Below are 144,179 nucleotides of genomic sequence, written 5' to 3'. Positions count from 1 at the left end.
GGACTTTGTAAGTATTATAAATGTGTTTAGATGGCTTTAGAGTTTCAACTTTTAAAGTAAATAACCAGTACCGAGAATGTTCAATCAAAAAGCTTCAAGTCTTTATGGTATAAACTGATGTTGAACCAACACTGCAAAGTCCGTAATTTGCATTTGATTTTTTTGAGCCTAAATGCTATGCTACTATTAATAAATAATAAGGAATACTTTTTTATATTGTATTCTTTATTAAGGTATGATTTATATACTATGAAATTCACCCTTTTTATTCTCAGTTCTATGTTTTGAAAAATGCATGTAACTACATAAACACTACCACAATCAGGATATATGAGTTTCATTTCCCCAAACATACCTTTGTGTTCCTTTGTGCTCAATTTATTTTCTTGGACATCACTCACTGGTGATCACTAATTAGATTTCTGTCTTTATATGCTTGCATATGCAAAATATCATATACATGAAATAATATATGTAGCATGTAGCTTTTTTACTCTGACTTTTATCTTTGCATAATGCATTGAGTTGCACTCATGATGTTACATGTTACAGTAGATCATTCTTTTTAATTGCTAACTAATATTCCATTATATGCATGCATAATATGTCAATTTGCTATTTTGAAGTACATTTGCATTGTTTCTACATTTTATAATTGGACCAAAACTATTGTAAACATTCAAGTACAGATTTTTATGTAAACATAAGTGTTTATTTCAATTGGGTAAAATAAAATCTCCTGTAGGAGTCGTATGGCTAGGCTATATGCCAAGAGCATGTCTATGTTCACAAGAAAGTGCTGCACTACTTTTAAATGTGGTTGTACGCTTGGCATTTGCATTTGCATCCATACTATCATATATTAGTTATTCCACATCATTGTCAACATTTACTAATGATAATTATTATTATAGTATTTTATTTCTAACTGACAAATAATACTTGTATATATTTATGAGATACAATATGATGTTTTGATATATGCATATATTGTGAAGTAATTAAATCAAGGTAATTAACATATCCATCCCCTCATACACTTATTTTTTGTGATGATAACACTTAAAATTTATGCTCTTAGCAATTTTAAAATATGCAATACATCATTATTAATTATAGTAATCATGCTGTGCAATAGATCTCAAAATGTATTCCTTCTGTCCGAAAACTTTTTACCCTTTCACCAATATCTCCTTGTTTCCCTCTGTATCCCACCCCCACCACAACCTCTAGTAACCATCATCATACTCTCTACTTCTATGAGTTCAACTTTTAAAATATTTTTTTAAAAAACGTCTATTTTAGGTTTGGTGATACATGTGAAAGTTTGTTACATAGGTAAACACATGTCACGGGGGTTTGTTGTACATATTATTTCATCACCCAGGTATTAAGCCCCAGTTCCCAATAGTTATCTTTTCTGCTCCTCTTCCTCCTCCCATCCTCTCCTCTCAAGTAGACCCCAGTGTCTGTTATTTCCTTGTTTGTGTTCATAGGTTCTTATCATTTAGCTCCCACTTGTAAGTGAGAACGTGCAGTATTTGGTTTTCTGTTCCTGCATTAGTTTGCTAAGGATAATAGCCTCCAGCTCCATCCACGTTCCTGAAAAAGACATTCTTTTTTATGGCTACATAGATGATTTCATTCTTTTTTATGGCTGCATAGATGTCAAACTATCTCTGCAAACAACCTGATTCTATATCCAGGAAACCACACAGTCTTGGTCCCAAAGCTCCTCCAGCTGACAAACCACTTTAGCAAAGTTGCAGGATACAAAATCAATGTACAACAATCACTAGCATTCCTATACACCAACAGCAGCCAAACTGAGAGCCAAATCAAAGTGCCACAAAAAGAATAAAATACCTAGGAATATAGCTAATCAGGGAGGTGAAAGGTATCTACAATGAGAATTACAAAACCATGCTCAAAGAAATCAGAGAAGACACAAACAAATGGAAAAACATCACATGCTCATGGACAGGAAGGACCAATATCATTAAAATGGCTATGCTGCCTAAAGCAATTTACAGATTCAATGCTATTCCTATCAAACTACCAATGACATTCCTCATGAACCTAGAAAACACTATTTTAAAATTCACATGGAGCCAAAAAAGAGACTGAATAGCCAAGGCAATCCTAAGCAAAAAGAACAAAGCTGGGGGCATCAGGCTACCCAACTTCAAATTATACTACAGGCAACATGTTGGGGAGGGCGTAGAGATAAAAGACCCTTGTACACTCTTGTTAGGAATGAAATTTAATACAATTTTTTGAAATTAGACATTCTAATAGATTGATAGTAACATTTCATTGTGGTTTTAATTTGAATTTTTTAAAAGGACTAATGATATTGAACATATTTTCCTATGTATTGCAGTCATCTGAATGACTTTTTGGTGGGCGGTCTTTTCAGATCCTGAAGAGTTTTGATTGAGATGTTTATTTTCTTATTATTGAGTTCTCAGGGTTTGTTACATAGTATAGACAGACATCTTACGTGGAATGCATGTTTTGCAAATATTTTCTAGTCTATAGCTTGTCTTTTCATTCTCTTAACAGTTTCTTTTAACAAGCAGTTTTAATTTTAAGAAGTCAAATTTATCTATTTCTTTCATTTATAAATCGTACTCTTTGTGTCCTAAGAAGTCTTTGCCTAACCCAAACCACAAAGATTTTAATCATCACTTAAGTCTCTAGTCCATTATATTTAACTCCATGATCCAATTTGAGTTAATTTTTGTGTATAGTTCCAACTCTGAATTCAGGTCCCTTTCTGGCATATAGATGTCTAATTGTCTATTACCATTTATTGAAAAGTCAATCTTTTCCCTATTAAATTTTCTTTTCACCTTCTCCAAAAATCATTTAATTAGGTATATTTGGATCTATTTCTGGACCTTTCTTTTCCTTTGATTAATGTGTAAATTCTTTTATCTATACAACATTGTCTTAATTATTTAATTTATAGTAGATTTTGAAATCAGGTTGTGTAAATTGCCCAACTTTGTTATTCTTTTTCAAAATTGTTTAAGTTATTCAACATCCTTTGCTTTGGAATAAAAATTTTAGAATCAGTTTGTTAATTCATACAGAACTTCCTACTGCAATGTTGATTGGTCTTGCATTTTATCTATAGATCAGTTTGGAAGAAAATTGATATTTTTAAAAATATTAAACATGGCCGGGCGCGGTGGCTCACGCCTGTAATCCCAGCACTTTGGGAGGCCGAGGCGGGCGGATCACGAGGTCAGGAGATCAAGACAGACCTGGCTAACACAGTGAAACCCCATCTCTACTGAAAATACAAAAAAAAAAAAAAAATGAGCCAGGCGTGGTGGCGGGCGCCTGTAGTCCCAGCTACTCGGGAGGTTGAGGCAGGAGAATGGCATGAACGCGGGAGGCGGAGCTTGCAGTGAGCTGAGATGGCGCCACTGCACTCCAGACTGGGCGACAGAGCGAGACTCGTTCTCAAAAAAAAAAAAAAAACCAACAAAAATATTAAACATGAGCGTGGTGAATAAGTCTTCATTTTAAAGACCTTCTCTGATTTTTTTTCACCAGTGTTTCATAGTTTTCAGAAGACAGACCTAGCACATAGTTTGCTGGATTTATGCTTAATTCTATCAAGTTTTTATGTCCTATTGTAAATAGCACTGCTTGAAAATTCCAATTTTCAATTATTTATTGCTAGTAATTACAGGTATAAGTGATTTTTGTATATTGATCCATATCTAGTGATCCTGCTAAACTGATGAGTTAGTTTTATAGAATAATTGGATTTCTACATAGATAATTATATCATTTATGAAGAGACAAAACATTATTTCTTCCTTTCCAATTTGAATATCCTTTATTTATTTCTGTAGCCTTATAAAATTGGCAAGGGCCTTTATTACAGTGTTAATAGGAGTTATGTGAAAAGAAATTATTTCCTTATACCCTATCTCAGAATGAAATGATTACATGATTTAATATTTCACGATTAAAATTTTAGTTGTAAGTTTTTGTCGATGACATCTACCAGTTTGAAGAAGGTCTTTTCTCCTGCTTTGCTGATTTTTCTTTTTAACCATGAATGGATATTGAATGTGTTGAATACATTTTTCTGCATTATTTGAGAGGATTATGTGATTTTACTTTTTCAGACTGATGAGGTTGTGAGATGCATTATAAGTTTTGAATATAAATTTTTGAATAATAAGGCAGCTTTGTATTCCAAGACTAAGCCCTGCTTAGTATGTATGTACTATAATTTTTAATATTCTTTATTTTAATTTGAATGTTTTGTTAAGAATTTTTATATCTACATTCATGTGGGATAGTGCTTTATTGTTTTTCTTTTTTCTTTTGTAATGTTTTCTCTTATTTTTGTAGCAGAGTAATGCTGACCTTATGTAATGAGTTGAAAGATGTTCCCTCTTCCATTGATGGAAGCATTTGTATAAAATTGGTATTATTTCTTCCTTAAATATTTGATAGAATTTACCAGTGAAATAATCTGAGACTGATGTTTTCTTTGTTGAAAACCTTTTAACAATGAATTTAATTATGTAGTATATATATAGTTATTCCTGTTATCTCTTTCTACTAAAGAAAGCTTTGTTTTGTGTGTTTTAAGGAATTTGTCCATTTTATAGGCTGTCCTCTTTTCCTTCCTGATATTGGTTATTTGTATCTTCTCTCTCTGTGCCTTTCTCAGTCTCCATCACACTCTCTTTTTATGTCTCTCTCTCTCTCTCTCTGGCTTGGTCGGTCTGGCTAAAGGTTTATCAGTTCCATCTCTTCAAAGAGCCAGATTTTGGTTTCACTGATTTTTCTTTATTGTTTTCCTTTTATCAATATTTTTCTGCCTGTATCTTTATTTTGCCTTTATTTTCGCTTCTTTGGGTTCAATTTGTTCTTTTTTTAAACTTTAAATTTTTATTTTTTGTGACTACATAGTAGGTGTATATATTTAGGTTTGTTTTATTTCTTTACCTGGAAGTTTAAATTACTGATTTGGGACTTTCCTTGTATTCTCATTTAAGAACCTGATGCTCAATTTCTAACACTGTTTAGTTGCATCTTGCAAACTTAGATTTTAAAAAATCATGTAATTGAAATATATTCAAATTTCTCTTGTAAATTCTTCTTTGATTCACGTATTATTTAGAAATGGGTTGCTTATTTTTCTAATATTTGTAGATTTTACACATCTTTCTGTTGTTGATTTCTACTATAATTTCATTTTTGTTAGGGAACAGAGTTTGTATTATTTCAACTTTTTGTGGCTTAGAATGTAGCTTATTTTGGTGAAAATTTTTAGTGTACTTGAAAAGAATGTTTGTTCTACTATTGTTGTGTGGAATGTTCCAAAAATGCCAATTACTAGTTGGTGCAGAAGTATTTGCGGTTTTTGCCATTACTTTTGTGACAAAACTACAATTGATTTTGCACCAGCCTAATAAATCAGATTGTTTCACAGTGTTCAAGTCTCCTCTATTCTTACAGATGTTCTCCAGACTTGTTCTAGAAATTATTGAGATAATGATGTTGAAACTTTTAAGCAAAAATGTGAATTTATCTATTTCCATTTTTGGTTCTATCAGTTTTTGCTTCATCAATTTTGAAACCCTGGTTTTAGGTACATATACAAGTAGGTTCGTTATGAGTTTTTGATAAATTGACCCTTTTTGTTATGCAATGTTCTTATTTGTTGCTGTTAATTTTTTTTTGTTCTTAAGTTTATTTTGTCTGATGTGAATATAGCTACTTCAGCTTTCTTTCGATTAGAATTCTCATGATATATATTTTTCAGTCCTTTCACTCTTTCAGATAAAATATAGTTTGGTTTACTATTTTATTGTAGTTAGGTTTACTGTTTTATTGTAGATATAGTTTAGTCTATAGATGAAATATGGTTAGGTCTGCTGGTTTTTATATGACAATCTCTGTCTTTTAGTCCTCTTAGATCACTTGTATTTAATGTAATTATTGATTTATTAGGGCTAAAATCTACCATCTTGCTAGGGTTTTTTTTTTTGTCATGTTCTTTTTTTCAGGTTTTTAAAAATAAAGTATAATAATTTTTTTTTTTTTTTTTTTTTTTAGACAGAGTCTCGCTCTGTCCCCAGGCTGGAGTGCAGTGGTGCAATCTCAGCTCACTGCAAGCTCTGCCTCCCGGGTTCACGCCATTCTCCTGCCTCAGTCTCCCAAGTAGTCGGGACTACAGGTGCCCGCCACCACGCCTGGCTAATTTTTTGTATTTTTAGTAGAGATGGGTTTTCACTATGTTACCAGGATGGTCTCGATCTCCTGACCTCGTGATCCGCCCACCTCGGTCTCCCAAAGTGCTGGGATTACAGGTGTGAGCCACTGCGCCCGGTCATAATAGACTATATTTCTTAGAGCAGTTTTAGTTCATAGTAAAATTGAACCGAAGGTACAAAGATTTCCCCTATATCCCCTACAGGTCAGCTGTACAATTGGTCAATGCACACTGACTGATCTTTATAAAGGACTACACTATATAAAGAAATCAGTATAGGTTCCTTTTTCTTCTTCTTCTTTTTTTTTTTTTTTTTTTGACATGTGGGTGTCCAGTTCTTCCAGCACTGCTTGTTGAAAACGTTGCCTTTTCCCCGTTGTATTGCCTTTACGTCTTTGTCTTTGTTTTGATAGTGTATAAATGAGAGTTCACTCTTGAAGTTGTACACTCCATGGGTTTGTGAACATTTATAATGAATGTATTCATCATTACAGTATCATGCAGAGTAGTTTCACTGCCCTAAAAATCCTCTGTACTCTGCATGTTGATCCCTCCTTCCACCTCAACCCCTGGCCACTACTGATTTTTCTGCTGTACTCTTAGTTTTGTCTTTTCTAGAATGTCATGCAGTTGGAATCGTACAATATATAGCCTTTTAAGACTTACTTGTTTCACTTAGTAATATGTGGTTATGTTTCCTCCATGTTTTTTCATGACTTGATAGCTCATTTCTTTTCAGCATTTAATATTTCATTGTTTGGATGTACCACAGTTTACATCTACTAAGAAACATCTTGTTTGCTTCTAAGTTTTAGCAATTATGAATAAAGTTGCCATGCATATTCATGTGTAGGTTTTTGTGTGGACATAAGTCTTCACTTCCATTGGGGAAATACAGAGTGTGATTGCTCAACTGTACTGTAAGAGTACTGTCTTAGTTTACACTTCTATAACAAATTACCTTAGACTGAGTGGCTTCAATAACAAGCTTTTACTTCTCCCACTGGTGAAAACTGGAAAGTTCAAGATCAGTGTGGTAAAGACCAGGCATTTGGCAGGAGCTCACTTTCAGGTCTGTAGGTGGATATCACCTTGTATGTTTGCATGGATGAAGAGCAAAAGGAGAGAGGGCTAGGTCTCTTGATCTTTTCGTAAAAAACAGTAATCCCGGCCAGGCGCCGTGGCTCATGCCTGTAATCCCAGCGCTTTGGGAGGCTGAAGCGGGCGGATCATGAAATCAGGAGTTCGAGACCAGCTTGGCCAACATAGTGAAACCCCATCTCTACTAAAAATACAAAAATTAGCTGGGCGTGCTGGCAGGAGCCTGTAATCCCAGCTACTCGGGAGGCCGAGGCAGGAGAATCCCTTGAATCCAGGAAGCGGAGGCTGCAGTGAGTGAGCCGAGATCTTGCCATTGCACTCCAGCCTGAGCGACCTCAAGGAAAAAAAGAAAAACGAAACAGTAATCCCATCATGAGGGCTCCACCCTCTGACCTAATTAACTCCCAGTGGTCTCACTTCCCACTACCATCACACTATGGCATCAATATATGAATTTTGGGTGAACACAAATATTCAGTTCATAACAAGCATGGTTAGTTTTGTAAGAAACTGCCAAAGTGTCCTTCAAAATGGCAGTAACATTTTGCATTCGCACCAGCACTGAATGAGTCTTCCGTTTAATGACATCTTTATCAGCATTTGGTATTGTCAGTGTTCTGGATTTTAACCATTCTAATAGGTGTGTAGTGATATCTTGTGGTTGTTTTAATTTGCATTTCCCTTATGATATATAATGTGGAGCTTCTTTTCTTATGCTTATTTGCCACTGTATCTCTCCTTTGGTAAGTCATTTGTTAAGGTCTTTGGCCCATTATGTAATCCAGTTGTTTATTTTCTTATTTTTGAGTTTCAAGAGTTCTTTGTAGATTTTGGACTGCAGTCCTATATCAGATATGTCTTTTGCAAATATTTTCTCCCAGTCTGTGTCTTGTCTTGGCATTCTCTTGACAGCTTATTTCACAGAACAGAACATTTTAATTTTATTATATTCAACATATTAATTATGTATTTCAGGGATCATTCCTTTGGCATTTATGTTGTACCTAAGAAGTTATTGCCAAACTCAAGGTCATCTAAAATTTCTCCTATGGTATCTTCCAGAAGTTTTGTATTTTTGTTTTGTTTCCACATTTAGGACTATGATTCATTTTGAGTTAATTATTGTAAAGAATGTCAGCTCTTTGCATGGATTCCTTTTTTGTTTTTTTGGCATGTGGGTGTCTAGTTCTTCCAGCACCACTTGTTGAAAATACTGCCTTTTCTCCATTGTATTCCCTTTACTCCTTTGTCAAAGATCAGTTGACTATATGCATGTGGGTCAATTTTTGGATTCTCAGTTCTGGTCTATTGATCTATTTGTCTATTCTTTCATCAATACCATTCTTTTCTGATTACTGTAGGTATATAGTGAATCCATACTAGGAAGTGTCAGCCTTCCAATTTTATTATTATTCTTCAATATTGTGTTGGCTCTTCTGGGTCTTTTACCTCTGCATAAAAACTTTGGAACTGGTTTGTCAATATTCACAAATTAGCTTTCTGGGAATTTGTTTGCGATTGCATTAAATCTATGGATCAAGCCAAGAAGAAATAATATCTTGACAATATTGAGTCTTCCTATTCATAAGCATGGAATTTCTCTCCGTTTATTTAATTCTTCTTTGGTTTCTTTCATCAGAGTTTTATTTTCTTCAAATATATCATGTACATATTTTGTTAGATTTGTACGTATTTTGTTAGATTTGTACATGTTTCGTTTTTAGGTGTTAATGTAAATAAAATTGTGTTTTTAATTGCCATTCCACTTGAACATTGCTGATATATAGAAAAGTAATTGACTTTGTATATTAGCGTTTAGTCACTTAGTTCTAGGAGGTTTTTTCTTATTCTTTCAGATTTTTTGCATAGATAATTATATCCTTTGTGAGTAAAGACAATTTTATTTCTTCCTTCTCAATCTGTATACATTTTATTTCTTTTTTTTTTTTTGAGACGGAGTCTCACTGTGTCTCCCAGGCTGGAGTGCAGTGGCGCGATCTCGGCTCACTGCAAGCTCCGCCCCCCGGGTTCACGCCATTCTCCCGCCTCAGCCTCCCAAGTAGCTGGGACTACAGGCGCCCGCTACCGCGCCCGGCTAGTTTTTTGTATTTTTAGTAGAGACGGGGTTTCACCATGTTAGCCAGGATAGTCTCGATCTCCTGACCTTGTGATCCACCCGCCTCGGCCTCCCAAAGTGCTGGGATTACAGGCTTGAGCCACCGCGCCCGGCCATACATTTTATTTCTTTGTATTATCTTATTGCATGCGTTGGACAGGATTTTCGGTATGATGTTAAAAAGCAGTGGTGAGAGGGGACTTCCTTGTCTCATACCTAATCTTCATGAGAAAGATTCAAGTTTCTCACCATTGAATATGATGTTACTTGTAGGTTTTGATAGATATTCTTTTCAAATCTAGGAAATCTTTGTAGTAAATCCATATCAGGCAATGTCAGTCTTCCAACTTTCCTCTTCTTCTTCAATGTTGTATTGGCTCTTGCAGATCTTTTACCTCTGCATAAAATCCCTTCTATTCTTAGTTTACTGAGAGTTTTTTTTTTTTTATATCATGAATAGGTGTTGAATTTTGAATTTTGTCAGTTTTTATTCTGCATCTATTTATTTGATCATGTAATTTTTTTTTAAGCCTACAGATGTGATAGATTGGATTAGCTGATATTTGAATATTGAGCCAACCTTGCATACTGGGATAAATCCTACTTGGTCATATTGTATAATTCTTTTTTATGTAGCTTGATTCAATTCGTTAATATTTTGTTGAAGATTTTTGCATCTATGCTCATAAGAGATATTGGTCTCTAGTTTTCTTATAATGCCTTTGTCTCTTTTTGTCCTTGTATTTGGGTAATGCTAGCCTTATAGAATGAGTTAGGAGTCCCTGTGCTTGTATCTTCTGAAAGCAAATTGTAGAGAATTGGTATATTTTCTTCCTTAAATATTTGGTAGTATTCACCAGCAAACCCAACGAGGCATGGTGCTTTCTGTTTTAAAAGATCATTGATTATTGATTCAACTTTTTAATAGATAAAGCCCTATTCACATTTTATTTCTTCTTTTGTGAGTTTTAGCAGATTCTGTCTTTTGAGAAATTCATTGATCTAGGTTATCAAATACGTGGGCATAGAGTTGCTTATGATAGTATTCCTTGACTATCCTTTTAATGTCCCTGGGCTCTGTAGTCATGTCTTCTTTTTCATCTCTGATATTAGCAGTTTGTGTCTTCTCTTCTTTTTTCTTGATTAGTCTGGCCAAATGCTTAGCAAAATTATTGATATTTTTAAAGAACTGGCTTTTGGTTTTATTCCAGTTTTATTTTGATTTCTTATTTTCAATTTCATTGATTTCTTCTCAAATTTTAATTATTTGTTTTCCTCTGCTGAGTATGAATTTAATTTGCTCTTTTTCTAATTTTCTAGGGTGGAAGCCTAGATCATTGATTTTGAACCTTTCTTCTTTTCTAATGTATGCATTGCATGCTGTAAATTCCTCTTGAGCACTACTTTCACCGCATTTCACAAATTTTAACAAGGTGTGTTTCCATTTTCATTTAGTTAAATGTATTTTTAATTTCTTTCAAAATTTCTTCTTTGATCCATATGTGATTTAGGATCATGTTGTTTCATTTTCCCCATTTCACTTTTTCTTCTTGTCTCACTTCATATCAAGTGTGTATTGTTTATTATTCCATTTTGTCATTGCTGTTAGCTTAACTTTATACCACTTACACTTTTTAGTGGTTACTCTATAGATTATAATATACGTTTTAATTCATTTGAATATAACTTAAATGATATGGTATCCTTTCATGGGTAGCATATAACCTTCAAATAGTATACTACTACTTGCACCCTTGTATTTGTACGCTATTATTGTCATATATTTTACATTTACATTAAGTAATGAACACAAAGTACATTGCTATTATTTTTGCATAAGACAATTATCTTGTAGTGTGATAAACATTTTTAAAATACATTTTACGCTAACTTTCAATTTTATCATTTCCAGGGTTCTCTATCTGTGTGTGCGTGTATGTATATGTGTGTGTGTGTGTGTTTACATATCCAATTTTTTGTCTGCTATAATATTTCTTTTGCATAGAGACCTGCCATTAAAACTTCTTCTCATTTAGGTCTGCTGGAAATGTATTTATTCAGTTTTTGTTTGTCTGTAGACGAATTTATTTCCCCTTTGTTCTCAAAAATGTTTTTTTCTGCATACAGAACTATTAGGTGATAGATTTCTCCTTCCTGCCTCAGGGCTTGAAAAATGTAACTCTGTTGTGCTCTGTCCAGCCTAGTTTCTAACAAGAAGTTAGCTTTGATTTGAATGTTTGTTCTTCTAGATGTGATGTGTCTTTTTTTCTCAGCCTGCCTTCAGGGTATCTGCTTTATTTTTTGCTCTTTGGCAGTTTGACTGTTACATGTCTAGGTGTTGGTTTATTTGTTTTTAGTTTTAATTTTTGAGCTTCTTGAATTTTGCGCTTCAATTTCTGTACTTATTTTTCTTAGCCATTATCTCTTTAAATATTTCAAAATTCTTTTTCTGGGACTTTTCAGTTGCATGCATGTTAGATTGTCTGATGTTGTCACGAAGTCCTCACCTGCTCTCTTCTCTTTCTATTTTTGTTTTTTTTCTCTTTGTGCTTCTGTTTTGCCAATTTTTATTAACGCATCTTTAGACTCGTTGGTTGTTTCTAAGCTCTGTTGAGTCTCTTATAAGCATTCTTCATTTCTGTTACTGTGTTCTTCATGTATAGGATTTTCATTTGATTTTTTTGAATAGTGTTTAATTATTTGCTGAAATTCTTCCTGCCTTTATGCAGAGTGCTTGTCTTTTCCACTAGATCCTTCAATTTATTAATGAGAGTTATTTTAAACCTCTGTGTATAGTTACTTTATAAAAGTCATATCTCTGATTCTGTTTCTGTCCATTGCTCTTTCCAGTAAGTGGTTTTATCCCCCCCATTTCTCAGATCTTCATTTTCGTTGAAACTGCAGCATTGTGTGTGTAGGTAGGATAGTAGACTCTGAGATAAATAGTATAATGTTTTGCAGTGGGCATGTCTTTTCTGTTTATTCTGTACTGCTGTGTATGTGGGGTGTGGACATCAATGCAGTCATGGGTTAAGCAGGGTTTGAGTTTTGTTGCATGGTTATCCTCAGTGAGTGTACCAACAAATCTAAATTTTTGTAACAAATTTTACCTAGGGTGGGATATTCAATTATTGAGGATTTTTCCAATATTGCTGTTCCACCTCAGTTTTAAGCTCTGCCTGTGAGACTACATATCAGAGAGTATGTCCTTCCACACACTGCCTCTCTTCCTATAATAAACTTCTGTTATTTGTTCTTTGATTCTTACTAGCCTGGTGACAGAAGGGGAGGGTTTATTCTCCATTTTTCTCATTTTATCTGAATCTTAGAAACGACTTTTGTCCTTGTGCGATAGAGTTAAGACTTTCTCACTGATTTTGTCTCATCTTCAGCCTTAGGAGACCGCTCATGCTCTGAACCTGGAATGGTTTTCTGCCCCACAGAAACTCCAAGGCTAGCAATTTTTTTCAGTTTTCTTCCCTCAGCAGTGAGTCTTCATCTTTCTCTAGGAAAGAACAGAATTTTATGCTCTTTCTCAGTGGCTCCGTGTTTTGTTCACCAAGGGAGGCAGACTTGGTAAGAGGGAGGCTATTTTCTGCCTCCTATAGTAGATGTTACTGTCTTTCCCTAGACCTGCATGATGAAGGAAGCTTTTTCTGATTTTCCATCCTCCTCCAAACATTCTTGTTAAGACTGTTTACCATTCATACAGCCAACAGATACATGAAAAAATGCTCATCATCACTGGCCATCAGAGAAATGCACATCAAAACCACAATGAGTTACCATCTCACACCAGTTAGAACAGCAATCATTAAAAAGTCAGGAAACAACAGGTGCTGGAGAGGATGTGGAGAAATAGGAACACTTTTACACTGTTGGTGGGACTCTAAACTAGTTCAACCATTGTGGAAAACAGTATGGTGATTCCTCAAGGATCTAGAACTAGAAGTACCATATGACCCAGCCATCCCATTACTGGGTATATACCCAAAGGATTATAAATCATGCTGCTATAAAGACACATGCACACGTATGTTTATTGCAGCACTATTCACAATAGCAAAGACTTGGAATCAACCCAAATGTCCATCAGTGACAGACTGGATTAAGAAAATGTGGGACATATACACCACGGAATACTATACAGCCATAAAAAAATGATGAGTTTGTGTCCTTTGTCAGGACATGGATGCAGCTGGAAACCATCATTCTCAGCAAACTATCACAAGAACAGAAAACCAAACACCACATGTTCTCACTCATAGGTGGGAACTGAACAATGAGATCACTTGGACATGGGAAGGGGAACAACACACACCGGGGCCTATTGTGGGGAGGGGGGAGAGAAGAGGGATGGCATTGGGAGTTATACCTGATGAAAATGACAAGTTGATGGGTGCTGACGAGTTGATGGGTGCAGCACACCAACATGGCACATGTATACATGTGTAACAAACCTGCATGTTGTGCACATGTACCCTAGAACTTAAAGTGTAATAAAAAAAGAAGAATTAATTTGACATTATTACTGAAAGACAATTTTGCTATTATCACAGCTCAAAAAGCACCCACAGGAATCTTTTAGGAAACAGGTTACTGTCCATTTCACAAAATGTGAAATTAGGTGACCGTAAATATACAAGAAAAACAAAACATTTTCTGTCCTTAGTTATATTGCTACCTCCCGGCCTGAAATTCAAAAAAAAAAAAAAAAAGAGAGACTGTTTAAAGTCTGAGGAGAAAATCTTGAATGTAAGTATGAACTCCTTTTCTATTTGTGGTTCCTCCCACTCTAAACTCATAGTACTCTTCACTTAGCCTTTAGCATTTTAGCAAAGCAGTTCTTCCTGGTTTGTATGTTGGCCTCACTTTTCTCCCATGCTTTGGCCTAGATAAGGCAGAGCTCATTTCCTATGCCTTTTTGGAGGTATCTATCTTTCCTACGTTTTCATGCTTATAGGTTTCCCTGCAACTTAAGCTTTCTAATGAGTTCGGAAACAGTTATGATTTTGTAGATTATCTGGCCTTTTCCTATTTAGAATGGAAACGATGTTCTTTCTACTTTTCTATACTCTATATAGAATCTAGACTAGAAGAAACTCAATTATTTTTAAGGTCTGTTTTAACAGATAAAGTATAAGTAGGTGAATGTGTGCTAATTTTCAGCTAAATCCTTACAGCCATAGAATTTTTCCAATATGACTCAAAGAAAATATACAACCAACTATTTCAATTCTACGTGGGTGTTTAGAAACTGGGGAGAAGGATGAGAAGAGTATCTACTTTTTCTCCTTATTGCCTGGAATATCACAGAACCTCTGTCAAAGTCATCCAGTGCTACAATATCAGAAGCTATGATAACCTGATGGAATGAAGTAGTGATGTTACACTGGGTAAGTATGGAAAATTTAGCAACTAAGTAAGGGATATCAGGGAAATAGATGAGTTGACATGTGGATGATAGAATTTGTCAATGCATGGGGGAGTAGTTAAGCAAATGCATAAGTGAGTTTTGAGATGATGATAGTTGTACAATGAGTGGACAGGTAGATGGTGGTGCTGAGGAATTTCCAGGCATTTGACTGGGTAGCTGAATGATTAATGGATTAATGATTCACTTAAAAGGTGCTTGAAGACCAGGCACAGTGGTTCACGCCTATAATTCCAGCACTTTGGGAGGCCTAGGCAGGTGGATTGCTGAGCTTAGGAGTTCAAAACAAGCCTGGGAAACACGGCAAAACACCGTCTCTATGAAAAATACAAAAATTGGCTGGATTTGGTGGTGGGTGCCTGTAGTTCCAGCTACTTGGGAGCCTGAGGTGAGAGAATTTAGGCTATGGTGAGCTGTGATCACACCACTGTACTCCAGCCTGGGCGACAGAGTGAGACTCTCTCAAAATAAATAAATAAATAAATAGAACTCATAAACAAACCCAGTAAAAAGAAAAAAGGGCGGGGAGTGCTTGAGGCATAAATAATATGTCAGAATGGTAACATGACTCTGTTCTTTCAAAATTGCATCAAACCTCTTCCTAGGTATTAAAATTTTAAAAAGGTGTAGAAAGTTAACCATTCCGTGTTAAGGATTGTATTAGGCTGTTCTTGCATTGCTACAAAGAAATACCTGAGACAGAGTAATTTATAGAGAAAATAGGTTTAATTGACTCATGGTTCTGCAGACTGTACAAGCCTGGCACCAGCATTTATCCAGCTTCCGGGGAAGCCTCAGGGAGCTTTTACTCATGGCAGAAGGCAAAGTGGGAGAAGGCACATCCCATGGAAAAAGGAAGAGCAAGAGAGAGAGATTGGGGGTGGGGAGGTGCCCCACTTTTTTTTTTTTTTTTTGGAGGGATGGAGTCTGGCTCTGTAGCCCACGCTGGAGTGCAGTGGCGGGATCTTGGTTCACTGCAACCTCCGCCTCCCGGGTTCAAGCAACTCTCCTGACTCAGCCTCCCGAGCAGCTGTGATTATAGGCGCACGCTGCCACACCCAGCTAATTCCTTTTGTATTTTAGCAGAGACAGGGTTTCACCGTGTTGCCCAGTCTGATCTCGAACTCCTGAGCTCAGGCAATCTGCCCGCCTCAGCCTGGCCTCCCAAAGTGATAGGATTACAGGCGTGAGCCACCACGCCCGGCCCCCACATTTTTATTTAATTTAATTTAATTAAATTAATTAATTAATTTATTTATTTATTTTTGAGACAGAGTCTTGCTCTGTTGCCCAGGCTGGAGTGCAGTGGTGCAATCTCGGCTCACTGCAAGCTCCACCTCCTGGGTTCACACCATTCTCCTGCCTCAGCTTCCCAGTAGCTGGGACTACAGGCGCCCACCACCACGCCCGGCTAATTTTTTTTGTATTTTTTAAGTAGAGACCAGGTTTCACCGTGTTAGCCAGGATTGTCTCGATCTCCTGACCTCGTGATCGGCCCGCCTCGGCCTCCCAAAGTGCTGGGATTACAGGCGTGAGTCACCATGCCCGGCCCGCCTCCACACTTTTAAATGACCAGATCTTGTGTGAACTCAGAGAGAGACCTCACTTAACACCAAGGGGGATGGCTCAATCCATTGATGAGGGATCCACCCTCATGATCCAAACACCTCACACAAGGCCTCACCTCCAAAACTAGGGATGACAATTCAACATGAGAATTGGCAAGGACATACCTTCAAACTATATCAAGGATTTGGGATAAACTTTTTGCTTTCTTTTTTTTCTCCCTGTGGATCATAAGACTTTCTTTGTGTAGGTCTTAGTTATAGTCTTAGCTCTTAATTAAAATCTTAAAATAATGCGATGTTATTAGTATTGGAACTTAACACCATGAAAATATACTTAGTTTTCTATCCATACTTGCAATGGTCAGAGAAACTCTTTGCACAAAACTCTGGGGGCTGAAGCACAATTCTCTTGTCTACAGACAGAGGTAAGGGCATCCTAGTGTCAGATATAAAAGTTGACTTGGTTCACCAGGTATAGATGGAGACTCATAACTGCTAACTGGAATAGGGGCTTTGAGGGCTAAAACTCAGGTTCAAGCTACAGGAGAACATCTTAAACCTCACAAAGCTGGCTTCTGTGACTTTTTAGAGTGATCTAGGGCTTCAGTGGCGTTTTTGAGGGGAGAGGGATGGTAGAGCACAGCTTTCCATAGGGACAGGAAGGGCCGCATGGAGGCTCTGCTCTGGAGAATTGGGAGTGGTGACAATTAGTCACTCTAATGCATGAAGCTCCTGAGGGGACTCTCTAAGCCCTTCTGTGCAAAGTCAGCCACTGCCGCCCTTCTGTAGTTCTGTGGATCAGCCAATTTGAGGTCATCTATGAATTTCCTCCCAGCAGTTTTTCTCACAATCTAAACTAGTCTCAGGTGATTTCTGAGCCCCTGAGTCCGAGGAGTCTGGAACCCTTAAACTCCATCATCCATCATTTTGTTGGAGGGGAGCATTCTTTACCAAACAACTTAAACGTTTACTGAAATAGGTAAGTCCACTTTCTCAGGCTCTGATGAATATTTTAGAGCTCTTAATAGAAATTTCAGCAGAGAGTGTCAACAGAAGTTTATAGAGAGGTAGAAGTCGTTCTTACACGAATTTTTAGGAAGTTTGGATCAGAAATAAGAACCATGAATGATGAAATCCTCTCACTCTAAGTATTAAAACAAATGTAATAAAATAATTTTGTTTTCCAGAAGCTGGAGAACTAACTACATTTTCATTTCATGGGTTTCTCAATTTCAATCTTTATTACTAGTAGAGAAGAAGAGAGAGTGAAAACAGAGGTTGGGGAAGAAGATGATTATTACTTTTAAAATAGAGATACCATGGATGAATTCTACATTATTTCTGGGAAAGAAATTTAGAGGAGAAATTCATAGCTATAAAACTTTTACTTAGACATTGATTGATATTAACAAACATGTAGCAGGAATATATTACTTTTCCAAATATGTATATTACATTTCCAGATAAATTGTCAATTGTTTTAATGTCTTTTCTCTCAATTATTTCCCTTAGAGTATTTTGATTTTAATTTTCCTTTCTCTGAGGGAAATTTTAAATGTAAGATGATGAAATAAATTAATTGAAGTCTACAGCTCTCAGAACATGAACTGGGACTACCGTTGAGGTCTCCTGACTCAGGTTTCATTAATCTAGAGTGTGTTGTAGGGAATGCACTGTTGAGACTCTCCAGACTAAGGAAATTATGCTCCAAAAGAATACCCTAGACTTAGATATAGGAGAGAGGAGATATAAAGAAGATAAGCATTTACAGAATGAAACCATGATAAAACATATTGGCAAAGGCGAATTTTAGGATTGCACCATGTTTGAGACACTGGGCCTCAGTAATTGGACTCAGATTATGGGAAAAGTCAACCAAATCAAGACAGGAAATAGATAACAAGGTCTCAAAGAAGAACGACTAATTGTCTTCTCAGGATATCTAAAACCATCTTTGAGATCTCACCCACCCAGTGGCACTTGGGTTCTGGGTACCCAAATGTTAGTATGATGGAAATACTTCTGCCCATGATGGATGCATCCAGTGTATACAACCAAGTGTTCAACCAAAGGTCAGATGCACCTTCCTCTGAATGAAATGAACATTTCTAATCACAGCCCAAGTCTGTAAAGAAATGTCTCTGGTTTATTTAGAGCAGCATGGAAGAAAAACATATGTAGATTATGGGACTTAACCTTCATGTGCACTATTGAATACGCTACAGAGTATTCAGAGCTCTATTTGCCTCAGCTAAGATTGTAGAGGACTCCAACAAGAAGGGCAAATGGGATTAAAATTCGGTGGAGTATTAGAATCATGGTGCACACATTTTCTGGAGAGAAAGTTTTTGGCTTTTTAGACCTTAGCTTTAGGGAATTATCACTATAATGAATAAGAGATAATATTGGTAATATGCCCCTAAGCCTCAGTATGTTTCAGATTAAATTCACAAAGCTCTTAGAAGGTTTTGTTTAACCATGCACTCTTTGAATTGATGTAAATAGTGGAAAGGATTATTATTCAAAAATATGTTTTTGGAATATGAGACATTGAGGAATACTTTTCTAGTGTGCATACCTCCTGAGTCTTTCCAAGTCAACACTTCCCTCTTCCTAATATGGGGGAAAAGGGAGAAGTTAATGTTTTAAGGCAGCCAGTCAATAGAAGTGGAAAATTATGTTAGATACTTTAAAATGTATAATACACTGACTGGAGTGGGACAGCAAAACATGGAACTCAATGTTGCAAAAGGAAATTATGCCTAAGTGTCAAGCCCTGGACATTTGATTCCTTGGAAGAATAAATTGAATATATTTCAGTCTTGGTCCGCAGAGTAGCAATGGAATTTAAATGCAGTTAAAAATAATACAACAAAAATGTGAACAGCAGCACGTGAAGACATTTCCAGAACCCCACAACTTATGATCCTGTCTGCGTGGCACGAACGCAGTGATAAGTTCTGTCAATGCCCGATTGATTTTAACTATGGGTCTGGCTTCTCATCTTTTACTTGATGAACAATGGCTCATGGTTCCTCCAACATCTTCTCATTTCATTAGAGCAGCAATAGGGGGAGGATGTGGTAAAAGGCTGAAAGGGAACTTTAGGTGGGAAGTCATCGTTGCTTGGGGCTGTACCCTTTCGTCTCAGCATTCTGCAGAGTTGTACAGAGCTGAGCATGGATGGCACCCCCATCTCAGAGATCAACTCTTCAGGGTTAAAGAAAATTCTAGCAGACTAGTTGGTAGAATGATTCCATAATTTGAAAATACCAGATGTTTACAACAAATATTAACATACATCACTGCCTAAGAATTTACTATGAGTAACATGTTTAACTTCACTTAACATCTTGCCTTTCCCTGTGTTCCTTTGAAGAAGGGGAGAGGAAAAGGCAACTTTAGAACAGGGACCACATCTTCTGGAAGGCAGGCCTGCATGTAGAGAGCTACAGAGACTGGCATGGAGCTTTTTGTTTCATAGATGAGGAGTTAGAATATAAATTCAGAGAAAGGAAGGCAGGAACATCTATAGCCCATGAATAGATTTGCTTTACTAAAGAAAGATCATGACTGATTGAAATTTAACTGTTAAATCAGGGTTTTTTTATTATGTAAAATGAACTGTGTGAGGAATCTAAACACTTATTTTTTTGGTCTTCCTTTGTCATAGATAGAAGAACATTTTAGTCCTGATATTTGCTGTAACTAATAACTACTGGATAAACAGAGAAGGCACATGGAGGATCTTTTACCTGGGTCCAACAAAAGTAATTTTGTTTTCTTTTATATGTTTGACAAATAAAAATTGTGTATATTTATTGTATATATTTTAAGAATTCTTGTTACAAAAATAATGTGTGTGTGATGTGATGCACATATTAATTAGCTCAACTTAGCCATTCCAATAAAGGTAATATTTTAACTAGAAAATTTTTATCTTTGCTATTCATACCTCTTCCCTGATTTTTTTCTGTAATCTTCAGGTTATTTACATCTAAAACTCCAGTTTTTACTGTTATGTGATGTATTGTAAAGGATCAGTGTAAGCTGTTATACCAGTTGATAATGTTTAGGTACTTTATATTATAAAAGTTTCATTTAGCATTATTGCATTTTTGAACATTTCGCGAAAAAGGACAATGTTCAACATAAATGTAATACATTTCAGGCATTAGAGACAGGGCTTTAAGAAAGATAATCATTCACAGAATATTTCGATAGCACCTCTCTTACTATATCACACATTGTTTTCTATTTCTTATGGTCACAGTGATTATCCTACATTCACCCCATTTCATAAAACACAGGCAATAGGAATTCCTTTTTTCATTGTGATCCTGTTTATGGAGGTGAACCACAGGGAATGCCATTCTTCAGTACTGTGTTCTGAGCAGGCAGCATGAATTGGTTATTTTCAACAGTCAAAAGAAAGCTCAAAACATATGTAGAAAAAAATTGATTTGATGCTTATTGAGTATAAAGATGATATAACTCTACGAATGTAAAATATAATTTTATTGCTTACTAAAGAAACATTAGATGCCTGGCAAAAAGGTAATGTTGTTGGTGTTGGGCAAGTACTGTGAAGAGCACACAAGTCACACTTGTACACCACGAAGAGCTAAATAGGACTATTAGCTGTGTTCATTGTCCAACACTGGTTTTGTAACTTGGCTGCATGCTTGTATTAAGAGGTTTTGGTAGTTATGTTCGCACAGACAAATTGAAGAAATATTCTTACGTTTTTTCCTTAATTGACTTCAATGAATGTCACTTGTGTAGGGGAAGTACAGATTCCACAAATTAGAGCAGTAAGGATCAAGTTTTGGCTTCCTATAGGAGTGGTTGGATATGAAGCATGTTACCTGGCACCTGGTCCGTTCATCATGATATAAGAATAGAAAGCCAGTTATATTTAGCCAAAAGGTGAGCCCAGAATAATATGCATATGGTTTTAACTGAAGGTGCGTTAAAATCATCTGGCTCGTACATGGTTCCTCTTTCAATTGGTTTTCCAAGTGCAGATGATACTTACATTTTCTTTATCTAACATCAATCCAAAAACATTAGAAACAAGATATATTTTTGAGTATTAATTATTTTGAAACCCACAATGGCCATGGAAAAACACAGCAAACTTGATGGGTTAATAAAAATTAGCTAACATATCAGCGAAAGATATTTAAGTATTAGCAGCTTATTTTAATAAAAGACTTTGTTGGAAAACACAGGGCATGATACTAAATGCTATAGTTAATAAAAGTTAGTCATAGAAGAAGAGTAGATTATGGATTAGATAAAAAGTATTCTGCCCAGGATAAACTTAAATCTTTAAGCACTTAGACATTATAGATCTTTTTGTGCTTAAAATGACGTAAAAATTTGTATTTTATATAATTAACTTGGAGGTAGTGTGTAGAATTTTTGGAGTGAATGGAAGTTACATTAGGGAAATTTACAAGGAAGCTCCGGCATGCTAGAAGATGGGAATAAAGAGGGAAAGGGTAAGTGTGGCTGAGAGTAAGGAGAAGATGGGGGAGATAGATAATAAAATAAAGGAAGAGAATGTATTCTGTGGCACACAGAAGAAGAGGGAAAAATAAAAGATGATTCACTGAGAGACTAGGAGAAATCTAATTCTGCTGATAGTAAAAAAGAACTCAGGATGGAATTTCATTTGTGGATAGAGGAGTACAGGCATCGGTGAGATATTTAAGAAACATTCATTCAGCTTTTCTGGAATGCATTTGGAGCTTTGAAGGGAAATCCAGAAGCTAAATGTAAAATTGAGGGTGAGCCATATAGAGTTGATAGTAATTATTATAACTAGAAATAAAAAGACTTCCAAGAAAAACTGTAGAAGTTGAGTACAAGTTCTGAGCACAGAACTTTAGCAAATGCTCACAGAGCAGGGCAGGGGAACAAGGAAGGTTAAGAAAGCAAATTCGATTGGAGGAAAATCAGGACAGAAGTCCATGACAGAGTTGAGAGTTTGAAGGAAGAAACAGGTAACATTATTAAAAGCTAAGTAAAAAATGAAAATACGATTAAAAAAAATCTCTGGAATTGATGATGGCAGGTTATCAGTAACCTTTAAGTTTTCAAATCCTATAGATTAGTGAGGGCAGAAATATTTATAGGCTCAGGAATAAATATTAGGAAATAAATTCAGACAATGGATTCCAATCATTAGAGATGTGAAACGAAGGGGGATTTAGAATGCTATATACACAGTAAAGCTTCCTAAGTTGAGATGCCTGTATATTTTCTTCTATAATGAGGGCAAAGGAGTTACTCAGGAACAAGAGAAACCTGAGGATGGTAGAGAGGGAGAGTAAATGGATAAAGAAGATTCTCAATGAGAGAGCATGAAATCAAGACTAAGGATCATCAGTAAATAATGGACACCTGCCTGTTCTAGCACTCCTGTAGGAACCTTAGTCCTTTAACTCCTTTAATTTCACCCACGACCCTTCAGCTGGTCAATATTAGGCACTTTTCACACATGAAGGATATGAGGCTCTGAAATGCTAAGTATCTTGCTCCAAGTCTCTGGAAACAGAACACATGTGGATCCAACACAGGAGCTGTTAGATTCTGAAGTTCACACTTTCTCTGAGATGAGACACTGTCAGTCATTTGTAATGTGACAAGGACTTAGTGGAGAGACATGCTGGGTGGCTGAGAGGAGCACAGTGAGTCACGGGCTTGCAGGGTCTCCAGTGCGGCAGAGGAGCAAATACAGTGAAGACCACTGTGTCTTTTCCCTCACTGATATGTCAGCTCTACGTGAAAATTAAGGGTAATATTCACCCTAAAAATCCATCATCTAACAACGATGGCACTTTATAGGTGTTTGCCAAGTTAATGGAAAAATGCCTAATTCAGATGCAAATCTGGAATCTAGTCAATAATAGTTGACAGGTTTTCTTTTAGTGAAATGTTTTTGAGCTTTTAGAATTTAAATTTGAATGTCTCTTTGAGGCAATCAAATGTATTCTCAGGCTCACTATTATTTTAGAAAAGCACTGAGAGGTGCTGCTGAGGGGTGCTGCTGGGACCATCAGGACAGAGCAGTAAAGGAGGAAATGTTGGAGGAGAAGGAAGGTCTTGAGGAGGACATTAGGGAGAGTCTAAAAAAAAATGGATGTGAATGTCAACTATGAAAGGGATGAGCATTTCTGGAACTACATGTTTTGCTTAATCCTTTATCACGTAAGAGAGTTGAAGCATTGACAGTCTTTCCCTTGTAGGTAAGAGACCCTAGTCTGTCCGGACCTGTTTCTGCCCTCAATGCCTCCTGCCTCCTTTCTTTCCTACTTTCCCTTACTGTGGACACTGCAATAAAAGGAAAGCTCATGAAGAGGCAGACATGGAATAAGAAGGAATTGGTTCTAATTTTTTTTTTTTTTTTTTTTTTACAATGTAGCTTGTTTTTGTTTAATGTTCAAAATTGATGCTATAACATTAGTTTTACTGACAAAGCACTTGCTGAGCAAAAGTAAGGAGAAGGGAATCTCCATTCCAGTGTACATTCAAGTGAATTCATATCTTCCTCTCTGTCTTGGACAATGAAGAAGGGTCCTTAGACATCTGCTTTCTCTTCCTCCCTCATATCTAAAAAGTCTAAGCATTCATATCCATATTTATTTTCTTTCATGGCCATAGCAACAGCAGCAAGTTGAAAAAAGCAAAAAAAAAAAAAAAAGAGACCAAGGTGCAATTACAATCCTATCCCACAAAGCGGTCAAAGGCTACCCAAAAGACCAGTCGGCCGCAGGATCCTCAAAGCATCTAAGCCATTCGTATACTCTCAGGTATGTTACAGATGGTCTCCAATTTTATTTGTATATGAATTTGTGGAGAGGATGCAGGGAAAATCATGTTTGTTGGCTTACCTATCCCGACACAGACATCAGGTTACTACTAAAACACACGATTCTACAGTTGTACTACCAGTAACAGTTCAAAAAGTACTTTCCTCATATGTTATCTACATTTGATGCTAAATGTACTTGTGAGTTATGTAATAATGTCCTCTTGCATATATAATGTTTATCAATAAACCAACATCATGAATCTGCCCAATAAAATCAGGTTTAAACATGGGTTTCCAGTTCCAGATTTTTCCTCCAGGCCTTGCTTCTTCCAAATCTTTCCTTTTGTAGTAGATTTACACGTTTCATCAAAATGAGTCTAGTTGACATGTTTAAGGTAATTCTTTAACTTTCCAACCATATTCTTCTTTATTGCTTATCATTTGACCTGCTGGGGTTGTCATTTGAAATTCTGTCCTTTCCCTGGAATCTGAAGTAAGTTGGTAAAGACTCAGAATTCCTAATGTTGCAATGCATTATTTACTTTTGTAGTACATTTACACATTCCATCAAGATGAGTCTATTTGACATACTTAAGGCAATTTGTTAACTTTCCAACCATGTTCTTCTTCATTGCTTATCATTTTACCTGCTGGTTGTCATTTGCAATCCTCTCGTTGCCCTGGAATCTGAAGTAAGTTCGTAAAGATGTAGAACTCCTAATGTTGCAATACATCATTTCTAGGATTTAACTGGCTTCCCTGACATCAAATTGTGTCTTGTAAAGGCCACAGTTTGTCTCTCTGATGTAAAGTAAATGTAATGCATGTTGGGTCAAGACTGTCATTTTGGCCAATAAATGACCTGAAGTACCTGCCTAGGGCTGGCTGGCATGTACAGAATGCATTCAAACAAGTTATTCTTACGGTTATTCAACAGCTTCTGTTTTTTTTTCTGACTCCCTTCACAGATTAATAATCCTTGAATATTTTAATGGGAACAGATAACCAGACTTGGGTGAGTGACTTTATTCTCCTCGGCCTGTCCAGTGACTGGGACGCTCAGGTCTCCCTCTTTGTCCTGTTCTTGGTCATGTACATGGTGACCATGCTGGGGAACTGTCTCATTGTCCTTCTGATCAGACTGGACAACCGACTCCACACTCCCATGTATTTCTTTCTTACCAACCTCTCCCTTGTCGATGTCTCCTATGCCACAAGCGTCGTCCCTCAGCTGCTGGCACATTTTCTTGCAGAACATAAATCCATCCCATTCCCGAGCTGTGCAGCCCAGTTATTTTTCTCCTTGGCCTTAGGTGGGATTGAGTTTGTTCTCCTGGCAGTGATGGCCTATGACCGCTATGTGGCTGTGTGTGACCCCCTGCGATACTCGGCCATCATGCATGGAGCACTGTGTGCTAGGTTGGCCATCACATCCTGGGTCAGTGGCTCCATCAACTCTCTTGTGCAGACTGCTATCACCTTTCAGCTGCCCATGTGCACTAACAAGTTTATTGATCATATATCCTGTGAACTCCTAGCTGTGATCAGGCTGGCTTGTGTGGACACTTCTTCCAATGAGGCCGCCATCATGGTGTCTAGCATTGTTTTTCTGATGACACCCTTCTGCCTGGTTCTTTTGTCCTACATCTGGATCATCTCCACCATTGTAAAGATCCAGTCTACAGAGGGAAGAAAGAAAGCCTTCCACACATGTGCCTCTCACCTCACGGTGGTTGCCCTGTGCTATGGCCTGGCCATTTTCACTTACATCCAGCCCCACTCCAGTCTCTCTGTCCTTCAGGAGAAGTTGTTCTCTCTCTTTTATGCCATTTTGACACCAATGCTGAACCCCATGATTTACAGCCTAAGGAATAAAGAGGTGAAGGGGGCCTGGCAGAAACTATTATGGAAATTCTCTGGGTTAGCATCAAAGCTGGCAACTTGACTCACGAGCATGACTTAGAGAAAACAACTTTACCTCAGTGTTCACCCAACTCAGATCTCACAGGTGTAAACTATGTTGTCCTGGCAACCAGGAAGGAGATGACATAACATGAACTATGGGTGTTATGTAGGAGGCTGAGTGGTTGAGTTGGATGGGGTGTGGGATGTGGGGTTATGTTTATGAACAGTGGAGTTAGATATTGCTGTTATAAAACTTCCCACACTTCTTCCACCTCCACTCTTACAGCCTGAAATCATTGAAAAAAAATTACTACTTACTGTTTTGATTTGTCACATCGTTTGTAATCATAAACCTATTCATGGATGTTACCTTAGACCACTGGTACTTACACATCCACATTTTATAAAAGGTTATGGTGCTTCCATTGAAAACAAGATGCATTTTTACATTTGAAGACTCACTTTAAATAATTTGTAGCGTAGGTCATCATACGCAGTAATTGTGTGAGTCAACATTCTGAGAAAAGTGTTATTGTCAAGACTGACTAAAATGTTTTTGTGCAGGACCTACAAAAGGTGAACATAATGTCTTTTCCTGAGTGCCGGAGGTAATTCAGTGAAAAAATACCAACTCAAGGTCTTCTTTTACCTTTATAGGGTTATAATCAATGGTTGTTTGTACTAAAGACTATTATTGACCAAGAAAAGTTAAGCTTCAGGCACTCTTTGACAGTATCCAAACAGTTTGAGAAGAATTTTACTGCATATATAGGTATGTCATTTAAAATATTAAAAATGATTAATCTCTGAAAAATTCATAAGCTCTTCCTCTGAAGCTTTATTTATTTATTTTTTATTTTTATTTTTTGAGATGGAGTTTCACTCTTGTTGCCCAGGCTGGAGTGCAATGGCGTGATCTTGGCTTACTGCAACCTCTGCCTCCTGGGTTCAAGTGATTCTCCTGCCTCAGCCTCCCAAGTAGCTGAGATTACCGGCATGTGCCACCATGCCTGGCTAATTTTTAATATATTTTTTAGTAGAGATGGGGTTTCTCCATGTTGGTCAGGCTGGTCTTGAACTCCTGACCTCGGGTGATCCACCTGCCTCGGCTTCCCAAAGTGCCGGGATTACAAGTGTGAGCCACCACACCTGGCCCTCTCTGAATCTTCAGAAACACACAAAAAAGCACACAAATTATGAGATACTGTATAAAAGGTCAAAGACAGTTAATCTAAGGACAAACTCTTCAGCCAAAGTCAGTGAAGGGTAAGATAATTTAATATGAATTTTTGAACATCAAAGAAGGTCAGTTAGCTGGGCAAATGTTACCCTCAAGTCTCCACACTGAGAACTTCTCTTGCCCCCTCTGTCTTTCCTGCCCTCACACACACAACAGAGCCACAGGTGAACTTTCGTAAATCTTGTAACCTGGGCTTGTCTGACAGTGGAATTCCCTTTGAAAAGAAGCATAACTGATATAAAAGAAGGAGAAGACATAACTGAGAAAGGGGAAAGAAAAGAAAGAATACGATCATAGCTGGTCTCTCTACTCCATTGAAGGTGTCAAAGTCCTTTCTTCCTTTTGCATTTTCTTTAAGTCAGTTGATTTGCATTTCTTACATTTGTCAACACATCATCATAGAATCTAAGCTTTCTTACAGTGTTGAAGACATAGAACTCAAAGCCCATTTGATATCTGAATTTTATATTAATAGTAATGCAATCTTAAAGTTTGCAAGATAGGCAGGCATCCTAAAAGATGACAATGCTGGCAAATTAAAATTTTATTTCAAGTATTATCAGCGGAGTATCTATTCTGTGTCAGTGTCAATAAATGGTTGTTGGACACAATAGTCAATATGATACCATCCTGACAAGGACAATTTCGCATAGTAGGGAAGACAGATGATGAAACAATGATAACGCATTGTGGTAAGTGTTACAGTGAAGGGAAATCTGCTGGAAATGATTGCAGAAGGCTTCCTATAAAAGGACCTTTGGGTTGAGACCAGAAATGTAAGAACAAGTTATCTAGAAGATAAGAAACCCAAACAAGAAACAACCTGTATAAAGTTGTAGAGACGTGAGCAAGAATGAAAGTCCAAAAAATGCTGGAAGTTCAATTTCAGAGCAGAGAAGAGTGAGAGAGTAGTAAGGATAAAGCAGGCGGGTTAGACATGGTCAGATCCTGGAAGGTGTCAAATGTCTAAGTATCTTTTAATTTTATTCTGATAGAAAACAATAGCCCATGGAGAATTTTTAGAAGGAGTACAGATTGAAAAAAAAATCACATTTAAAAACTATCACTCTGGCAAATGAGATAGTGGAAAAAAAGATTAGAGGCAAGACGACCAGCCTGCCTGCTGGGTCTGCTTCAGTAATACTCTTGAGATGTTAGAGATGTCTGAATGAAGTTAGATGCAATGGGAAGGAGACAAGTAAAAGTAGTGTCATTTAAAAGCGATGTCAGCTAAAACACTTCATCTCCCAGATTGGAAATGCCATCTGAATCTCATTCCTCTTCTAAAATGTGAGGATACTGTCTGAACATTCTGTACATTGTGTAGTAAACTGGAAAATTCACCATCATGAACATGCCCTATATAAAATGGTATGGGAAAGAGATAAGAAGAAAGTAATCAAAAATACAAATACATACATAATACATCAGGGAGGAAAATACATGAAGATGCTCTATCTTCATTTCTGTAAGCAGTCATGTGGTCACAGTGTTTGTGACATCTCTCCATCAACCATCACACGATCCTTTGTCTTCAGACCCCTCCTAAGCATGTTGGGATTCTTCCTGGAAGGGTTATCCAAGTCTTGATATCTCAGGAAGCAGAAATGCTGAGAGTGGGCATTAGGTATGTGGAAATAGACTACTATAGTCTCATATTCTGTATTCGTCAGGGTTCTTTAGAGAGACAAGACTAATAGGATAGACGAATATATGAAAAGAAGTTTATTAAGGAGTATTGACTCACACGATCAAAAGGTAAAGTCCCACAATAGGCCTTCTGTAGGCTGAGGAGCAAGGAAGCCAGTTGGAGTTCCAAAACCTCAAAAGTAGGGAAGCCAGCAGTGCAGCCTTCAGTCTGTGGCCGAAGGCCTGAGAGCCCCTTGCCAACCACTGTTGTAGGTCCAAGAGTCCAAAAGCTGAAGAAATTGGAGTGGAGTCTGATGTTTAAGGTCAGGATGCATCCAGCACAGGAGAAAGATGGAGGCCAGAAGACTCAGGCAATCTAGTCCATCCATGTTCCACTTCCTGCTTTTATCCTAGCCATGCTGGCAGCTGATTAGATGGTGCCCACCCAGACTGAGGGTGGGTCTGCCTCTCCCAGTCCACTGACTCAAATGTTCATCTCCTTTGGCAACATCTCCACAAACACACCCAGGAACAATACTTTGTAACCTTCAATCCAATCAAGTTGATGGTCAATATGAACCATCATATATTCCATCTATTACATTTCAATTTTGATCTTTTTTATTTGGTAGACTTTTTAATTTCAAGGCTGCACTTTCTCAGTAACTTAAATCTTCATGAATTAAATTAGTTGGATCACCTTATGACTGCACACACTTGTAATTCACAGCTGCTTGTGAAAGACATTCCCCATAGAAGGCATGACCTTTATCTTGATACAGGAATACAAAATAAGATGCTATTCTAAACTTTATTGTTTACTTAGCCATTAAATAGAAAAAATTTAAAAAGGCACTGAAAAGCATTTGAAAATAAAATGTTTTTCATTAGTTAATAACCATAAAAACACCACTGAAGGTTTTCCTTAAAAATCTAATACATATAAAAATTACAGTTTGTTCAAATAAGAATCTGAATGAGACCCATATATTCCAATTGTCTACTCTGCCTCTGAGAATTCTTCTACTCTATCAATTAATAAATTTATAGTAATTTAGTAACCTATAAATTCTGCTTTCTTACTGTTGGAATTATTTTGTAAATAAAACTGCATCATTTGTTTCTGTTGGATTTCTCATACAGTCTAGATTTTTTGCTGACATCCCTATAGTATAATTTTACATGTTATTTTATTTCTGTATCTCCCGTTTAATCCAGAGGTTTCATCAGATTTATTTATTTATTTTTCTGACAATAGTATTTCACAGATGGTCACATGTCCTTCTAGCAAGAAGCACACAATGTTTGCAGCAAGAAACACAATGTTTCTTTTTTTTTTTTTTCTGGGGATTGTTACAGTTATTATATCACACAGGTCAGGATTTTTCAAAAGTGCCAAATATCTATTGACATTTTGGGCTGAATAATTATTTGTTATGGGGGCTATTTTGTGCATGGTAGGATACTTAGCAACATTCCTAACATCTACCTACTAGATGGCCCTAGTACTCCCTCCCCACTAGGCAATGCCAATATTGCCCCCGATAGAGAAGGACTGACCTAGCTCTATTAATTTACTAGGGGTTTCAACATGATGAGAGTCTATCATCCTTTTCTCTTTATAATCTAAAATACGTTTACAGAGAGAAACGTCCACCTCATCACTATTTCATCCTCCTGAGGTACAGTTGGTATGAGAAAGGCAAAATAAATTTTTTAATTTTTCCTCTTTGCCACTTTTCTTTTTTTTTTTTTTTTTATTATTATTATTATTATTTTTTTAATTTATTTATTATTATACTTTAAGTTGTAGGGTACATGTGCATAACATGCAGGTTTGTTACATATGTATACTTGTGCCATGTTAGTCTGCTGCACCCATCAACTCGTCATTTACATCAGGTATAACTCCCAATGCAATCCCTCCCCCCTCCCCCCTCCCCCTGATAGTCCCCGGTGTGTGATGTTCCCCTTCCTGAGCCCAAGTGATCTCGTTGTTCAGTTCCCACCTATGAGTGAGAACATGCGGTGTTTGGTTTTCTGTTCTTGTGATAGTTTGCTAAGAATGATGGTTTCCAGCTGCATCCATGTCCCTACAAAGGACGCAAACTCATCCTTTTTTATGGCTGCATAGTATTCCATGGTGTATATGTGCCACATTTTCTTAATCCAATCTGTCACTGATGGACATTTGGGTTGATTCCAAGTCTTTGCTATTGTGAATAGTGCTGCAATAAACATACGTGTGCATGTGTCTTTATAGCAGCATAATTTATAATCCTTTGGGTATATCCCCAGTAATGGGATGGCTGGGTCATATGGTACATCTAGTTCTAGATCCTGAGGTGAGGTTTTTTTCATTATAGTTGTGTACTCACTGATGTACATTTATTCGATGTGTCTTAATCCATGGCAATTATTGTCTTTATTGATGTTCAAACTGCCCCATATTTGGTGAACGTGAGCCTATTTTAGTTTCTTATTCCTGCTGTAAAAGCAGGAATTCCGCAAGTTCCACTTTATTTTACAAAGTGCCACAAACTTTGTGACTCAAAACGTTACAAAATTATTACCTTAACATTACAAAGGTCAGAGTCTGATATGGGTTCTACTAGGGCAAAATCAAGCTGTTGCCAGAGCTACGTTTCTCCCTGGGGTCTCTGGGGAAGATTCCATTTCTTGCTTTCCTGCTTTTTGAGCTGACCTCCACTCCTTGGCTCGTGGCTCCTCCTTCCACAAGACCAACAGCACAGCAAACCTCTCTGTGACTCTGATCCTCCACTCCACTCTGTCCTCCTTATGATGACAGACAAATGATCCTCTGTCATCACACATCTTTCTTCTGGCCCTGATCCTCGTATCTTGTTCTTTACAAGAAACTTGTGATTACACTGGGGCCACCCAGATTGTCCAGGACAATATCCCAACTTAAAAATCCTTCATTTAGATGCATCTGCAAGGCCCTTTTATCATGTACAATAGCGTATTCACAGGATATTCCATATTCATACAGGAACCTTAGTGTGCTACTATTTGCTACCCCTCATTTTTACACTTTTATTTTCAAAGATTTTACATTAACATAAACTATGAATACAAATAATTGCTATGCTGTTTCAGCTTTGGCTGTGCAGAAGCTCTTTAGTTTAATTAGGTCAATTATCCTGTAGTCTGTTAAATATTTAAAAGTGAATTTTATGTTAACCTTAAATCTTACCATTTCCAGGATGACCTACCTTCCTTTTCTTTTCTTTTCTATTCTTTTCTTTTCTTTTTTCCTTTCTTTTTCTTTTCTTTTGTTTTCTATTCTATTATTTTCTTTTCTTTCTTTTTTCTTTTCTTGTATAGATCCAATTTTCTGTCTGGTATTCTATTCCTGAAGAATTTCTATTAACACTTCTTCTGGGGCCAGGTACGGTGGCTCACACCTGTAATCCCAGCACTTTGGGAGGCTGAGGCGGGCAGATCACGAGGTCAGGAGATGGACACCATCCTGGCTAACAGGGTGAAACACCGTCTCTACTAAAAATACAAAAAATTAGCTGGGTGTGATGGCGGGTTCCTGTAGTCCCAGCTACTTGGGAAGCTAAGGCAGGAGAATGGTGTGAACCCAGGAGGTGGAGCTGGCAGTGAGCCGAGAATGCACCACTGCACTCTAGCCTGGGCGACAGAGCAAGAGTCTGTCTCAAACAAACAAACAAACAAACAAAAAACACTTCTTCTGGTCTAAGTCTTCTGGAAATATATTTATTTGCTTTTTTTCTGAAAAAGAATTTATTTTTCTTTAATTTTCAAAAACATATTTTCTCTGCATATAAAATTCTTAGCTGATAGTTTTCCCCATCTCACAGTTTTAAAGATGTAGCTCCATTTTCTTCTGGCTAGCATAGTTTCCAACAAGATATCTGCATTGATTTGTGTTTTTGTTTTTCTATGTATGATGTATCTTTTTTTCCCTTGGTCTGTTTTCAAGGTTTTCACTTTTATTTTAGCTTTTTGACAGTTTGAATACCATGAATGTAGACTTTCCTTTGCTTATTTTCAGTTATGCTATTTGGCTGAGCTTCTTGGATTTGAGCTCCAATTTCTTTTATTATTTTTCTCAGTCATTATCTCTTCAAATACTTCTCCTTTTACTTTGTTTTGATTTCTCTTCTGGAATTTTCAAATTTTATGTATGTTAGATTGTTTGATATTGTACCACAGTCCTTGGCTGCTCTCTTCTATTTTATCATTATTATATTTTTCTCTTTGTGCTTCAGTCTTGCTAATCTCTATTGATTTATCTTTATCTTCACTGATTGTTTCTTGGCTCTCTTGAACCCACTCATCAGCATTCTTCATCTGTTATTATGTTCTTCATGTCCAGTATTTCCATTTGATTCTTCCATACAGTTTTCAATTTACAGTCCAAATTCCTTATACATTTACAGAGGCTGACCATCTTTTCCACAGGATCTGTTCACTTATCAAAGAGAGTTATTTTAAGCCCCTGTGTGATAGTTCCTATATTCGGGCCATATTTGATTCTGGTTGTGTTAATTCTTTTGTTCAGTGACATTTTTTTCCAGCTTTTTCCTCTGATCTTTAATTTTGGTTAGATCCAAACATTGTGTGTGTAGGATAATAGACTCTGAGAAAAAATAAGAGTATGACTTGAAATGGGCATGCCTGTTTTTCTTGTCCTGCAGTGTTTTTTCTTTTTCAACTTTTATCTTAGGATCAGGAGGTACATGTGAAGGTTTGTTGCAAAGGTACATTGCACCATGCTGAGGTTTACGGTATGACTGAACCCATCACTCATGTAGTGAGCATAGTACCCAACAGCTAGTTTTTTTTAGTTCTTTCCCTCCTCTCTTTCTCCCCTTTATACTAGTACCTATTGTCTATTGTTCCCTTTTTTATGTCCATGTGTACACAATGTTTAGCTGCCACTTATAAATGAGAACATGGGTATTCTGTTTCTATGCTAGTTTGCTTAAGGTAATGGCCTTCAGCTCCATCCATGTTGCCACATAGGATGTGATTTTATTTTTCTTTATGGCTGCATAGTATTCCAAAGTATATATGCACCACATTTTCTTTATCCAATTCATCATTGATGGACACCTAGGTTGATTCCATGACTTTGCTATTGTGAATAGCACTGCAATGAACATATAGGTGCATGTGTCCTTTTAATAGAATGATTTATTTTCCTTTCCTTTGGGTATATACTCAGTAATAGGATTGTTAGGTTGGGTGGTAGTTCTACTTTCAGTTGTTTGAGAAATCTCCAAATTTCTCTCCACGGTGACTGGACTAGTTTACCCTTCCACAGACAGTGTATACATGTCCATTTTTCTCCATTGCCTTGCCAACATCTGTTTTTTTCTTTTTTTTTTATTTTTTAGCCATCCTGGCTGGTGTTAGATGTACCACTGTTGTTTTGATTTGCATTTCTCTGATGATTAGTAATAATGAGCATTTTTTCATATGTTTGTTGGCCGCTTGTATGTCTTCTTTTGAGAAGTATCTCTTCATGTCCTTTGTTCACTTTTTAAAGAGGTTATTTGCTTTTGACTTATTGATTTAAGTTTCTCATAGATTCTGGATATTAGACTTTTGTTGGATGCATGCTTTGCAAATATTTTCTCCCATTCTGTGTGTTTTCTGTTTATTCTGTTGATAGTTTCTTTTGCTGTGGAGAAGCTCTTTAATTTAATTAGGTCCCACATGTCCATTTTTGTTGTTGCTGCAATTGCTTTTGAAAACTTAGCCATACATTCTTTGCTAAGGCCAATTTCAAGAAGGGTATTTTCCAGGTTTTATTCTGGAATTCTTATAGTTTGAGATCTTACTTTTAAGTATCTAATCCACCTTCAGTTAATTTTTGTATATGGAGATAAGTGATCATCCAGTTTCATTGTTTTGCATATGGATAGCCAGTTATCTCAGCACAATTTATTGAATTGGGAGTCTTTTTCCAATTGCTAATTTTTGTCAAGTTTATTGATTACCAGATGATTGTAGATGTGCAGCTTTATTTTTGGTTCTCTATTCCGTTCCTTGCTTTGTGTGTCTGTTTTTATGCCAGTATTATACTTTTTTTGGTTACTGTAGCAGCATATTATGAAATAAGGTAATGTGATGCCTCCAGCTTTGGTTTTTTGTTATTATTGTTTGTTTGTTTTTTCTTAGGATTGCTTTGGCTATTTGGGCTCTTTTTGTTTTCCCTGTGAATTTTAGAATAGCTTTCTCTAATTTGAAAAATGATATTGGCAGTTTGAACAGGAATAGCACTGAATCTGTGCATTGCTTTGAGCAGTATGACCATTTAAATGATATTGATTTTTCCAATCCATGAGCATGGAACGTTTTTCCATTTATTTGTGTTGTCTCCAATTTCTTTGAGCAGTGAATGAAGTTGAGACACAAAAATCCATACAAGAGATCAATGATTCCAAAAGTTGATTTTTTTAAAAAAAATAAGATCAATAGACCACTAGCTAGATTAACAAAAAAAATAGAAAAGATCTAAATAAGCACAGTTAGGAATGACGGCTATGACGTTACAACTGATCCCACGTAAATACAAAAGAACCACAGAGACTGTTGTGAACACTTCTATGCACACAAATTAGAAAACCTGCAGAACCTGGATAAATTCCTGGAAACACACAATTTCCCAAGATTTAACCAGGAAGAAACTAAAAGCCTGAAAAGACCAATAATGAGTTCTGAAATTGAATCAGTAATTTAAAAAACCTGTCAATAAATAAATAAATACAAACAAACTATGGAACAGATGGATTAATAGCCAAATTCTACCCTATGTAAAAAAGAACTGATACTGAAGAAGGGGCTTCTCTCTAACTTGTTCTACAAAACCAGCATCATCATCTTGATACCAAAATCTGTTAGAAACACAACAAAAAAAGATAATTTTGGTCCAATATCACTGGTGGATGATGCAGAAATCCTCAAAAAACATGAGCAAACCAAATCCAGCAGCCTATCAAAGAGTTAATTCATCATGATCAAGTAAGCTTTATTCCTGGGATACAAGGTTGGTTCAACATACACAAATCAATAAATATGATTCGCCACATAAACAGACTTAAAAACAAAAACTATATGGTCATCTCAATAGATGCAGAAAAATCTTTTTATAAAATCCAACATTTTTTTCATGGAAAAAAACCACTCTCGACAAAGTAGGTAAAAGGGACATACCTCAAAATCATAAGAGCCTTTTATGACAAACCCACAGCTAACATCATACTGAATAGGCAAAAATTGGAACCAGTCCCACTGAGAACTGAAACTAGACAAGGATGCCCAATCTCACCACTCCTCTTTGGTACGGTACTGGAAGTCCTAGCCAGAGCAATCAGGCAAGAGAAAGAACCATAAGGCATCTGAATAGGAAAATAAGAAGTCAAATTATCTCTCTTTGGTGACAATATGATTCCAAACCTAGAAAACCCAAAAGACTTTGCCAAAAGACTCCTGGAACTTAAACACAACTTCAGTAAAGTTTCAGAATACAAAAATCAGTATAGTTTCTATATACCCGTAGCATTCTCACTCAGAGCCAAATCAAATGCACAAGCCCATTTGCAGTAGCCACATGCTCAAAATAAGATACCAAGGAATACAGCTAACAAGGGGGTAAACAATCTCTACAAGAAAAACCACAAAACACTGTTGTCCTACAGTTTTGTGTGTGGTGTGTGTGTGTAGGTAGGTCCAGGGGATGTGGGAATCGGTGGCATCAGGGGTTGACCTGGATTTGAGTTTTGTTGTTGATTATCCTCAGTGCACCAATGAATCTAAATTTCTCTAGCATTGAGCGTTGCTTGTGCTTGGGGTGAAGAGTTAATTGTTGGAGGGTTTTCTCAAACATTGCTGGTCCATCCTCAGTTTTAAGCTCTTACTGTGAGACTCCACACCATACTGTGTCTTTCCACATGCTGCCTTTTGTCCATGGTAAACTTAAGCCACAATACCTGCTCTTCAATTCTTGCTGTCCTGGTGACAGAGAATGGGGATTATGCTTTGCTATTCCAGATCTATCTCAGTCTTAGGCACATCGTTTGTCCTTGTCCCTGGGTCACAGTGATCCAGTCTCTTTCCCAGCCTTAGGACAGGGCTCATAGTCTGGACTCAGGGCTAGAAAGTGTTTATTTTTGTTTGTTTGCTTTTTCCTTCCCTCAGCAATAGTCTTCCTCTGTCTGTGGGGGAAAAAGGGTTCCTGCCCTTCCTCCAGTGAGTGGTTCTGGGTTTTGTCCCATGCAGGAGACAGACTTGGTAAGAGTGAGTGGACTTTCTGTCTTCCTGCAGCTACTATTGCTGCCCTTACCTCAACCTGCATCGTAAAGGAGGCTTTCTGTGGTGTTTCATCCTCCCTCAAGCATTCTCATCAGGACATTCCAAGTCTCCAAGTCTGAGAATAAAATATAGAGAAAAGATGTAAACTTCTCATTATCTGTGGTTCCTGATTCTCCCAGTACCTCACACTTAACCTTCAGCAATTTGGCAAAGCAGTTCTTACTAGCACCTAGGGTGGCCTCATTTTCCTCTCACGCTCTGGCCCAGGTAACGCAGAGCTCACGCCCCATGTCTTTCTGGGGTTACCTGTATTTCCTCAGATTTCATGCTAGTTAGTTGCCCTGCAACCTCAGCTCTCTTATCAATTCAAGAATAGTTATAGTTGTGTAGGTTATCAAACCTTTTCCTGTTTTAGGATGGAAGCAATGCTCTTTCCAGCTTTTTACAACCTAAGTGAAAGCTAGAACAAGCTCAATTACCATTTTTCCTTTTTAAATAGACTTTATATTTTGAGCAGTTTTACATTCATAGAAACGTTTAACAGAGAGTTCACATATCTCCACTCCCTACCACGCCACACTACCATGCACTCTTCTGTGTTACCAACATCCATCTCCAGAATGACACATTTTCAAATACTTTTTTTTTTTTTTTTGAGACAGAGTCTCGCTCTGTCATCCAGGCTGGAGTGCAGTGGCGCAATCTTGGCTCACTGCAACCTCCGCTTCCTGGGCTCAAGTGATTCTCCTGCCTCAGCCTCCCTAGTAACTGGGACTACAGTGGCGTGCCACCACGCCCAACTAATTTTTTGTATTTTTAGTAGAGATGGGGTTTCACCATGTTAGCCAGATTGGTCTCCATCTTCTGACCTCATAATCTGCCCGCTTTGGCCTCCCAAAGCGCTGGGATTACAGGTGTGAGCCACCGTGCCCGGCCTCAATTACTTTTTAATGTCAGTTTTAACAGTGTGAGAAAATGTGTGCTAAGGTTAAGCTAAGTAAACCGTAACGATGGCAAATAATGCTTTTTAGGCCAAGGAATTGCGAGCCCAACAAACTGCTTCTCTGGAAGTAGCCAACTCTAATTATATGCATAATTCCTAGCAGGAAGTAGTTTGTTATATTCATGTTTATTTTTCTGCAATACCAAGGGTATGAATTTATAGTAAATATCAGTGTGCCTTTATGAATGCTTGTTGAAGGAACTCATTCAATTTCGAGATAGACAACTATGAAGCAGTCTTAAAAATGGAAGTAGATAGGTAGATGGTGGTGCCGAGGAATTACCGGTATTTGACTTGGTAGACGAATAAATAAATAGAGAAATGATTCATTTAAGGGCACATACTAGATAAAGAATATATCAGACAATGATACTATGCTTGCATTATCTCAAAATTGTATGAAATCTCTTCATATATATTAAAAATTTGAAGAGGTACGCAAAGTTAATCTGTTGTATTATTTTGAATAACTTTCTTCCTTTCTCTTTTTTTTCCCAGTAGAATATAAGATTCACTTTTTCCACATCTTATTTGAAGTCTTAAATCTTTTTATTCAATGCTATTATTTTGCAACTTAAATAGTACCATGAGACATGCACTGCATATCCATGGACTCTTGTAAAGTTCACAGTGGCCCATTATATTCTTTGCATATATCTCAGCAGAACAAAACACAACTCTCTTGTCTCCAGAAGGAGAAATAAGAGAATTCTAGAGCCAAAGGAGAGGGTTTATTTTTTTCCTTTAACCCGTTGTGAATATAGGCCTATTCACTGCTCACTGGAATCGGTGCGTTGAAGGATAAAAGCTAGATTTGGGTTCTAGGGGAATAGCCTAAAACTCTACCAAGCAAGCTTTTATGAATATTTTTTAGAGTGACTTAAGGCTTCAGTGGGGTTCTGCAGGAAACAGGGATAGAGAAGAACAGTCTTTCACAAGAAAAATAAGAGTGGCATGGAGGCCCTGCCCTTGAGAATTGGGAGTGGTGACAGCAATTAACACTCTAATGCATGAAGCTCCTGAGGGGAATCTATCAGCTCTGTGTTGCCAATGCAGCCACTCCCACACTCCATTACTTCTGTGTGTATGAGCCAATTTGGGAGTACCTGTAACCTTCCTCCGTAGTTTCCCTCAAACGTACGCTAGTTCCGGGTAATTTCCCAAGAGGTTGGGGCACTTAATCTTTATGGTCCACCACTTTGTTGGAGGGGAGTCTTGCTTAGAAAACAACTTAATCCTAGACTGAGGTAGACATGACCATTGCAGGCACTGATTAACATTTGAGAGCTCATCACAGAGCTGTCATCAGAGGGTGGGTACAAACAGAGGCTTAAAGAGGGGCAGAAATAGTACAATATGATTTGTTAGGAAGTTTCAATCAGAAATACAAACTATGAATGTGAAACCTCTTAGTTATTTATTTTATTATTATTATTTTTTTTGACAGAGTGTCACTGTTTCACCTAGGCTGGAGTGCAGTGGTGCGATCTTGGCTCACTGCAACCTCCACCTCCCGGGTTCAAGCAATTCTTACTGCCTCAGCCTCCCGAGTAGCTGGGATTACAGGCACCCACCATAACATCCGGCTAATTTTTGTATTTTTTAGTAGAGACGGGGTTTCACCATGTTGGCCAGGCTCAGATCACCTGACCTCAGGTGATCTGCCAGCCTCAGTCTCCCAAAGTGCTGAGATTACAGGTGTGAGCCACCACGCTCAGCCTGAAACCTGCTCATCTTAAGTATTGTAACAAATGTAGGAAAGTAATTTTGCTTTCTGAAGGCTGGAGGCTTAAGTACATTTTTGTTGTATGTTTCTTCAATTCCAGACTTTAGTATTAGCAGAGAAAAAAAGAAGCGGTAAAAACTGAGGCTGGAGAAGAGAATGATTATTAACTAAAAAACAGAGATACCATGGATGAATTCTGCCTCATTTTTGGGGAAGATGCTGAGGTGAGAAGGCTAGATTAATAAAACACTTCATGAGCATGTAGTAGGGGTATATTACCTTTCCAGAAAATAAAAATTGCCAATTATTTTAAAGTCTGTCATCTCAATTATTCTCCTAAGAGCGTATATACTAAATGTTTTGACTTTCTTTTCTTTCTTTCTTCTTCTTCTAATTTTTTTAAAGACAGAGTCTCTCTCTGTTGCCCAGGCTGGAGAGCAGTAGCACAATCGTAGCTAACTTAACTTTGAGCTCCTGGACTCAAGCAATCTTCCAGCTTCAGCCTCCTGAGTGGCTAGGACTACAGGTATGTGCCACTAGGGCCAGTTAACTAAAAAACTTTTTCTTTTTTTTTTTTTTTTTTTTTGTAGAGATGGGGTCTCACTATGTTGCCCAGGCTGATTTTGAACACTTGGCCTCAAGCAATCCTCCAGCCTCAGTCTCTCACAGTGCTGGGATTACAAGCATGAACCACCATGCCCAGCCTGATTTTCTTTTCAACAGAAACAAAAATGAAATGTAAGATAATTAAATGAATTGTTCAAAGTTAAAAGGCTCTTAGAATGCAAACTGGGCCCGCAGTTGAGGTCTCCTGACTGTCATTCAGCATCTCTCAAATGAGCTTAGGGATTGCACTATGGAAACTTGCTAGAGTGAGGAAACTACACTGGAAAAGAATATTCTGAGATATGAGGGACAAGAGCTCTAGAGAAGGTGTAGCATAAACAGAATGAGACCATGATAAATTATGTCTCTAGGGTGAACTTCAGAATTGCACGTTTCAGAAACTAGGTCTCAGTAATTGGATTCAGATTATGTGAAAAGTCAGACAACCAAATCAAGACAGGAAGTAGATAACAAGACCCCAAAGAAGAAAAGCAAATTTTCTTCTCGGGATATAAAACCATCTTGGGGACACTGTCTACCCAGTGGCACTGGGCTTCTCCATTCCCCAGCGCTAGGATGATGAAAATACTCCTCTCCAGGATGGATGTATTTCGTGTATATCAAAACCAAGTGTTCAACAACAGGTCAGATGAATCTTTCGCTAAACAAAAATGCCATTTCCACTGAGAGCTCCACTGTGTAAAGGTAAGCTTCTTGTTTATTTAGACCAGCATGAAAGAGAAATAGCTGTTAAGTTGTGCGTCTTATCTTCATGTGCTCTGCGTCTGTGTTCAGAACTCTGCGTCAGCTGAGGTTGCAGAGAGCTCCAAAAGGAGGCCACATATGATGAAGACTCAAAAAAGTTTTACAAAAGATGATGTACAAACAAATTTTCCCAGGAGAAAACCTTTTGGTCTTTTACTCCCTAGCAGTGGGGCATCATATATGTAGTGATGTACAGCATCATCTCTATGACATGGGGAAGACTCACTATGCCTGACAATGTTTGCGATTGGATTCAAGCCTTATCCAAGATTGTATCCGACTCATCCTCTGTTTGAATTGACAAAGAGAGTGGAAAGGATTATAAAATGGGAATGATGAGGACAAAGGGAAATGTAGATGAAGATTAAGAGGAAGAAGAATGATAAGCAATAGAAGATATAAAGGAAGAGGATTTACTCATGGGGAGGAGGAGGGAAAAATAAAAGATGGTTCATTGGAAGAGTGGGACAAATCTAATTCTGTTGATAGAAATAAAGAGGACAGGGTGGAATTTCATTTGTGGATAGGGGAGTACAGGCATTTGTGAGACATTTAGGAAATGTTCATTCAGCTTTCGCAGAATGCATTTGGAGTTTTGGAGGGAAATCTAGAAGGTAAATGTGAAACTGAGAGTGAGCCATATAGAGCAGATATTATTATAGCTAGAAATAACAAGGCTTCCAAGAAAAACTTTAGAAGTAGAGTCCAACTTCTCTGAGCACAGAACCTTAGCAAATGCTCATAGAACGGAGCAGGAGCACTAAGAAGGTTAAGAATGCTCACAAGGCAAATCTATTGGAGGAAGACCAGGACAGAAGTGCACGACGGAGTTGCAACTTTGAAGGAACAAATAGGTAACATTGTTAAAAGCTGAGTGAAGAATGCAAATAGAATAAAATTCTCTGGAATTGCTGATGACAGGTTATCAGTAACCTTTAAGTTTTCAAATTCGGCCGGGCACGGTGGCTCATGCCTGTAATCCCAGCACTTTGGGAGGCTGAGGCAGGCAGATCACCTGGGGTCAGGGGAGACCAGCCTGACCAACATGGTAAAACCCCGTCTCTACGAAAAATACCAAAAATTAGCCAGGCGTAGTGGTGGGCTCCTGTAATCCCAGCTACTTGGGAGGCTGAGACAGGAGAATCGCTTGAACCTGGGAGATAGAGGTTGCGGTGAGCCGAGATTGCCCCACTGCACTCCAGCCTGGGAGACAGAGCGAAACTCCGTCTCAAAAAAAAAAAAAAAAAAAAAAAAAAAAAAAAAAAAAAAATCAAATTCTATAGATTAGTGAGGGTAGAAATTTCCACTGGCTAAGGGATGAATATCAGGAAATAAATCCAGAAAATGGATTCTAGATATTAGGGATGTGAAAATGAAGGGGGATTTAGAATGCTATCTATACACTAAAGCTTCCTAAATATTTTCTGTATATTTTCTTTTATAATGAAGGAGAAGGAGTTGCTTAGGAGCAAGAGGGACGTGAGGATGGTAGAGAGGAGAAGTAAATGGTTAAAGAAGATTCTGAAAGAGAGAGCGTGGAATCAAGACTAAGGATCATCAGTAAATAACGGACATCTGCCTGTTCCAGCACTCCTGTAGGAACTTTAGTCCTCCAACTCCTTTAATTTCACCCAGGACATTTCAGCTGGCCAATATTAGACACATTTCACACATGAAGAATATGAGGCTCAGAGATGCTAAGTATCTTGCTCCAAGTCTCAGGAAGCAGAACAGATGTGGGTCCACAACAGAAGCTGTTAGACTCTGAAGTTCACATTTTCTCTGAGATGAGACACTGTCACTCATTTGTAATGTGACAAGGACTATAGTGGAGAGACGTGTAGGGTGGCTGAGAGGAGCACAGTGAGTCACGGGCTCGCAGGGTCTCCTGTTGGGCAGAGGAGAAAATGATCTGGTGACAATCACTGTGTCTGTCTTTTTCCCCTCTGATGAGCAAACACTTCGAGAACAGGGAAGAGTGATCTTCACCCTGAAATCATCATCTAGCAAAGATGGCACTGCAAGATATTTGCCTAATTAGTGGAAAAAATGTCTACTTCTGGTGCACATCTTCTATTTATTCAACAAGGGTTGGCAGTTATTTTTAAGTAAAATATATACTTGAGGTTGTAGAATTTAATTAGAATGTCTTCTCTGAGGCAATCAGATGTATTCTCAGGCCGGTCAGGATTGAAGAAAAGCACCCTGAGGGGTGCTGGTGGGAGCATCAGGACAGAGCAGTAAAGGCGGAAGTGTTGGAGGCGGAAGAAACTTTTGAGGAGAACATTATGGGAGAGTTTAGAAAAAATAAATGTGACTCTGAACCATGAAGGAGACGAGCATTTCTGGAACTACATATTTTGTTTAATACTTTATCGACTTGCAGCATTGACAGTCTTTCTCTTGTAGCTAAGACATTCTAGTTTGCCCTGCTTCTGCCCTCAATGCCCCCTGCCTCCTTTCTCTCCTAGTTTCCCTTACTGTGTACACTGCAATAAAAGAAAAGTTAGTGAATAGGTGGACATGAAATAAGAAGGAGTCAGTTCTAAAACTTTTTCAAATGTAACCTGTTTCTGTTTAAGGTTCACAATTGATGATGTAGCACATTAGTTTTACTGAAAAAGCATTTGCAAAAGAAAACATCAGGGAATCTCCATTCCAAAACACATCTTCCCTGAAGACAGGGAGGAAGGGTCTTTAAACACCTGCTTTGGCTACATCCCTTGTGTCTAAAATGTCTAAGCATTCATCTTTTTGTTCGCTTTCTTTTAAACCCGCATTTAAAGGATAGATTCTTAACAGTAGCAAGTTGAAAAGAGAAAAATACAAAGAACAAGATGCCATCACAATGTCCTCCTTTATCCCACTAATGATTGAAGAAACCAAAGCCTATCAAAAAGGCCAGTGAATCCTCAAAGCATCCAAGCCTTCAGATCTATCAGAGGTTGCTATCAATTTATATTTGATTTTGTGGAGGGTATGTGACAGTAAACACATTTGCTACTTTACCCCAAGGCAGAAGTCATCTTACTGCGAACACCCATAGTACTATAGTAGTACTACCAATTAGTGTACACCAAGTACTTTCCTATAACCTATCTAAGTTTGACCTTAAATGTAACCATGAGTCATTTAATAGTAATCTGTCTTAGGTATGAAACTTGTCACTAAACAAAAATCACCTACCTGCTAGATAAAACCTAGGTTCTCTGATTCCAGGCTCTTTCCACAGGACCCTTGCCTCTTCCCAATGTTTTCTTTGGTAAATGATACATATATTTCATCAAGCTGAGTCTAGTCCATGTATTTGAGATACTTTCCAATTGTCTGTCTTTGCTGTTTATCATTTTTCAGACAATTGTCCATTACCATGCTTTTCTTGTACTGGAATCAAGGGAAGATGGTAAAAATGTAGAAATCCTAAAACTGTACTACATTATCTCCAGGCTTTAACTGACGTCCCTGAGACCAATCATGTCCTTATTTAGGGACTGGCCTGTCTCTCTGAAGCAGAGTAGATATAATGCAGTTGGAATCCAGGTTGTTAGCTTAGCTTCGTGAATAATCTAAAGACTGAGGCTAGCACTGGTGGGTCATATACATATGTATTCTTAAAAAGTTATTCATGATGGGCTTGTTTTTTTTTCTCGTAAATGTGTTTAAGTTCTTTGTGGATTCTGGATATTAGCCCTTTGTCAGATGGATAGATTGCAAAAATTTTCTCCCATTCTGTAGATTGCGTGTTCACTCTGATGCTAGTTTCTTTTGCTGTGCAGAAGTTCTTTAGTTTAATTAGATCCCATTTGTCAATTTTGGCTTTTGTTGCCATTGCTTTTGGTGTTTTAGTCATGAACTCTTTGCCCATGCCTATGTCCTGAATGGTATTGCCTAGGTTTTCTTCTAGAGTGTTTATGGTTTTAGGTCTAACATTTAAGTCTTTAATCCATCTTGAGTTAATTCCTCAAGGATCTAGAACCGGAAGTACCATTTGACCCAGCAATCCCATTACTGGGTATATACCCAAAGGATTAGAAATCATTCCACTATAAAGACACATGCACACATATGTTTATTGCAGCACTATTCACAATAGCAAAGACTTGGAACCAACCCAAATGCCCATCAATGATTTACTGGATAAAGAATATGTGGCACATATACACCATGGAATACTATTCAGCTATTAAAAAAAAATGAGTTCATGTTCTTTGCAGGGACATGGATAAAGCTGGAAACCATCATTCTCAGCAAACTAACACAGGAACAGAAAACCAAACACCACAAGTTCTCACTAATAAGTGGGAGTTGAACAATGAGAGCACATGGACACAGGGAAGGGAACATCACGCACCAGGGCCTGTCGAGGGGTGAGGGGCTAGGAGAGGGATAGCATTAGGAGAAATAGCTAATGTAGATGATGGGTTGATGGGTGCAGCAAACCACTATGGCACGTGTATACCTATGTAACAAACTTGAATTCTGCGCATGTATCCCAGAATTTAAAGTATAATAAAAAAAGAAAAAAGTTATTATTATGGTTACTCAACAGCTTCTGTTTTTTTCTGACTCTCTCCACAGATTAATAATCCTTGAATATTTTAATGGGAACAGATAACCAGACTTGGGCGAGTGACTTTATTCTCCTCGGCCTGTCCAGTGACTGGGACGCTCAGGTCTCCCTCTTTGTCCTATTCTTGGTCATGTACATGGTGACCATGCTGGGGAACTGTCTCATTGTCCTTCTGATCAGACTGGACAGCCGACTCCACACTCCCATGTATTTCTTTCTCACCAACCTCTCCCTTGTCGATGTCTCCTATGCCACAAGCATCGTCCCTCAGCTGCTGGCACATTTTCTTGCAGAACATAAAGCCATCTCGTTGCAGAGCTGTGCAGCCCAATTATTTTTCTCCCTGGCCTTGGGTGGGATTGAGTTTGTTCTCCTGGCAGTGATGGCCTATGACCGCTATGTGGCTGTGTGTGACCCCCTGCGATACTCAGCCATCATGCATGGAGCGCTATGTGCTAAGTTGGCCATCACATCCTGGGTCAGTGGATCCATTAACTCTCTCATGCATACCACCATCACCTTTCAGCTGCCCATGTGCACAAACAAGTTTATTGATCATATATTCTGTGAAATTCTAGCTGTGATCAGGCTGGCTTGTGTGGACACCTCCTCCAACGAGGTCACCATCATGGTGTCTAGCATTGTTCTTCTGATGACACCCTTATGTCTGGTTCTTTTGTCTTACATCCGGATCATCTCCACCATCTTAAAGATCCAGTCCAGAGAAGGAAGGAGGAAAGCCTTCCACACGTGTGCCTCTCACCTCACAGTGGTTGCCCTGTGCTATGGCATGGCCATTTTCACTTACATCCAGCCCCACTCCAGTCCCTCTGTCCTTCAGGAGAAGTTGATCTCTCTCTTTTATGCCATTTTGACACCAATGCTGAACCCTATGATTTACAGTCTAAGAAATAAAGAGGTGAAGGGGGCCTGGAAGAAACTATTATGGAAATTCTCTGGGTTAACATCAAAGCTGGCAACTTGACTCGTCAAGATGACTTAGAGAAAACAGCTTTGCCTCAGTGTTCTCCACCCAACTTAGATCTGACAGGCATAAACTACGTTGCCCGGGCAACCAGGAAGGAGATGACGTAGCATGTACTGTGGATGTTATGTAGGAGGCTGAATTGTTGAGTTGGGGAGTGAGATGTGGGGTATTTTTATGTCATAGCAGCATGGTAAGTGGAGTATGGCACTGCCCCCTTAGCCCTGCCACACTTGTTTAGTCTCCATTTCTTTGTCTTGATAGTAATTGGAAGAAACTGTTCCATATTATTGTACTGTTGGGTCTGTTACATTGTTTGTAATCATGGACCTATTCCTAGATCTTACACTGAATAACTGGTTATTTTTTCATATTTCAGAAAGGTTATATTTTTGGTCAAATGCATTTTCACAATTGAAAGTTTGCTCACAATAATATGTGATGTAAGTAGCCACATGCATTATATTTGTGATTCATGGAGAAACATCAATTAAAGATCTTGTTTCACTCTGATCACAATATAACCAAAGGTTGTTTGTACACAATGACAGTATTGGCCAAGGAAAAGCTGAGCCTCAGTAGCTGCGTGAACCACGGTGCCTGACCACTTTTCTTAGTTGAAACTCAGGCTGTCTGGATCTAGAGTCTACACTCAGAACCATTCTCCCACGCTGCTTCTAAAAATGTTACTATTACGAGCAGTAGGCAAATAGAGATCTTATAGGAGAATCTTTTACGTCCAGGGCTTCCTAAACCACCTACCCTTCAGAGATCTTTTACTTTCTTTGCAAAGTGGAACAGGACAAAGTGAGAAACACCTCCATGCAGCTATGGTGCTCTACAGTTAGTGACTCTTGTTTTCCAAAGAAGACAAATATAGCAGATGAGCTTACTGTAAAGAGTTTACCATTATTTATTTTTTTGAAAAATACATTCTTTTTATTTTGAATTCTATTCCTAAAAATAAAAACCTGTAACTGCAAAAATTGAAAAAAAAATTAAGAGCAAAATCAGCACATAGAGACATGGGTATCGACATTACTTTTATTATTGTTAATTTGGACAACATAACTTTGCATTTGAATAGCTTTAATTGCTAAAGTGCATTTTTGTCTGTCATCTCATTTCTTCTGTTTTATTAATTTACTGTAACAAGTGCCATAGCAAAGTACCATAGCGTAGGTGGCTCAAATAACAGAAAGGTATTTTCTCACTGCTCTAAAGGTTAGAAGTCTGCCATACAGGTGTTGGCAAGGTTGATTTCTTGTGAGGGCTCGCTCCTTGCCTTGTAGGTGTCATCCCTCTGTGTGTGTCTGCGTCGTAATCTCCTCCTCTTGTAAGGACACTTCTCGTGCTGGATCAGTGTCTATTCCAATAATCTCATTTTAGCTTAATTACCTCTTTAAAGACCTTATCTGCAAATACAGTCACATTCTGAGGTACTAGGGATTAGGACTTCAACACAAGTATGGGGAGGGGGACACATAATCCAGAAGGTATATTTATACTCAATAAACATTGTAGCCTTGTTTCTTTATCCTTTATGTAGTAAGATAGGGAGAGCTGGCATTATTATTCCCATTCCAAATATAAGGAAACCATTATCAGAAGATAACATGAAAGGCTACAAAACATTTAACCCGCTTGGTATTTTATGTACTTTAAAATTACTGATGCTTATTATACAACCAGAAATAGTCTTTAAAATAAATTTTTATCACACTCCAATTTACAGAGAAACAATTTGCTAAGGGCCATCACAAATACTAAATGCCAACTATTATTTAAGTACTATGTAAGTGCATAACTCTCTATGCCCATTCACTAAGTGCTAAGGGCTATCCAAGTACTCTGGCTAGAGATTAAGTGAAAGTCAAATCTGTGATAAATTTAAGAACCATAAGCAGACACACAAGGGGAAGGAGACAGTGTGGCTTTCAACAGTCTCTTACACTTTTTTGACATTTCTTAGTTTTTAAAATGAGTGGACATGTCCTATACTTCATGCATATGGAAATCAAAAAAAGGAGACAGTTACATTTCTTGATTTTTTAAACGAGTGGACATAATCCTATAGTTCATGCATATGGAAATCAAAAAAAAGGAGGCAGTCTGTGGAGTGATGACAATTTTGCTTTAAGATAAATTGTCATAAACTTATATAATGTAGATATGAAATAAGTGTAGACATCATCTGGCCTAACTTTCCATTGTCAGTAGAAGACTGAAAACGGGGCTCATATGATATCATAGGCTTCATTCCAACTAGAAAGAAACATCCCTTCCTTTAGAATAAAAGTTCCATGTCAGGGCATATCTATTGCCAAGTAAAACATAGGCTTACCTATATTGCCTGACTTACTACCTCAGAACACCACATTTTGTAACACACAATCACATACTTCCACTCCAAAGAATGTAAGACAGAAAAAATTCCTTGTAAAAATTCGATAGAACTTACCCATATAACTAGCTTTGTGGGAATACTTTTAATAAGTATTTCATTTCTCTAATGTTTCTGAGAATTTTTCGGGCTATTTTATATTCCATCAGCTTTTAATGAATTACATTTTACTAGGAATTTGTCTATTTTTAAGTTTTTAAATTTACTGACATAAATCTCTTCGTAACTTTGGTGATTATCTTTTGAATGTCTACTGAATTAGTACTTATATCCTTTTTATAACATTATTTGTCCTTTTTCTCTTTTCTTTCTTAAATCAAGTTTAATGGTGCATATTGTACACACAGTGAGATTCACCATTTTAAGTGTATGGTTCTCCGAGTTTTTGATGAAAGTTTATGACAACCACAAACAAAATATGTAATATTTCCAAAAGTCATTTTGTGACCCTTTGTGGTAATGCCATCCTTATTTATTTCCAAGTTACTTTTGTCACAGGAATGCAAAGTACTCTTCAAAAGTGTTAAGGTATGAAAGTCCAGGAAAGACTAGAATTGCTACAGAAGGAAGGAGACTGAAGAGAAATAACATGCAAATACGATGTGGGATCCTGGATAGCATCTTAAATTTTTTAAAAAGACAAAGACCAAAGAAATGAATGGGAAACTGATGAAATTAAATTAAGCATTGTAATTTAGCTAATAACAAAATCATATCAGTTGCAACAATGTTAGTTTCCTGTTCTTTGATTTGTATTATAGTTACATAAGATGAGAATATTAATGGACATTTTCTGTGCTATTTTTGAAAATTTTCTGTAATGCTAAAATTACTTCAAAGTAAAATCTTTTAAAAAATAAGCTAATGTAATTCACTATATTAAGAGCATACAGATTTTTTAAAATGCTCATCTCCATAGGTGATAAAAACATTTGACAAAATTCAATGTCTATTAATGATAAAAATTAAATAATCTAGAAATAGAAGGGAATTTCCTAAATACAAAAAAGACATCAACAAAATTCTATTAATTAACATCATTCTTAATGGTGAAAGATTAGATGATTCTCTCCTAGATTGGGAATAATCAAGGACGCTCACTCTCAGCAGGCCATTTCAATATTCTAGGTTCTAGTCACTGAAAAAAGGAAAGCAAAAGAAATGAAAGAATAAAGATCAGAAAAGAAAAAAAGTCAACCTATCTTTACTCACAGATGACATAATCATCTACATAGAAAATCTCAAAGAAGCCACAAAAAAGCCCTATCAAAACTAATAAGGAGCTGGGCACAGTGGCTCACACCTGTAATCCCAGCATTTTGGGAGGCTGAAGCAAGCAGATCACCTGAGGTCAGGAGTTTGAGACCAGCCTGGTTAAAATGACAAAACCTTGTCTCTACTAAAAAAATACAAAAAATTAGCTTGGTGTGGTGGTGGGCGCCTGGAATCCCGGCTACTTGGGAGGCTGAGGCAGGAGAATCGCTTGAACCCAGCAGGTACTCCAGCTTGGGCAACAAGAGCAAAACTCCGTTTCAAAAAAATAAAAAATTAAATTTAAAAAAAACCTAATAAGGGAATTTAACAATGGCAAAGGATACATGTCAGTAATAAATAATACACATTATTTTTAGCAATGAGCAAGTAGGAAATAAAATTAGATCAAAGTGTCATGTAAAAGAGCATAAAATCATGAAATAATACTTAAGGGAAAGCTAAATATGTGCAAGATTATACAGTGGAAACCATTTTTAAAATGAGGGACATTAAAGAAGAACTAAACAGATATTTATGTCATGTTCAAGGATTGAGAGATTCAATATTTTATTAAGATGGCAATCTCTCCAATTTGATCTGTAAATTCATTACAATCCTGGTCAAAATCTTATCAGGAGTTTTTCAAAAATTTGACAATGTGATCTTAACATTTATATGAAAACAAAAAGCTGAGGATGGACAAAATAGTTTTGGAATGTAGAACAAACTTGACACACTCACTGATTTTAAAACTTAGTCAATACAGTCAATATACTGCAGTAGTCAATACAGTGAAATATTTCTTCAGAGGTAAACATACGGATTAATGGAATAGACAAGAGTCCAAAACTAGATGAAATTCACCAATTCAGTCCATTGATTTTTGATAAAGATGCCAAGGTAATTCAAAGGAGAAAAGATAATCTTTTCTACCATGGTGCTTGAAAAATTAGACACCCATATAAAGAAAGAAAAAGGGAAGGAAGGAAGGAAGGAAGGAAAGAGAAAGGAAGGGGGAAAGGGGAGAAAAGGAAAGAAAGGAAAGGAGGAAGGAAGGAAGCAAACAATCAAGAAAGGAAGGAAGGAAGGATTTTTTTTTTTTTTTTTTATACACTACATAGGAAAACTAACTCTTAGTGGATTAGAAGATTAATGTAAAAGTAAAATCATAAAACTTCTAGAAGAAAGCATGGGAAAAAACTTAGCAATCTGGGGTTAGGCAACGATAAATTGGACTTCTTTAACTTGTAAACTATACATTTGATAACATTTAAAAACTCAAACCATTTAATAGCAAAAAAACCACAATTTTAAAAATGGGCAAAGAACTTTGATTTTCTTTGTTTTACTGTTTTGTTTTATTAATTCGGCTTTAATCTTTACTATTTTTTTCATTGATTTATGACCTTAATTTTGCTTACGATGCTTTTGTCTGCTGGCTCTGCATTTTTGTAGCACTTGTATAACTAAATAGGTCTTTATTTCTCTTTCATTTTTGAAATATATATTCTCTGGGCATAGAATTCTAGATTGGCACTTTTTTCATCTTTCAGTTCTTCTGTAAGTCTTATCTGTGTTCCTCTGTATGCAATGTGCCTTTTTTCCTTGTGGCTCCTTTCGTAATTTTTGCTTCATTACTTATTTTCAACATTTTAGGAATATAGCACTTTGTTATGTTTTTATTTTTTTATGCCACAGTTTTGTTGAGCTACTTAAATGTGCAGGTTCACTGTTATTATCATATTTGAAATTGTGGGGCTTTTAATTGTTGATTATGTTTCCCTCACACCTCATCCCTCCCTTTTCCCTCTAGGACTCACAACTTATTGAAGCACATTCAACTTTTTCACTCTTTTATAACTGTCTGTTTCATTTTGGATAGTTTCTATTGCTATATCAGCAAATTCTCCTATCTTTTCTTTTGCAGTGTCGAATCTGCTGTTACTTCTATCCACTGCCTTTTTTTTTTTTAATCTTAGATATTGTGTTTTTCATCACCTAGTAGTTTGAATTGGGTGTGTTAATGATGGCAGCAGCAGCCTGTCTGGAGCGGCCACGGCCATGACGCCGGCTGCAGTGGCTGCAGTGACGGACATGCGGCTGGGGCTGCAGCTCCGTGGAGTTGGCGGGAGCCAGGAACAGGCAGAAGCCCCACCCCCTTCCAAGTTGGAGGGGCAGCAACCCCACCCTCAGGAGTGCAGCTGCAGCCACCCAGCGGCGGCAGCGGACCTGGGCATCTCCGCACTCTCGGGGGCCCAGGAAGCCCCCAGTCCCCCACAGGATAGAGAGTGCCTGCTCCCACTGCCTGGACTCTCCGCGTTCTCAGTGACTGGTACCCTTTCCAATTTTGGAGCAAAGCTGTAGCTGAGCCCCGGCTCTGTCACGACCCGGCCAGGTGTGCGTGTCCTCAGGGCAGCGCTGACACACCAGTCCCCTGCCACCTCGGCTTAACATGCATGGGAGGAAGGCCAAGAGGGGGCTAAGGGTGGCTCAGCGTGGGCCTGCAGGCACCCCTCAGCATGAACAGCCTGGGTGCCATGGGCACCGTGGACAGCAGTTTCATGGCAGCAGGAGGCGGACTGGCTCCTGGGCGGAAAAGGATGGGTCCCCAGTGAAACCTCATCTTCAGGCCAGGGACAGCCTGAAACCTGGGGTCCAAGCTGCCAGTTCTGCAGACCGGAATGAGAACTTACGGTGCTTTTCTCATGCCACCCCATGGCTGCCCATGGACCAATCAGCATGCACTTCCTTCCCTCTGAAGCTCATAAAACCCCCTGGACTCAGCCAAACTTGAGTAAATGTAGGGATAACCTGCCTGTGGAGAAAAGCTACCCATTGTGGATCTTCTCTCAGCTGAGAACTGAGCAGATGTCAGGGACTACCTGCCTGCAGGGAAGAGCTACCCACTGTGGGACAATTTGCCTGTGGAGAGGAGCTACCCACTGTGAGTCTCCTCTGAGCTGTTCTGTTGTTCAGTCAAGCACCTCTTTGCCTGGCTCACGCTCCACTTGTCCGCATACTTCATTCTTCCTCGACACAGGACGAGAACTTGGGACCTGCCGAATGGCAGGACTGGAGAAGCTGTAACACAAACAGGGCTAAAACACATCCTTTTCTCACCATGTTGTGAGCAATGAGAAGGAGGGAAGAGAGGCAAAAAGAGCTGTGACCCTTCGCGGATCCCAGACCTAGGAGCTCCCTGAGCCAAGGCTGTAACACCCTCTTGGGGGCTCCATGGTTCCTGGCGTCTCCCAGTTTCCAGGTGCCACCGTGTTGCCCAGTGCCAGCTGTGGAAGCTGCTTGCAGTACACCTGCTCCAGCTGCAGCCTGACAGAGAACTGGCACCAATGTCAGCATCTGGAGCTGCCCACCCTGCCATAGCTGACTTGCCTGGGTGTGCATAGAGGCCAGACCCAAGCTTGCTCACTCACACACACCTCACTGCTCTATGCCTGGCTCACCCTTGGCAGGCATGGGATCCAGGCCGGTAGTGAAAACTGAACTCAGCCTGCCAGTCTGAGCGGGTGGACCAAGACCAGCGAGCCTGAGCAAAACTTGGGCAAAGGTGCCACCGGCCACAGCTGGCAAAGTGACACCCCAAGGATCCTGTGATATTAATATCTTGGGTTTTTTTCTCCTCATTATGTGTAGGCTTTCCTGTACCAACTTAAATGTGAAATTTATTTATAATGGATATTTTAATGTACTTGTCTTCTAATTATATCATCTGTTATTTCTGTATATGTTTTTATTGATTGATTTTTCTCTTTATTGTGGCTTGTTTTGGTTCCATCTCCTTATGTTGTGTCCTGGGAACTTTTTTTCTGCTACTTTGCATGACTGGACTTCTTTTTATTGGATTGTAAGTATTGTGAGTTTCATGTTTTTTGGTGCCGAGTACTTTTGTTTTCCTTTAAATATTTTTCTCTTTTCTCTGGGAGGCACTTAAACTGCTTGGAATTAGGTCACGTATCGAGTCTTGCTTTTAAGGGGTGTTAGGTTGGGTCCAGCCAAGTGTTAAGTGTAGGGTCAATTTGCACTGCTCCTGAGGCTATGCCTTTCTAAGGATTCTACTCAATGTCTTGTGTGTTTGAGGTCTTTCCATCCTCACTGGAGAGCACGTGAACTATTCCGAGCCTTGTGTTAGCTTTAAAGATTAGTCTTTTTACTTCGGTCTGATGGTTATTTCCTTGGCCTAGGAAGGTTCCTCATATTTATGCAAAGATCAGGTCAGCAAAAGATTGAAGGATAACCATCTTCAGATATTGAAAGTTTTCCCTCATTTTAGCTCTCCTCTTTGTCACTCTTCTCCAAACTATAAATTTTGTCTTCTCAACTCAGGATGACCATAGGCTCCATTTGAGTTCCCTCTCTTTGTGCTGTGGCCTGGTAACTCTCTCCGGGAAATAAGCAACGGTACTTATGACTCACCTCATTTATTTTCCTTCTCTGGGATAGTACTGTTTTGCCCTGCCTTTTGTCCAATGTCTGAAAACCTTTGCTTCATATATTCTGGTCAGTTTTCTAGTTCTGTAGGTCAGATGAATACCATCCCAGCTATTCTATCATGGCCAGAAGGTGAATTCACAATCGCTTCTGATATTGTTTTATTTAATGCAAAGATCGTGCTTAATTGTTTTAATAATTATAATAATTTATCTGTAGATTTTTTTAGGTTATTTATATAGAAAATTATATAATCTGAAAATAAAATAACAATATTATTTTTTTCTCCCCAATCCTGATATTATTATATTTTTTCCCTGTGTTCTTCTACTGGTTAGGACTATCAGTATAATGTTAAAAAAGATGGGTTGATATAGGTTGGCTCTGTGTCTCCACCCAAATCTCATGTTAAATCATAATCACCAGTGTTGTGGGGGGAATCTCGTGGCGGGTGACTGGATCATGGGGGCAAATTTTCTCCGTGCTGTTCTCATGATAGTGAGTGAGTTCTCATAAGATCTGACTGTCTAAAAGTATGTAGCACTTCCCCCTTCACTCTCTGTATCCTGCTACCATAGGGATGTGTGCTTGCTTCCCCTTCATCCTTCCACCGTGATTGTAAGTTTCCTAAGGCCTCGCTAGCAATGCCTCTTGTACAGCCTGTGGAACCGTTAGCCAATTAAACCTCTTTTATTTATAAATTACCCAGTGTCAGATAGTTCTTTATGGCAGTGTAAGAACAAACTAATATATAGGGGTATGACATTTTTATTTTGTTTCTAAGCTTATCTACTTTATGTGCATTTCATCAGTAGTAAGGTCTATATTTTTTTAAATCATGAATATATATTAATTTTAAAATATCTTTCTGTGTCTATTAATATGATCATATGGCTTTTATTCTTTTACTAATAATGTGGCAAATAATCGAGTATTTTCTAATAGTAAACTTTTTTGTCTTGAGTTAAACCAAGTTTGTATGATGCATTAAATATTTTTATACATGAATGTATGGGGGTTGCTATATATTTTTTAAAGTTTTCTATCCATTTTCCCCATTCAGACTGAATTTTTCTTTCTTTCATATTCCCTATCTAGTTTTGGGATCATGGTTATGATAATCTTACACAATTAGGTATGCCATAATCCCTCATTTTTTTCTTTTGAAAATTTTGTGCAAATTTGAAAGTATGTGTTCTTTTAATATTTGATAGAACTCCAAAATAGATCTGTGAAATACATTGCTACATTGTTGCAATCAAATCTTTTTAATAGATCAGCATTCCTTCTCAAAGAGAAGATGGGGTAAATTTTATTTATTTTCCTAGCACATGTAATTTTTTTTCGAAGTGGTTCTGATGTAATAGCCGTGGATTTTTCAAGGTCCTAGCTGTTTATCAACTTGTTCCACACTGGACTACAGAAGCTCAGAAGAGCGACATATTTTAAAAGTTCTCTCCATATATATTTGAAGATAATTTTAAAATGATGTTTGTTTTCTTTTATAGTATTAAGAATTTTCTTCTTAAAGGAGGAAATAATTGTCTTCTTTCTGTTACTTGCTAAATTATATGGTGTTTTCTAAGGATGAGACTACCCCTTATTTGTATTTTTTTCCCCATATTTAATTGATAAATAAAAATCGTATATATTCAAGAAGTATGACATGATTTGGTATATTTATACATTACATAATGATTACCACATGAAATTAATTAACACACCCATCACCACCATGCTGTACCTTAGATACCCAGAACTTGTTCATCTGATAACGGAACGTTTTACCAGCATCTCCCTATTTCCCCATATCCTATCCCCTAGAAACTATGGTTCTATTCTCTACTTCTATGAGTTTAACTTTTTAAGATTCCACATATAAGTGAGATCTCACATTTTGCCTAGATTTTTGCACTTACCATAATGTCCTCCAGGTTTATCTACACTGTAACAAATGACAGGATTTCTTTTTTTATGGCTGAATAATATTCCTATATATAATATATATTCCAATATAAAATATCATCATCCAACATATACTGGAGTGATATAACCAGTTCACATTCCCACAAATATACAAAGATTTCCTTTTCTCCACACAAATTCCCACACACATTCCTACAAATATACAAAGACTTCCTTCTCTCCACACCTTCACCAACACTTATTATCTGTTATCTTTTTAATAATAGTCATCCAAACAGGTGTAAGGTAATATCTTATTGTGTTTTTTGATTTGCATTTCTCTGATGATTGGTGTCACTGAACACCTTTTCATATACTTGTTTGTCATTTTTATGTCTTCGCTGGGAAAAGAGCTATTCAAGTTATTTGCCAGTTTTTGAATTGGGTTATTTGTGGGGTTTTTTTGCTATTAAGATGTCTACATTTTTTATATGTTTTGGATACAAACTTCTTATCAGATACATGGTTTGCAACTCTTTTCTCCCATTCCATAGGTGGCTTTTTCATCCTGTCGATTGTTCCATCTGCCCTGTGAAAACATTTAGTTTGAAGAAATCCCACTTCCGTATGTTTCCTTTTGTTGCCTGTGTTTTGGTATCATAATCTATTTGGATTATTTGTTGTCCTCCTTGCATCAAATGATTTTAAACTATTTTCTAGTGAAACTTAAAATCTATTGCCCAGACTAATCAAAATAGAGGGGATAGAGAGAACTGGAAAGAAAAAACAATGTCAGCAAAAGAAAAAGACACATTATCACAGTTTCTATATAAATTAGAAAATATAAGAAAATATTAACAAATTTAGGCCCATAAATTTGAATGTTTGATGGGACAGAGAAATTTCAAAAAAAAAAAAAAAAAAATAATAAAAATAATGAAAAAAAAACCTTACCAAAATGGACACATGAAGAAATCATGTGTCTTATATTTAAGAAATTCGAATCTGTGTTTAAGAATTTTCCTTCAAATAATTATTTTAAATCAAGTGTTTCTTCAAGGAATTCTACCAAATATATAAGATAGAAATGACACCAGTCATCCACAAAAGCCATTTCATGTATTCAATATAGAAAGGCTAATTATATTTTCATGTAATTTAAAAGACACTGTTTAAAACAACATTTCAAAACTTCAAATCTGGGAACAAATCTAATGAGAGATCTACAACACGTATATATAGATTAAAAATTCAGATACAAAATACATGGAAGAATATAACTTTTACATGGATTGGAAGACACAATACCATAAAAATGTCACTTCCCCCAAATGGATTTTCAGATTCAATGAAAATCAAATTAAAATCTTAGCAAGTTATTGTCCTGGAAATTTTTGAGAACATTTTAGAATCATATTAAAAATTTATATGGCCTGAAGTGTCAAGACGATTTAAAAATTTAGAATCTAGTTGGAGGATTTACACTATGATAAAACAAGATTTATTATAAAACTATAGTAATGAAGAAAATGTAGTATTGGTATAGCGATAAATAAACAGACCAATGGGACAGAAAAAAAGAGCCTAGAGCCTAGAAATAAAAACCTACACAATAAATTGAAATTTGGTTTATGGCAACACATGGGAGTAGTGAAGAAGCAATTGTGAATAGACAAAGATGAATTGTGGTAGACAAAGTTTTCTCATTCAGGACACAGAACGTTAGAACTATATGAAAAACAATTGATATATAAAACTACATTACAATTAAGAGAATCAATTCATCAGAAGCACAATGAAGAGAGTAAAAAGGCGAGCCACACCATGGAAGAAAATATTTTATGACAGATGACTTACATTCAAAATATATAGCGAGCCAAAATCTATAAGAAAAAGAGAGATAGCCCAGTAGAAAACTGGGCAAAATATTGCATATACATTTCACAAAATGGAATATCCAAATGGCCAATAAATATTTGAAAATACGTACAACGCTGTTAGTCATTAGGGAAATGTAAAATATAATCACAGTGAGATACTACTATGTACCTATGAGAATGGTTAAAAAGGAAAAAAAACTGACAATAACAAGGGTAGAGAAAGGATGAAGCAAAAATAAAAATCCTAATGTGTAGTTGATGGAAATTTAATTTATACAACTGTTTTGGTAAACTGACAATGTTAGCTAATGTTGGGCGTGCATTTAACTTGTGATGTAGCAATTACACTACCAGGCAACTGAAATGGGTACATATGTGGGATGAAAGATGAGTGTGTTGTATGTGTCTATGAATGTTCATAGCAGTATTGTTTTTACTAGCTACAAACTAGAAACAACGCACATATCTAACACAATGGATATATAATTTGAGATGCTTAAAGTATGTAGTAAATTTCTGTGGTATTTGCAGAATATAAGGGTTAAGCACTATATACATAGTTAAATAATTTGACAGATTGAAGTACTCTTTCAGGAGTCAGAATGAGAAAGGTTTCACAAAACAGTTGCATCAGTTGTGAAAAGATATTTGATCACAAATAATGCACAACTTAAGTGTCATGTTAAAGAAGATAATGTTCAAAGGTCGTATAGATGATCCATGAATAACTAGACACTTGGGTCAAATATTCCAAATCATGAGTGTATGGACAGAACATCATGGGCAAGTTACAGCTTCCTCAAAGTGAAACTTCAACAAAGGCTTAGAAGAATGTCCCCTGGGGAACTGGGACTTTGAATTCTCTTCTCATGTTTTGGGCTCAGGAAACACTAAATTCTTATTTGTAAATTCTCTTAAATGTATATGTAAGAGTTTAAGGTGAAGAAGTCACCATATTGAAATTCCTGAATGAAGGAAAAAGAAATGAAGGGGAAAAATGAAAGAAAAAAAAAAGAAGAAAAAGTAAGAGAAACCTAATAAACACAGCATAATTGGCCTGCAGAGATTTTCTCTCTGAGGGGAAAGAAAATAACTTCTAAATCCTGCCTCTTGCCCAGCCCTCTCTTCCTGGGGTAGTGCTGACCTCTTGTCATCTCCAGTGCTGTATTAGAACCTTGAGCCGTGAACCCAGGGTTTCCTCCTTAACACACACAGCTGCTTCCTAGACTTTTAAGCCTTATGTGACAATAGGAATGAATTTGGTTGGTGGAATGATAAAAGTCTCATTTTGGCAATTGGTTCCAAGAAACCATAGCTTGAATAGCCAAATTGAGGAGGAAGTTATTTTCAGATACCTCTGAGAAAAGAAGCACCCAGCATAAGGCTTTGACAGCTTTCACAGGAATCGCCAGGCTTAGCTGGTAATGTTTCCTGCATCCCACTGCAGCACACAGCAGCACTAACTCCTGGAAATGTGGACTAGAGGACAGGTTTGTGTTGACTGGCTCATAAATGATGATGGTCACAAGGTAACTTCATCAGAATAACCAAAGCATATGTTGCTGTCAGCACTGTGGCTATACCTAAGGAAGTTGGGATTGGGAGAGCAACTCAGCCAATCAACATTTTGGGAAAAACTCAAGTTTTCCATGTGGCTTTGTTTTTTGAAAAGAACACTTGTAATTCATCACCATAGGAAGCTTGAATCATAAACTCAGGAAGAAAAGGTGATACAGGAATGCCGTTCGCCTTCACTATTATTGTCAATTATAACATTGCCACCTTACTTTAGAAAATCCGCTTAACTTTTATTTACATACCACATTTTCAAAAATGTTTTAAGCTTTATTATTTTATTCTTTGTTTTTTTTCTTAAGAAATCATTATTTTTACCCTTAGCATTGTATTCTTATTTCATTAAGGATACGTATATTGCCGCCCTCCAATGAATTAGGAAAGATTTGCACTTATGCTCCCTTTAGACAGATCAAGAAACGAGTTAATGAGAGATGAACTGGTAAATGCAAATTCATTGGCAAAGCAGTTCATACACTCCCAGGAAGAGGCCGTAAAAAAAAATAAAAAAATAACGAAGATGATGCAGAAGTATGACATGCTAACTGCAGGTATTTTTATTTTATCTTTAATCAATACCTTCTTGGGCCTTACTGGCCAAAAATCAGGGATTACTAAATTTTGTCGAACCTTTAACTATTTTTATTTTTGTTAAGAAGTAAGAGGTTTAAAACTCCAAGAGATTAATGTCAGATGGTTTTTTCAACCAGGTTTCCTTATTTGGTACCTGAGATCCATTAAGGCATCATCAAATGTACCCTTCTCTGTTAGTTTCAACCCTTTGCTGATGAAATTCCTTTATATAAATTGTTTCATAGGTCATAGTAGAACTGACTCCTACTCCATTGAATTTTCAAAACTAGTTTATAACATATTGTCTGTTTATGGCCAAGTCATATGGACAGGTCCCAGGCATTGATTTTCCCCTTTGAGATGAGGCGTGTCTCTCTTTTTACCTGCAGTACCTGCCAGTTATGCTTTCATAATTTGACTATTTTATTCATTAGGGATTTAAAAAGGGTAGGTTTCTTCTTTCTTTGATAGAAATATTATGAAGTGATTTATTAATCTTTTGAAGCTTTAGAGTACATTTTAAAGAATTAAAAAACATTTAGTAATTTTATTGCCTCCTCTCATTGTAACTTACCTAAATTATCTCTTGGGATAGGAATGGTTTATGAAGCTTAATTTATTCAAAGGTGAATAAAGGATTATCATATCCAAATGTCCATTGACTTTTTGTCCGCTAGCTTATCCAAGTGCTCTGGACACCCTATTTATCTGCAGTTAATGGCACTACCTGACCACAGATGGAAAGTAGGTAGTATTTGGTTGGAACATCTGGGTCTAAGTTTCATTTTCTTTTGCCACAAGACAGAGTAATTAAAAAATAGAATATGTGGGAAATTTAGAGTAGGTTTTGGTAAGACCATAAAATGTTTCCAAATCATTTGTGATTTGAATAAGGTGCAAACACAGATTACTAAGAGTTTCAAAGAGCATTTTTGAATACTAGAGCCCTTGAACTTTCCAAAATACTGTTTATCATCAGTATTAGAAAGTTTGGAGATGGTATTGAGCAGGCTAGAGTGTTACCTTTTGGTTCTGTGAGCCACAATAGAAGGAGAACAGTACAGAGATAAGAGAAGACAAAGTTTTCCAAGGGAGTGGAACAGCAAAGTATTTGAGATGAGAGCAAGAATAAAGGGAATTGGGAGAAAGAGAGCGAGAGATAATCAATGAGTTAATTTCAGTTAATTATTTTCCATCACACTATGGTCTCCAAACTGTCACTATTCAAGACATAATGCAAATAGAACAAGTGGGAATATGCAACTAGATGACCATTATCTCTCAGTTAATAGGCTAATACTTCTAGCAAATATGTAAGTTCTTATCATTTATTAGGGAAGAGAGTAGGTGCATCACTGACATATAGTTTCTGGACAGTCATAGCCTGCTGTGAACACATACTCTGCTACTTTTCTGCAGGAGGATGAAAATGACATTGGGCATTCTTTCCTCTTACCTTATCATCCAGATAAGAGACTTTTGACAGTTTTTTATCACTTAAAAATCTATTTTATGTTTGCTTTCTAAGATGAAGCCCCAAGTTTCTAATTATAAATGGATAAAAATGGGGCAACATAGTTTTGTAGTCAGGGAATTCAGAGATCAAAAAATTTAAAATGTGTTCGTAACTGGTAGGTTACTTTACTATGGATTCTGAGACAGTAAGGAGGGAAAAACGGGTATCCAACAAAGAAGTAAGCAAACTTTATAATTAGAAATTGGATGTAAAAGAAGAGATTCCAGTTTCACAGTCGATCTTTTTAAGTCAAGTGTCCACTCATTTTAATAAAATCTTCCCCACTTAAGGAAGAAGAGGTTTTTTTCCTCAACGAATGCGAACATCTACAGGTTCTATTGTGGCCAGAACCTTCAAGGAGATGTATATAATCTGGAAAACCACATCACTTAATATTAGATGGGCTACCTGGTGTAAATGACCTCATAAAGCCTCCGCCACCCTGAAGTTCTGGGACTTACTATTTATGACTTGGGTTTGGTCCTCAGAGGCTCATGGGTAGAGAAAACCAGACATGGATGTGTGAATTCATTCTGCTCGGATTGTCCAGTGCCTGGGAGACTCAGGTCTTCCTCTTTGTCCTGTTCCTGGCCATGTATCTGGTGACTGTGCTGGGGAACTTCCTCATCCTCCTCCTTATCAGGCTGGACAGCAGACTCAATACACCCATGTACTTCTTCCTTGATGTCCTGTCATTTGTGGACATCTGTTATACCAATAGCACTGTCCCACAGATGCTTGTTCACTTTCTTTCAGCCCGGAAGTCTATACCATTCCACAGCTGTGTGCTCCAGCTGTGTGTCTCCTTGGCAATGGGCAGCATGGAGTTCTTCCTGCTGGGGGCCATGGCCTATGACCGCTACGTGGCCGTGTGCCACCCACTGCACTACACGCTCATCATGCATGGAGGGCTGTGCCTGGGGCTGGCGGCCGGCTGCCTGGTGGCCGGCTTCTCAAATTCACTGATGGAAACAATTATCACCTTCCAGCTTCCCCTGTGTCACAATGTTATTAATCACTTTGCCTGTGAGACCTTAGCAGTGCTACGGCTAGCCTGTGTGGACGTCTCCTTCAACAAGGCCATGGTGGCCATCTCAGGGTTTCTGGTGATCCTGCTTCCCTGTTCACTGGTCCTATTCTCCTATGCTCGCATAGTTGCTACCATTCTTCGCATTCCTTCTGCTCAGGGGCGCCGCAAAGCCTTTGGGACCTGCGCCTCTCACCTCACTGTGGTTTGCATGTGCTTTGGGGCTACAATCTTCACCTACGTGAGACCTGTGGGTGACTCCTCCATGGAACAGGAGAAGATGATTGCCCTCTTTTATGCTGTTGTGACTCCAATGCTTAATCCCTTAATCTACAGCCTGAGGAACAATGACGTTCGGAGTGTCTTACAAAGAGTGTTGCAAAAATTTAGTGAAAAAGGATGAAGATTCAATGAATTTCTCCTCCCTTCCAACAGTCCAAAGGAAGACATTACAAAGAAGAAATGATTGCTATGTCCTTTCTCCTAAGATTTTCTGACAAGGTAGACCAAGGGGAGCATGTTTTTGTACACTGGCTCTGGCACTATAGCTCTAAGAATCACAGCCTTGTTAAATATGTGAAAAGAAAACAAAAACAAAAAATTCCAATTGTGAAACTGGGGTCCGCTTGGAAATCTAGCCTCCTAGACTTCACACGCCTCCTTTGTTTCAGGAAATATAATGTGGACAGGGCGAAGAGCTTCTGAGTGAGACCAGCCACACTTTGTGTCTTGACTCTACCTCTCACCAACAATGTGGCTTTCAACCATCTCTGACCTCTAGTTCCCTCAGCTATTAAAAGAAGCCATAATACCTAACGTGTGATGATTTTGAAGATTATAGATAATCTTTTAAAAATACCTGGCAGAGTGGCTGGCATAGAGTAGATATTCAACTACTTAAAAAAGATTTTTAGGGTAAATTATAGGCCTAAGTATTATGCAATCCTCTCTCTCCCATATGGTTATTCAAAATGGGCTTTATAAAATTACTGTGGATATAGTGGCTTGCTGTTCTCTGTCTGCTCCAAGTGATCTTACCCAGACTCATGGCATCTATCACCTTTCTATCCACACATCTATAATGAAGTTCTTAATTTTCTTAGTTCCAGAATAGACAAGATCTTTCTCATGGGCTCCAAACACATGTGTCCAATTGCTTGCTTAATAACAGTTATGAAAAATGAATCACATTCTTAACATGGCTAAACTGGTACTACTGTGCTTGCTTCCTCTACGGCAAACTGCTCGTCTCTTGCCCCAGTATACCGTCACTATCTCAGTAAAAGGAACACACTCACAATAATTCTGGATTCCTTCCCTTTACATCTAATTGTCAATGAATTCTGTTAGCTTTATCAACAATTATACGTTTGATCTGCTTTCTCTGTTTCCATCTCTACTTTCTACATTTTATTCTTTACACAATAGCTTAATTTTTAAATTACTGTTTGTTTTTATGTAAAATAAAATACAGAAGCAGGAAACCACACTAAACGCTTGTGTAACTTAGTGAATTACTATTAGCCAACCTGCTTGTAAGCACTGCTCAGATGAAAAATAGAACTACCAGCTACTGCAGAAGCCCCTCCATGTGCCTCATCCTAATCACCCAACCCCTTTTCCCAATAGTAACTACTATGCTGATCTTTGTAGTAATCACTTTCTTACACGTCTTTATGGCTTTAGTGCCCAAATGAACATCCCTAGTCCATCTAGTTTAGTTCTGCACATTTCCACTTCGTGTGTCTTCAAAGTCTATTCAACCTGTAGGTCCCCTCCAACTCTTTCTTTTTGCTGCAATTTATTTGTTGGGTAACCCGGGCCCTTTGACCTGGCGAGGGCACCTTTATCTGAGAAAATAAATTAGGCTACATCTCCTGCTTAGAACAAAATGCAAACTCTTCCTGTGCAGGGCCTGTTATGGTCCAGCTGCTATTCCCTCCCCGTTTGCACCTGCATCCTGTCTCCCCTCTTTCACTGCATGTGTTCATCCATCAAGGGTTGGGAGAAAACAGATAAATCTCTATAAAAAGAAAATGTGTTTTTCTACAAGTCATATGCATTGATGGAGAAAATGATTCTAGACCTACAAGATATTTGTGTGTGAAATCTTAGACTTAATCTAATTTATTTATACACATTGCCTTTCACTGGAAATTTTGAATTCTATAGATTACTGTCATCAATAACTCTGCTAAAAATTGTGCAAATTTTCAAAAATAAAGCTGTTTTGATCCCCTACTTTTCAAAAGAAGAAAACCTGCTTTTGCAGTGGAAAGGGCAGTGTTGTCTTGGCAAGTTAGACTGTAAGCTTCTTGAGAGCAAGGTGGATGCTCCTTGTAGTCACAGTGCCTAACAATGCTGTTAAATTCATGCTCATTGAATAATTTATCAATGGACATGTTCTTTGCTATTTTAGGAGTTGCCTTTTATGAAGTGTATAGAGATCATATATGTTAGAATTAAGATATTAGAAAATAAGGCTTTTAAAAATCTCATGTGCAGAGATAGTTGGTTAATAATACTTGTCAGTATATGGAATAACACGAGGGACCTCTTACTAATTTTTGAAAATTTATTACAGTCATGTATTGTTTAACGACAGAGACATGCTATGAGAAATGTGTCATTAGGCAATTTTGTCATTATGCAAACACTATAGAGTTGTGTACCATTGGTACATAAACCTAGATGGCATAGCCTACTACACAACTAGGCTACATGGTATAGCCTGTTCTCCTAGTTTACAAACCTGTACAGCATAATACTGTACTGAATACTGTAGGCAATTTTAACACAGTGGTAAATATTTGTGTTTCCAAATATATCTAAACATAGAAAAGGTAATGTGTTGCTACAACGTTCTGGTAGCTGCGAAGTCACTAGGCAATAAGAATTTTTCAGCTCCATTATAATTTTATGGGACCACCATAGTATATGAGGTCAGTCATTGAGCAAAACATTGTTATGCTGCATATTGCATTAATTCTCTTATGTCTTACTTGTAATGTCTGTTTCTTCCTGGTCTTTTGGCCAGCTATTCTAATTTATTAATGCAATAAATATGTTTTGAGAGTGAATTTATCCATTTTTTAAAAAAATGCGTTATGTTGTTATCTGATTCTATGTATTCATTTTCTCCACTCAACACTGTGTTTTTTATTGTTTTTTTTTGTTTGTTGGTTGGTTTGTTTTGAGATGGAGTCTCACTCTGTCACCCAGGCTGGAGTGCAGTGGCACTATCTCAGCTCACTGCAACCTCTGTCTTCTGGGTTCAAGCAATTCTCCTCCCTCAGCCTCCCACGTAGCTGGGACTACAGGCACATGCTGCCATGGCCAACTAATTTTTTGTATTTTGCTAGAGATGGGGTTTCACCATGTTGCCCAGGTTGGTCAGGAACTCTTGAGCTCAGACAGTCCTCCCGCCTTGGCCTCCCAAAGTGCTGGGATTACAGAGGTGAGCCACCATGCCCAGCCTCAACAATATAAAGATTCATACATATTGCTAGTCTACTGCTTCTAATTGTTCACAGTGATCTATTATGAATCCACGGTGTTCACAATATTCTAGCTATCATTCCTGGTAGCTAAATATCCAACTCCCCAGCACCCTGGCATTCATATCACGCTACAGGCTCACTTAAAGAACTGTGTGAAAATTTCTTGGGTGTATTTCCACAGGAACCAAGTTGCTAGATCATAGTGATCTCTAGAATGGCTTTATAACTCTATACTCCTACTTCAGTGCACAATCATTCCTTATGTACAACTTCAACAACACTCGGCATGTTTTTATTTTTATTTTTTTAGCTAAAAAGATAAAATTGTTTTATTTTCCATTACTCTGAAAAGTAATCAGACACAGAGTTTCATTCTCATGTTTTTCTCATGCTGAGTTCCTGACTCCCAGCCACTCTCACTCTGTATCGCTCTGTTCATGCCTTCCTCGTCTCAGTTCATGGTAACTTCCTCATTGCAGTGATGAGTCCATTCATCACTCCTTTTTTTCATACCTGACTCAAATCTGCAAAAATATCCTGTTGCCCCTACCTTCAAAATATGTGCAGAATATGATCACTTCTCACCTCTGTGGTCACTCTGTGGTATGAAACACCACCGTCTCCCACTTGGGTTACTGCAGTAGCCTTCAACAAGTTTCTCTGCTTCACTCTTACATCCCAGCACTCAGAGGGAACCTTTTAAAATATAACTCAGGCCATGTCATTACCCTGCTCACACCCTGCATTTACTAAAAATAAAATCCAATGTATTTTTTGTGGAGATGGGCCTGTTTTCTAACTACACTCTTTTTCTGGGATGCTCTTTCCTTAGCCACTTCCTCACCTCTGTTGATTTTTCATTCAACCATCATCTCTTCAACGAGATTTACATGACTGACGTATTTGTTACAACAAACTTCCTTCCTGACCCACACTCCCACTCCTTCTTCCCTTGATTTATTTTTTCTAGAAAACTTACCTTTTCTAGCAGTTTTGCAATTTATGCATTTTTAAATATAGGTAACCCTTCACTGCCCCATATATAAGCTCCTTGAAGGCAGGGCTCTTTGTTTTGTAAAGTAGTATATGCCAAGTCTCTAAAATAGTGCCTGTCTCATAGTAGGCACAAAATATATATTTTCTGAGTGAGTGAAGCAAACTGTCAGCTATTTGGGTTTTTATTGTTATACACTGCATGTTCATTTTCTTTGCCCATTTTTCCTTTGGGTTGTTTGCCATTCCTTTATTGATAGATGTATTATAGATGTTAGCCCTGTTCTGTTATACCCACTGCAAATACATGGTTCTAATCTGTCGTGCCTCTGTTCACTTTATCCATAGAGTCCTTTGTTGAACAGAAGGCCTTCATTTTGAGGCAATAAAATGCATCACTTTTTTATTCTGTGATTTGTGCTTTGGAAGTTTGTTTTTCTAAAAAGAAAAAATCCTGCATGCAGGTCATAAAATACTATATTTTTTATTTAATTAGGTTTTTAGTTTTACCTATTACAATATTTCTTTAGTATATCTGACATTCACTTTTAAATATTTGTGAAATATAGATCCAATGTTATCTTTTCTATTGGGGGAAACAGCCCCCAATATTTCAACAAAGGTTCTTTTCTATTTTCCCTAAGTGTTGGCTGGTCTGAGAAATAAAGAGAAAGAGTACAAAGAGAAGAATTTTACAGCTGGGCCACCGGGGGTGACATCACATATCAGCAGGTTCTGTGATGCCCACCTGAGCCGCAAAACCAGCAAATTTTTTTTAGGGATTCTAAAAGGGGAGGGAGTGTACGAACAGGGAGCAAGTCACAAAGATCACATGCTTCAAAGGGCAATAAAAGATCATAAGGCAAAGGCAAAATTAGAATTACTGATGAGGGTCTGTGTCCTGCTGTGTACACATTGTCTTGATAAACATCTTAACAGGAAACAGGGTTTGAGAGCAGACAGCTGGTCTGACTAGAATTTACCAGGCTGGAATTTCCCAATCCTAGTAAGCCTGAGGGCACTGCAGGAGACCAGGGCATATTTCAGTCCTTATCTCAACTGCATAAGACAGACACTCCCAGAGCAGCCATCTATAGACCTACCCCCAGGAATGCATTCCTTCCCCAGGGCTATTCCTTGCTGGGAAAATAATTCAGCAATATTTCTCCCACTCACACATCCATCTATAGCTTTTCTGTGAGAAAAAAAATATGGCTCTATTCTACCCAACCCCACAGGCAGTCAGACCTTATGGTTATCTTTCCTTGTTCCCTGAAAATTGCTGTTATTCTGTTCTTTTTCAGGGTTCTCTGATTTCATGTTGTTCAAACACACATATTTTACAATCAATTTGTACAATAGTGGTCCTGAGGTGACGTACATTCTCAGCTTACAAAGATAACAGGATTAAGAGATTAAAGTAAAGACAGGCATAAGAAATTATAAGAGTATTGATTGGGGAAGTGATAAATGTCCATGAAGTCTTCACAATTTATGTTCAGAGATTGCAGTAAAGACAGGTGTAAGAAATTATAAAAGTATTAATTTTGGGAACTGATAGATGTCCATGAAATCTTCACAATTTATGTTCTGCCTCGAATCCAGCCAGTCCCTCCGTTTGGGGTCCCTGACTTCCCACAACACTTTTCCAGTGTTCTATTTATTAGACAATCAATTCTTTACTCATTCATTTGTAGTAATTTTAGTGTGTACTAAGTTTACCTATGTCTGGGTCTGTCTTTAAACTATTCATTCCTGTTTGTTATTTCATCTGCTCTTAACACCATGCAATTCTAGTATTCTATTTTTTAAATTATTTTGGCTTTCAATAAGTCTTCCTACAGGGTGTGTAAGACATCAAATAACATGAGCATGCCTATTTTATTTGGTCCTTTTTTCAAAGTTAATCCAGCTATTTATAGAGAGATATATTTCATATAAAATTTTGACTAATTTTAGTCAAAAGTTTCCCAAAAATTTCACCTGAAATTTTGTTTCTAGATTACTTCCGTCTGGAGAACTGATCTTCATAATATTAAATTGTCCAAAACAAAGCATGAAATGTCATTACAGTTATTCAGAAACTCTTTAATGCCCTATTTATAGCAACAACTAAAAAAATAACAGAAACTCTCCCGTGTACAATAACAACATAAACCATGAAAGAATAAATATGAAATAAATCTAATGATACACATATAGGACCTTTAGTGAGAAAGCTCTAATGATTTTTTAAAATACATTTTAAAAAGTCCTAAAATAAATGAAGCGATAGCTACTTCTGGCAGCAAAGCAATTAATATCATAAAAGTCAAATTTTCTCAGAGTATGTAATTCAAGGAAATAGCAATCCAAACCTAGAAAACACTGTTAAAAATGGTACTTGATAGATTGATTTAAAACCTCACATGAAAGAAAAGCTATCAAGCAAGAGTAATAAAAGGTTTGTGAGACAGAAGTGAAATAAAGTGAGAAAGTACCTGTTCCATGCCATATCAAAGCATATCATGAAGTAACTACAATTAAAACTATGGTACTGGTGTAGAGAAAGACAAATGTATCAGTGAATCAAGATGCAGTCCAAAAAAAAACTTTCATATGTGGGAATCTAATATATCATATATTCATAATTTCAAATAAATTTAGGAAGATATATACTACAAAAAATGATGTCGGTACAAGTGTCTATACTAAAAGGCCAAAGAAATGTCATTTTTGTTTTGCTTATACACCATAGAAAAAAATTATTTCTTAAAATCTGAAGGTGAGGACGTGTATTTTACAAATGAGTTTCTATTTGTTTCCTCCTAGAACTGTAAAAATAATGGTAAAAAGAATAATAAATTAGATAAGAAATCCACAAAGTAAAGAAGACAGCAAATAGGAAAAAAAAGTACTGAATGAGAGATATCAGCAACATTTTGGGAGCTAGAAAGCAAATTTCTTCTTTTGCCCAGCCCTGCACTCCTTATCTCTTTTGTTTTTAAGATCCAGAGCTACCTCGGTCTCTAATGAATTTCTCTCTCCAATTCCAGCACTCGCAGGGGTGGGGAACTCTCTTTAGGTATATTGTTCATTGTACTTAGAAAGTGGTTCTCAGACCATTAGCCAGAAAAAGATACCATTGCGTCAGCTTCAGAACAAGCCAGGGAGTAGAAATCACAAAGTGGTTTTCCCAGGGCAATGCCAGGTAGCTGAGCAGACAGTAAGAACAGCCTGAGGCTTTCATATTAACAATGCACACATGGAAATCTCCACTCTCACCCTTGGGTAAGGGGAGAGAGAGAAATGCTTTGCAATTCTACAGGTTTTGCTGCACAATGCTTAGCATCCCCACTAAAGATCTATTATTAACGCTTGTAGGAAGTAAAATATCTAAGTTAAAAACCAGGATAAGGTCTGTCTTCCTTTAAGTAAAGACAAGAGAAAAGTTCTAAGAAGGTTCCCGAAGGTGGTGGTAGAATTCCAAACCTGGAGAGCAAGCAGCCCACTCTAAAGCAACATCTCACTGGGGACTGGTATAAAAAAGTCTCCCTGCCCATGCTCAGACCAGATGATGCACACAGAGAATTCCAATGGTCTCCTAAGTTGTCTGGACCAGGAGCTATTGCTCAAACAGAAGTTGAAATGGGCCAATTGGAATGAGGAAGTTGAGATTTAATTACGTCTACAAGCCCATAAAGTGGGCTCAAAGTTCTCTCCATCCAAAGGTGGCACAACTGAAGACATAAACGTAACACCCTTGAGAAATTAGTTTGGTGAGCTCCTTCTCATACTCCAGGGACAAGGGGATAAAACTTTTATTTGCAAAGTTGAACGTAGGTTAGGATATTAGGTGCATACGTGACCATACAGAGGGGGAGGGAAAATAAAAGAAATCCAATAAACAATATATAATTGGCCTCCTGAGATTCCATCCCTACAGTTAAAGAAAGTTATCTGTTACAACTGCACTTGTTCAAATTCCACGACTTTCCCAGCCCTGCCATCCTTCCAAGGCACAGGATGGCTTTCTTAACTCTCCACAGGTGAGTCGGGAATTCTCCTTGATTCTCCAACATTTAATTATCAACATGAATGATGATACCTGGTTCCTGTAATCCCTGGCCTTCTCCCATAGTCTTCAGGCCTGAGGCTATGGTGGCATGATGAAGTTGTCCACCAGTGGAAATCTGTCCTAGGAAAATGTGTTCTGGGTATTCAAATGAGAAAACCAGAACTTTTCAAGTGATTTAAGGGTTCCCAACCTTTAGGATGGGCCTATGCTTCCTAAGGAGTGAGCACTAGGTCCTTTTCCCTTTATGACCATTAGTTCTTTCTTAAGAGAAAAGTTAGAGTTTTCACTTTCTCCCATAGATAGCTTACAATAAGTTTCTTCATTTGTTGATTCTTATTTACATTTCAATATCCACTTACCTTTCCCCATTATCTCATTTTGTATAATTTTCTCTTTCAGGTATTTATCCATCTATCTATGTATCTATTTATTTATTTAAATCTAGCTTAATTTTTTTGAGACAGGCATTTAATGTGTATATATATATATATCACAGTATGTGAAGATTTTTTTAAATTGAGATGAAATTTACACAACATAAAATTAACAACACTAAAGTGTACAATTCAGAGACATTTAGTGCATTAACAATATTAAGTTTCCATGTTTGTCTGTCTACGGGCAAGCAGGCATGAAAAGAAGTGTGTGGAAAGCTGGAGCTCGTGAGTGTGTCTGTATGTGGAATCCAAAGGGGGCAACATGGAGAGCATTCTTGTGACTATGCAAAGAACCCCTGGTTCTTTCCTACCTGTATGGGGATTTTGAGGTAACCACGTGGCCACTCAGCATTATACCTCTGCCTTTGGCATGATTAGCAAGTAACCTGGAAATACAGCCCCCTTTTTATTCTACTGTGGCAGTAACTACACAAATAGTGGGAAATATGTTGGCATGATCTAAAAGCTCTCATCCTAGAATCTCATAGATTCTAAGTTCCCAATGGGAAACAGCTAAGAAGGAACAAATCTTTCCAACTGGATAAGACTCATCTCTTCAGTCACTTCAGGATCTCTTATCATTCTTCACCTTTTTCTTGTTTCACCTACACAAAACTATGCTTAAGTTCAAATTTTCTTCTGAAAGCTAATTTTTAAATATGAGTACTCACCTGTATCTACTTCTGATGTTAGCTCATTTGTTATTAACAAGTTAAAATTGTATCTATTTATGGTGTACAACATGATGTATTTACGGTGTACATGTTTTGATACCTGTATACATTGTGGAATGGATAAGTCAAGCTAATTAACATATGAATTGCCTCACATACTTATCATTCTTTTGTGGTAAGAATACTTAAAATCCACTCTGTTAGCAATTTTCAATTATATCATGTATTGTTATTAACTATAGTCACCATCACGTACAATAGAGCTCTTGAATGTATTCCTCCTGCTTAATTGAAATTTTGTATTATTTGACAAACATCTCCATTGTGTTCTCATTATTTTCCATAATCAGATCTCTTTAATTTTTACTAGAGGGGAAAAACAGTCTCTCCAACATGTACCCACTGTAAGCTGTTGTGCTCATTACCGTATCAGACATAAAGCATGATTACCTTTTCAAGTGCATAAAAGAGGCTAGTTAATCATAAAAGCAAAAAGAATCCCTATATGAGGAAGATGCTGGTATTTCTCCTTTTTGACTTGTTGCTCATGAGGCTTGAAAGCCAAATGTCACCTTCATGGGCAAGTGGGGATAAGTGTACTCTGGTGCACTGTGACTCTTGGAATAGTCAGTCTCTGAACTGAATGAGATCAAAAGTAGAAACTCAATTAGTCCTCTTGATACATATCCTGATTTTTACATTCATTTACTCCTTGGCCTTTAAACCAGGCTTGTCCAACCCACAGTCCATGGGCTGCATGGAGCCCAGGGCGGCTGTGAACGTGGCCCAACGCAAATTCATAAACTTTCTTAAAACATTATGAGATCATTTTTGCAATTTTTTTTAGTTCATTAGCTATCATCAGTGTTAGTGTATTTTATGTATGGCCCAAGACAATTCTTCTTCCATTGTGGCCCAGGGAAGTCAAAAGATTGGACACCCTGCTCTAAACAGTGGCTATTATTGTGCATGACACAAGGTCATGCTATAGATAGAAGTGGCACAATGGATGCACACCAGATTCACAGATAATCCTTCGTTTTCTACCGACTCCCACTATCTAGGCATATCGCCTCCTTTTTTTCACCTGTAAAATATAGACAACAAGCAAAAGTTTGAAATGATGTTGTGATTACACTATATTTACTATATTATGTGAATAGATGTATATTTAGCATAATGACTGGCACAGAGTACGTTCTCAGAAAACAGTAAGAATAAGCTTATCCCAATGTCATATAGAGATCAATGCTTATTGCAATGTCTTATAGAGATCAATGCTTATCCCAATGTCATATAGCGATCAATGCTTATCCCAATGTCATACAGAGATCAGTGCTTATCCCAATGTCATATAAAGATCAATGCAGTCACAACTTAATTCTTCTCCTAACATTCTTTCCACCCCATGAACTTTTGACTTCTTCTAGCCAAGAGTGCTTCAGGAGCTTGCTTGTTTTCTTCCCACCACTTTCCACAAAAATAGTAGACAAGACTGAAGAAAATTTTCTGAAACCAAATCCAACCATTCAATGATTTACTGGGCAATTGAGTCGGGTAAGTTATTTGAAACAATTTTACAAAGAAACAGGTTTTGCTTTGAGTTTAATGCCTGTCACCTTTAAAAATGTCAAATATATTTTGTATGGAGAAAAAACCCAAATTGACTACACTGTTTCTGAGCAAAAATGACATGGCTTGAAGTATAAATACTCTCCTTTTGCATAGGTTTTTGGAGAGAAGTAGAAAAATACCACATTTTGATTGTTCAATGTTTGTCCACTTTTTTTCTTTAAGCCTTTGTTATAGAAGTGTCAAGAGTAAATGAATCCAACCTTAACCATAATTTCCACATGAATGCCACCTGTGTGCACATCATCACCACTGATAATATCTGGAAAACTTGCTACATCACAGTTGCATTTGAGCTCTTGGTAGGCAGCACTAAAGAAAGGGTATTTGAAGTAAGTCTTGCATACAATGTAGGACAAATCACTGGTATTCCTTTAAAGAACAGGTCACCATAGAAACATTTCTGAGAAATTCTTCATCCCATTTTGGTATATTTTAAGTTTATTTGTGATATACATAGTTGTTTAGTTCATTTGTTTAAATCCTATAACAAAGTAGTAAACATAAAACAACTAGTAATTCCTTCGATATTCATACTGTCAGCAATAAAGAATTCTTGAAGAGAGAGAGAGAGAGAGTGTGTGTGTGTGTGTGTGTGTGTGGATAGATAGATCAATAGATTAGATAGATAGATAGATAGATAGATAGATAGATAGATCAATAGATAGATAGATGATAGAGAGTTATAATTCCCTTCTAAACCTGAAGATTTGCAGATGTCGGCAGCCATCATGATGTTAGGTAGGAAGGAGAAAATGAAGGAAAAAAGCAAATGCCCCCATATGGAGTAAATATAGTTCAAATCTTCAGATTTAAAATAACACCCCCAGAGAAGGTACTTACAATGAATTTTTTAGAGAACTCCCTTGCCTGTCAAAATGAACCTAGCAACCCCCCTCAATCTGAACTGTATTCTGAGAACTACAGTGTAGGAAGCCCTAGGTTGGGAACAAAGCAGTAGGAAGAGGAAGAATGGATGGGTCCTACACTTAGTGGTATATTATGTAGTGTAGTCTCTTCAGCTGTTGGTAAATCTCTAAAAAGCATGCGGGTACCACAAATACATTTACACCAGGATAGATGAACATCGTAAACATCACCAGTGCATATTTGTATCAGGCCTTTCATGACTAGGAAGTTTCCTAACCCGTATGTCTCTAGAACAAATACTTTTTATGCTAGTATAAAATGGGGCAGAACACAAAGAAATTGATGAACAAATAGATCTAGCCCAACAGAAAATTACAAGAAAGGAAACAAAATAATTAATAACGTCATTATTTTTAGTTATGGGGATTAAAATCTGTTAACTTTGAACGTTTGAGCAAAATATTGCTCTTAATTATAAATGACCTATTTGTGATGAAGATTTTGAATCCTTTTATCTTTTCACACTGTGAACAATCTTACACCTTTAAGCATTGTGCATTTTTTCCCCAGTCTTATAGTTGAGCATTAATTGTCTGATGACTTTGGGATAGATGACTGAAAATTCTCAGTGCAAGGCATTGAATGTGGTGCCTCATGTGATGTGATCATTTTCACAAATTTTTATTTGACACCCAATTTCCGAAAGCTCTATGTTTTTAGCAAATTCCTTGGTGTCTTGGACCCTATTTATAAAACAATACTAAATCGTGAATATTTTATGAGCAACCATCTGAATATTGCAGTCTGCATAATAATGAACTTCAAAGTACCCCTACCACCTGTGTTGTAAGTCATGTGATCTCTAACAGTCATTTCAATAGTTTTTAGGCTGAGACTAGAATCTTTCAATAAATTCAACTGTAGTGTGCTGTTCCTTATAGTTACATCATGACTAGGGTAAAGCCATTGGAATACCAACCAATTTTTGGTGTAAATCCTTTATGTACTTTTGCAAGATTCTCTCCAAGACCTCACGCTCTGTCTAAATTCTCTGGTTATGAATCACTTCCTTCAGTAACTAAGCAAATATTTAAAAAGTTTTATTTTGGTGTTCAAAAAACTACTGCTAATGTGAGGTGATCTCTTCTTGTGACTTTTCTTTGCATTTCTCTGATAATTAGTGATGCTGACCACTTTTTCATATACCTGTTGACCATTTGTATGTCTTCCTTGGGAAAATATCTATTCAGTTCCTTTGCCCACTTTTAACCCTTTTTGGGCTATTGACCTGTAGGAATTTCCTGTATATTTTGGATATTAATCCCTTACCAGACACATGGTCTGAAATACTTTATCCCATTCTGTAGGTTGCCTTTTCATTTTGTTGATTGTTTCCTTTGCTGTGCAGAAGCTCAATAAAGTAGTTTAAAAAAGAAAACACTACTACCTATGTCACTGTGTTCTAGAATTAAAGCCTTATCTTCTCTCTTTCTATCTTCACTGGTGAGAATTGATCCATTTTCTACAAGAAATGAATAAACTCTACTATCCTTGAGAAAACATCAATATTAAGTAACAATCTGATGTCACTAACTACTTCATTAACTTCACCTTTTGGGGGATAAGAGATTAATTTTAGCAGTTATGTATATCTTTTCTTCATGCAACACCTGATCCCTAGAAATTGGTTACCTTGGGTTGGTCTTGGCTTACTGGGCCTCTTGCATAAGATAGGTGGGGAGGAAGTGTTTCCACTTGACACTCTAAAAGTAAAAGGGCAAATTACAGAAAACAAACTCAAAACTGTTTACTTATAAAATGTCTACAAAGACTATTTAAAATGTTCGAGGTCTCATGGATGCATTCCACTGAGGAGGGGTGAGTAGAGTTGTGTCTGAGAGGTCCAGAGGAAAAACCCAGTAAACAAAAAGAAGTTAGATGGTAGTGAAGAGCAGTCGGAACTCAGACATATATTTCGTGTGAATAAAAAACTTTCTCATTTCTTCTGTAACAACTACTAAAATGAATAAGACTTTAAGCCTAAATATGGCATTAATTTCCTTCCCCTATTTAAGAGAGCAGATGTTTGGGAGACAAAATTATATTCCAATAAACTGAATTTTAAGAAGGTAACTTCTGTTTTCCTTGATTTCCCCGCACAGCTGGGTCCCACTGTGGTCCTCATGCCTGGATGCATTGTTCAAGCAGAGTTTGGATGGTGATTTGGCTGAGACATTCTAGGCGGAGTTTATGTTCAGATGGGTGGGCTCTCCATATGCCCTATGAATCACCTTCCAATTCTTCATTTCCATGACTGGTTATTTCTACATCTTTAGTGTGGCACTTGGAAGCTCATGGGTCAGGAAAATAAAAACCAGACATGGGTGAGTGAGTTCATTCTTCTGGAGATTTCCAGAGATTGGGGCATTCAGGTCTCCCTCTTCGCCCTGATCTAGGCCATGTATTTGGTGACTATTGTAGGAAACACCCTCATTCTTCTTCTGATCAGACTGGACGGCAGGCTTCATACCCCCATATATTTATTCCTTAGTGTTCTGTCATTTGTGGACCTTTGTTATACAAACAGTATTGTTCCACAAATGCTGGTCCACTTGCTCTCAGCCCGAAAGTCCATCCCCTTCCACAGTTGTGTGCTGCAGCTCTATGTTTCCCTGGCACTGTGTGGGTCTGAGTTCTTCCTGCTGGGGGCCATGGCCTATGACCGCTACATGGCCATGTGCCACCCACTGCACTACACGCTCATCAGGCATAGAGGGCTGTGCCTGGGGCTGGCGGCCGGCTGCCTGGTGGCTGGCTTCTCAAATTCACTGATGGAAACAATTATCACCTTCCAGCTTCCCCTGTGTCACAATGTTATTAATCACTTTGCCTGTGAGACCTTAGCAGTGCTACGGCTAGCCTGTGTGGACGTCTCCTTCAACAAAGTCATGGTGGCCATTACTGGATTTCTGGTGATCCTGCTTCCCTGTTCCCTGGTTCTATTCTCCTATGCTCGCATAGTTGCTGCCATTTTGCGCATTTGTTCTACCCAGGGATGCCGCAAAGCCTTTGGGACCTGTGCCTCTCACCTCATTGTGGTTTGCATGTGTTTTGGGGCTACCATCTTCACCTACCTGGAGCCACAGTCAGCCTCCTCGGCAGAGGAAGAGAAGATGATTGCTCTCTTCTGTGGGCTGGTGTCACCCATGTTGAACCCCTTTATCTAAAGCTTGAGGAATAAGGAAGTTATGGCTGCTCTCCAGAAAGTTTTAGAAAGATGCAGATAAAGGGTCAAGACTCTAAGAACCTCTTGTTATCTATCATCAAAACCAAAAAGGAGATAAGATCATTGTAGACAGGACTCCCACACTTACACTAAAAGAAGACTATGATGGTCAAATCCTTGCATTTGAACAAAGTGTTCCTCCAAATGCTTAATGATTTTTTTTATATAGACCAATATCTGAAAATATACATGTCAGGGCTCAATAATATGGCTTTTTTGTAGACATCTTCTCTCAGATATCCAGAGACTTGGGGGCTTCATCTGCCAACTTTTGGTTTTATCAGTTTGTCAGTGCATAAAAAGAATGGTCCCCAGCTTCATCAAGCAGAACTGACTCCTGATCTTTGTTCTGTCTCTCACTACCTGTCCTCTCTGGCAAGTTATTTAAATAATATATGCCTTAGTTTTCTTTTTTGTTAGATAAAAAAATTGTACTTAGCTTCCAGAGTGGAAGCCACTTTTAATGTGATATTAATGGGAATAATTTCCTCATGAAACAAACAATAAGGATATGCAACACTTATTAATGCATTTATTTCAGTGGAGTCAAACTGTGAGAGGCAGAAAATATTGAGAAATCATGGTTTAAATAACACAGACATTAACTGAGATTTAGGTAACGTAAGCCTGTCTAACTTGAAGTTATAGGAATTGAAGCTTCTTCTGTTTCTAATGCACCAGGCATGTAATTTCTACCTCATAGTTCAATAAATGGCTTGAATTTCAGCCAACACACTCACATGCTGTCCATCAAAAATAAAGAAGAGGCCAGGTGGGGTGACTCATGCCTGTAATCCCAGCACTTTGGAAGGCCGAGGTGGGGGAAATCACTTGAGGCCAGGAGTTTGAGACCAACCTGGCCAATGTGGTGAAACCCTGTCTCTACTAAAAGTACAAAAATTAGCCAGGCTTGGTGGTGCACGCGCCTGTAGTCCCAGCTACTCAGGAGGCTGAGGCAGGAGAATTGCTTGAACCCGGGAGGCAGAGGTTGCAGTGAGCTGAGATCATGCCACTGTACTCCAGCCTGGGTGACAGAGTGAGACCCTGTTTCAAAATATAAATAAATACATAAAAATAAAGAAGAGAAGAAGGAGCATACCCACTTCCTTTAGAGACCTTTTTAAAAACTCACACACAAAAAATTGTTGTATAAATTTTGCTGGTTAAGTTAAACTTAGTTAGTTGGCCAGGTACATACTCAAAGGTAATAAGTGTAATTGTTAGTAATCATGTGTCTAAAGCACAATCAGAGCTTCTGATATTAAGAAAGAAGGGGAGAATAAATATTGACGGATCTAATAATTTCTGACCATAGTACTTGCAAGAAAATTAAACACATCGGCTCAATGAAAGATGAGGTGATGGGACAGCAGAATGAGATACAAAAGAAGCTAAGGATTACAAGTAAAGTCCACACACACACACACACACACACTATTTCAGATTTTAAAAGGACATTAAAGCAGTAAACAGCAAAAATTAATACTATAGAAAAGCTAATCTGTTGTTTGGAATCCACAAGAAGATAACTGATACAGACAAGAAAGAAACAACATATGGATAATTGGTATTTCTGAAGAACAGACTGAATAAAAATTTTTTTACTTTTAACTATAATTAATAAAAATATCATTTAAATAAAGGAAGAATTTGTTTAGATGAAAGAGCCTTGCCATGTACCTGAAAATTAAAGAAAAGTAAAAATATTTATAGATACATTGGTAAAAATGACTGAATTTCAAGTATAATGAAAGGATCATAAAGATTCAGAAAACAAAACAGAAAAGTCACTTAGAAAAATGTTTAGCAAGTGCATTAATTTTCTAGTGCTGTGTAACAAATTGTAATAAATTTATAAGCCTAAAAGAACACAGATTTATTATCTTGACATTCCTGTTGGTGAGAAGCGTAGCTGGGTTCTGAGCGCAGGGTCTCACAAGGCTCAAATCAGGGTATCAGCTGGGGTTGTGATCTCATCTGGGACTCAGGGTCCTCTCTCAAACCCACCAGTCATTGGAAGAATTCATTTTCTTGCATGTGTGTGAGTGAGGTACTCATTATCTTGCTTGTTGCTGGCTGGTGACTCCTCTAGGCTCCTGGAGGCCACCCTCAAGTCCTTAATACATGGCCCACTCCTCTCACTACATGGCAGCTTGCTTCGTCAAGAAAGACAGGAGAATCTCTATTGTGTCAAATCTCTCTGATGGCTAAGAAAGTCTGGACACTTTTGAAGTTCTCACCTGATTAGCAGGCTCCCTCAGGATAATCTCCCTTTTGTGTAAATCCAATTCAGCTGATTAATTACATCTTCAAATTCTGTTTTTCCATATAGTGTAACATTATCACAGGGGTGAAATCCCATCATATGTCACAAGTCATGCTCATATTGAAGGAGAGAGTCTTGTACAGGACATGTACACCAAGAAGTGAGACTCTTGGGGGCCAGGTTGGAATTCAGCCTATGACAGCTAGAATTGGTCTTTGAAATATTAGCCGACAGGGACAATAACATCTTTCTATAGAATCCTGAACATACATATTGTTAAATAAAAATTGCATACCTAGTTAAGCCATCATCCGTTTTTAAAGGCGATAGATATATACATTTACATATGCAAAAATTCAATAAAATTATTACACATATACCCTTCATGATGACTGTAAAAACTCTAACAAAAATGTAGGCTGGGCATGGTGGCTCACGCCTATAATCCCAGCACTTTGGGAGGGTGAGGTGGGTGGATCAACTGAGGTCAGGAGTTTGAGAGGAGCCTGGCCAACATGGTGAAACCCCGTCTCCACTAAAAAATACAAAAATTAGCTGGGCGTGGTGGCAGATGCCTGTAATTCCAGCTACTTGGGAGGCTGAGGCAGGAGAATCACTTGAACCCTGGAGGCAGAGATTGCAGTGAGACGATGTTACGCCATTGCACTCCAGCCTGGGAGACAGAGCAATAATCCATCTCAAAAAAAAAAAAAAAAAAAAAAAATTGTAGAAACAACTTAGGATGGCTTAAAATAAAATGCTTGGAAGCATTAAAGTTGTGATAGGATAGGCAACAAACTAAAGCCTTTTAAGTAGATAATTGAGTTTTTTAAAAGCCTGCAAATGAGAAGGCAGCCACTCCAGCTCAACCAGAAAAAGCAGCAAGCTGCGACTCGACTAACTGGCCACGTGAGTGCTCCAACCACCCAATGAGGCAGCAAGAGAAGGATGGGAGCCTGCGAGCCTCACTCCGGGCTCTGCAGAACTCCAGCCCCTGCCACTGCCTCACTCCTATGCTTGGTGCTACAAGCCGGAATTTTCCTACACTTAAAATGCCACCAGCAGTTGGAAGTTAAGTTGGATACACCCCTTCAGACGGAGGTTGGGGTGGGCAGTTTAGTGGAAGCTTTCATTTCCATCAACTTCTCTCAGCATTTCTCAAATATATTACTGTTTTCTTCAAAGAGATGGAAGGTCTATTCCATGCCACCACCAGCGAAGTGTCACAGATGTGCTCCGTCATGCTGGCTGTTATGTAAGGTGGAGGTCTCATCAGCAGTATCCTGGTGAATAATGTGACAGTCGTTCAGTCATGACTGTTGGTGTTGCTTGTCAGGCTGTGGTTGATTGTGGCTTCTTTCTGTAACATTATGCAGGAACTTTACTTGCGTATTCGAATCATTGGAGGTCTTGGGCTTTCCTTTAACTTGAACCTAGCTTTGACCATGATTGGCAAGCATTTCTATATGAAGTGACCACTGGCCATCAGACTGGCCATGGTGGGCAGCCTCTCTATGCTGGCCCCCTCAATCAGGCTTTCTTTGGTATCTATGAATGGAGAGGAAGCTTCCTAACTCTTGGGGGCTTCCTACTAAACTGCTGTGTAGCTGGAGACCTGATGTGACCAATAATGTCCAAGCCAACGAAGGCAGGGAAAGAGGTCTAAAGAATTCCTTCAGGAAGCTGAAAAATCAGATGCAAAGAAAGGTACAGGTGATACAAATACAGATATTATTGGAGGACACCCCAAAGAAGGGAAATGATTAATCTTCCAAACAATTAATACATTCCTGTACTTATCCCTGTTTACTCAGAGAGATTTTTTGCTGTATCTCTCTGGAAATGTGCTCACATTTTTCTGGACTCTTTACACCTTTGGCATTTCTTAGTAATTATGACAAGAGTCAGTATCATTCCAGGAGCACTCTGCCTTCCTTCTTTCCCTTCTGGCTTTTGTTGATACACAGCAAGGCCTTCTATGGGACTTGCAGCCAACAGAAAGCAGATAAGGTCTCAGGTTCTCAAGTTCAGTCTTTGTTTGCTGCTTCCATTTTTGTGAACGGAATGTGCCATTTGCTAGCACCTTTATCCACCAGCTATATTGAGTTCTGTGGCTCTGTGGGATTCTTTGAATTTACCTTGGTGACTCAATTCCGTATTATTTGGAACACTGATGGACCTCATTGGACCCAGAGGTTCTCCAGCACTATGGATTTGGTTACCATTGTGGGATGCTGCTGTGTCCTTCTGGGGCCACCACTTTTAGGTTATCTCAATGACATATGGAAATTACAAATAGACATGTGGACATACAGCATAATCTTAATTACTGCAGGTGTATAGCTCTTCACTGCTGATAGGTATCAATTATCAACTTTTGGTAAAAGAATAGAAAGCAGAGGAGAAGCAGGAAAAGGAAAGCAAAGGGAGAAGAGCAGCATAGATCTTGCTGAGAAGCCTGAAGAAGTTACTAATGCAGAGGAATTCCCCTAACTGGAAAGGCACAGAAGGTGGCCTCAAAGAAGAGAGTTCAGCCTGTACTCATTCGGCTAAAGGGTAAATGGAGCAGTTCATTACCCAAGATATCTGAAAATATTCTACTGGCCTGGGATCTACCAGTGGTGCTCAATGCAGATAATGGACATTTGTGTGGAAACCATACCAGGTGTTCATTGATGGAATTTTTGTTTCACTCCTTACCAATAGCTTAAGTTTAAAATGCCATATGCTTTGAGGAGGGGGTGGTTGATGGTAAAGGATGAGGGAAGGAAGTTGGTTTTGTTTTCATCTTAGCTTTTAACAGTGTCATGGAGATTTTAACATGTGCCTTACATTTTAGTCTTCAGAAATCTTCAGAGAACTTAACTTTTAAAATAATTCTGCTGAATTCATGTATTTTGAGTGTTGTGTTAAAAAGAAAAATAATAACTAACTTGAGATGAATTTAAAATTTAAAAGTAATCTTGCTTCTTTGGTATTTGTAATGTATTGTCAGATATGGTCACTGGAAGATTTATGAATAGAAATGTTGGTTGAAAGTTGGAGATTTTATAAAATGCTGATAAATATATTTTTCCAGCATCAGTAGTTTTCTGGTATATGGTTCTGCTATCTATATATTTAGGAAATTTGAAGCATAAAACTTTGGAAACATCTTGGATGTTCTAGCCAGACTGTACTTGTTGATGTTTCTTGGGTACCATTTCTTGGGATACTTATCAGAAGCCAAGTAAGTACTTGAGGGTTGTTTTCATTAAATTACTACTTTGCTCCCCTGTTCAAAGACAGATTTTGAATGGTTATAAATTATTGCCCCTGCTGAAATCACTTGGTATTATTTTTCTCACTGTAAAGGTTAGTATTAAAAATTTCAAAACTATATATTTGTGCCTTCTTAGTAAATACAGCACATCCAATCAAATGTAAACACATTTCAAACATCAGTTGAATTCAGCTTAGGTTTTCCCAAAACCTTGGTTAAAACATGAGACTATTGGATTTTTTTTTTCCTGAAAGTTTTCTCCTTTAATTCACAGAGGTCTCAATTATATCTTATTCTAGCTTAGAGCTGTGTGTGTGTTTGGTGGGGGTTTTTGTTTTGTTTTGTTTTGTTTTTAGTTTCAATCTTTGCAAATTAAAGAGGGCCAGAAAAATGTGGCATCAAGCAAGCAGATAAAGATAAGACTATGAGAGAAATTGCTAAGTGTGCCTAGTTTTGAGTATTTTCTTCTTTTTTCTGAGAAGGCCTTAAAGAAATTATGGTATACTTAGAATTGTTGAACACATACTTACTCTCCACACAAAGCTACAAATTGTGTGACCCATTTCACTTACCTGAAAAGTAGAGAAATGGCTTCTGCATCAGGATAAAAAGGGGATGGACCAAAACTAAAACTAAATATTTCTTATATTCAATGCATTTAAAGTACCTCTGTAATTGACAGAATGAACATATTAGATACAAAACCTTGTGTAAGAGGCTGACTTTTCCAAATAAACTTCTTTTATGGAAAAAAGTTGTACATTTCTCTCTGTTGAAAGAAAAGAAATAAAAGCCAGAGTGATAACTTAAAAATGAAGCTGCCACCCACAGGGGAGGAGGACTTGGATAGAGCCCAGCGACAACAAGTAAGTTTTAATTAGGTCTGATTAAGCACTTCCCTCTAGGAGGCCATCCTAAACCATTTCTTCCTGCTTCACAACCCTGTTTATTTGAGGCGCAGCAGGAAGTTTATACTTTACAGGTGGTCTTTCTTCATCTTGGTTTTTATCTCCATTTGGCTTACACATCTGAGCAAATTACTCACCTCCTGTGATTCCAAAATCAACCCCAAAGTGATATTACAAAGTTATCGTCATGAAAATGTGATCAGATAATATGTAGCCAAAACAGTAGGGAGCAGAGATTTATAGAGTTGTATCAGATATTTAATAGAAAAAAATATTTTTATTTTTATAAAATATTAATGTTTAAGGTATTTTCAACCTTGTAAAACTTAGTTATCTATTGTTTTATACTCTAAATAAATGTTTATTTTCATACAAACTTTGTTTATTGTTTTATGTTCTTTTTCCTCAAGGGTATCTCATAAATTATCTGTTTCATACCCTGCAAAATCTGAATGTATCTTTGCCTGAATTATTTAAATCATAAATTTTTCATTTTCTCCTGGATCATTTCCATAAGCACAAATTCGATATGCCTTTGCCATCTGAAGGAAAAAAGAAACTCCTTAAGACCACATCATGCCTACCACTTGAGAATAAATCATTTTTAGATTTAAAAAAATAGACCATACTATGCATCACCTTACAGACATGGTCCCATTTCACTATGCTCCTTTACATAGAGATTCCCTGAAGGAAATAACTGCACCTTTCACTCTCATGTTCTCCCCTTCCATCACTCCCCATGAGATGCAAATTTATGAAAGAAAAAATAAAATTAAAAAGAAAAAGAAACAAGCTTTCCTGTATTGGGCTGACTTATCCCAGAGGCAGCAACAGGCACAGCCCAGACCTAGGAAAAGCCTCAATAAACACTATCTGAGGAACTAGGACACAAAGGAATGTGCTCTGGAGACTCTTCCAGCACTCCCTCAACATAGGAAGGAGAAAAACAAATTTTCCTTTTTCTTATGGTATGAGTTTATAGATTTCTGTTCTGTGTAAGTAGTAACTTTAAATTTTCTGTTTTATCTAAGTGGTATAGTGAAGGTCATGAGTTGTCTGAGCAGGCCTGAGCAACAGCCACCTGGGCGTCATAGCGAAGGTTATGAGATAAGTCCATGCAAGATGCTAGAGCAAACCCTAGATAACAGCCATCTGGGCTGCATAGCAAAGGTCATATGTAATTCTGAGTTATGCACCTGTCACAATTTGATTAACTGCCTTTGTTCTGCCTCTGTATCCTTGCTTTCATGCCTCTATGCTTCATGCCACTGTAAGCTTGTTTCAAGCTAGCCCACCCCCTTTCCAAGGTATGTATATAAGTCAAGTGCTGTCTTTGTTTTTGGCCCAGCGTTTGGATGTTAAGTCTGCTGGGTCTGAGTGCACTCAATAAAGATCCTCTGGTATTCACCCCGTGGTCTCTCTGGTCCTCCTGATTCCTGCTAAACTAAGGTTTTGATCCTACCATTTGCCCAAAATCACTAGTGTATAAATCACTAGAATTTTTCATATTGCTAAAACCAATGGTCAATTTCAGTCCTCATCTCACTCAGCCTCTCTAGCAGAATATGATACAGTGGATCCCACATTCTCCTTGCATTCCTGTTACCTCATTAGAAAGTTCTCAGACTCCCATGCGGAAGCCACATTCTCTTTTAGATGTCTGTATATTAGATGGTTCACATTCAATCTCAAATCCAAGTACACTAATACCCAAGCTGATCTCATCTAATTTTATAATATCGGTAAACACTAAGGACTCCCAAATTATACACACCCAGCACAGCTCCAGTATCCAGCTGCCTACTTGATAACTCTATTTAGATTTTCACATATCCAGGCAAGTCTCTACTTTTACTCCCACCACCAAAATATTCCTCTTTATTATCTTAATATATGGCATAATTTTTATATCCTTGTTTCCTCCATTTTCCTCATTACATATTCAATCCATAATAAGCAAATTGTTTGTCTCCACATTCAAAATATTGATTTTAGAAGCTGTGTAGAATTATGAAAAGAACACCTGCCATGAAAAATTAAAGAGCTTCCTAAGCAAAAAAGTAAAAATAAAACTATTTTTCAGTGTTTGAATCTCATCTTTCATGACAGGTAAGTTTTGATTGAGTGTTGGACACTGTATTTGGAAAACTGTAGGGGTAATTTGAGGCTCTACATAATGTTATCCTCCTCAAGAAATGATTTATTTGACTTCTAACAGGCAATTATCTAGGAGCTACTTTATGAAGTGTTTTTATTTTTGTAATTTCTTCTTACTCCTAGAGAAGACTACTTTAGAAATCCCAGCTGACTATATAGATGTTTAGAAAAGATCTGTTCCTTAGTAAGCCTGGAAAGGCAGCTGTTGCTTTCTCAGTTCTTTGAGTCTACCATAAGTTCTGCCCATTTTCTTAGTCTCTTGACCACTGTTACTCCGTAACATTGGTTTTAAGGCATTTTTCAGTTTTATGATTCATGATAAAAACAATTCCAAAGAAATATAGACATTGACACTATCAGACTTAACTATAAAATAACTGATTAACATATTAACATGTTTAAGAAAAGAGAAACCATGCTGGAGAATAGTATCAAAAATCTGGAGTCTACTAAAAGGAATCAAATAGTGTTTTTAAATTTAATTTTTAAAAATAAAATTAACAGTCTCGATAGCAGACTAGAGAGAACTGCAGGGGATTTGTGAAGTAGAAGATAAGTCAGTAGAAAATAACCTGATTCAGGGGAGAAATAAAAAAAGAAGAAAAATTTAAAACAGTGATTTATGGGATATGCTAAAAAGGTTTAACATTTGGATCATGATGAAAAGGTCTAACCTACTTGTAACTGCAGACTCAAACTGAAAGAAGAAAGAGAATGGAAAAAAGAAATTTGTAAGACATAATGGTGAGACATTTTCAAAAATTTAATAAAGTCATCAAAACACAGATGCAAATCTCAAACCGGAAAAACACAATAGAAACATACCTAGGCTGCGAACCGAAGGTAACACAATTTTTCTTTTTCTTTTATTTGTTTATTTTTGTGTGTGGTGGGGGGAGGGGTGGGACAGACTCTCACTCTGACCCCCAAACTAGAGTACAGTGGCACAATCTCAGCTCACTGCAACCTCCATCTCCCTGGTTCAAGCAATTCCCCTGCCTCAGCCTCCCGAGTAGCTGGGATTATAGGCGCCTGCCAACACACCTGGCTAACTTTTTTGTATTTTTAGCAGAGACAGGGTTTCACCATGTTGGCCAGACTGGTCTCGAACACCTGACCTCAGGCAACTCGCCCACCTCAGCCTCCCAAAGTGCTGGGATTACAGGGGTGAGCTGCCGCACCCAACCACAGTTTTTCTTTTTAAAGTATTCATAGAAAGAAATAAAATTATCTTTAAAGAACCAAGATAGAAGCAAAATGTTTTCTTCCCTAAAGGAGGATTGGAAATCTCTCTGCTCCTACCATAAGCCTTGCAAACAAAATCAACATTTGTTTACCTCTGGGGAAAGGTCAGAAAGCCTTCATGCCACTTGTCCAGACAAAAGTGAGTTGCTACTGAGGGAAAAGTAGAAGTAAAAGCAGTTTGCTCTTAGGGAAGAGGTAGAAATCCATTCAAGCTAGGATCCTGCCCTGCTACTAGGAGTCCACTAGGAAAACGGCAGAAACTCCCACCCATGACCAGTCACAAATAAAAAGCAGAGTCTGGCTGCCATGACTGGTGAGATGAGGTAGGAACACCAGTTCCCAAGTCTCAGGTTTATAGGGCCTGACTAGGATGGAGGCTGGATCAGAGAAAACAAGAATATCTTTGTCCCTGTCACAAGCCTTGCACCAAGTAAAAATCAACAGCACCTATTTCTGGGAAAGAAGCCAAAGTATGGAGATATCTTGTATTACAAAGGCAATGCTATGCTTGGTAAAATTTGGGTAGAACAGGAACACTGATTAAAATCTCCTATTTAGGTTCAACAAAGCATCAATTGTTCATGGTTGGAAGAATTTGAAATCTGTGGATCACCGAAAGTAATTATAGTAACAGTACCCAAAACACTTCAACCACTTACACACATAGTCTGACAGAAGGACCAGCACCCCATTTTTAAGTATAAATACTCTATAGCCTAGTCTCTACTATTCTTTTACCAACAATTTCCAGCATTTAATAAAAACTACATTTCAAAAGCAGCAAGAAAATACTTACTCTTTGTTAAGTGAAAACATTCAAAAGAATCAGAACCAGGAATGATCTAGACTGGATCTATCTATTAAACAGGAATTTTACCATAACTATAATTAGGATATAGCAGAAAACATAAGCAATGTGCATGAGAACATGAGAAATTTTAGTACAGAAATAAAACAGAATTTTTATTTTACTTTTTTAAGAAACAGAAATAAAACTGTTTCTTAAAAAAGCAAAATAGAAATTCTGGAAACAAAAAACACAACAAAAAAATAGATTATTTCTTTGATGGGGTTAAGACTGACTATCACACAGGGAAGAGTCAGTGAACATGAGGTTATGGAAACAGAAATTATCCCAACTGGAATAAAAAGAGAAGAGTGAGTGGATAAAAATAGAACAAGCTGTACAACAACATAAAACAATCTAACAGATGTTTAATTTGAGTCTAAGAAGAAGAAAGAGTAACAAGGCAAATGAAATATTTTCAGATATCATGGCTAAAAGTTTTGCAAAATCAATGAAAGAAATCCCAGATTCAATAAGCTCAGAGAATCATAAGCAGGATAGAGAAAAAAAATCATATTCAAATTGCCAAAACTCAGATACCAAAATAAAATCTTGAAGATATGCATAGAAAAAGAAATATTATACATACATACAAAGATAAAATGACAACTCACCTATCATCAGAGATGAGGCACAGCATAAGACAAAGGAGGACACCTTTAAAATGCTGAAAAGAAAAACAAAAAATCTAATCTGGAAATCTATACACAGTGAGAATTTCTTTCAAATATGAGCATGGAATACTTTTTCAGATAAACAAAACTGATGTACTTTATCGCATGTGAGTGCACTACGAGAAATATTAAATGAAGTTCTTCAGGAAGAAGAAATGTGATACCAAATGGAAATTTGAACCTACAAAAGAAATCAAGAGTGCCAGTGATGGCAAAAATAATGAAGGTAAAATAATTTGTTTTTATTATTTGTAAATAAGAACTGACTGAATGAAGTAAAAGTAGTAACTGTATTGTAGAGTAAAAGTAAATGTATTGTGGAGTTTATAACACACTTAGAAATAAATGCCAACAACAGCAGCACAAAGATGAGAGGGAAAACAATGGAAGTGAACAATTGTAATCTTTTTACACATTTTGTAAAGGACTATAATATTATTTAAAATTGGACTATGATAGACTAAATATTTATGTTTTAGGCTGGGCATGGTGGCCCATGCCTGTAATCCCAGAACGTTGGGAGTCTGAGGTGGGTGGATCACCTGCAGTCAGGAGTTTGAGACCAGCCTGGCCAACATGGCAAAACCCCGTCTCTACCAAAAATATAAAAATTAGCTGGGCATGGTTGTGGGCACCTGTAATCCCAGCTACTCAGGAGGCTGAGGCAGAAGAATCACTTAAACTTGGGAGGCAGATGTTGCAGTGAGCTGAGATCGCACCATTGCATTCCAGCCTGGGCAACGAGACCAAAACTCCGTCAAAAAAAAAAAAAAAATTATGTTTTAAAATTTAGAGCAACTACTAAACGCATTTCAACAAAGGCATAACTAATAAGCCAATATTAGGTATAAGATGAAATTAATAAAATTAATAAAAAGTTAAAAGTGTAGAAAAAGAAAACAAAAGCAAAAGCAACAACAACAACAAACAACAAATAGCAAAATGGTACACTTAAATACAACTTCATCCCCTAATAGCAGTAAAGGTAAATAGTCTAAAACACAATGATTAAAAAGCAGAGAACAACATGTAGAATTGAATAGAAAGACCCAACTATGTGCTCTCTACAATCAATCAACTCATTTTTAATATAAAACAATAAATTGATTACATGTAAAAAGATAATGAAGCTCTACCACACAACACTGTGTCAGGCAGCTGGAGAGACCATAATAATTTCTAATAAATTCCCATAAGAAGGTATATTACCAGAATTAAAGTAGGATATTGTATAATAATGGAGTTGATTTTTCAAGACAATATAATAATTTTAATAACCTAATAATAGCACTAAAAATACGGAAAGAGTAAATAGACAAACCCATCATTATTAGTGGAGATGTTAACATAATTTTCTCAGTATTTGATAGATCAAGTAAACAATAAGAAAGTCAGCAAATATATGGACGACCTGAACAATACCATCAACCCGGTTAACCTAATTGACATTTTTGTAACATTCTACTCAGCAATAGAAGACTACAAATGTCAACACATTTGAAATTGAAATTATACAGAATATTTTCTTTTAACACAATGATATTAAATTAGAAATAAGGAGCAGTGATATTAAATAAGAAATAATGAATAAACCAAAACCTATGGAAAAATCCCCAAATGTATGAAAGTTAAACTCTATACTTCTAATGAATCAAAAGTCAAAGAAATCACAAAGAAAATTAGAAAAAGACATTTCAAATTGAACAAAAAACAGAGCTTAGAGATAAATATGAAGCACTAAATGCTTTTGTTAGAAATGTCTCAAATCGATGACTCAGAGTTTTACCTTATGAAACTAGACTGAAAAGATAAAACTAAAGACAGAAGATGCAGAAGAAACAAAATAATATAAAAAATGCTGAGGGAAAACAGGAAAATAGTAGAGAAGTTTAATGAAGCCAAGAGCAAGCTTTGAAAAGATCAATAACAGGCCGTACGCGGTGGCTCAAGCCTGTAATCCCAGCACTTTAGGAGGCCGAGACGGGCGGATCACGAGGTCAGGAGATCGAGACCATCCTGGCTAACCCAGTGAAACCCTGTCTCTACTAAAAAAATACAAAAAACAAAAAAAAAAAGAACAAAAAACTAGCCGGCCGAGGTAGCGGGCCCTGTAGTCCCAGGTACTCGGGAGGCTGAGGCAGGAGAATGGCGTAAACCCGGGAGGCGGAACTTGCAGTGAGCCGAGATCCGGTCACTGCACTCCAGCCTGGGCGACAGAGCGAGACTCTGTCTCAAAAAAAAAAAAAAGAAGAAGAAAAGATCAATAACGTTGAAAAATGCCTAGTTAGACTGATCAAGAAACAAAGAGAGAAAACACAAATAAGGACACACACAATTAAAGAGAACACATCTCTCCAGATCCTGCAGACGTTAGAAACAATACTAAGGTAATAGTTTAATAGCTTTATACCAAAAATTCAAAGAACTTGAATGAAATAGTGAAATTCCTGAAAAGTCAAAAGCTGCCAAAGCCCACATAGGAGAAAATAGGTAGCCTGACTCCCTATCTATGAAGGCAATTGATTTTATGTTTAAAAATCTTCTTGTGGAAAAATCCAGGTCCAGATGGTTCCACTAATGAATTCTACCAAATATAAAAAGATAATATAGTACTACTTCTACACAAGTCTTTCAGAAAATAGAAAAGAATACTGACTATATTATTTTATGAACCCAGATTTACCTGAAGACAAAACCACATATATAAGAAAAGAGGCCGGCCAGAGCGGCTCACACCTGTAATCCCAACATTTTGTGAGACCAAAGCAGGCAGATTGCTTCAGCCCGGGAGTTCAAGACCAGCCTGGGCAAAATGGCAAACCCTGTCTCTACAAAAATACAAAAAAATTAGACAAGTGTGGTGGGGTGCACCTGTAGTTTCAGCTACTCAGGAGGCTGAGATGGGAGGATCACTTGAACCTGGGAGTTTGAGGCTGAAGTGAGCCATGATTGTGCCACTGCACTTCCGCCTGGCAACAGAGCGAGACCCTGTCTCAAAACAAACAAACAAAAGCATAACAGTCCAATAACCTTCATGGACACACAAACATTCTTAATAAAATATTAGCCAATCAAGTCCATCAAGTTACAAAAATATAATAGATTATGACCATGGGGAGTTTATGCAGGAAATGCAATGTTGATTAAATATCCAAAACTAATTCAAATCAATGTACTTCATTTATCAACAGACTAAAAGGAAAAACCAATTGATCATCTTAATAGATGCAGAAAAGACAGTAAATATAATTCAATATTCATTAATGACAAAGACTGTAAGACTAGTTATATAAGATACTCCTTAACCAAGGATGGTGTCTAACGAATAACTTGCAGCTAACAACAGCTAACATGATGAAAGACTAATTTTCCTCTAAGACTGAAAATGTGACCTGTATGTTTATGCTCATCATTTCTCTTCAACTGAAAGCCCTGGCCAAAGTCATAGGGTCCGGAAAAAGTAAATAATAGGGATACAAATGAGAAAGAAACAAAATAAAACAATTTTAAATTTCAGGCAATGTTATTATATACATAAAACATAAAGACTCTACATACATATATACACGCATTAGACATAAAAGAGTTTGGCAAGGTTGCAAGTGGCAAAGACAATATATAAAGTAAATATATATATACACACACACATACACAAACAAATAAAAAACCATCATTAATGAACTAAGGAATTCCATTTCTTCATAGCTCCATAAAAACAACTAATGAGGCCGGGTACAGTGGCTCATGCCTGTAATCTCAGGACTTTGCGAGGCCGAGGCATGTGGATTACGAAGTCAGGAGTTCGAGACCAGCCTGACCGACATGGTGAAATCCCATCTCTCCTAAAAATACAAAAATTAGCCACCATGGTGGTGAGGTGCCTGTAATCCCAGCTACTCAGGAGGCTGAGGCAGGAGAATCACTTGAACCTGGGAGGCGGGGGTTGCAGTGAGTAGAGATTGTACCACTGCACTCCAGCCTAGGCGACAGAGCAAGACTCCATCCCAAAAAAATAAAAACAAAAACAAAACCCAAACAACAACAACAACAACAAACAACTAATAAGATGGCAAAAACTGTCAGAATTAGCTTTTGTTTAACTATGGATTCTAGCCAAAAGTTAAAACAAACAACAGAAAGATTAATGAAAACAGAAGCTGCCGCATTGTAGTAACAGAGTTTTGGGCATTTAAATTGCCCACCTGTCCTCTCTCACTTCCCAGATTGGTGTCAGCTGTGAAGATAACAGCCCACACTTCTGTTGCAGATTTAACAATGTGCATGAGAAACGGCAATATCAACCTTATTCTCAAAGAAAATTGGTTACGATTTTCTAACCATTTGGAAGCCAACTAAAGGGCTGGTGGAAGGGTTTACCTTTGTTTTGCTTGACTGGAGTTTTCCCAGGTCTGGGGTAGCTTCCTAGGTGCCATTTGCTGAATGCAGTTAAAAGCAAAAGTATTGGTTGCAGCAGTCTTGGTCTAGGGATAAAAGTGGGAACAAGCAACAGACAGAAAAGATTGGGAAGAAAATAGGCTGGGGAAGAAGGTACATTGGAAAATAAGGGATTTTTATAACTCAGGTGTATACCAGAAAACTAAGAAAGCCATGTGCATATCCAGAGCAGAATGCATGCTCAGAAAAGGCCTGTGAAGGCCCTAACATTTCACCTCTGAATGACTTTCAGGCTCTGCCCAGTAACAATTGACAGCTAAAACCGAGTTGTAATGGCCAAAGTGTTGAGGTGTGCCCCAAACAGAACTAGCGTCAACCAATGGTGAACAAAGAACAATAACAAAGAATCAAATGCTCCCTACAATAAAAACAAACAACAACAACAAAAAAACTGGACATAACAAAAATATATGTGGACTCTGGAAAAAGAAAGCAGATAGCCAAGGGACCTCAGGCACAACACACAAGTTCTCAGAGTTTCCTTATTGCTTCCCATGTACACTGAACAGGGAACTGCAGAAGGTTTCAACCTGAAACTAATTGGTATAGGGAAAAAAAAAGAAAAAGAAAAAACTCCAAGGAAAGCCTGTACAGCTGAATTCTAGGATAAGATTGTGTCAACATATCCTAGAATACAGCTAATTTTTATCTACTAAATATCTCCATTCTAGAATTGCTTGTATAAAATGTTGACTCCAAGAGTCAAAAATGATTGTCACAGTAATTCACAGAATCTTCTCACAGTAGATGGACATTTTCTATCTTTGGAGGAGCAATGTGGTCCCCCTCAGTGACAACCATATCACAGCAGCTTAAAACCATGTTGAAAAATTGTGATTAATATCAAATAATACATTTTAGACAAGTCAGAGTTTTTCTGAGACTTGGAGATAAATCGAGGCCAGAGATTTGAAAGAGATGCCTTATTTTTATTTGCTACTATTTGGTTTTCGTACTTCAGTCCTATAAGAGAAATTGTATTGAAGACTGCTTGCTTAATTACCATAAACATGTGTGGCTCTCCAGACTGAATTGTTTATAACTTTTAATATCTTTATCTCCCATTGCATCAAATCACAGTGAATCTGATAGCTTTTCTTTGTGAGAGGGCAACTTAAGAGTTCTGCTGGCTACAGAAGAAGTGACTTTTAGTACACTAGAGCTTTGTACCAGAATGTGAACTATTAGTTAAATGGTACCCACGGGCAGCTGACAAAGTAACAATAAATTCTGTCATGATAAATTTACTTAGTGAACAAGTTGACATAAGTATCTAAAACAAAAACTGTCATTTAAACTTTTACTAAAATGTAGTAATATCAGTCTCCTTTGGATATCAATATCACATTTGGAGCACTTGCATCATCATCCTGTTTCAAGTAAGCCAAAGATGGAAGAATATTCGAAAGTCTGTACATAGAGATTTAACTGCAGTACATTTTTCTCTTCATCTGTCAAAAAAAAATATGGCTTTTTCCAAAGTATGTGGTCCCAAGTGGACTTTTGTTTTTTCTTAGAACTAATAACATATAAAACAATTAAGATCACCACAATGGGCAAATGGAAATTTCTCTTGAATCCCACAAGAGAACTGAGCTGCCATTGTCAAGGTTATTTTCTCTTGGGTCTGGACAGACATGTAGGGAAAGTCTTGGTACTCTATAAAGCCCTCAGAATCCAAAGGTCTTCACAGCTCAGTGTGCCTAAAATCACTGCCGTGTTCACCAGGAAGGTGATGGGCACCCTGGTCCTAGGGTGCTGGAAGAACCAGCCTGGTGCCACATCAGGCACATCAGATGTAGTCCTGGTGCCTAGGGCTCTCCTGTCATCTTATCCTGGCTTTCAGCTTGAAAGCAGTGGGGCAATCTGTACCCAGTCGCTCTTTCTAGGTTTAAAAAGTGGGTTCCTCACATCTATTCAATACCTGCATCTTTTTCTTCTACTTCTTCCTATTTTAGAATCAGTGAAGGCTTTGTTTTCACATATCATCCTATCAGAAGCTGCTGTGCCTAGGTAAGTGCTCCCTCTCAGAGCATTACTTTCTCACTATGCAGGCAGCCCTGTTTCAGGCTCCTACAGTGCAGCAACATTTAAACTCTAAAATGTTTAATGCTTCTTTGTTCTATCCACTCTCAATTCCTAGCAATCAGTCCAGATAGTATTCTTGTCTCCCGAAATCTAAGTGCAGCCAGCTATGCAGTGAGCTGAGGGAGCAGGCTCCCCTTGCTACTTTGGAGACATCTCTTGGTGTGGATCAAAAATAAGTGCCCCAGATTATGATCCCAAACTTTAGATCCCTACCATGGACCCGATGACCTGATATCCCTGTACTGCAACCGCTGCATCTTCCTGGCAACTTGTTTGTGGTGGTGGCTACAAAAACTACTGCTGTTTTGGCATCAAATTCAAATTACTTGGAACCTACATATGTATAGAACCCTGACAAAATTGGGGAGAAGTGCATAGCAGGCATAAGAAACAAAGATGTTTGATTCTAGACCGGGGGTAAATCTGCTATGAGGGGTAACAAGTTTGAGGATGCTTAATGGAGTAAAAACTATTATAAGTAAAAAGGCTCTACATATTTTGCAGTAAGATGATACACAAAAATACCAGTATGCAATAATTAGTGCCTGTGCACCTTTACTTAGTTAATGAGAAATAAGGAATTCTTTGTTTTTCTTGTAGAGCTTCCTCTAGAAGTGAAAACTTATGTAACTTGTGAAGAAGTATAGCTGAATATGTCCATCTTTGTTTCTTTGACAAATGTTATAAGCTAGAATGACTTTTCTTTTTTTTGTGTGTATCTTTAAGTGTCTGCTGTGAGGGTGCTTTTTAATGGGTCCATGAATCTCTGGTTTGGCAACCTTGTCCCATCCGAACCCACCCTCCCACATCAAAAACAAGAATATAATAAGAGGATATTGTCATCCTGCTGACAAACAGTGATTACTAATTGTCTATACTTCAAGATGATTCTTAAATGCCTCACTATTCCATGATCTGGTCCGTGACAATAAAGTCTCTCTCTTTCTCTCTCCAGCCATCTCTTTTCTGCTCATTTACTCACTCACAATTTGCCCACTCATGTAGCAATTATAAATTGCTCTCCTGAAAATTTCAAGCTGTTTCAGATCTCTGTGCCTTTGTTCACTCTGGTTCATCTGCCAAAAATGCCTTTTCTTGCTCCTAATTTACATTTCAAAACATATCCAATCATTATCTATTCTCTGATACATTTACCAAGCATTTCTATACATTCATTTCTGCTATGTGTGTCTGACTGAATATGTACTTGTGTCATATTGCTTTCTTTTTAACATTTGGGGTCATCTCTAATAGTCTCAGCTTATAATAAAATTTCAACAGGGTTAAAGAACATTTCATAAAATAGTCAGAAATTTTAAATGTAAAATACACTGGTGAGTCCAAAATGTGATATTCTTCATCAGTGTGTTTCACTCTAGTGGCTAAGGACATGCCTTTGTAGTCAGCCCTGGGCTTTACGATTCTGATTTTATCACTGTCTAACTTGGAAATATTATTCAATCTGGCCAAACCACAGTGTCTTCTTTGAAATTAGAATAACAATGTATAATTAACATTGTTTTGTGGATTAAATGGGATATTGCATGAAAAGAACTTCCCAGCATCTATTAAATACTCAATAAATTATCGTTAGAGGATTTTCTGAACTGTGATAGTTAGTAAGACAGTTAGTAAAGATAGTAAAATAGTTAGTAAATGATGCCATCTAACTAACTACCTTAGTAAATGGCATCACCTCTAGGTAATAAGCCCTATATTTGAGATTCCTCCTTGATTTCTTTCTTTCTCTCACCTTCCATATCCAACCCACCAATTACTGTTAAAGGTTCTACTTCTAACGTGTATCTTAAATCCACTTCTCTGGAACCACAGTATCTAAGTTCACTGTGGCCTATTCTGAGTAGCCTCCAACTAGTTTCATAGCTCACAGCTCACACTCTTGCCTCCAAGGAGTCCATTTTGCAATGACAGAGTTATCTTTCCATTGCATAAATCATATCATGTCCCATTCCACCTTTGATCTTTTGCTTGTTTCCCACTGCTTTTCGCCCATTGTTCAGATCCCCGATTATAACCTCTGGGGTCCTGCACTTCTGCCTTCCTGCCTTCTTCCTTGGCTCCTTTTCCATCCATCACAGCACGGCAATTGCACCTCCTTCAGCACAGCTCCCTCCCACCTCAGCCCTTCAAAGAGCTGGGGCCCTAGAATCTTTCCCAGCCTCAGTATCACTTCCTCAAAGGTCAGAGGGACCTTTCCTGATTACTTTAGTGTTATGTTCTGTCTGTTAACCTTGATAGAAAATATTTCCAATTTTATAATGCATCTCCATCTTTGTTTGCTTATCTTTAAAAATCTCCACTCAGTGATCCCCACCTTCACACCCAAGAACGTCACATTCCCTGAATGAGGCCCAAGTTTACTTCGCTCACGGCTTTGCCTTGGATCACAGCAGCTCCTCCCCTCCCTCCTGTTAGCATATTCTTACCTTCATCACTGCTCTAATATGGGGGAAAATCCCCTTTCATGATTATTGCTATTAGTTTTTATACAATTTCATTTACATTAACTCATTTGGATTTTGATTCTCAACGACATAAGCTGAATAAATATTAATATTCACATTGACAACAGAGGAAACTGAATCTGAGAGAGGGTAAGATTTCAAGGTCATAGCAAATCCGTGGCAGACCTTTGACTTGAATGAAGTCCAGGGGATTTTTAATACCGAAAAGCCCAAATCTCTGCTACTCACTTTCTCATGTACCTCACAGGTGATGACAGCTACTCTCTATCTCCAGGGATGGTAGATGAAAATAATAGCATGTGAAGGATAAAGGAGTTGTAAGGAAGAACTTCCAGAGCTCTGGGTAGGTGGTGAGACAGGAAGGTCAGGTGTGTCTTTTGGAATTGGCAATTGTAAAGTGTCAGACGGTGCAAGATAGTAGAAGGAGCGTGGGTTTTAGACTGAGACTTCGATGTGATTCCTGCCCTGCTACCAGTGACAGCTTGGTCAGTTACTTAATTCCTTTCCAAGACACGATTTCTTCATCATTAAAGCAGATATTATCACACACACACACACATACACACACACACACACGGCTATGTGGAAATTAAATTACGTTGTGTGCCTCACGTACCCAGTTCATGGTCTGAACTATAATATGTATTAATAAATGATAACTGTTACTGTTACTGATAGAGAAGACAAGGATGGAAAAATATAGCTGGACCAAGGAGTCTGATCAAATGATTTTTCCTCCCCAGGAGACCTAAGCCCTATGTCTCCAATATGGAACTGGAGAACCACACACGAGTCACCAAGTTCATTCTGGTGGGATTCCCTGGGAGCTTGAGTATGCGGGCAGCCATGTTTCTGATATTCCTTGTGGCCTATATTCTGACAGTGGCTGAAAACGTGATCATCATCCTATTGGTGCAGCAAAATCGGCCACTGCACAAGCCTATGTACTTCTTCCTGGCCAACCTGTCCTTCTTGGAGACTTGGTACATCTCTGTGACTGTGCCCAAGTTACTGTTTAGTTTTTGGTCTATGAACAACAGCATCTCTTTCACACTCTGTATGATACAACTGTACTTCTTCATTGCACTCATGTGCACAGAATGTGTGCTCCTGGCCGCCATGGCCTATGACCGGTATGTGGCCATCTGTCGCCCACTCCACTACCCGACCATAATGAGCCATGGGCTCTGCTTCCGCCTCGCTCTTGGTTCCTGGGCCATTGGCTTTGGCATCTCCCTGGCGAAGATCTACTTCATCTCCCACCTCAGCTTCTGTGGTCCCAATGTCATCAACCACTTCTTCTGTGACATCTCTCCAGTACTTAATCTTTCCTGCACAGACATGTCCATAGCTGAGTTGGTGGACTTTATCCTGGCACTGGGCATCTTCCTTTTCCCACTTTTTATTACTGTCCTGTCCTATGGATGCATTCTGGCCACCATCTTACGCATGCCCACAGGAAAACAGAAAGCGTTCTCCACTTGTGCCTCCCACCTTGTGGTGGTCACCATTTTCTATTCAGCCATTATTTTCATGTATGCTCGACCTCGAGCTATCCATGCCTTCAACAAGAACAAAATTATTTCCATCTTCTATGCCATTGTCACTCCTTCTCTCAACCCTTTCATTTATTGCCTAAGAAACCGAGAGGTCAAGGAAGCTCTGAAGAAACTGGCATATTGCCAGGCCAGCAGATCTGACTAGTCAATTGCAATTGATTAGAAAGAAAGGTCGAGTGGGAGCCTGTATGGTTTCCTCCACCCTTTCTCCTTTAACGACTCAGTTAGGACATTGCCTATGTTAATATGACATCACCATGTCTACATCAATCTCAGGCCCTTGGGTGTCTGCATCTGAGCATATGGTCATTGCTCTAAGGCCATACACCTTCTAGAGAGCTAGAGAAAATAATTCTCAATGGTTGTGACCCCAAATGGGGTTTCTAAGACTGTGAGTAAATTTATAACCAAGTTGAGTAGGAAGAGAGATGGTGATGGGTGAGTTAGCTGTTTTTGGATCTGCCATACACTAATAGCTCTGGGGCCAACAAAATAGATGGTAGCTTCCTGATTTCCCATCTTTCTAAGACAGAGGTAACAACTCCCTCAACAATCTCATTCTTGATGTTGTGCTGGGAGTGAATTTTGGTGGCAGAGACTGCTTCTTGAGTTTTTGCAACATTTTTTGCGAGCACTTACTAACCTGTATTAAATGCCTTTCTGCTTAAACTAGTTAGAGTGCTTTCTTTTATCTGTAAGTAAATTGCACCTTACACAATTGTGTTTTGTCTTCTGATATAACTCACACAGTTGCCTTTTATAGAATTTTATATTTCCCTTCTAGGTGCCACAATGTATCCTTTAGTGGATGAACATAAAATAGATGATAAATAAATATCATCAAATATATGAATTGCCAGATAATAATTGCCCTCATTACTTCTCTTTTCTTTTGATCTTGATATTCTCTTGTTTCTTTCTTTTATCTTCTCTTGGTTTTCCACTTTCTCCACACTCATCTCAGAGATAAGTAACAAGGTCAGTTTCAGGAATTGACAGAGATTTTCATTCCATGCCATAGTGATTCTCAACTCTCCTTACCTATATATCTAACACCTTCTACACACACACTAGAACCTCATTGATCAAATGTGCTTTACACCCATAGAAGGTACATAGATTTGCTCACTCTTGATTCATAGTTTTGCCAATAGCAAAGGGCGATATATTTTTAAGCTGTATTCAACATAGTGGGCCAACATTAGTGGGAATTTAATTCTTTTATTGTAACAGTTTTAAACAGGAGAGTTTCTTGCATTAATAACATCTTTTAGCTAAGAACAAACCATACTTTCAAGAATGCTTTCTCTTTCTTCTTAATTAAGACACGCTAGTCAGAATTATTTGTTCCATTTTATAAACTTCCAGAACAGATGTTCAAGGAAGTAAATAACATACAACCACAGACAGTGGGGAGCAGAGGTCAAAAGTCCCAGTTCCCTGAATCCAAACCTGGGTCTTTCTCTAGTGAATGGGCTCTCCCTAGAGGAAAACATACTTCTTTAGAAGCCGAGTATGAAAGCTAGTTGTAAAGGAATATAGTTGGAGTTATGAATTGTTATACCTGCAGAACAGTAATAAAATAAAAATGAAAAAAAATGTGAATTATAGGTCCTAGAGGAAAAAAGAAACAAAAATAAAATTGCTTTAGGGAATAAATGTACAAAAGAGAACAATGTTTAAAAATGGAAAGGATTTAATGTTTGCTTCTGGAATGTAGTTTGGTCCCTTGATGCAATAAAGAAGTTATGAGGAATATATTTCTATTTAAAACCTAGACACACAAAAAAGAGATTATTTTCTGAAAACTTCAAATGAATCAAAATACAATGGCATAGTCATATAGGGATATTAAATGTGTGCATTAAGAAAAGAAAAGACATGTTCAGTAGGGATTAGGAAATGAAAGATTAAAAAAAAACTCTGGCAACAACTTGAATTTTAGCCCTGCATATATTTTCCACCGTGTGACCTTGGCCAACCCATCTATACTTTTGGAAACACTGAGTCTTCATGTGTAAAACAGGAGTAATAATAGTTGCTTGGCATTTCTTACACAATGGTTATGAGGATCAATTACCATAATGGAAAAGACATTGATTGTTAAATATCTTGGGCAGTCCAAGCTGCCACTAGATTAGGGTTTGCATGGGAAAATGGTTGGGAAGGCTATGCTCTCTGGAACTGTCTAAAATATATATTTAACTAATATATATTATTAAGGATCTATTACCTACCTATAGGGATACGATAGCAAAATATTAAAACCTGTTACCTTTGTGAGCAGAAACAGATAGCAGATAATATCTTTCTGTGTATATGTGTGTGTGTGTGTGTGTATATATATATACATTGTAAGGAGAGTTGAGAATCACTATGGCATGGAATGAAAATGTTTGTCAATTCCTGAAGCTGAGCTTGTTGCTTATCTCTGAGATGAGTGTAGAGAAAGCGGAAAACCAAGAGAAGATAAGAGAGAGAGAGAGGAGCAAGAGAATATCAAGATCAAAAGAAAAGAGAAGTAATGAGGGCAATTATGATCTGGCAATTCATATATATATATATACACACACACACACACACACACAAATATATATCATATACATACATATTGTAGTGGGTTGAATGACACACCATTCCACACCTACTTGACTCCACATAGATAACCTGGAAGGCTGCAACTCTCAGGGGCAGTTTATTTCTTTATTATTCCTCATGAATATCTTGGAAAGGGAGAATGTAGAAGTAGGGTTTCTTGGTGAACTCTATTGAATTTTTTTTTCAAATAACAGATGGAATATTGAACTCCTTCCCCTTTGTGGAAGGAATACAGAAGTGCACAGGGTCAGCAAAGCAGAGGATGGAGATCAGACCAATGTAGAAATCTGCCTCAACAGAGAAAATAATTTATAGTGGATTACTGGTTAAATTCGTATAGAAACAAGCTATTTCTAAGGTGACACACAAAGCAAGCTAGAAGTTTTAGGGCATTTGGTGATCTTGTTGGGGTAAGCATCATAAAAGGCTGGTAGTCAGTTTTATTAGTTTATCCAGAGAACATGCCCTGAAGATTTGATTATCACCAGCCAAACTCATAAGGAAGCCCACAAAATAAAATATAAATATATATTAATTACACATGCAGTATATATTTTAACTCACTATATTTATTCATTCATTTAACTAATATATATTATTAAGGATCTATTACATACCTGTAGGGATACGATAGCAAAATATTAAAACCTGTTACCTTTGTGGGCAGAAACAGATAGCAGATAATATCTTTGTGTGTGTGTGTGTGTATACATTGTAAGGAGAGTTGAGAATCACTATGGCATGGAATGAAAATGTTTGCCAATTCCTGAAACTGAGCTTGTTACTTATCTCTGAGATGAGTGTGGAGAAGCGGAAAACCAAGAGAAGATGAGAGAGAGAGAGAGGAGCAAGAGAATATCAAGATCAAAAGAAAAGAGAAGTAATGAAGGCAATTATGATCTGGCAATTCATATATATACACACACACACACACACACACATTACATACATACATGTTGTAGTGGGTTGAATGATGGCTCCCAAAAATATATTTTCACACTTTCAAAGTGGAACTTGTGATTGTGAACTTATTTGAAAAAGAAAGAGTCTTTAAAATATAATAAAATGGAGGACCTCAAACTGAGACCATCCTGGATTATCCGAGTGGACGCCATGTCCGATGACAAGTTCCTTACATGAGAGAGAAGAGAAAACAGAGAAGGGGATGTGAAGGTAGAGGTAGAGATTGGAGTTATGCATCCACAAGCCAAGAAATACCTGGGGCCACCAGAAGCTGGAAGATACAAGCAATGATCCACCCCTAGAGCTGTCAAGGGAAGAGGGCCCTGATGACACTTTGATTTTGGACTCCTGGCCTCCAGAACTATAAGACAATATATTTGTTACTTTAAGCTACCAAGTTTGTGGTAATTTGTTATGAAAACCCTGGGAAATAAATACACATCCCAATTTTGGTGGCAGTAAGTGCTACGGATGGGGAGAAAGAAAGCATGAGAGTATATTAGGAAGTGCTGCTGGAGATGAGAAATTTTAAAGAAGATGGTCATAGAATCACCAAGTGAGAAAGAGATGTTCAAGCAAAAACCTGGAGAAGCTGAGAAAGTAAGATATGTGGCCACTTGGGCAAAAAACATTCCAGCTAGAGAAACAGCAAGTGAAGATGTGGAGTCTTGAATAGTATGTTTGAGGGACATTGAAGAGACCAAGAAGCCAGAACAGTGAGAAAAGGGTAAGGAGGTTATATGGTTTGGCTCTGTTTCCCCACCCAAATCTCATCTTGATTATAATCCCCACAAATCAAAGGGTGAACCTGGTGGGAGGTGATTGCATTATAGGGGTGCTTTCCCCCATGCAGTTCTCATGATAGTGAGTAAGTTCTCACAAGGTCTGATGGTTTTAAAAGTGTTTGTCAGTTCCCCCTCACTTTCTCTCTCTCTCTCGCCACCATGTTAGATATACCTTCCTTCCCCTTCACCTTCTGCCATGATTGTAAGTTTCCTGAGGCCTCCCCAACCATGTGGAACTGTGAGTCAATTAAACCTTTTTAAAATAAATTGCCCAGTCTTAGGTAGTTCTTTATAGCTGTGTGAAAATGAATTAATACAGAAAATTCATACCAGGAGTGGGTCACTGCTATAAAGATACCTATAAACGTGGAAGCAACTTTGGAACCGGATAATGGGCAGAGGTTGGAACAGTTTTGAGGGCTCAGAAGAAGACAAGAAGATGTGGGAAAGTTTGGAACTTTCTAGAGACTTGTTGCATGGTTTTGACCAAAATGCTGATAGTAATATGGACAATGAAGTCCAGGCTGAGGTGGTCTCAGGTGGAGACAAGGAATTTCTTGGGAACTAGAGCAAAGGTCACTCTTCCTATGCTTTAGCAAAGAGATTGGCAGCATTTTGCCCCTGCTCTAGAGACCTGTGGAACTTTTGAACTTGAGAGAGATAATTTTCTGGTGCCTGGCAGAAGAAATTTCTAAGCAGCAAAACATTCAAGATGTGACCTTTTTCTGAAAGCATACAGTCATATCTTTCATAAAGAGATGATCTGAAATTTGAACTTATATATAAAAGGGAAGCAGAGAATAAAAGTTTGGAAAATTTGCAGCCTGACTATATGGTAGGAAAGAAAAAGGCATTTTCTGGGGAGAAATATAAGCCTGCTGCAGACATTTGCCTAAGTAACAGGAAGATGAATTTTAACACCAAGACAATGGTAAAAATGTCTCCAGGGCATGTCAGAAACGTTCATGGTTGCCCCTCGATCACAAGCCCAGAGGCCTAGGAGGGATAAATGGTTTCCTGGGCCGGGTCCAGGGCCCCACTACTCTGTACAGCCTCAGGACATGGAGCCTTGTGTCCCAATCTCTCCAGCCATAGCTAAATGGGGCCAACCTACAGTTCAGGCTGTTGCTTCAGAGGATGCAAGCCCAAGCCTTACTGGTTTCCACATGGTGTTGGGCCTGTGGGTATGCAGAAGACAAGATTTGAACTTTGGGAGCCTCTGCCTAGATTTCGGAGGATGTATGAAAATGCCTGGATGTCCAGGAAAAAGTCTGTTGCAAGGGTGGAACGCTCATGGAGAACCTCTACTAGGGCAAATGCAGAGAGAAAATGTGGAGTCAGAGTCCCCCGACAGAGTCCCCACTGGGGCACTGCCTAGTGGAACTATAAGAAAAGGGCCACCATCCTCCAGACCCCAGAATAGTAGCTCCACCAATGGCTTGCACTGTGCACCTGGAAAAGCCACAGGCACTCAATGCCAGCCCACGAAAGCAGCCACAAGGGCTGTACCCTGCAGAGCCACAGGGGTAGGGCTGTGCAAGGCCTTGGGAGACCACCTGTTGCGTCAGCATGCCCTGGACATGAGGCATGGAGTCAATGGAGATCATTTTGGTGCCTTAAGATTTAATGGGTGGCCTGCCAGGTTTCAGACTTGCATGGGGCCTATAGGCCTTTGTTTTGGCCCATTTTTCCCATTTGGAATGGGGACAGTTACCCAATGCCTGTACTCCCATTGTATCTTGGACATAACTAACTTGTTGATTTTACAGGCTCAGGGAAGAAGGGACTTGCCTTGTCTCAGATGAGACTTTGGACTTGGGCTTTTGAGTTAATGCTGGAGTGAGTTAAGATTTTGGGGTACTGTTGGGAAGGCATAATTGTGTTTTGAAATGTGAAAAGGACATGAAATTTGGGAGTCCCCAGGGGTGTAATAATATGGTTTGACTCTGTGTCCCCACCAAAATCTCATCTTGATTGTAATCCCCATTTTGTTGAGGGAGGGACCTGGTGGGTGGTGACTGGATCATGGAAGCAGCTTCCTCCATGCTGTTCTCATAATAGTGAGTGAGTTTTCACAAGATCTGATGGTTTTAAAAGTATTTGGCAGTTCTCTCCTCACTTTGTCTTTCTCCTGCTGCCATGTAAAACGTGCCTTGCTTCTTCTTTGCCTTTTGCCATGATGGTAAGTTTCCAGGTATGTGGAACTGAGTCAATTAAGCCTTTTTTAAAATGAATTACCCAGTCTCAGGTAGTTCTTTATAGCACTGTAAAAACAGACTAATACAGCAGGGTAGGAGATAAGATAAGGGAGGCAAGAATAGGCCAGACACTGTTGAACCTGTAGCCAATGTGAGAAAATGCTGAGTTTTACTCTGAAAGAGATGGGAAACCATTGGTAAGTTTAGAGCAGTGGGGTGATATGATCTTTTTGCTTTAAAAGGATCTCCCTAGCTTTTGGTGAAGAGCAGACTTGCATAGGGCAAGGGCAGGAAAAGAAATAACATTTATGAATCCATTATGGTATCATGGTGACACACAATGGTGGATTTGACGAACAGTAGTTGTGGAAACAGGGCGAAATGGTGTGATTTTAGACGTATTTTGAAGATGGTGACAATACAGCATGTATATTCAGTCCATGTGGACCAGCTTGATAAAATATTCAGAGCACACTTTGTGAAGAGTTCTCATTAGTCAGATTTTGCTGCAAACAAACCACCCCAAAACATAGCAGCTTAAAATTATTAAGTTTGAAGTCTGTAGATTTGCTGGGCAGGTCCACTGATTATGTCTGGGCTTGTTCACGTGTCTGCAGTCAACCAGCAGGTCACTGGGAACACGCCTGTGAGGTCTTCCCTCCACCTGGTCTCTTATCCTCCAGCAGGCCGTCCTGACTTTGTCACGTGGAGATCAAAGTGCTCTCAGAGAGGAGAAGCTTGACAAACCTCTTAAGGTCTACACTCAGCATTCACATTCTATTGGCCAAAGCAAGCCCATATTCAAGAGGTAGAGCAATAGACTCCACTTTTTGATGAAAAGACCTGAAAAGAATTGTGGTCTCTTTGGTAGTCTGTCACAGCTTTTTCCCTGAAACAAAAATAAATTTTAAAAATGACCTTTTCCAAATTATTTTTCCACTGCTTTTTTAGAGCTGGTAACAGATGCAACTCATTTTATACATGTCACTATGAATTTTTATAGGAGGTAACTATATATGAAAAATAGTACCTCTATAACACTAATGGAAAGAGACAATAAACCTGAGGAAGCACGAAAGATAGTATCATTTACATTTTTAAAAAAGTTTTCATTTAAGTAAAAGTACTAACATCCTAAGTCTACAGCTCAAAGCATTTTCACAAATTGCACACAGCCTATGAAAGCAGCACCCACATCAGGAGAAAAAGAATCACCAGAAACTACACCCCCATGTGCATTTTCAGTCATAGTTCCAAGAGTAACTGTTGTCCTACTTCAAACAGCAGAGGTGGATTTTGTGAGATATTTTAGTTAAAAAATTGAATTACACAATATGCAATCTTCTGTATATAGCTTCTTTCACTCAATTTTATGTTTCTGAGATCTTTCCTGTTGTTACATGTAGTTGTTGATAACACATTCTTATCATAGTATAGTATTTCACTGTGTGAAAATACTTCAATTAGTCAGAATGATGATTACTGAAAAGTCAAGAAACAACAGATGCTGGTGAGGCTGTAGAGAAATAGGAATGCTTTTACACTGTTGGTGGGAATTTAGTGCAATCATCGTGGAAGACAGTGTGGTGATTCCTCAAGGATCTAAAACCAGAAATACTATTTGACCCAGCAATCCCATTACTGGGTATATACGTAAAGGAATATAAATCATTTCATTATAAAGATACATGCATGCATGCTTATGTTCACTGCAGCACTATTCACAATAGCAAAGACATGGAATCAACCTAAATGCCCATCAGTGATAGACTGGATAAAGAAAATGTGGTAAATATGCATTACGGAATACTATGCAGCCATAAAAATAAGTGAGATCACATCCTTTGCAGGGACATGGATGAAGCTGGAAGCCATCATCCTTAGCAAACTAACACAGGAACAGAAAACCAAACACCGCATGTTCTCACTCATAAGTGGGAGTTGAACAAGGAGAACACATGGGCACAAGGAGGGGAACATCACACACCAGGGCCTGTCAGGGATGGGGATGGGGAGGGAGAGCATCAGGATAAATAGCTAAGGCATGCGGGGCTTAATACTTAGGTGATAGGTTGATAAGTGCAGCAAACCACCATGGCACACATCTACCTATGTAACAAACCTGCATGTCCTGCACATGTATCCCGAAACTTAAAATAAAATAAAAATTTTAAAAAGAGAAAATACTATAATTTATTTATCCTTTTTGCTCTTTCTGTATAGTGCCCAGTTTGGGACCATCATGAATAGCATTGTATGGCTATTCTAGTACATATCTTTGCTGAACCTATAGATGTATTTCTGTTGGGCATATAACTAAGACTAGAATTGCTAAATCACAGGATATGAATATGCCCAGCCTGATAACATATTGTGAAATAGTTTTTCAAAGTGGCTGTACCAATTTACACTCCCATCAGCACTGTATGAGTAGTTGAGAAGGTAGTTTTAAATGGTTAAAACTTCTGAATTAAGTGGAAACATTCATTATAAAGAGACATGCATGCATATGTTCACTGCAGCACTACTCACAATAGCAAAGACATATAATCAATCTAAATGTCCATCAATGATAGGCTGGATAAAGAAAATGTTGTACATATATACCATGGAATACTATTTAGCCATAAAAAGAATGAGATCATGTCCTTTGTGGGAACATAGATGGAGCTGGAGGCCATTATCCTCAGCAAGGTAACACAAGAACAGAAAACCAACGACCACATGTTCTCATTTATAAGTGGGAGTTAAATGATGAGAACACATGAACACATAGAGAGGAATAACACACACTGGGGCCTATCAGAAGGTGGAGGGTGGGAAGAGGAAGAGGATCAGAAAAAACAACTAATGGGTACTAGGCTTAATACATGGGTGATGAAATAATCTCCACAACAAACCTCCATAACACAAGTTTACCTATGTAACAAACCTGCATTTGTATTCCTGAACTTAAAATAAAAGTTACAAAAATCAAATGAAAAGTTTTTTTCCAAATGGAAAAAAATTCCATGCTGATGGACAGGAAGAATCAATATCATGAAAATGGCCATACTGCCCAAAGTATTTTATAGATTCAAAGCTATTCCCATCAAGTTACCATTGACTTTTTTCACAGAATTAGAAAAAACTGCTTTAAATTTCATATGGAACCAAAAAAGAGAGCCTGTATAGCCAAGACAATCCTAAGCAAAAAAACAAAGCTCAACGCATCGCACTACCTGACTTCAAACTATACTGCAAGATTACAGTAGCCAAAACAGCATGGTACTGGTACCAAAACAGATATACAGACCAATGGAACAAAACAGAGACCTCATAAATAACACCTACATATCTACAACCATCTGATCTTCGATAAACCTAACAAAAGCAAGCAATGGGGAAATGATTCTCTATTTCACAAATGGTGCTGGGAAAACTGGCTAGCCATATGCAGAAAAGTGAAACTGGATGCCTTTCTTACACCTTATACCAAAATTAACTCAAGATGGATTAAAGGCTTAAGTGTAAGACCAAAAACCGTAAAAACCCTAGAATAAAACCTAGGCAATACTATTCAGGACATAGGCATGGACAAAGACTTCTTGACTAAAACACTGAAAGCAATTGCAACAAAATCATAATAGACAAATGGGATCCAATTAAACCAAAGAGCTTATGCACAGCAAAGGAAACTATCATCAGAATGAACAGGCAACCTACAGAATGGGAGAACATTTTTGCAATCTATCCATCTGACAAAGGGCTAATATCCAGAATCTACAATGAACTTAAACAAATTTACAAGAAAAAACCCATCAAAAAGTGGGTAAAGGATATGAACAGACACTTCTCAAAAGAAGACATTTATGAAACCAACAGACATGAGAAAAAAGGCTTATCAACACTGGTCATTGGAGAAATGCAAATCAAAACCACAATGAGATACCATCTCATGCCAAGTTAGAATAGTGATCACTAAAAAGTCAGGAAACAAAAAATGCTGGCGAGGATGTGGAGAAATAGGAATGCTTTTACACTGTTGGTGGGAGTGTAAATTAGTTCAACCCTTGTGGAAGACAGTGTGGCAATTCCTCAAGGATCTAGAACCAGAAACACCATTTGACCCAGCAATCCTATTACTGGGTATATATCGAAAGGATTATAAATCATGCTTGTATAAAGACACATGCACACATATGTTTATCTCAGCACTATTTACAATAGCAAAGACTTGGAACCAACCCAAATACCCATCATTAATAGGTTTGATAAAGAAAATGTGGCACATATACACCACGGAATAGTATGCAGCCATAAAAAAGAATGAGTTCATGTCCTTTGCAGGGACATGGATGAAGCTGGAAACCATCATTCTCAGCAAACTAACACAGGAACAGAAAACCAAACACCCCATGTTCTCACTCCTAAGTGGGAGTGGAACAATGAGAACACATGGACACAGGGAGGGGAACATCACATACCAGGGCCTGTCAGGGGGTGGGGGGCAAGGGGAGGGAGAACATTAGGACAAATACCTAATGCATGCGGGGCCTGAAACCTAGATGACAGGTTGATGGGTGCAGCAAAGCACCATGGCACATGTATACCCATGTAACAAACCTCACGTTCTGCACATGTATCCCAGAACTTAAAATATAATTTTTAAAAAAAAGAAAGAAAAGTTTATTTTCATGAGCAATTCATATCACATTAAAATTTAATAAAATATTTTTAAGTAATTATAATGTAGATATTCTATATTTACACATGAATACAAACAACTGGGACTAAGAGTTACTATTATAATCTTATTTTTATGTTTATTTAGGAAGTTACAGGATAGTTACCTCTGTACCCATTAGGAAGAAAAATTGGGGGATATAAATAAATGCCTTTATGCTTGTGTTTGGAAACCACTGGGAAAAAGTTGTAATATCTAAGGATTGTAAATATTCAAACACAGTATAACTAGGCTAATCTATCTAAAATTACAACTCTGGAAATTTAGATTGCAAATAACACCCGATTAACACTCCTGAAAGAGTCTCTTACACATAGAAAGACAAAAATTCGCAGCTGTATTGATAATTAGCTATATAAAGGAGCTCTCAACATTTAGTTTGTGCTTGTCTCGCAAACTGGGAAAAGAGCTGATGAAAATCCTCAGCACAGTCCGTACAACGAACTTAAGATGAGCAATCCTGTCAATAGCTGTGATGCTGCTCCAAGAAAAGACATAGAACTTTCCATGTGTCCTTGCTGCCACAAATATGTAGTGATATGTTCATTTCCAATAATGTTTTAACCTCCAAGAAAATTATAAGCAGTTGGGCCAATGAGAAGTAACTTCCTACGTCTGCTGACGGTGACAGCATGGCACATAGGGTTATTGTAGGTATATTATAAGCCAGCTGAGCTCTGGTCACAGGAAGGTAAGCTGTAGGAACTATCCTGCTTGCCCAGATAATGTTTTGAGATCCAACACTCTTGAATAGGCATCTAAAGTCAGGGCCAAGAATGGTTAAAACACAGCCAAAAGGCCAGGTGCAGTGACTTACACCTGTAATCCCAGCACTTTGGGAGGCCAAGGCAGGCGAATCACCTGAGGTCAGGAGTTTGGGACCAGCCTGACCACCATAGTGAAACCCCTCTCTACCAAAAATGCAAAAAAAATTAGCCAGGTGTGGTGGCGGGTGCCTATAGTCCCAGCTACTCAGGAGGCTGAGGCAGGAGAATCACTTGAATCCGGGTAGCAGAGGTTGCAGTGAGCCGAGATCATGCCGTTGCACTCCAGCCCGGGCGACAGAGTGACACTCCGTCTCAAAAAAAAAAAAAAAAAAAAAAAAAATACCCAAGAGAGCTGCTATTTATTCTCTAATCACCTGTACCCTGAGGGTGTGAGCAGACTGCATCCTTCCTAGGAACCAAGAGTGGGAAATTGGGGACTTCTTTCCTGTTTTGTCCACTATAACTTAATTAACTGTTTTTCTTTCTTAAATAAACCCCTATGTTAACAATCTACCACCTTGTATATAGTGGGTTTCTCTAACGATATCAGTCTAATTTGGGAATGATCACCAGACTGAAGCCCAAGACTGACACTGCCTAATGCCATAGTCTGGGCTGAATGAAAACAATGATAAGGAAGAAAAGTGGTCTGGTTAAAACCTATTTCGATTTGATTTCACAAAAGAAAAGATCTGCAAAAAGATAGGAAGATGCCTCGAACCTCTGTATTGAATCTTGGCAAATTTCACCTTAGTTAAATATGAGCTAGAACAATGACAACAGCACATACCTATGGACACGAGGAAGCCACAGCATGTAAAGACCCAGGGAAAGAGTGTATTTCTGAAAATGGCATATGGCAGAATCTACAGAAATTCAAGGAAACTGTTTTGCATTCTCCTAAGAATTCAAGGATTTATGGCTTTTACCATTAAAGTACATAGTCAAGGAAAAAATAATATGAGATGAAGAGTTCACTGTATAAAGAGAAAACAGATTATTAAGAAATGTTTTAGATGCAAGCAGCTGGAGGTTTGACTCAAGCTGGATTAAACAGTAATGAGAATTTATTGCTTCGAGTAACCTAACAAAGGAGGGATACATTTTAGATGAGGCTTGATCCTCAGGTCAGTGGTATCTCCGACATCTCGTTTCCTTTCATCTGTCTTTCTGCCTTCCACGTGGTTGGCTTTCACTTGGAACTGACTTTCTTTGTGGTCATAATATGTCTGTCAGCATCTTCTGGGACTCCAGGCTTCTTCTCGCAGGAAGAGAATGCCTCTCCTGGCACTTATTCCAAACCAACAGACATTTCTTTCCTAGAAACCCTTATAAAATTTCTCCTCAGATGTTATGGATTAGAATTTAGTCATATGTCCATGCCTTTCCCTGAAACCATCTCTATGGCCAAGAGACTGAAACATGCTAATGGGCTTAAGCCAGTTAGGGATTACACCTGGGACCAGAAATGGAATCGACCTCCAAAGCTCATGGGCTACACAAAGGAGAGTACACACCTGAATTAAAATTGTGATTCTGTTACCAACAGGAGTGTGTTAGTCCGTTTTCACGCTGCTGATGGGAAATTTACAAAAGAAAGAGGCTTATTGGACTCACAATTCCACATGGCTGGGGAGGCCTCACAATCATGGTGGAAGGCAAGGCAGAGCAAGTCACATCTTACGTGGATGGCAGCAGGCAGAGAGAGCTTGTACATAAAAACTCTTGTTTTCAAAACCATCAGATCTCATGAAACCCAATCACTATCATGAGAACAACATGAGAAAGACCCGACATGATTCAATCATCTCCCACCAGGTCCCTCCTACAACACGTGGGAATTATGGGAGCTACAAGATGAGATTTGGGTGGGGACACAGAACTAAACCATATCAAGGAGGGAGCAGTTGATGCTGAGTGGCTCAAAACAGTACATACCCACTATACTGCTTCATTTTGGTTGTGTAAAACCCTCATTTATTTTACTTCCCAAGATAAATGGGGAAGTTCTAAAATGCTCATGCTAAAAAAATAAAAACAAAACAGAGTAAAACCAAACACACACACACTCCCAACTTCTCACACTACTGCCGAATGGAGATAACACAGAGTCCCATCGATCACATCAAGCTCCAGGTCTAAAATAAAATATCAAGCAGTCCTGTTCATATGTGCAGCTAAAATTGTTGGTTCTTTTTTTTTTCCTTTTAAAATGTCTCAAACTTGGAAACAGACAAAATAATCTTTGATTGCCTATTTTTGTTTCCAGGAAGATCTCCTGTTCATTGTCTTCCATGGTTACATGTAAGTTACACAGCAGGGAAATTTGTTTTTCTAAGCATGCTCTGCTCACCAAGGGCATCTTCACTGGTTTATTTAAGTATTCAAAAAAGACTCCCGAAGGCCACATTAGCCACCAATGACTCAGAAGGATATCAGATAAGAACAGCTGCTATTTAGTAAGATGATGTCAGACATTTTTCTCAGCAGAAGCTTTTGCGTCAGCCATCTGTGTACTGGTCCACATAGCCGCCCACAGGCTGTCCTCTTCATAGGTGATAGTTTAGATCAAAGGGTTGAGATTCACACTAGGGGGTGTGTGGATTTTCCTAACTTAAAAACCTCATGATCCATAGGAACCAGTATGTCCTATAAGGACTGCAGGGATATAGATTCCAGGATTCTCATAACAGGGACATGCCCCTTATAAGAATCACCACACACACCAAAAAATTGCCATGCCTATTAGAATAACTATTTGTCATTATGTTGTTACTACAAGTCCAGATGCAACTTAATAATCAAGAGTCCTTTTTGTTTTGTTTTGTTTTCTCAAAATCATTGTGAACCAACCATACAGTTGACACATTCCATCTTAGCTAGTTTCCAGGTTAACAGAGTCAAAATCACGTAACTAAACAGTCCAGACCACTTAAAAGAAGGTGTTTCCTCACTGATCTACAAAGGACCATGGTGTTTTAGAAACCCACTTCTCGGTTCCCTTTCAGCATTCTGTAGACACTTTAGAAGTTAAGTTAAGCAGAGGCTATTAGCAATCTGGCTTGGAATTTCTCTGTCAATACTACCACACATTTCTCTCTCAAAACTCCCACAAATGTATAGTGGGGTTTTTATTTTCTTTGGTCCTATCAATTTGGGCTAGTGACCAAAGTGAAATACTTGATTCTAAAATTAGGTTTGGGAATTTCTGCATGGCCTAGAAATAGGCCTTCAATGTTCATTCGCCTATTTCTCTTTAATGATGTACACGTTGTCTTCTCCCCTTCAATAAGAAGAAACAGTGGTCCCATGAGGACTCACTAATAAGCTGCACTTGGCCCCAGGGCTGTATGTCTGTGAATAAATGGCCTTTTATAACAGGAATAACAACTTTGTGTCAGGAATAACATGTATTTCAGAAGTTCCCTGAATGGAGTTACTTTGGGCTACAAGTAGAGAGTTTAGCTTTTGTCTTCATGCCAGCTCAAGACTACTGGGGTCTTTGACAGTTTGGATTGCTGGTTAAAGGCAAAAAGGCTTCTTTTGGTCAAGGGAGACCTATGTGCCATCCCCCTCTGCCTTCAGACACTGACAGTCTAAGGTCATTTCTTTCTAGCTGAACCGCAGGAAGTACTTAACGTACTCTGATAGTCTAAAATTTTCCTATCAAGTCTATTTTCCTATCTGTCTTGCCTATCAAGCTAGTTTCATAGTCTGACTCACAAGACAGCATAGGTGGTATTTTAACCAGCTGTTTTGCAAACACGTAATGAAGATCACTAATGTCCCAGCACGGGAAAGAGCCATGCCCACTACCCTCCAACCTATCTCATCGTAGCCAGTCTCACCTCTTAGGGCCTCCTTGCCTCACGTATCTCTGGTACCAGATTAACTATCAGTTAGGAAGCTTTCCAATATAAGTAATAGAAAATTCAGCTCAAAGTGGCTAAAACAATAGACTGCATTGGTTCATATAACTGAACAGTTCCGATGCCACAGGTGAAGGGGCTAAGTCACTGATCCTCAGTGCACAAAGTCAGCGGTGACATTCCAGCTGGCTTTCAGTGCTGTGTATCATATGAGGGAAGTCCCTGAAGGGCTTGGCCCCTTGTGAGGAGGGGACTCCATGGCTTTTCCTCGCTTTTGTGCTGAGTCTTTATTTTTCTTCCCAAAGCCATCCTTCTTATCAAAACTCTCTGCTAAACCCCAGTTCTCCCACCCACCCCATCTTCCAATTCCTCTTGGTGAAAATGCAGCCCCTTCTACAGGGAGGTCTCGCTGCTCCTCAGATCTTTTCTTGCCCAAAGCTTCAGCCAGACCAGCCTTAGTATTCACTGCCATTCAATCCCTGAGGATGAACGTGGGTTCTCTAATTAAAATTCAATTTTTCTATCGGTGCTAACCTCCAGCCTGCTTGTTCTGTTTCTAGATTGCCTGTTAAATAACAATAATTTTCAAAGAAAAATGTTGACTTTCATCAGAGAAAATACAGGACCCATGTTGATGGACAAATAGCTCCCTGATTGTTGGGCTCCAGCCATGGCCTTTAATCAGTGGCTATTAGTGATTGTTTTGAGAGGCACCTTTGTATTTGTCTCCCTGGAACTCAACGTCCCATCAGTCTATTTTATAGGCTGTCCTATTTGTTCCAGGATGCAGCTAACAAAAATATGTTGGCTTAAGGCCACTCTTTGACAGAAACACAGATATATATATATATATATTTTTTTTTTTCTGGAGGGCAATTTAATATGTTGATCATTTAATAAATAAACACATAAACAAGTATGACAAATATTTATCACATGCTGAGGAAACAGAGTTGAATAATGGAATTCATTAGTTCCATTTATGAATTTTAAACTTGAAGCTGGAGAAACACAATATACACATGTTGACTTCAGATTGTAAAAAAGTAGCTTAAAGAAAATAAAGAGAATACATTGATTCTATTAGTCAGATTCTTGCCAGGAAATATAGTTTACCTCAGATGATTCCAATGAAGAGATTTTAGTGAAGGCACCACTGACAGAGATGTGAACTGGGATACAGGAACAAACAAGGGATGCTGAGGCACCCAGAGACCAGCAACATTAGGAAGCCATTAACATCTCGTAGAGCTGGCAGGACAGGCTACCTGTACCTCTCAGCTACCTGCTACCTTCTGGAGGGATTCAGTTATGCTAGAGACATAGTGTAAAGCACGAGGAGAATTGGAAGGAAATCCTGCTATCTCAGTCTCCTTTTGTTCTTTTATCTCCAAAGGGAGCCTCTGTTGGCTGAATCTATCCAGAAACCAGGCAGCAAAAAAAGTTGGGAGATGTAAATGATAGGACCCAGTCTCTTGGGGAAAGAAAAAGTCAGAGAGCAGATTTCGGGTAGTGGGGCAGGGCAGGTCAGGGTTAAGTGTGGACTGCTTTAGGAACAATGGTCAAGGGAAGGACAGGAGGAGATAGCACTGTACACAAAGCCCAAATGATAAGCAGGAACCAGCTGTGGGAAGTACAGGGTAGTGGCTGCAAAAACCTGTCTCTGGGCTAGACTTCTGATTTGAAGCTAGTTCCTGGTGTGTCAACTTGGATGTGCCTCAGTTTCCTCATATTTGAAACAAGGCTTATAATCACACCGATTCCATTGCATTGTTTTGAAAACTACATTAAATACGGATAAAGTACTTAGACCCATGCTTGGCATATAGTCAGTGCTCGATAAAATATTATTTTATTTGTATTTGGACAAATGTTTTATGAGCAGAGCAAATACTGACTGTAAAAACTTGTAGTGAGAACTAGAGTAGCATGTCCCATGAAAACGGCCGATAATGCTGGGATTAAAGTAAAACTTGCAGTATAGGAATTCCAATTAGAAACTTATGCTAACAAAATGAATTTATGTAAAAGTGAAAATGGGATGCTCATTGCAATGTTGTTTATAACAGAAAGATCAGGGCATGGGACAGTATTTCAAAAAATATAGTTCAATGGAGTAAAATGTAGCATATTCTTATATTGGAAAAGGTAGCTAATAACATGGAAAGTGGCTTATAGTGATGATATATTATTGTTAACTCAGCAATAATATAAATTACATATCTGGATTTAATTTTATAAATTAAATGATTTATATTTAATAATATAAATTAAATATAATTTAATTGCACTGCACTCCAGCCTGGGTGACAAAGTGAGACCTTGTCTCCAAAGGAAAACAAATAAAAAGATGTCTGGTGTAAAACATGGCTTGTGCAGGAGGCTGGGCGTGATTTACTTGATATTAAAAATTATCAAAGATCTTCTTGATTAGAGCAGCTTCATCAGTCTTTCCTTTTCTTATGTTGTCATGGTAACAATAGGGCTCAGGCTAAAGCAGCCCTTATAGTTCAGTGTAAATCATATTTAACATTTGAGAAGTTTCCCCTTTTGACTCATGCTTTGACTGAGACATTGAAAGATCTGCATGGCGTGCTGAGACAATGTGGTCAATAATGATCTTGATCCTAAAATCTAGATCTACTAAAATTTGAAAAGTGTTTGTCTAGGAGTGGATGACTTGCCAGGTTTTGGTATCTCTTCCTCCTCACCCTGACCTTCCTTCTTCTTCACTATGTTGTATTTTCTACTTTTTTTCCTGTTTAAAAATGCTGTATCACTTGTTTTTCAGATAAAATAATTCCCTCTCCTCATCGCCCTGCAAATTAAAATGCTCATCTGATGCTGTTGGCCACTTCTTCAGAACACCTCAGTGTTTCTCTCCACCACCTGCAGTCGGGTGAGGTCCTGTGCTTCGCAGCATCGTTGTAACTCTCAGCATCAACTGTACCTCTCAGCATCTCCTGTACCTCTCATCATGGCCTGTACCTCTCAGCATCTCCTGTACCTCTCATCATGGCCTGTACCTCTCAGCATCGCCTGTACCTCTCAGCATCCTGTGCCACTCATGTCGCCTGCTTGCCTCTCATCTCCACTGTACACTCATCCACTTGCGGCCTCCCTCTCAAGCATCACCTCCGCCATCCGCCTGCCTCTTTCCTTCCTCCTGTCCACTATCCACCACCCTGCCTCCATCCCTGCCTCCTTCCACCCTCCCTCCTTATCCACATCTCCTGTACCTCCATCACCTGTACCTCATTACCTGTACCTCCATCCTTCTTCCACTCATCTCTCAGCATCTCCATACCTCCTTGTCCTTATTACCCCTCCTCAACCTTCATTCCTCCCAACTAGCACTTGATGTTCTCAATCTTCCTGTAGTTTCCAAAACACGACTTGCTGTTTCAGGCCTCCTTGTCTTTGTTCAGGCTCTTCGCTGGGCTTAAAATATCATTTCCTCTTCAGCTATTCATATTTTTTATTCTTCTAGTTTATTTACGCATCACCTCCTCCAAGAACCTTACTGACTAGCAACCCCTCTTCCCACCTGAACCACCCAGTTGTCCTATCGTCTCTTCTCTGAACTCAAAGAAGCAGGAATCTTGTGGCATTCATCACTGTGTCCTATAGCCTAGCATAGCACCTGGCATATAGTTGATGCTCAAGTAAGATTGTTAAGCTAAGCTGAACTGAATCAAGGGGGATTTGTGCTTCCTATAAGAGAGAAAAAGACAAAAAAGTTTTCTTGGGCCATGTACAGGTATTTTTCAGATACGATTCGAAATGTCTTGAACTTTTCCTTAAGAGAAGCTTCCAGAAGGTCACACAAGCTGTTTCTGACGGACTCCACAAAGACTCGGCTACGAGTTGTTTGATTTAGATAGACTGCAATTGTAACATGGGCTTGACACATCTGGAGGCTTTTTAAGGCATGGGCAAACATGTAGCATGCCATGAACGCAGCACATGGGTTTACTGAGGGAGAGAAGCCAGAGTGTCAGCTTCTCAAACTCCAGATGTTAAAAACTCATCATTTTTTAAATTCCTTCATCACTCACAAAAACAAAACAGACTCCAGTTTACTCCAAGGTATCCAGTTTGTTGCTCGTTCCCATTTTCCTTGCCCTCCACTTCAATTCATCCTCCCTACATTTTTTGATGCTGTGTGTCCTCCATCAACATATCCATCATTCACCTTCAGGCCACCATCATCTCGCATGAACGTGTTGTCTTTCAACCTGCAGCCCTGTTTCTTTCCTATATTCTCATCAAATAGCCTCACAACTAGCAGACACATCTTTCTAGAACACAGGTCTGATAATGAGTCTATGTGTGAAGAAGTCTTCAGTGTTTTCCCCATTATCTACTGAATGAAATTTAAAGACCTGAATTTGACATTCAATGTCCTCTACTATCCTGCACTATTTGCTTTTTTATGTGACTAAGCAAATTGAGCCCATAATCCAAAACTCACCTAAAATACCCCAATTTCCATGAACGTCAGTGATTATTTTTGCAACTGAAGGTCATATCTGCACCCTCTGAATGTTCTCATTTTTAAGTTTTATTATGGTTTTAAGACTTTCTGTTTCCTTTTTCTTTAACAACACCCATACATGATTTATAATTGTGTATCCTCAAACAACTATCCTATTTTTTGTGTGTACACAGTAGGCCATCAGTAAACATTTGTTAAATAAGGTATTTGGGGCTAATTTCATAAACATTACTCCAAATAATATTTTTTGAGGATACACATTAAATTATTTATAGGCAAATAATTGTCCAATTGAAAAACTCTATGATTCTTTATAATCATTTAGCTTTATTGTGATATAATTGATATGTGAAATTTACATGTTATATCTCAATAAAGGTAAAAATTTTAGATAATTGGAGTTTTTCTGCAATGTACAATTTAGACAATGTATACAATGTACAACTAAAGATAAAATGTGAAATGTAATGTACACATTTTGTTGAGCTTTGACATATGCATACACCAGTTATACCACCCTTTATGAGGTATCTAAAGTAGTAAAAGTCATAGAAGCAGAGAAGAGAGTGGTGGTTTCTAGGGGCAGGGTGAAGAGGGAAACGGGGAGTTATTGCTTAAATGGTTAATTTTAGGTATTGACCTGGCAGGATTATGGAATACCTAGAGAACTGGTAAAGTACTGTTTCTGGGAGTGTCTGTGAGGATGTTTCCAGAGGACACTAGCGTGCGAGTCAGTGGACTGACTGGGGAAGATCTGCCTTTAATGTGTGTAGGCACCACGCAATCCACTAAGGGCCAATTGAATAGAATAAAGAGGGAGAAAAGGATTGTCCTCTCTCTGTTTCCTAGAGCTGGGACTGTCTCCGCACCCTGCCCTTCAACATCAAAACTCCGTGCACTGGCCTGAGGCCCTGAGACTGCAGCACTTACACCAGCGCCCCCTGGACCCCGGGTTCTCAGGCCTTCAGACTTGAACTAAAGATTAAACCTTCTGCTTCCCTGGTTCTGAGGTTTTTGGACTTAGGCTGAGCCACAGTATTGGCATCCCAGCAAGTCTCTAGCTTGATGGCTTGTTACCATACTCCTCAGCCTCCATAATTGTGTGAGCCAGTTCTCCTAACAAATCCCTTCTCATCTATCTATCTCTCTATCTGTCTGTCTGTCTGTCTATCTATCTATCTATCTATCTATCTATCTATCTATCTATCCTCACACATATCCGATTGGTTCTGTCTCTTTGGAGAACCCGAACACATGGGCATAAAGTTTCAGTTATGCAAGATGAATATGACATAGAGATCTGCTGTACACAAGACAATATTGTGCACTTTAAAATATGTTAAAAGAACAGATCTCACGTTAAGTGATCTTACAAAAAAACACACACTCAAAAGAATACAAGGACATTTTTAGAGGTAATGAGTTATGTTTGATCCTTTGATTGGTTTGATGGTACCACGGTTGAATGTATATGTCTCTAATGTATTTTTCCAATTACAGCTGTTGTACATAACAGGTTACCTGTCCTGATTATTCATCTCTGCCACTCACTTAAAAATATTATCAATTTTCTTGAAACATAATAATACATCTCATGCTGTAGCTATTAGTTTATGTTCAGCTATACCAACAGTAGACTGTTGTATAGTGTCAGAAAATAATGTGTATTTTGTCTTATCTACATGATAAATAATTAGTCCAGGACAAATAAAACAATGCAGTGACCTTCTGGGGAAAAATATTATCAATTTTCTCAAGTAGTGTTTGTTTGATGTTAGTACCATCTAGTGGGAAATATGAACAGTGTTCAAGAATTAAATCAGCATTGGAGAGTTAGTATTGAGACAGGCCTTGAACATCACCTTGTCCAATATTCTCTATTATTCAAAGGAATAAACTGAGACTTAGAAACTTCAAGAACTTTCTCAAGATTTGTGTAAGGCTGAGCACCCATTATGTGAAATAAACTGTTAGGTGGAATGCAAAGAATTGTATTTACCACCAACATGGAGACATAAGATATTAATAAGTAAAATGTGATAAAATGTTTGAATTATGCCATATGAGTAAAAAACTGCTAATAAAATGAACACAAATTTCTATAAGAGCTTAGAAGAATAAGAAAAACATGCTCAAAGTGCAGTGAATAAAAGCAGTTTTAGAAGAAGTGTAATTTGTGTTAAATCTTGAAAGCTGCGTAGGTGGATAGCTAGAGAAGCAGGGAAGTAATATTTAATGCAATGGAAAGGAGAGAAAAAAGATATCAAGGGACAAAGAGCATAAGAGTAAGATGAGAAAGTAAGAGGGCATTAACTAATTTAAGTGAAATGGGTATGAGTAAATCAATTTGGTATGAGAAGATAAAGAATAAATCACAAACTCTAATCACTAAATTGGTTCAGTGTTATGAAGGACTTCTGCAATTCAAAGGCAAAAAACTTGGAATTGGTAATTCAAGTTATTTAAGTTGCAGTGGTTAGAGTTTCAAATTATGACTATATATCAATAATTTTTAAAGGCAAATATCCTAATGGCATATGAAAGAGCATTTCTGGCTTGAAATAACATTTCCACTGAAGGATCACACATCGATTCAAAAGGTGTTATATTTCAAATAACTTAAAAGAAAGTGAAAATGATGTGCTTTGAAAAATTGTGTTGGATGACTCATAAAGTAGCTCTGATGACAAAGACACGAAGGTCAAAGACGTATGTGAAAAGTTAGAATGAAATTGTGGCATGAAGTCCAGTTGAAAAAGGATTCTGACTAAATCATTCAACTTTATTAAGTATTCCATGTGACTTAAGTGTGGAATTAAATGAATAAATGAAATAGAAACATAAAAAGAAGGGTGGTAATAACTGCCACTTATTGCTTTATGGCATTACTGGGATTGTGCTTTACTTTGTCTTGGTTACTTTTGATATGTTCCGTATTCCTCACATTTTTATAACATACGTTTTTTGTATAATCAGACAAATACATTTTTCAAAACTGAATAAACAAAGAAGCATTTTGTATTTAATTTTTCTTTAAAAGTTATACATTGACAAGGTTTAACATTCTCAGGAGTATATAGGGAAGAAGTTGTTCTTGCTTGCCCATGTCTTGGGAATGGATCTTGACTCCTGGGAGATGCAGTGTAAAGTGAAAGCCATAAATCCAATTTTATTATTTTTCTAGCACATTTAGTGGTTTTGGTATATTTATTGGGTAATCAAACTTTGCCTTACTGATTTGTGATGTCATAGTCATCATAAACAAAATTTCAATATACATTGAAAATTACGTGCTTTATAATTCAATATATATATTGAAAATATGTGCTTTACTTAAAATCTTTTTATTCTGATCCATTGACGTGTCTCTATAACCATCCACCAGTAACAGACTTCAAATCACTCTGATTTTATGTTTGAAAATACAAAAGACCAGCCTTCCTCATAACTCTTCTCTTACAGAAGTGTCCTGCTGTTCATTCTTTTTTCTTTTCCATATGATTTCAGCATCATCCTGTCTACAGTTAAAACAAATCCTGTTGCGACTTCCACTGGTTTTGCCTTATAATTATTAAATTGCTTACAGGAAATTGGCATATTTATAATGTTCAGTCTTATTCAAGAACATGGTCAAGTTTGTTGCATCAGTAAGTACTGTTACAAAGCTTGTTTCAGATAGTATTTACATGTTTTGTTAAATTTTGGAAATTTAATTTTCTTATTTTATTAGTAATTTGATTTTTTTGAATTGTGTTTAGAAAATAATGCAGGTATTCATTTTACTTTTGGAAATTAGGTTTCTTTTAGGCTTGATATGTGGCCCTTCCTTCCTTTCTTCCTTTTTCTTTTCCTTTTCTTTTCTTTTCTCTTTTCTTTTCTTTTTTTTCTTTTCTTTCTTTTCTTTTCTTTTCTTTTCTTTTCTTTTCTTTTCTTTTCTTTTCTTTTCTTTCTATTTCTTTATGAGTTTTCTACTGGCATTTAAAAGGAAGGTTCGACTGGGCATGGTGGCTCATGCCTATAATCCCAGCACTTTGAGAGGCCGAGGCGGGTGGATCACCTGAGGTCAGAAGTTCAAGACCAGGCTGGTCAACATAGTGAAACCCTATCTCTACTAAATATACAAAAATTGGCCTGGCGTGGTGGCAGACGCCTGTAATCCCAGCTACTTGGGAGGCTGAAGCAAGAGAATTGCTTGAACCAGGGAGGCAGAGGTTGCAGTGAGCTGAGATCATGCCATTGTGCTTCAGACTGGGCAACAAGACCGAAACTTCATCTCAAAAAAAAAAAAAAAGAAAAAAAAGAAGAAGGTTCACTGTCTGTTTTCAGGTTTCAGAGACTGTGAAATATTAATTATATCTATTTTGTTAATTATGCTATTTAGACCTCTGTTTTATTTTTTTTCCCATAATCTGATGCAGAGTGAAAAAAGCTGAATTCCTCACTCCTGCTAGTTCTGTGTTCCTCTTTCTTCTTGAGTCACTTCTAGATTTTGCTTTATAAAGGTTGATTTTATTTCAGTTGAAGTTTATGTAGTTATAACTATAATATCTGCTGTGTTAATTGTATTATTTGATCTTATTCAATGCTCTTATATAGCTTATTAACTTTTTGTCTGATATTAAGATTACAATTCATGCTTTACTCTGATATTGATTACAATTCACAATTTTACTCTTTAAAAGTATAATACTGAGGTATTGTATAGTGTCTCTAAGTACAAGAAAGCTGTAATGTCTTTTACAGAGAAAATATATGTGTTAAATAACCTTTGGTACACCATGAGTTCAATGTTAACAAATCAACAATATAGTACTTCCAAAAACAGAAACAGAAAAAAAGAAAAAGTATGCCACTACTCATACTTTTCTTTTTAAATATTATAAGTCTCTTTGTTTTAACTCTGTTTCTTGTGAACAGAGTAAAATTGAACTTTGTTATTTTTATCCAAACTCTAAGTTATTTTAATAAGTGACTTTGTCTATTTACATTTATGTTATAATTGACAAGTTTATTTTAGGATAGATCATTGGATTTTATGTTAAGCTTGGTGGATTTGTAATTTTAAAAAAATTATGTTGTATGTTTTATTTTTTGTGTCATTCTAACACTGAAGATTTAATATCATTCTAATTTAAGATTTAAGTTTCATTCTGGAGGTTATGTTTGAGATCTGTAATTTTGTGCAGTATCCTTAATCTTCTGTTTCTTTACATTGAATTCATTATTTCCCACAGGAAGGCAATCACCTATTATGGACAATAATGGAATTTGTCTATGTACTCTTTATTCTGCCTTCCTGTCTCTCCTCTCTCACCTGATTTTGGTTGGGCATATTACCATTCTTAGTATTTATGCTTATCAATTAAATGTACTTATATCTGTTTTACCTGATTTGCCAGATTTAAGTGAAATGCTTTTGCTCTCAGATATTAAAGATAAGGAAGTCAGCATTACACAATCTCCTATCTTCTTTTCTTCCATTTTTTTTGTCATTCGTATTTATTTCTATATTTTCAGGTCATGTTTTTGGCATTTGCATTTTGCCCTGCCAGCTAAGTCCTCATATTTACTTTCATCACATTCCTAAAATAAAAAGATTCAATGCTCACTACCACTTCTTCTGTCACTGATTTTCTGGGACTGATAGTCTTTGGTTTCCTTTATGTTCTATACTATTTGTGCCTTTTCATTTGTACAAACATTTGGCTGGATATAAAACTTGGGTGATACTTTCTTTCCTGGGGGATTTTTGTAAATGTTGCTTCACAAACTTTAGCTATGCAATTGGATATTGCTATGAAAATGTACAAGTCTAGACTGACTCTATAAATAGCTTTAGTTTGCCTAGCTAACAACATGATTCTCTCTTTATATTTTTAATTTAGTAACATTACTAGGATGTATCATTATACTACCATTCTGTGTCAATTTCCCAAGGACATAGTTTGCCTTTTCAATTTCTAGATCCATGTCCAATTTTTACTTCAGAATAATATTCTTGAATTATAACTTAAAATACTTTTACTTTATGACTTAAATTTTCTAGAAAATGAACATATCAGCTCTCTTACACCTACCTTCCACATTTTTCATGTTCCTGCTGTCAATCTAAGAAAAAAAAGACACCAGAGAAGATTATCTCCCAACAAAACAAGTATATTTGGGAGTAAGTAAAGAGGATTATAATCTGGGATGTACTATGGCAAATACAGTGAGGAAACAGTAAAGGAAAACTTTTATTGCCAATGGTAGAAGTTTATATAAACTGCTCAGAAACAGAGTTCATTGGATCCATTGGCTCGAAGCCAGAGATACTGGTTCATTGGTGGAGATGCTATTACTGGGCAAGCGTTATGGGAACATCTTATTGGAATTGCTGCAATCCTAAAGAATGTTTAGTGATAAACCTTATCACAAAAATACGTATGTGAGAAACATGCAAGAATTTCTTGTGGGGTTATTTTTTAAAGTCCTTTAGACTGTAGGTGTGTGTGTGTGTGTGTATGTATGTGTGTGTGTGTGTGTGTATCTCAGACAAGTAAGCATGAGTTCCTTTCCTTCATGCTCTCCTGGCCCCAATTTTTGTGTTTAACTAGTTACTTCATCCTGGTATCAGCAGCTTTCACATTTTCCCATTCTGATCAAGAACTTTCTCCAAAAGCATTGCTAATTCATTTTAATTATCTATTTCAATTTGGATATGCTTGCTTTTATTATTTATAAGCTCAATATTCCTTTGTGTGTTTCCAGCAATGTCTCTATTCTCCTTATACCTGTCCCAATTTCAACTTCATTTCTGAAGTATTTTTGTATAAAATTTCATTTCTACTTTAAACTTTGTGTGATCATACTTTATTTATTTCTACTACATCAAGATATTTGGGTATTTTTGAGTCTCTGCAAAGTCTTGAGTCTCTGAAAGCTCTTCTTATTTTGTAAAGAAAAGAGCTTCCTTTGAGAACTGTTCGCCTACCACAATCATCTGTATTGTAAAACAAAATTCTCTTGTGAATTTTTAAAATCAGCCATTGAATTTTCCAGTTTTTTCCTTGGAGAATATTTTTTAGATACAGACTATTCTCATTAATTACAGATTCCATATTTGTAAATATGCCTACTTGCTAAAATGTGTTTGTAGCCCCAAATCAATACTTAGGATACTTTTGTGGTTATTCAAGGACATGTCCGGTGTCGCAAACATTTGAGTCCCCAGATGTGCATGTTTACAACTGAGATCAAACAGGACAACGCTCTGCCTTCTTGGGTCAGCTCTCAGACTGTAAACTAGTGTTCTTTCTGCGGGCTACCCCAGTGCCATATTTTCTATGTTCTTGTGCTTTTTGTTGGTAATTTTACTGTTTAAAATGACCCTCAAGTGTAATACTAAAGCATTGTACAGCACAAGAAAGCTGTAATGTGATTTTACAGAGAAAATACATGTATTAGATAACCTTTGGTATCGAGTTTAATGTTAACAAATCAACAACACAGTACTTCCAGAAAAAATAAAGAGAAAATTTACCAATCTGTATGTGAGACTGCTCAAGAAAGCGCTAAAGTAGCAACTATAGTGTGCTATGAAGCCATGGCAGAGATGGTGACTAAATGTGTGCATGCATAAAATAGTAACTAATGAAAAGAAAACCAATAACAATCACGACAGTAAAACCACAGCAGGCAGCACTATTGTGAGGCTGAAACTCAAAGAAATTTATGATCATATTATCTAAGATCAAGAAAATGTTAAGCCCTTCTCAGGAGTGCTGGCTGGATCACATGTTACCAAAGGAAATGCAGCAGGAAAAATGTTAAACTTGCAGGAAAGGTAAGTTCTGCAGGTAAGAAAGCTGGAGAAGAGGTTGGGCACTGTGGCTCACGCCTGTAATCCCAGCACTTTGGGAGGCAGAAGCAGGCAGATCACGAGGTCAGGAGATCGAGACCATCCTGGCTAACATGGTGAAACCCCGTCTCTACTAAAAATACAAAAAAATTAGCTGAGCGTGGTGGCGGGTGCCTGTAGTCCCAGCTACTTGGGAGGCTGAGGCAGGAGAGTGGCGTGAACCCAGGAGGACGAGCTTGCAGTGAGCACAGACTGCGCCACTGCACTCCAGCCTGGGCGACAGTGCAAGACTCCATCTCAAAAAAAAAAAAGGAAGAAAAAAGAAAAGAAAAGTAAAGAAAGCTGGAGAAGAATTTTTAAAATAAAGGTTAAGTGTTATACAGAAAAAAGACTACATGGATGAGGAGGTTTTCAACACTGATGAAACTAGCTTGTTTTACAAGGATATTGGCAAAGGAACCCCTGTAATGTGAATGCAAATTGTTTTTAAGTTGATGAAATGCTGCTACCAAAGGTTTGCAGGACTGTAACCCTGTATTTATTTCCCCTAGGAGCAACAGCTGAGGTTTTGTTAATTCAGTGTTCACGGTGATCGTATGGAACATAATCCCTGTAAATAACAAGAATTACATTATTCTGGTTTTCTTTATTTTTAAAGCAGATGACTTTATTTCCCAGACAAGCATGTTTCAAGGTATTTGTATGATGGAAGAGCCAAAACCAACAGAAAATGTCCTTATGATCCAAGTTTTCAGTGTGTTTAAGCTTTACTTTCTCACAGCCAGGGAGAGTGTGAAAATTTGGGTTTTGTTGTTGTTGTTTTTTTAACAATACAGAATATATCTTTTTAGCCTTTTCTACAGAGATAATCTTTTTCATGCAAATGACACTTGTCTGCATGGCTCCATATTTAGTCCATCTCTTCTACTTTCTGATCCAAGCCAGGTCCCTGGATGATCCTCCAAGAAACATTCCAAGCCAAATTCAATAATTGCTTTAGCTTACTGCATAGAGAGAGGTAGACAGAACTCACCCTGTGATCTCATGAAGTTCAGGAGAAAAAATTCAAACTTCTGAAATGCTAAGCTGATTAGTATTAACAGAGCAAGGTACCAGAAGAGAAAGACATCACAGGAAGATCGAGTTAGAGATAGAGACAGAGAGAGAGAGAACTCCAGACATCTTCAGAGAGTTCTCCTCAAACCTGTGGCTGAATACTGATCAGCACATCTCTGTAAGAAAACGAATGTGGCTGGGGAAAAACCATCAGGAACAAACAGGGAACAGTTATTCTCAGAGCTCACCAGGCCAGGAAGAGTTCATGTTCCCATCAGAAACACCTCTTAACATATGGTCACTGAATAGAGTCCTTAGAAAGTGGCAGTCAATAATGGCATCAATAGTTGGAATCAGTGGTGGTAATAAGAATAACCCCAGACTAAAGGCTGTTGTGAGCCTAACAAAGACTGCTAGCAAGCCCCAAAGGTCGTTCTTGATGGGAAATTATTAAGTCTTTCACTGTCACCATGTGAAGGGGTTGCTGCTTGTTCCTAGTTTGATGGAAGTTTTATTATGAGTAGATTAATTCAATTTTTTGTTTCTTCCCAATTTCTATTGTGAAATTTTTAAATATATAGAGTTTTGAACAGAATAATCTAATGAACACCCATATCTCCTTCTATATTAACTAATCCTTAATTGTTAATATTTTGACATTTTCTATGGATTTATCATCCATCTATATTGCTTCCTCTTGATACAGATATAGATGTGGATATAAGATATACATACATCAGTGGATATATATATATTATATATATGCTGAATCACTTAAAAGTATGTTGTAGACATTGTGAGTAAATCTTAATAGAATATATGTACACATACATGCATGCACACACACACAAACCCCTATATAGCATGGAATAATTTAGCAAGTATTTTCTAAGAACACATATTAAACACAATATCATTATCGCACTCATGAGTTTAACATCAATATGATAACATTATCTAAAAATGGCTCTTTGGATTTCTATTTTGTTATTCAATTCAGGATCTAATCAAAGATTGTTTCAGTGCATTTAGTTTCTTACCTGTTTAGTCTAATTTTATCTCAAACCATTCTCTTACTCTTTGTCTTTCATGTCATTGGGATTCTTTGAAAAGTCCAGTCTACTTGTTTTGTAGAATGTCCTGGAATTTGGAATCCTCATATCCAGATTCAGATAAAGCTTTTTTGGAAATAATTCTACATAGACATGTTGCATCCTTCTCAGTGCATCGCATCAGGAGACATATGATGTCAGTGTGCCCCATTATTGATAATGCTATTTGGTGATTTGTTTTCCACCATATTTCTTCATTGTGAGGGTATCTTCTCCCTTGGGAATTCATAAGTACTCTGCAGCATGAATCTGGGAGACTACCTGAAGATCCTGTCAGAGGCGATTAAACCAGAGCAACTCCATCTTGAATAGGGGCTGTGTAAAATAAGGCTGCATTCCCAGGAGGTGAAGGCATTCTTAGTCACAGGATAAGATAGAAGGTCAGCATAAGATACAGGTCATAAAGACCTTGCTGGTAAAACAGGTTGCAGTAAATTAACCAGCTAAAACCCACCAAAACCAAGATGGCGACCACCTCTGGTCGTCCTCACTACTACACTCCCACCAGCACCATGACAGTTTACAAACGCCATAGCAACGTCAGAAGTTACCCTATTTGGTCTAAAAAGGGGAGACATGCATGATCCACCCCTTGTTTAGAATATAATTAAGAAAGAACCACAAAAATGGGCAACCAGCAGCCCTTGGGGCAGCTTTGTCTAAGGAGTAGCCATTCTTTATTCCTTTACTGTCCTAATAAACTTGATCTCACTTTATGGACTTTTCCTGGATTCTTTCTTGCATGAGAGCCAAGAAACCTCTCTTGCGGTCTGGATTGGGATCTGTTTCTGGTAAAAATCCCATCTCCTAAAATATTTTCAGGCAATTATTTTAGCATCCACTGATTGCTTGAATAAATTATTGAGTTGACTCCAAGACAGCAGTTTTATCATTCTTTCAATTATTTTTACATTTATTAGTTGGCATTCTTTTCTCCATATCCACCCTCCATCTTTCTCTACCCTGCTCTCTGCCCTGTAAGACTGATCTGTAAAAACTAGGGCTCTGCAGCCCTCTGGCTTCCTGAGTCTGGCTTATTGGAAGCAAAGGCAAGAGAAACAGGAGAGAGGGAGAAGTGTGAGGTCAAGAATTTATTCACTTCCTGCAGGGTCAATATGGACTGAACCAACTGACTCTGATTCAAGTTCCTATTTAGCCAGCCCTTCCACAAAGTCGTCCTTGTCTCCAGGTGCTAATTACAGCCATCCCCTCTTCTCATTTAGGCCTAGAGGTTGTATAGGAGTTTTATTGCAAGCTCAGAATCCTGCCTTATCCTGGTATCTTGCACCCTTGCTTGTGGTTTTCCCATATTCCTCACATGCCTTTGTAAATAGTCCTTTTATTACACTTTTCTCAAATGGCCATAACTTGTGCCATTGTTTTCCCGTTATGACCCTTGATTCTTTATTTGCTTTGCTCACTTCCTTTTATTTCTTTCACAAGAATCAGAGCTGCATTCAATGGCTCTTCCACACTTCTCTGGATTCCTCCTCATTTTTCATCATGATGTTTTTACAACAAATCTTTTGGACATCTAATCTATCTTGGCATTTGCTTCTTGGAGTACCTAGACAAACATTGCAGTTTATCTATTAACTTCAAGCATGCCCATGCTGTGGACTTTAGTTAAAGCTTACAGAAGAACTGAAAGACTTGAATACGTTGCCATCAATTTAGTATCTATCAAGAAAGATTCTCTTGTACTAGCATTTCAATAAAGGTGCCTGAATTGAGTGTGTGTCAAGGGGGTGGTTAGACCTGGGGTCAAAAACAACTGGGAAAGATATAAGATAGCAGCATATGTTAAAATCAGAACAGTGCTAACTTGAAGAAGTTCTAACTCATATCCTTTATTGTTAGGTCTTCAGTTAATGTTGCCCTGTTTTTGTCTTCCTTGCTGTTTCCAGGGAAAGAATATTCAAGGCATTTGTTTGGATGGTTGAACTAGGGACTATGTGTAGGTCTAGAGATGGCATGTGTGCCTTCATGCTAAACTCTCCATCAGCAGAAAAGTGGAAAAGGCTTTGGAATGAGTTTTAATTTCTGGGGCTGTCGCTTCTATGACCTTGGATGAGTTCTTTTACTTGGTTGAACTTGTCTCTTATTTTATGAACAGGGAGGTAATAAATGTTCACTTTTAAATATTTTCTTGATGATTGGTAAAACTGCCTATAAAGGCCTTAGCACTGTGCCTAGAATATTGTAGGATATTTGGTCTATTATTTTTGTCTACATGTGTGAATTAGAAAAAACTCAATCTATTGATAAGATGTTTGGATCTCCATTCTCCAAGGAGGGTGTCTCCTCACTCCACTTAAACACCAACACTGGTGCCCCACAGCTATGTAACGAGGACTTGTTCCCAAAGGCCAAATGCCTGTGGTGTCTGGAGCAGTTGCCTGAAGAGTGCTCCTGCTGTAATTAATTGTGGCAAAGTTTTAATGAACCCCATAAGGATATTTTTTTCTGACACTTACTTTGTAAAACCTAAAATAGTTTCTATTCCTATGAGATCAATTATAAAGTTTTGTTTTCATCTTTGCCAAGATGCCTGAGGCAACTTTCCAGCTGTGTCTTTTTAATGAGTTCTCCACATGGCTCCTGGGCCACTGGTTCTTCGTGCACTGAGATGGCAGGAGCTCCCGGGGAGCAAGCCATGGAAACTTCTGAGACCCAGAAGATGATTTCCCTGGGAAGGCTCAGAAGTGCGCATTCCTTTCAACTTAGAATCTCTCTGGATTCATTCACAGCCACTGAGGGAGGGAGGAAGTGATGGAGAGTACTCCAGAACGCCTTAATATATCTCTTATAGATCAGGCCTTTCTCATTAGTTTTATATTTGAGTCTAGACTTTGGGCCTCTCAGCTCTGTCCTGTTGACTAGCAACTAGAGGAAGTGTACTATAGATCAGATCCACAATACAGATATGAAAAGCATATCCATACTCTTACCAACCCCAACCCCAGACTCGGGCTACCTCTGGTCTTTAATTAACCTGATGGATGTGCCAAATGATCCCTCACTCCCAGGAAATGTGCTTATCCACATACAGGCCAGTTGGGACATTCAATTGAACCAATTACTCAATTTGTGATGAAAAACATTTAATTTAAACCACTCTGGAGAAAAAAGTTTAGGTCTATAAGGTCAAGTTATGAAACAGACTAACATTTATTGCTGAAGTAACCAGTTCTTTCGAGCTTTCATTCACATTGGTTTTTTACACTTACCATCTATCTGACATCTCAGCAGCACTGAGATTAAGGTAATTGAAAAAAGAACCCAGGGTGGATTTGATTTAATATAGACAGTCCAGGCAGTAGAGATATTGCCAAGATATATCTGATGGAATTTTATAAAGAGCCTTCAGATCATGATTTAAAGGTGAACAATACTCCCTCTTATTATAAAATACTTCCTGGAAAAAAATAAGCCAGCAAGCTACTAATACTCAATAAAGTTTCCTGGCTATGTTAGGCAATTTTGTTTAGATAAATTCAGTTTAATTTACATAGGGTGATCAGGCGGTCAGATATTTTAGAGAAAGTTCTTAGAGTGAAGAATTAATTAACAGAAATACACAATTTTAGGTGATTATAAGTTGTCTCTTAAAGCAGAGAATATTTATCATACATATTTATCTCTTTTTCCTCCCCAGCTACCACTAAAATGGCAAAAAAAGCAAAGGTATAATCCACAGAAAAATATAGAATTAGAGGGAAGACAGAAGCAGACCAGAGAAATTGCAGATTTCTTTTTTAATACAAAAAGGTACAAGGGGGAGCAGTAACCAACTTATCAGAGACGAAGCTACCAGCTAACAAGCAGGCAAAAAAGAAACCACTGAGAAGCACAATGCATTCCTTTCAAGGGTCCCCAGGAAACTTTAGACTAGCAACAGTTGAGAACCAGAATACAAAAAGGGTAAAAACAGGGGTGTAAGGCGAAAGTCTATTATTACAGCACCTGAATCCTCTGACCTCTTTACTACCCCCACTCAGTTAGGCAAAAACATGCCCTGGGCAGGATCCTAGAGGTTATTCTATGGAAAAATTGAAAATAAGGCTTAGTTTGCCAAATCTCAGACAGAGCAGAAGACAGTGAGGCTTGGGACTGAACTCAGAGAAATCAATAACCAGTGTGAAGACCCAGGGAGGAGAGGATGCCCCGTGATTCTCAGTCTTTCACACTCAGGTACATTCTCTTCCTAGTCATTTTATAAATTAACAATACATTAGAAAGATCATTGATCATAACCAGTGGGATTTATCCTTGTGATGCAAGGATGGTTCAACACACAAAAATCAATCAGTGGAATACATCATATCAACAGAATGAAAGACAAAAAACATATGATCCTTTCAGTTGATGCTGAAAATACATTTGATAAAATTTAACATCCCTTTGTGATAAAAACCCTAAAAAAAACTAGTGATAGAAGCAACATACCTCAATATAATGAAAGCCATCTATGACAGACCCACAGCTAGAATCACAACAAATGGGGAAAAACTGAAAGCCCTTCCATTAAAATCTGGTGAGTCAACGAAATTGGGAAATTATGCTAAAAAGATGCTATATTTTTATTGAAGGATAGCAATGACTTTGTTAGTAATTTTGATTTTATTTTATGTTTGCCATAAGTATTAAATTAAGTGTAGCTTTTTACAGAAAAATATTCTTGTTTCTAAAAAATAGAGTTGGCATTATTGATATGATTAAAGTGAGTACCTTAGTTTGCCTCCTGGGATAACATAGGGCACAGGTTGTTGATTTTCTTTATTTTTATTTTTTAGTTTCCCACCTATCTCCCTGATCTTTCTTCTTGTTCTCTTTTGGAGATTTATCTTTCTCTGTCCATCCCTAAAATGCTGGTAATTCTTAAGATACTGTTCTTGACTTTCTCTTTTTTTTTCTCACTAAAACTGCTTTGTTCTCTCTTATCCATTATCTTGACTTAACTATCTGTTAAATCTGTACTTTGACCCGGTTATCTCTAATAAACACCAAAACTATTTAGTTAATTCTTTATTGGCCCAAGCCACCTAAATATCCAACATGTTCAAAATTATATTCTTTTTTTAAAACCTTTGCTTTTAAATAATATCTTCCTCAGTTATTCCTCATATAATTGAATGAAAACACTTTATATATAGCCACACAAACCAGAAACTTGGGGTGCACCCTAGCTCTGCTTGACTTCCTCACTACACACCAAGTCACAGAATGCTGATCATTATATTTCCTTCACATGTTCCACACCCATTCCCTCCAGCCTGTCCCCATGGCTACCACCTCAATTCAGGTACTCACTGTCACTGGAAAATGCAGACTCTACAGATAGCTTGGGCTCACAGTCTCCAATCTCATTCTTTGAAACAATCCTTCACATTAACCAAACATTCATCTTTGTAATAACATATCTTAGTCAAATCGTTCTACTCTTTATTTCCGATGAAGTCCAACAGAAGCTCATCAATGAACCTCTTTCCCAGTATCATTATTATTGTTATTATTGTCGTGCCCTCCTTATACCTTAAGGTGCAGCCTGGTGTGTCTTTTTTTCTTGTGTTTACTTCTTCATTATTTTTACACAGTTTTACAATTTTCACTGAAAATTTCTCTTAACTCCTCCATGCAAAGTCAAAGCCTTCCCAAATTGGACCCAATTCCTTCAGTACCAATGAGAAAATAACTTATAATCGTTGAAATCTCCAGACTCAGATGTCACTACAGGCATAATTGAATAGGTAAGGTCCAGCCTGGCATGTCTTCCTGGACAGTGTCTAAACTTTCCATCCACAGCAAAGCCTTTCTCTACCCACTTTCAGAAGAATCTACCCCACCCTTCATTGGTGCCTGCAGTATACTGTGCACACGTGTATCCCAGGTCCTACACTGCTTATTTGCATGGCTCACTTGTAGGCAGACTGTAAACTCTTGGAAGACAGGGACAGTATCTTACTAGTGTTTGCTTTTCCAGTGTCTAGGATGATCCCACACAGAGCAGATGCTCAATAAATGTAAATTGAATTAGCAAATTAATAAATGAATGAGATGATTAAATGTTCAATATCTACATGTGGATAATTGTGGATATAAAATATCCATATGTAGATAATATATGAATAATTGAAAAGTATCTTGGCAATATTTTATTTAGTCCTCCAGTTTTAGGTAGTTAGTAAACTTATTTTATTTTTGTTAAGTGCTTCAGCTGTTTTTTTCTAAACACTATACATAGCTACTAAACTTTTCTTGTCATTCTTCCAGAGATTTCAGGATAAATATTCCTTGAGTTTCTTTATTCTATCCATAGAAATACACCTGCTTTGAAGCCCTTATAGTCTGTGAGCCAAAATTATAGGCACATTTCCCAGTAACCCCTGTTAGCTCACACATTAACAACCTACATCTCTCTGGAGTAAAGCACCCAGTGTGCTCCGACAAATGAGACTTGGATGTTTCTCTCTAAAAGGTTGCCCAACCAGCGCGTGCACGCGCGCGCGCACACACACACACACACGTAGATATATACATAATACATATACACATAAGGAACATACACATAAAGGGGATAATCAGAAACATTTTCAAGGCATCCTCTGTCTACGCTTTATTATGTGAATATAAACATAGTCCCTACACCTGAGGCATCATTATATCAAAAGTTTTGTTGAACTTCAGGAGTGTATCATAGTAAAGGTGAAGGTGTGAGTAACACATTTGCTGCCCTGGAAACACCGGGGCTTCTACCATGACACCTCTTCAAGGCCAGCCTTACTCTGGCTTCTGTCTTCTCTTATTTCCTACACCCTATATCAAATCTCAGGTACTATGTGGGGAAGGCCTCACAATCTTTCTCACCACAATATGGGAGGGTTGATAGAAATATTTTTTTTTTCTAATCTATCAATACCAAGTTAGAATTAACTAAGAAGGAGAAGATTTTCAAGCATTTATGACAGAAGCATGATGCTCTGCCTCCTCCAAGCTGCATTTAATCCATCCAGGGCAACACTGAGATCCATGAACTTATCACAGTCCAAATACCTGGGGCTGTAATTTGCAATATGGCCCCCGGAGACTGGAGAATGCATGCTCTTATGACTACAAGAGTTTTATGTGTAGAGATCCAGCTGGTTATTAAGTCATCACCTGTCAGCTTCCTTTTTTCTGAATGCCCATCCCCAGGGCCCAGAGAAATGGAGACAGGAGGATAAACAACTTTTGTTTCTTCCGGTAGACAGAGTCTGACTGCTGTGTATCCTGGTTCCCTTAGGGACTCTACCTTGTCCTCAGGGACAACCTGTGAAGGCTTGAGTGAAGATGACCCCACCGTAAAACCTACACAGCTGGTGTTCTCAGAGAGCAGGCTGCAGTCTGCATCAGCCTGCGCTGAGAGACAACCCCTGAATCTGGAAATTCTTTCTCTCAGAGACTGCTGGTGGGAGCAAGATCCCCAACTCTGGCCTTCAAAAGCTCCTGTGATCTCTGCACAATTTCTCTAACTATAATTATATTTCTGAGACAAGACCAGGCCTGGTATCACAGTGAGTAAAGGATCTTCTGCAAAGTCTGGTAGTTTAGAGAAGCTAGGGTCTGGAGGAAGGCAGGGCTCCAGAAATCAGTACATTGAATGGGAGATACAGAGATAATTTATTGGCAGACAGTTTCCTGGGCTTAAAGTAGAGTTAGCATTTGCAGAGGTGGAGTCATAAGCTGCACACTGAGAATGACGCATTGATCACTTAACATTTGTATACTTCTGTGAAACATCCTGGTTTTCCCTTTCTGTAGCCCCTGTGGCTATGCGGTAGGGGGAATGACAAGCAGAGAAAATTTAAGAAGAGTCTGAAGACTTGATTGAAATCGAGGATATGCTCTTTGAATGTTAACCCTAATGTAATGCCTTTCATCCATCCATCCATCCATCCATCCATCCATCCATCCATCCATCCATCCAACAATTGTAGAGGGCATTGTGCCAGCAACAGCACCTGCTAAGAACCAGGGAAGCAGCCCTGAAAGGGGGTGTGATGGAGGCAGGAGTCAGAATATTATCCTGTTAACTCTTCACATAGATAACCACTTGCCCTGGCCATATATCAGAAATGATTTCAATGAATGCTTGCCGGATTAGTGATGGCACACTCTTTCTTGGCTTGCATGCAAAGGGAAACAGCCAGATTTTCCTGAGTAGCTTCAGGAAGTAAAACACATAATGCAAGCTTTATTTTCCCTAAAACTAGTAAACACAGGGAAGCAAACCTCTTTGAAATTGCATTTGTAAGCCTCATTTCCTAATTCATGCTTTTATGTATTTTCTCTAATCATTTACTGAGCACCTGCACGTGCAATGCACTCTGCACAAGTTACAAAATAGGAGAAAACCAAATATGGAAGAGAAAGTGGGGGAAAATATGCAAACTAAATACATTAGAAAGTGAAACACATAAGAACATGGCTATGATCCTTACTCTAAAATAAAACGGCTAGCCATTCTGGAAAACAACTTACTGTGTGGCTGCCCCTCTAACAGGAAAAATGTGGGTCTTGCAATCCACGTTAAGTAAAATTCTGTGGGAGTGACATAGTATACGTCACCCTGTCTGCATTTACACTAGTTCCCTGAACTGAATGTTTTTTCTGCTTTACTCTGGATTAAAGGATTGGACATAATGGCTCTGAAAAAGCTTGCTGACTGAGTCAGCACCCTGTGTGCACCATAAACCCTGTCCTTCCGTTAAGTGACTAATCCGGATCTGCATTTGCTCCTCAGCACACAGCTCATTGCCACAGCAGAGTCCAACGCAGGTACTGTCACAAGGGCATGACAGAAAATCAGACATGGGTCACAGAATTCATTCTCCTGGGATTTCCGCTCAGCCTAAGCATTCAGATGCTTCTCTCTGGGCTCTTCTCCCTGTTCTACATCTTCACCCTGTTGGGAAACGGGGCCGTCCTGGGGCTCATCTGGCTGGACTCCAGACAGCACACCCCTATGCACTTCTTCCTCTCACACCTGGCCATCGTTGATATTTCGTATGCTTCCAACAATGTCCCCAAGATGATGACAAATCTTCTGAACAAGAGAAAAACAGTCTCCTTTGTCCCATGCATAACGCAGACATTTTTATACATGGCTTTTGCTCACACCGAGTGTCTCATCTTAGTAATGATGTCCTGTGATTGGTATGTGGCTATCTGCCACCCTCTGAAATATTCTGTCATGAAATGGAGAGTGTGCACAGTCCTGGTTGTCACTTCCTGGGCATGTGGCTCCCTCCTGGCTCTGGTCCATGTGGTTCTCATCCTGAGGCTGCCCTTCTGCGGGCCTCATGAAATCAACCACTTCTTCTGTGAAATCCTGTCTGTCCTCAGGCCGGCCTGTGCTGTTACCTGGCTCAACCAAGTGGTCATCTTTTCTGCTTCCATGTTCATCCTGGTGGGGCCGCTCTACCTGGTGCTGGTCTCCTGCTGCCGCATCCTGGCAGCCATGCTGAGGATCCAGTCTGGGGAGGGCCGCAGAAAGGCCTTCCTCACCTGCTCCTCCCACCTCTGCATGTGAGGCTCTTCTTTGGCAGCGCCATTGTCATGTACATGGCCCCCAAGTCCCGCCATCCTGAGGAGCAGCAGAAGGTCCTTTCCCTGTTTTACAGCCTTTTCAACCCGATACTGAACCCTCTGATCTACAGCCTGAGGAACGCAGAGGTCAAGGGTGCCCTGAAAAGAGTGTTGTGGAAACAGAGATCAAGGTGAGGGATGCCAGGGAAAGTCTAGAGGGTTGAAGATTTGCTCCCAGTGAAATTTGTAGGAACAGGTGATATAAATGCCTTACAGTTTCATCTCTTAGGTTTCTGATATCAAGAATGTGTATTGATTGGATTCTATCCCTAAACGTGGTGTACCGTGCAGATCACAAAGCACACCCAGAAAGGCGCTGAGCTGTGTGGTGCGGCAGAGGAGCAAAGTGCCATGAACTCCTACTGCCAGCTCCCAACCCTACAGGATCTGCTTTCTGTTCTTTTGAGGATTAGTTCTCTCAAATTTCCTCTTAAATTCCTCTATTATTTCCATCTCTTTTTGCCATAAGTATATGCTGATAATCCCATACCATATGCTGCTATAAGAGTGTACTTGTAACCACACAGAATAAATACTGACCTTGGTTAAGCAGCCCTCTACTGGGAATGTAACAGCAACTAAGAGTAGAGCCAGTGCCTGGTCTGGAACCTAAAGCCTAAGGATGATGACATTATTACTGGAAGTTCATCTAAATCACCCTCACAAATCTAATTCTGTAAAAAGCAAAGTTTCATTATATAGATTTTTTATATAAAAGGCAGAGAAATAGCAGGATCTTTGTTTCATTTCAGTTAATTCTGCACCATCTAATTAGAAAGCGTTTGGAAAGATTTTGCATTTAAAATAAATGAGACAAAGTTATTAGGGATAGTTAACCTTTTTCAGAATTGAGATCGCAAAGCTGGTTGTAGGTGACACTTGTATCATTACGGTGATTACATAAAATATTGTAGGAGTAAGAAAATACTGCAAAGGAAGAAAGCATCAAGAGAAACTGACAGCTTGATGTAACATCACAGACCACCGCTTAGAACCAAGAACATGACAAGTCTTGATAGGGACTTTTAGGAACCTCAACAAAATTCCAAAGAGAAGCTACTCCACGTGATATAAATCACTATTCCTGGACCCAAGTGGTCAGAATGACGTGGACAAGTAATTTGTTTTATTTTAACACAAATCTGAGTCCTAAATGATCAGCATAATATGATAATATGATTTCTTTAATACATTGAGTATGGTACCTTTGGGAATTCTCTCTTTTTTTCCTTCAACCCTTGTAGTATTGTGTGCATTCAACTGTATGATCCATGATGTTATTACATTATCTGCTGCCTGTAGATTTTGTATTTTTACAATTTTAAAAATGTATTCTTATCACTTCAAATATTTCTTCTTCCATGAAAGAAAGAAGCAAAGGGAGAACTCTTTCCTCCCACCCTCTCTCCAAATGCACTGTGTTCTTTTCAGTTCTCAAAAAGCCTAGTTGCTTATTATTCTGCTCATCCATTCATCTCAGTTAAACATTCTGCCTCTGGTGATGGTCTTTGTTTTCACATCTCCATACTGTGAGGACATGTTTTGGCCTGCAGAAATTCACAAACCTTGCTCTGCCCCTCCCAAAGAGAGCAATTTGAATTAAAAAAATAAATACTGGATCTAAATTTAACTGTCAACCACTATGGCATTATTGTGTGCACTATTCTAAAGCTAGAAAGAGAAAACAGGCAATATTTTCATATAAAAAGGACTTTCTCACTATATCTGAAAAAATTATTACATTCCCTAAAATATATATACTTCATATTCTGCTTAAAACTTTGAAAAGAAAAGGGAAAGAGGAAACATATAGTTCATCTCATATAAAACATAAGCAATAGATTTGGATTCAGAATTTTTTACCTAGGGTACAGCAGAAAAATCGGGATAGAATTCATCCTATGTCAGTTCTAAATGATTGGGAAAGAATAGACCAAAAAGACCACATTTCTACAGAAAGTGACAAATGTAGATAAATTATAAAGAGATGTTCTCTAGCAGGTCCAAATAGTGGCTCTAATAATATATACATACTATATATATTTAATACATTATAGAGTATATGAAAAATTTCTATTAATTGTTTCCATATTTGAGTTCTAGGATTTTAACAAACTAATTATATGTTGGTGTTATGACCGCTTTATATATATATATTTTCAACATGAATCAGTTTTTAAAGGGCTGGGGGGAACCAAAAGAAACAGGCATTGCTTTAGGCTGCAAGTTCTACTGACTGCATCACAAATGTTACCCCATTTATCTTGCACAAACATCACAATGGAGTCACTATCATTTTCCCCATCTAATAGATAAGCAAACAAAGTTCAGAATGATTTAATAACTTAACCTATACTACACAGCCAGTAATAGAACTGAGTGTTATGGATTGCACTGATTGCAAACCCAAACTGCTTCTTATCAGCTTTCTGCCCAAAACATTACAAATGTTAGCTCAACAGGGGTTAGACTCAACATCCACATGATGGGGCAGGATCTGGAACAAAACAGAGTTTTCAGTATTAACACCAGAAAGAATACATCCTGTAGCCAACCCATCTCTGGAGGATTCATGATCACCTTTGGGAAGAGTAGAAACTCTCACATTAGTGGCATCATCATTTTCCAATAGTAACTCCCTCCTAATGCCTGTCCGCAAAATCACATGGCTTCATAAGGCATTGCCCCAAAGGGACAATCCGAATGAGAGACACCCTGCTGTTCTCAGTGTCTCGTGTTACCTATGATTCTGGTCTTCGTTCTATCATCAAGTGTACCCACCTGTGTTCTTTCCCTTTATGATGTGATGAATGCTTTTCCAGGAAGTGTCCCCATCTCTCCTGTGTACAGATGCGTGATGGACCTACCTTGCCAGTGCTCTAGGCTGCTAGGACTGAGAAAGGGGGAACCCAGCACAGTTGCAAGCTGAGACGCTTGCTGTGTTAGATTCACATCTCCATTGTGCTACAACCTGCTAAAGAGGTCTGCTTCTAGGAATAATATAGCCTCCTCAATCCTGAGTTTTATTTTAGGTCAGATGTGGCTAACAAGGTTTCAACTAGGTGCCTTAGATAACTTTTATGAATGCTAAATGAAGGAATTTATGTGACTCTGATTCGAAGTGA

At 37.9% G+C, this 144,179-nt stretch overlaps 4 protein-coding genes and 2 long non-coding RNA genes across 6 annotated transcripts in view; 4 read left to right on the top strand and 2 right to left on the bottom strand.

Moving 5' to 3' along the window:
- Positions 1 to 24,952: 24,952 nt before the first annotated feature.
- LOC110740380 (olfactory receptor 2F1) lies at positions 24,953 to 26,377 on the top strand. Its single transcript, XM_031665057.1, has one exon. The coding sequence runs from the start codon at positions 25,286 to 25,288 to the stop codon at positions 26,237 to 26,239; it is 954 nt and encodes a 317-aa protein (XP_031520917.1). The 5' UTR covers positions 24,953 to 25,285; the 3' UTR covers positions 26,240 to 26,377.
- Positions 26,378 to 45,982: 19,605 nt separating this feature from the next.
- LOC101014729 (olfactory receptor 2F1) lies at positions 45,983 to 47,251 on the top strand. The gene has a single exon (XM_021936364.2). It carries the CDS (start codon positions 46,083 to 46,085, stop codon positions 47,034 to 47,036), a length of 954 nt encoding a protein of 317 aa, XP_021792056.2. The 5' UTR covers positions 45,983 to 46,082; the 3' UTR covers positions 47,037 to 47,251.
- A 5,398-nt stretch (positions 47,252 to 52,649) lies between these two features.
- LOC110742917 lies at positions 52,650 to 90,936 on the bottom strand. The gene is made up of 2 exons (XR_002521215.2): positions 90,368 to 90,936; positions 52,650 to 53,775 (listed from the first exon to the last, which is right to left on the bottom strand). It is a non-coding gene; the product is annotated as an uncharacterized LOC110742917 (long non-coding RNA).
- A 9,226-nt stretch (positions 90,937 to 100,162) lies between these two features.
- Positions 100,163 to 101,336, top strand: LOC101015441 (olfactory receptor 6B1). The gene has a single exon (XM_031665055.1). The coding sequence runs from the start codon at positions 100,225 to 100,227 to the stop codon at positions 101,158 to 101,160; it is 936 nt and encodes a 311-aa protein (XP_031520915.1). The 5' UTR covers positions 100,163 to 100,224; the 3' UTR covers positions 101,161 to 101,336.
- A 38,924-nt stretch (positions 101,337 to 140,260) lies between these two features.
- LOC103883316 (olfactory receptor 2A5) lies at positions 140,261 to 141,189 on the top strand. Its single transcript, XM_017957270.3, is given in 2 exon segments — positions 140,261 to 140,990; positions 140,993 to 141,189. Coding segments are annotated over 2 exon segments (927 nt in total).
- A 2,187-nt stretch (positions 141,190 to 143,376) lies between these two features.
- The window catches only part of LOC108585196, a 3,283-nt gene continuing 2,480 nt past the window's right edge, over positions 143,377 to 144,179 (bottom strand). The window contains exons 1-2 of the long non-coding RNA XR_001901305.3: positions 143,635 to 144,179; positions 143,377 to 143,551 (exon numbers count right to left, since the gene is read on the bottom strand). The exon at positions 143,635 to 144,179 is cut by the window's right edge and continues 2,480 nt beyond it. This is a non-coding gene — a long non-coding RNA (uncharacterized LOC108585196). The remainder of the gene's footprint in view (positions 143,552 to 143,634) is intronic.

The sequence above is a fragment of the Papio anubis genome, chromosome 4 (genome assembly GCF_008728515.1).
Source record: "Papio anubis isolate 15944 chromosome 4, Panubis1.0, whole genome shotgun sequence".
Classification (NCBI taxonomy): domain Eukaryota; kingdom Metazoa; phylum Chordata; class Mammalia; order Primates; family Cercopithecidae; genus Papio; species Papio anubis.
This window is presented reverse-complemented; position numbering and strand designations above follow the sequence as displayed.

Excerpts from the sequence above, each read along its gene's own strand:
- LOC110740380 (XM_031665057.1), top strand. The coding sequence starts at position 25,286 with ATGGGAACAGATAACCAGACTTGGGTGAGTGACTTTATTCTCCTCGGC.
- LOC101014729 (XM_021936364.2), top strand. The coding sequence starts at position 46,083 with ATGGGAACAGATAACCAGACTTGGGCGAGTGACTTTATTCTCCTCGGC.
- LOC101015441 (XM_031665055.1), top strand. The coding sequence starts at position 100,225 with ATGGAACTGGAGAACCACACACGAGTCACCAAGTTCATTCTGGTGGGA.